This window comes from Calypte anna, chromosome 23, assembly GCF_003957555.1.
Source record: "Calypte anna isolate BGI_N300 chromosome 23, bCalAnn1_v1.p, whole genome shotgun sequence".
Classification (NCBI taxonomy): domain Eukaryota; kingdom Metazoa; phylum Chordata; class Aves; order Apodiformes; family Trochilidae; genus Calypte; species Calypte anna.
This window is the reverse complement of record NC_044268.1, coordinates 1,143,734-1,279,782: the sequence shown is the minus strand read 5'-3', so window position 1 is coordinate 1,279,782 and position 136,049 is coordinate 1,143,734. Positions and strand designations below refer to the sequence as shown.

Here is a 136,049-nt window from a genome sequence, read left to right as displayed (position 1 = left end):
CTGCTCCTTTGTTGCCTAATGACTCAAAAAACCCCCCAAAACTCACTGTATCTGATCTACCTCCAGCCTCAGCCTGAGCAGGAAGAGCCTGAAGGGAGAGGGAGATGGGTGGGAGGGTGCTGGGCACCCAACCCAGACCCAGCACCCCCACCAGTGTTTGCCTGAGGCCACACTCCTTGCACTGCAGCTAAAACCAAGGTGATCTCTGTGCCCTAAACTGCTTACAGCAACTTGGAAACCCTCTCTCAAGGCCTCAAGGGGTTGATTTGCAGCTCTGAAACCACCAGCACCTCTCGAGGTGGCCCTGGTGCTGGGAACACCCTGCAAAAGGGAGCAGAGAGCATCCCCCTTTGCTCAGGAAAGCTCCAAGGACCAGAGGTGCCATGTCCCACAGCAGCTGTAGGGTCCTCTCCCTCCCTGCCTGGTGGCATTTCCCTATCCCTCCCTGGGAACTGCTTTCCCAACACCCCCAGCACTGCAATCCCACTCCATATGGCACAGGACCCAAGGTCAGGCTTAGTCAGAGCTCTGGCAGAGCTCCCCGAATTTTCAAGACCTCTCTCCAAGCAATGTGGGCAGCACCTTTTAGTAACAGCTTCATCAAAGCCTCAAAAGAGCATTTATGGTGGCAGAAAGGAGGTGAAGCCTTCACATGCTTCCTGACTACATCTCCCAGCTTGGATCCCACCATGGGGACAGTGCTGGAGCTGGAACATGAAAAGCAATGCCCTAAGAAATGGTGGTGTTGGAGGTGATAAAAAAAAAGGGAATTTGGCTGGGGTTAACTTCCCCTCCTTTTACAGAAGGAAGAAGAAACATGAAGGAGGAGGAAGGAAAACCCACTTCACACACTTGGCTTGGTCAGTGTTGGAGTTGGGAAGTGGGGAGGAAGGTGGCTGGGAAGTCAGAGGGTGAGGGTCCAGCAGGGTGAGGGTCCAGCAGGGTGAGGGTCCAGCAGGGTGCTCCGACAGCTTTCCCTCAGCTTCCCAAGCACCCAGGGTTGGAAGCATTGCAGGAAAACTGAGCTGCTCCCAGGGAAATGCCTGCTAGCTAAGAGGAGGCACAAGAAACCACAGCAGTGACAAAACCACCCCACCCTCTCAGGAGTTTATTACAGCCCCTGCAGGCTCCAAGAGAGAAATCCCACAATTATCAAGCAGGGATCAGGCAGCTCTTCTCCAGCTCTGGGTGATTTTTTTTTTTTTTTTTTTTTTCTGAAAGGAGGCAGATGGGGGGTTAGGTGATGCTCACTGCATCCCCTGGGAATCCTGGCTGTTTGTTTGGGATGGGGTGGTGGTGAGGCTTGGGTGCTGTGGTGCTGGGAAAGGCGTGGGAGCAGGCAGGGGGGCCAGGAGGGAGAGCAGGCATGCTCAGAATAGCTGCCCTTCTGAAGGACACTGCAGAGAGCACACACGTGTGGCAGCAGGACCAGGGCCCTTCCAAAGGCCACTTTAACCCTTTAAGACACTGGGCTGGCAGGATCTGGGTGGGCCATCCAGATGGAGCAGCCCCCCCAGTGCCACCAAACCCACCACCCCGGCAGCAAAGCAGGCAGGAGGGTGCAGGCACCTTCCTAAGCTCCTATGGGACACAGGGACCACTGAGAGCCCTGGCACATGGATGCTTTGCTGGATGAGCCACAAAGTCACTGATGTGTCACCAGCCACGGGGAGTAGCCATCTGTAAAGCCAGCACCCAGCTCTGTCCCCTTATTTTTTCCCTGCTTAAAAGAAAGGACAGAGCGGGGAGGAGGGCTGGGGCTGAGCTCCAGGGTCTGCAAAGCACCAAGACCACCTTGACCTGGCCTTCAAGCTCTGTATTTTGGGGTGGTAGAAGACTGAAGATGTGGGACTAAGCCTCTGGCAGGGTTAAAGCCCTGCAAGGATGGTGATTAAGAAACAGAATGTTTTGCAACTGGTTCCTGGAGGAAAATCCATCTTGAGCTCCCAGATTTTGGCCCCAGCTTCTTTTCATTTATCCCCTTTCCTCCCCAAAATAGGATTTCTCTCTTGCCCCACCTGACCACCAACCCCTGCTGCAGTTGCCTAAAGATCAAGCAGGTTTTGCTACTCCACAGAACCCCAGAATGGGAGGGACCTCAAGGGTCCCCTGCTCCAACCCTTCTAACAGCATTGGTTACATGAGATGTCCCAGCACCCCATCCAGCTGAGTGGCCTCCAGCACACCCCTCTGGGATGCCTCAGTCCCACCGTGCAGCTTTCCTTGGAAAATGGAGCTGGATCCACCAACCTGCCTTGCAAATTCAGGAGTGAGGGCACGGAGAGAGCTGCGTGCGCCCGGCACCAGTTGGGATGGGGGAATCTCCAGGGAAGGGGAGGAAAATTGAACTTGCAAGAAAGGAATTAAATAGCTGGTGATTTACACCTAAAAATAGAGCGAGGCCACGGCTGGTGTCACCCTGCAAGGGGGGGAGGTAAAACCATGACACTTAAATGACATCCAGAGCAGCTGGCAAGCTCCAACGTCCCCAGCTGCCCCGACCCTCCAGCCCTATGGGCACCAAGGGGGCTCAGGACAGCACCTGGGGTCCTGCAGAAGCTTTAGGTTTGCCAAATCCTTTTCTGCTTCACCACAGAACATGGTTTTAATGCAGGGACAGGTCCCCCAGGTGCTGGTTTCAGGAGCTGGGGTTGGTTGGGGTAACTTTTAAAAGCAGCATCCACTGGTCTCAACGTTCAGAATGGAAAAGCTTGGATTTTCCACCCCAGAATGACATTTCCTGGTTGGAAGCTGACTTGGGGTTTGGGTTTTGTTGTTTTGTTGTTTTTTTTTTAAAGATACAGGTACAGACAGAGCTCCTGAGCCAACCAATTTCCTCCAGAGCAAACCAAACATTTGATTACAGCCTCATTATTTTCCTCTTGCTAATTAGGAGGAAAAGCCAAGAAGCAGGGAGGCAATTAATTTTGACTGCTCTTTGTGAATCACTGAGTTCATGCAGATACCACCCAAGGGCCACAGAGCCAGCACCCACCCAAACCACTCTGGGGGCTTGGCACACAAAGAAGGCACAGGGAGAGAAGGGGAAAAGAAGATCCCCAGCCCTAATTTGGGGAATCAAGCTTCTGCACCCCAGCCCTCTGCAGGGAGGGGTTAAAATCCAGGAGCATCCAGGTATTTTTCAGTCTTTAAGCAGAGGGTGCAATAATTCTGTCTGCTGCAGGCAGGGCACGTCTGCATGGGCTGAAGGTTGGGAAGGAGACAAAGGTGTCAGACACCCTGACACAAGGTGTCCACCACAACTCCCAGACCTCAGCTCCCAGCTGATTGCCCACAACCCCCCCCAAAATGCTTTGTTGTCATCAACAGCCATTAAGAGCCCATGTTAGCTGCCAAAGGGATGGGGTTTGTTCTCTTTTGATGTGACCTTTCCAACCCCTCTGCCTACAGACCTTGCACAAACAGCTGGGTCCCACCTGGCCACCACTGAATTTCCCCTTTTTTTTCCCCTCTCTTCCCCCCAGACTGCAAACAAATGCAAAGTTTGCTGTGATAGGAGCCCCAGAGCCTCCTGGTACAACCTCCAGCTGCACGCAGTGCTCAGCCCTAACACCTATGGGGAGGCAGGTGGGCAGGAGAAGGTGCCTGCACCCTGCCTGCTCTGCAGGAGATAAGAGCAGTGGTGATAGCATTGAGCCAGCCCACGAATGAGTCAAAACCTGAAAGCTACAGCACAAAAAGCAAACGTTGTCAGGTACCAGTCTGCAGCAGCCTCCCTGCAGATTAGAATCTCAGACTGGTTGTGGTTGGAAGGGAACTCAAAGCCCCCCCCAGGGGCAGGGACACCTCCCCCAGCCCAGGGTGCTCCAAGCCCCATCCAACCTTGGACACTGCCAGGGATGGGGCAGCCACAGCTTCTGGGGGCAACCTGGGGCTCAGCACCCTCACCCCAAAGAATTTCTTCCTCGTGTCCAACCTCAGTCTCCCCTCTGCCAGTTTAAAGCCATCGCCCCTTGTCCTAGCTCTACAAGTCCCTTGTAGAAAGTCCCTCCCCAGTCAGCCACAGAGACCAGTAACTTTGCACTGGCACTCGTGCAAACCAGTTTGCTGAAGCCCTTAAAGCACAGCCACGTCAGCCAAAGTGCTCAGGCCTGCCAGCACAGCATCACAGCACCAAGGAAGAGCCCTTCACCCCCAGCAAAGGGCAGACAGCTTCTCCACACCTCCCTTGCCAGGTGGGGGGGGATGCAGCAGGGCTGTCATGTCAGATGGTTTCCCAGTTGCACCATCTTCCTGCAGCAGCTATTTCCCACTGCCAGGCCCTGAAAAAATCCTCTGGTGGGAAGGGAGACAAGTTTAGACACCCTGAACCCCCCCAGGAAGCTGAAGAAAGCTGACAGGCACTTATCTTTCCCAGATCTCCCTGTCCCCTGGGTGCCTTCAGGGACCAAACCCTATGGCCCAGGAGGGGATAAATAGAGAATGAGCTGCAGGCAGAGCCTCCCTCCTCAGGAGGATGCCAAGAGCTCCCTACACCACTTGCACACAGGGGATGAATGCCAGGATAGCAGCAAGGAGAGTTGCTGGTCTAGTGCTCTGCAAGGTCAAGGGACTGAGGAGAAGGACAGTTCTGAGCTGGTCTGGGGTGTGAGGCTGGTGAATGCCTGAGTAACTGCCCAGAGCCTCTCAGGGGGCATTTATTTGGAGCCAGATCATGCATTTTAGCTGCTACAATGAGGAATGGTGGTGGGGACTGGCTCCACAGGGATGCTGGGGTGCCAAACTTCCCAGCCTGGCAATGCAGCCCCCTCCCAGCCAGGGGCTGGGCAGAGAAATGCCCAAGGATACACCAGCAGGAACCACAAGGTTGTTCTTTCCACCTAAGGCTGGATTTGGAGACAAAATGATAGGGAATTATTTGGCTTGGAAAAGACCTCTAAGATCATCAGGTCTAAAGAAAAGTCCCCAAAAGATGAACACAGCCTGGGGAAGGTAACCAAAAGCCTCACAGCATCCCACAGCAGCTGGAGTCTCACGAGCTGCATGCAGAGCTCCCCACTGCCCTGAGACCTCCTCAGGAGCAAAAGTCTCCCCTTAGAGGGGAAAATAAAAAAAAAAAAGCCCAAACCTCTTTTTCCCTGCCTGTTGGAAGGTCGCAGGGGAGGAGGAGGATGCTGTGCTGCAGCCAAGAGGCGGGTGTGGTGGGAGGTGGGTGGCAGCGCTGCAGTGCTGCAGAGCAGGAGGAGGATGCAGGGAGCTGGGGCAGGATGGCTGCGAATCAGCAGCAGACACCCTGGGTATCAGCCTGCCAGCACCCCCCTCCCTTCTGCTGTACACACCTCTAAACAAGCTGTTTACACAGAGAACTTGAGAGAGAAGAAGCAGAGATCTCTTCCTCGGGCTCTGCAGAACTCAACCCCCTGGTGCGGATGGAATCTGCTCCTTCGTTTGCAGTTTGCCCCCTCAATTCTTCCCCTCTCCCAAGGGGCTGTGTCCCTCTCACTTCCCCAAGCACCAGGACAACCCAGGGAAGCCTGCTGAGATCTTGACATGGTCTCCAACACCCTGTGGCTTTGCAAAGCAGACAGCAAACAGCCACACCACCGACCCTGCCACTGCCCCCCAGCCGAGCACCAAACAGCCAGCAGCAATTTCTCCCAATTAAACTCCCTGCCTTGACCCAGAAGGTCTGGTCAGGCAGACGAGCAAGCAACAGCTTGAGAGCTCTCTAATTCTCCCCCTTCCAGCTCTAGAAACTACACTAATTAATGAAGATCAACCCAAACTAAACAGTTGGCTTGCGTGGAGCAGCTTGCAGCAAACTCCAACTGCGGCTCTGCCGTACGTCAGAGGGAAAGGGACCCATCCTGCTCCTGCGGCACTGCTCCAGATCCTGCTTCCACTCTCCTCAGGCTTGGGTTTAACTTATTAGGAACCAGCCAGCCCAGGGGTCCAGGTTTGAGGTCCAGGAAAACCTCCCTAAAACAGGCAGAGAAGAGCCAGTGCCTCGCAGGCAGGGCAGGGCAAGAGCAACCCCTGCTTCACCCACCTCTGACTCAGCTGGCAAGCCCAAAAATACCCTTTTTTTTTTTCCCCCCCAGTGTACTTCACAGCAGGAGGCCTGCAGAGCCCCACACATCATGCTGCTGAACACTCTGTGACAGCAATCTATGGACAGAAGTGTTCAGCAGAAACACTTAAATATCAGATTTTTTTTTGAGAGCAAGGAGAACTGAAGCAGCTAACGTATCCCCATTTCATTTCCCAAGCACTCAAGAAATTAACAGATCAATTGGGAGTCTTTTACAGAGCTGGTATTAATTTCCTCTCAGCTGTAAAAAGGAAATGAGAGGCACAAAACATTAAATGGACTTGCCCAAAGTCCCCAGGTGAGAAGCCAGCAGCTCCCAATTTCCAGTCCTACGTTTAGCTAAAACCTCTCCTTCAAATCAGAAGAAAAGTCAAGGGCACTCTGCAAGAAGCAGCAGATATTAGGAAAGACCTTCTTGCTATTAAAGACTGAGAACCCCAGAGCTCCCTGCACTGCCACCCAACAGGCACAGCATTTCCAACAGGGAGGAAAACACGGAGCCAGTGGGAGATGCTGCTGGAGCAAGCAGGGATGGCTTGGGAAGCTTCAAGACTTGGTCCCCTCTCCCCTTGAAGAAACCTCTTCCAGATCCAGCTGTGCACAACTGGGAGCAGAGCTCCTCCATCTCCAGAGCTGCCCCATGACAAGGTGCTGCAAACCTCAGTGTTCTCTGGAGAAGCTTTAAGAAACCAGTTGAGGGTTTGGTGCTATGTGCCACGCTGGCTAGAAAAAACCTCTGATGACTTCAGGGGACTCCAGTGCCTCTGATCCCCACTGCCTGGGTGACTACATTCCTCTAAGAGTCACGAGGCCACTCCCAAACCACAGACTGAGATAGCAAACCTGTTTAAAGCCTTCAGGCATGCTCCACACTGTTTTTTCTAAGGTGGGACTAAAGAACCTTTACCAGCTTCTGGGATTCAGCTCCCAGGAGCTGGGAATGTGGTTATGGAGGCACAAACTGCCATGCAAATTTCTTCTTCTGTTGCTTCAAGACTCAGTCTGACTTTTCTCCACCATCTCTGGTTGGGTGCATCTCCCAACCAAGGCAGCAAAGCTGGGCTCTCCCTGGCACAGCTCATTTACCTGGAATATTGAGTTCTCTATAGGGCAACAACATCCTCACCTGGGTTTGTACCCTTCAAAAGCAGCAGAACCATGACAGCAGCTGGACTTGAGCATTCTGAGGAAAGCTGATAAAAGAAGGTCTAAAAAAACTGCTCATGCTCCAAGAGAAGGGATCAGGAGCTAAACCTCAGGGCACAGCAGCCACGCTCTTCCCAGATGGTTTCAGCTGCCACAAGGAATCTGGATGCCATGGATAGGTGGGCAAGGAGGGGTCAGCACAGCACAACTGCCTGGAGCTGGGGCATTTCTGTACCAAAACCATCTGAATCACCTTCTGCATGAGCAGAGCTGAGCTTCCCGTGGTTCAGTGCAGATATGGAATTGCTCTGGAGCAGGAAGTCCTCAAGGTGACATGAAGAGCTGGTTCCTGATCACCCAAAATGAAGCTGTGGCTGCTTTCCCAGCTCCTTGCCCTCAGCTACATGGTGCAGCCACAGCTCCTGCTGCCCCTTGGAGCCTGGGGAAGAGTTAAAGCTGAGCCAGCCTGAGGTGACCACAGAAAGTCCCCATGCCCTTCCCAGGAAGGGCAGATTTCCTACTGGGAACAGGGGCAGGAAAGACAAACAAAAGCTTTTCAGGAAATAACCTGTTGCTCTCCACTCCAACGGGAGGGAAGAGGTAATTGCAATTAGCACTGATTACTGCCGGGCTGTGCAGATCCTGACAAAGCACACGTGGTGTGGCAAGAGCCAACACCACCACCCTACCACCTTCACCTTCACCTTCACCTTCACCTTCACCTTCACCTTCACCTTCACCTTCACCCAGCTTTGGGCAGGAGCTGCTGGCATGTGGAAACATCTCTGGGAGGCTGGAGCCATCCCCATCAGACACCACTGCAGTTTTCCAGCTCCCTTTTCCTGCTGGGATGCTGGGGATGCCATTTCACACCCAGGCACGTTGAGCAGATGCTCCCTGCTCCACGTGGCTCTTCCCAGACAGCAGAGCAGCCTGGAGGTTGCAAAACGCAGCCCCTGGGGAGCAGGGCAGCCGTGGGAAAGGCACTCCCAAGGGAAACTGAGGCAGGGCTAGATACACCAGCTCTTCTCTTTGGTAAAGCCCTGTGAGTGCTCAAGTCTGTGCCCGTGGCATTTGTGCTGTTAGCATTCCCAGCACTGAGGTGGGAAGCTGCTTTCTCTCCAAACACATCATTAAGGCTTAGCGTGTCGTGACTACGAAATGCAGAATAATTCCAGGCACTGGGAAAAGAAAAACAACCAACAAACCAACCAAAAAACCCTGCTGCAAAAGGGAGGCTGCTTCTGCAAACGTGCATCTTGCAGGCTCAAGCAAGAGAGGGGAATGATTTCCCTACCAGCACTCTCTATCAAGAGGAATTCAAGAACTGTCCCTCGAGGTTGATTTTATTGTGACTTTCTGGAGACAAAGGCCATTGATGATCTGATGTTTATGAGTCACTCCTGGGCAAAGCAAGGATACACATTTGTTCTCTTCCAATTACAAAAAGTACTTTGTTTTTTCCAGCTTTCAGGGATCTCAAAACATCAGCACAAACTTCAAACAAGGCTTTGGTCACTCCCATCCCTATCAAATCCAGCATGCAGGTGGCCCTGGCTCTCTTGGGAAGGAACCTTAAGCCATGGGGTGATGTGCCATCCAAGGTGACACAACACCAAAGGTGACACAACACCAAATTTGTTCTCAGTGCTCCACTCCAAGCCATGATCAATCTTTGTTCTCACCTCTCCTGACAAACACCCAGCAACGTGTGCCTGCATGCCTGTCCGTGGAGCTCTTCATTTCACTTCTTCCTTCCCAAGTGGCACCACACATGTTCCTCTGCCCAAGGGAAGAGCAGAAGAGCAAAACCTGACTCGATAGCCACCCCTCAATTCCTAGAATCACATAAAATGGTTTGGCTTGGAAGGAAACTTAAAGATCAACTTAAAGATCAACAAGATCCAGCCCTCCTGCATGGAGGGCTAGACCACTAGACCACTAGTCCCACTAGACCAGCTTACACAAGGCTTCATCCAACTTGGCCTTGAACACTGCCAGGGAATTAACAGGCAACTGGAAGATGATAGAAAATTAGAGAGATAAGGAAGACATCAAACACCAGGTAGAACAGATGGGGATTGTACAGCTTGCCCGAGGCAGTGTATCGGCCGGCACCCGTGAAGTAAGAGGACTAAGCACTGATTCTTTGTCCAAGTCAAACCATCACCACAACTTCCCTACTCTTCTACTGCTCCCTTTGAAGCTGGCCAGCCCAGACTTCAAACCAGAGAGGCTGTGATCCAACCTAGAGCAGCAGCTTTGAGCCCTGATGGGTGAGAAGAAACTCCTAGGATGTGGGCAGCCCGGCAAAGACAGCCCAGGGGAGAGGTAACCCAGCTCCCTCTCTGCTCAGCAAGGCTGTGTTTGCACAGACTTATTCCAGATGGATTTCAGGTTTTGTTTGAACAAATTAAGCCTTGGGGAACCAAAAGAGAAAAAGAAAAAAAAAGGAATGAAATGTTTACAAGGCAGCTGCAGTAATTCACCCACATTACTGCTTGCTTTGAAAGTTTCCTTCCTTGGCACTCACAGCTGCAACGATGCTCTAGGAAAGGACTGACTCCTGCACAACTCTGGGACACATTTTACAGCCCCATCATCTCTGCAATCTACAGCCAAAGCCCAGGACTCACAGGAGAGAAAAGGGAAAGGATTATGTTAACAAAATACTCTCTTGGAAGCTGAACAAGCTTCTGGTTTACACACGAGCCATAGAGATGTCTGTCTCTTCTGGCTCCAGTCCCCAGGTGCCACAGGTTTATACACTGGTAACCTGAAGAAGGACCCTCTCCTCTTCCCTCCACCACCATCCAGACTCTCCTTCTCCCATATATAATTCTCAACCCCCCCAGACTCTATTTAGCCACACTGATTGTAGGCAAATCCCCTCATTTTTCACCCCACTTACTGCCAAAGGAACCCCAGCACCTCTGGGTATCATGGAGATGCCACACTTGGGAGCCTGGGATATTTAGGATGAAGGCTGTAAACCAAACAGGCCAAAGATCAACAATGTTCTGCTCCCACCCCACAAACTATCCCAGCTCTGTTGGAGGTCTCAGGGAAGGGACAATCTCACCAGGTGTCCCCAAAAGCCAGGCCAGCACCCATCTGGGCTCTGGGCATTGGAAGACTCAGTGAGTCAACACCCACATCCCAAATTCCACCTGCAAACTGTGCAGGAAGCCAGCCCATCCCTGGCACGAGGTGTTCAAGTCTTCTTTAATAAATGGGATGAAACAGCTTTGGTTCTTTGAGTGGCCTCAAGGTCCAGAAAGCAGAACCAGGCACTGCTGGGGAAGGACAGAATCCATGCAGGGGGCACAGCCCCAGCTGTAAACTGAGCATAATTCTGCTTTAATAGACACAAAGGCTCACCAGAGAGGTAGGGGCTGTGGTTACAGACAGGTCCAGCTTTCCCCACTCCATCACCATCCTCTGTTTCACAGCAGGAACCTTTCACTCTTCCAGCCCTAATTAATCTAATGGTTTTCTCAGATCCATGGAGGGAACAGTTTGGATGTGTTTTTGCTCAGACACCAGCAATGGGCAGGCCAGGGAGGAAAAAAAAATGTCTTGGCTGTTCTTTCTGAGATGGTAAAGTGGAGAGAAAGGGCAACCACAGCATGCCTTTGGCTCCCTTCTCCACAAGGCAGCGGGCTACCAACAAGTCTGCATTAGAAGAGGTTGTTTAAATTCATTATCATAACAATTTACACTTGCGTGGTCCCAACTGCATCAGTATTTCAAAATTCTTTCCTGAGAGTTATTTATCAGGCCTCAACTCTCCTACAGAACAGCCAGCAGCTCCCAGATCCAAACAGGGAATCATCTGGAGGGATCTCAGCCCACACACCACCTCGATAGGAAGGATATCGAGGTCCTGGAGCAGGTCCAAAGGAGGCAACTGGGCTGGTGAAGGGACTTGAGCACAGATCCTATGAGGAGAGGCTGAGGGAGCTGGGGGTGTTGAGGCTGGAGAAGAGGAGGCTCAGGGGAGACCTCATCACTCTCTCCAACTCCCTGAAAGGAGGCTGGAGCCAGGGGGGGGTTGGGCTCTTTTCCCAGGCAACTCTCAGCAAGACAAGAGGGCAGGGTCTCAAGTTGTGCCAGGGGAGGTTTAGGTTGGAGATGAGAAAGAATTTCTTTCTGGAGAGGGTGATCAGGCATTGGAATGGGCTGCCCAGGGAAGTAGTGGATTCTCCGTGTCTGGAGATCTTTCCAAAGAGCCTGGATGTGGCACTGAGTGCCATGGGCTGGGAACCACGGGGGGAGTGGATCAAGGGTTGGACTTGATGAGCTCTGAGGTCCCTTCCAACCCAGCCAATTCTAGGATTCTATGATATCTGCAGCCCACCCATGCACAGACCCAGGGGCAGCTTTGCAGACAAACATTGCCCTCTGGCTCAGCAAGGGAACCCACATCAACCAGTCCCAGATGAAAGACCCCACAAAAACTCCCGCAGCGCTTCCCAGCAGCCAAGCTTTGCCCGTGGCTGTCCCGAGCAAAGCCAGCCCAGCACAGCCCTTCCTGACACCCAGGAGAAGCCAACCCCGAGGTGGCAGGAGGGGAACAGAGATACCCCCCAGCACGCTCATCCCCTACACTAGACATGGATTTCCAACAGGATGAGGAAGGCTGGGGTGACACGTGCCTTCAAATGCTTCTTTGCTGTCCCCTTCCCAAGCGTTGCAGGTGGCACTGGTGTCCCCAAGCTGGTGGCTTCTGCCACATCTGCTCTCAAGATCCAGCTCCTGCATCCTGTCCCACCACCACAGCAGGTTCCCCCCCTGCTTATCACCCCTTGCTCAAACAAATCCCCAAGTCCTTCAGCTCACAGGTCTCTCTAACACCTTTGGGGTGCCCCCTGCAAGAGCCCTGGGTTCAAGGGAGGTGTGTGGGCTGCTAAAATCATTTGAAAAGCACCCAAAGTGTTTTAGCACCCAAATCTTGCTGCCAGCAAACAGCCTCTAAAGATGTTCCTCTCTGGCAACTCTGAAATTGTCCCTGCTCCTTCACATGCAGGGGCCACCCTGCCATGCCCAGGGCTTCCGTGAGGCTCCACAACCCCACTTGCATCTGTCTTGTTCTGCTCTTCTTTTCCCAGCTCCTATCACCAGCCTGCAGGCACAGGGAACTTCCTTAATCTTGTTCCTCCCCAGACCCAGCAGCGATGGGGATGGTCTGAAGGCAATTGCTGAACACCAAAGCTAGGATGCCCCATGCCTGCTAAACCTGAATGGAGAAGTGCCAACAAACAACCCCCAAAGCAGCAGTGTGTCCCCAAAAAGCTGCCCACAGCTTCAGGCTGTCTGTCTGCTCACTTGGCACAGACCCTCTCTCCCTGGCTCATTTTACACCAACCCGACGATCCCACGGTGCTGGTTTTTCTGCAAACCCCAGCTCAGTGCTGGCTGCAGCCAGACAGTCTGGAGGGGAGGGGGAACCCCCCAGGCACCAGCCCCGACCCAGACACACAAAAAAGCTGAGAAGGGGGAAGAAGAGACAGAGCAATGACTCAGTGCTTGCTACAGGCTCCAACCCCAACAAGAGCTTTGCATCAGCGAGCAGGAGGGGAAGAGAGAGCAGCCGTGGTGAGGAGCCTTGCAGGGACCCTCTGCAGCCATCTCTGGTGAGGACTTGGATGAAATCAAGGCCTCTTGATGCACTTGAGAGGTGAGGTGGAGTGGCCTGGATGCTCCAAGGAGGTTGGGAAGGTGTCAAGATGTTGGAGGAGCCGTTTGGTGCAGACAGAGGAGGCTGCAGACAGGCAAAGGGAATGCCTGGATCATAGGCAGCTCCTTGTGTAGAGTGGGAATATGACTGCAGTGCTGCTCTGCTTAAGAAAGCAGGGCCTGAGGTGTGCTTTGGAGACAGAGGTAACCCCAAGTCATCTCCAAGGTGGGTAAGAGCTGGTGGTTTGTGATAAAGCTCTGACCACCAGGCCCTGAGCCATGTCTGCAAAGCCAGGAAAGGGACTGCTAATCACTACCTGGTGTTTACACTCCTGACTCACTCCTTCCCTTTCCCCTGGAATGGAAAAGTATTTACAGTAGAACCTGAATTCCCCTGAACGTCACCTGGAGCCCCATGAAGCAAAGGGTCAGAGTCAGGAAACCAGGATCTTGTGCTGAGAAACCTCCCAGCCCTTCCCTATCACTCCTTGGGCACAGCATGAAGGAATTCCTTACGATACCCTCGCAAAACCTTGGAGTTGTGCAGGAAGGGCTTCTGATGGGGATGTTTTACAAAGGTCTGACCTTCTGCAGCTATGCAACAGGTTGAGACAAAGTCTGACTGCAAGCCTCAGCAGGGAAGGCTTCTCCACTTTCACCAGCAAAGTCAAAGCCATCACCAGCTGGGGTCTGCACAGAGCTGGTGGGGCTTTGGAAAGGCGTGGTTGTAGCCACCCCTCACCCCCCCTTCTCCTACAGTCTTAAAATACCAGATGAGTATTAAGTACAGCAGCCAGCAACTGACCTTCCCCTTCTTTACTGGGATTAGCAAAACAGGAACAGCCCACAGCTCCAGGACACCCTGGGGTGACAAGTCCTGTCCCAGAAAGCCACCTCCTGTCAAGTGGTGAATCCTCCAGAAGCCAAACTCCTTTGAGTCATTTTCCAAACCCTGCATCAAGAGGGGAAGGGCTCAGTTCATCCCTGGGATTCCCCCAACAATCTCACAGTGCTGCTGCAGAGAGGAGAAATCACCTGAAGGGAACAACCCTAGGAGATAAGTCTGAAGTGTCTGAGGGAAACCAGCAACAGGACAAGCGTCAGGTTGCATCTCCTGGCCCGGAGTGAAGCCCTGTAAGCACTTCTGAGCTCCTCTCTGTTGTCACCCTGCACTATGCCAGCAGGTGACACCCAGAAATCATTCACAGGGTTGAAGACTTTCCATTTTGCAGCAACACGTGGCACAACCACCAGCCCTTACCCAGCAAAGGGGCATCCTGAGCCAGAGGAGGAGCTGGGGAAGGGAAGCCAGGAGGTGCCAAGCTGTGATGGACAAGCCCACGCTGCAGGAATTCCCCTTCTTGGAGAAAAGATCTTTGTCCCCTGCACTTCAGTGGTTTGCAGATTTACCCTGATGCAAATGTATGCTCAGAGGGGAGAGAGGAAGAGATGTAAATTCCTGCTCTGCTCATCCTCTCTATACACCAACTGGATGCTCCAGACCCTGTCCAGTTTCAGGAGCCTGGAGATGTCTGTGCCTCCTCTGCCATCAGACACTGAGCTGCAGCAGAGCCTGGTTGTGTAAGTGCTATCCCTGGGAGGGAAAAAAACCACCCAACATATTTTGCCGCCCCTGTACAATCTCTTCTGATCCAGGGTGGGGTTGATGGGATGGTGTTTAGACACTGAGCAGTGAGAGACTTTTGCAAGTCATGAGTGGGGGGAGCCTGAGCATTCAGCAACTTGGGCACTACACGTTGAGACAACAGAACAAGCAAAGTCATCCCCTTGCTCTGGTGCTGCTTCAAAATCCCTGAGAGGAGGCCATGGAGAAGGATGCCCCAGAGCTGCACTGCCGTCCGAGCCCCTGTCAGAGGTGTGGGTAAAGATTTTGGCAAAATCAGCATCCCTGGAGCTCTGCGGATCACTTGCCACCATCTCCAAAGGACCCTTGCCAAACTTGCAAGGCAGCTCCTCCTAAAATATCCCCCTTCAACGCACAGCCTTGCATAATACTTTGAACACGTAAGAACCTCCAGGGCTCAGCTCTCCTCCAGAAATAACTTTTCCTGCAGCACAAACCAACCCTAACTTCAGGCAAGGGTGGCAGGAACAGCTTCACGCAGCCACCCAAACCCAGCTCCGAGGAGCCAGGGTGCCACGGGAAGGGGGAAGACAACCTCTGGGCAGCGATGTTCCCCCCACCTTGGGTCCCCCACCACCTAAATCCCTGGGGAGCCGCTTTCTGCTGCCCCATTCTGGTGTTTTCCAGCGGCGGATTCCCAGAGCACGCCCGGAGCGGGGCTGCAGGCCGGCGTTGTTAGCCCCTCCTTTCTCCACCAGCTTCCGCACAGATCCTTCTGATTTCATCACTCTTGACTCTCCGAGGACTGCAAACGCAGTGCAATAGCCCCGAGCTGCTACCAGAGGTCGCTTAACGTGAGCCAGGTGAGCCCTGGAAAGGAGATTTGGCATCTGCGTTGCCTACGGCATTGAGACCTTCAAGCTAAATCCGCCTGAAAATCAGTTTGGGCAAAGCTGGGAAGGGATAAACCCCACAGAACCCATCTAGTTTCACTCTGCTTGTCTCCCAGGAAGCCACAGGACTGAAGGGTTTGCACTCCTGTGCCTACATGTAAATAAAACACCCAGGAGGGATGGGGAAGATGGGGCTTTACCTGCCTACGCACGCTGATGGCAGGCTGGGAAGGGGATGAGGTATTATTAGGAAAAGCTGGGCAGGGAGGATCTGAGCTCCTTGGGGGGTCTCAAAGACCTCTCCAGGTGAAGCCAGGGCAGAGTTTCCAGCAAGCACCAGCTCGAACAAGCTCTCAAAGCCAGATTTCAATCAGCGAGCTGGAGTGCTCCGTGAGGAGCGCTGCCGTTAGCGTTATTCAATCGCTGATGGGAACTGAGCAGCAAAATGAAGGAAACGCTGAGCTCCCCCTCCTCCTGTCACTCACTCCACACCAGGAGAAGGCAAATATTTCACCTGCTCCCTGGACTTTATCAGCCCCAACGAGACCGGGCCCAGCTTGACCTGGGCACTGCTGGAGGCCGGGTCCGGCACGTTGGTGCCGGTAGACACGGAGCGGTTACGTCACGTTAGAGGCTTTGGGGTAATTTTAGTTGGTATTGATCCAGCTGCAGAAGTTTGGGAAACACTTTGTCAACAATCCCCAGGCCTGGCAGATGGATGCTTTCCCAGAGCAGGTGAGTCTTGCCAGCCCTACGGCCCCTGATGCTCCTTATCTTGAATGCAGGAATCCTCTGGATGCTTTGCAGCAGAGGAAGGTGCCCACCACTGTTTGCTGCCAAGGGGGGGGGAAGAAATGGAGGGAGAAGCACTGGGAGATTTTTAAGTGACTTCTCCAAGGTTACAGAAGGTGTCAGTGGTTAAAAAAGGAAGCAAAGAAACAAACCGGGTGCTTCCTGCTTGAGCAAACCTGGAAGCAAAGCTGGTCCAGGCAGGGGCTGGTTAGGGGTCCAGGAGTCTCTTCAGCCTCCCCTGAAGAGCAAACTCGTGGGGAGCAGAGGGGCTGGGGTGCTGCTGCCAGGCCCAGGGCAGAGACCCAAGGTCGTGGGGAATGCAGTACCCACAGGATGCCTGCCCTGGGATGCTTGGGGGGGGGGGGGGGGGGGGGACCGTCTCACCCTGAGATGCTCCAGGGGGTCTGTTCTTGGGATGCTCGGGAGTGCCTATCCCACTCAGCCAGAGGGTCCTGCCCTGGTATATTCAAGGGATCCCACCCTGGGATGGTCCTGGGACCACCAGCGGGGTCTCACCCTGGGACGACCAGAGGGGTCCTGCCCTGTGATGCTCAGGGGGTCCCTCCTCGGGATGCTCAGGGCACCTGCCCCATGAAGCCGGGGGTCCTTTCCCCGGGGGGGCATCAGGGGTCCCACTCCACCGCCCTTCCCCCTGATCCCTCCGCAACGCCTCCCGACCTACCCAGCTTCATCAGGCAGGCCAGCAGGATCCAGAGGGAGATCTCGAAGGGGGTGCGGACATGGTCGTAGTCGATGCCCAGGACGGGGAAGGCTTTGCGGGGCTTGGCGTGCCCCTCACCCGAGCCGTTGGCCGGCTGCTTGTTCAGCGGATGGATCTCCTGAGCGGAGGCGGGCGGCGCGGGGGTGAAACCCCCCGGTACCGGGTCCGGCTGTCCCTGGGGGGGTTCGGAGGCCTGTAAACCCTGGCCGGGCAGTAACGGCCCCAATACCAGCAGCAGGGCCCAGGGCAGGGCACGCAGGGCCGCGGCGCCCATCGCGTCGGGGGTTTGGGGCGGGGGGCGGCGGGGGGCTGGGGCGGGCGGCGGGGCCCGCCGGCGGCGTGGGGCTGGAGCCGCCCCGCCGACAGCCGGAGCGGAGCTGGGGCGGCCGCGGCGCCGGGGAACATCCCACCGGGAGGCCGGGGGAGGAGGCAGGGGCGGAGGCAGCGCCGGAGGCAGCGGCGGGAGGAGGAGGAGGGAGGAGGGAAGGGGGGGGGGGTAGAATTGGGAGGGTACGGGATTAAGGGGGTTAGGGAGGTGGGATTGGGTCGGGAGGATGGGAGGGGGTGTGGAAGGTTGGGAGGGTAGTGGGATTAGGGGGTGGTCGGGAGGATTGAGGGGATCGGGAGGATTGGGGGGTACAGGGATGGGAAGGGATTGGGAGGATGGGGCGGTACTGGGATTGGGGGTACAGAGATGGGAGGGGGTGAGGAGGATTGGGGGGGTATGGGGATTGGGGGGGTAAGGAGATGGGATTGGGTCGGGAGGATGGGAGGGGGTGTGGAAGGTTGGGAGGGGTAGGGGGGTTGGGGGTGGTCGGGAGGATTGGAGGTACAGGGATGGGAAGAGGTGGGGAGGATTGGGGGGGTAGAGAGATGGGAGGGGATTGGGAGGATTGGGGGTGTTGGGCACATTGGGGGGGTATGGGAAGGTTCAGGAGGATGAGGGGTCCGGGGAGGGAGGGTCAGCAGAGAGGGAGAGGAGGGGGATGATGAAGGGCGAGTCCAGAGATGGGGGCTGGGAGGATGGGGGGCAAGGACAGGGAAACTGAGGGTGTGGGGAGGGAAGGTGATGTAAGGAAGGGAGGGGTGCAAAGGGGGGTTTAAGGGGTGCTGCTGTGGAGTGCTGGAGCTGTTGGTACTAGGGCAGGAGGGGTGCAGGGCAAAGGGGTGGCAAAGGGACCCTAATGCAAGGGTTTGTTGCTTTGGTGAGGGCTGCTTAGCCTCAGGGCAGAGGCACCACTGGGGTAGGGGGCTCTGGGGTGTGGGGATTTGAGGAGCCATGAGCCCCAGGGGGACAGGCCAGGCCTGGTGGGCTCTGGCAGCTCTTATGGATCAACATGGTGCTGTAAGCCCCATCTCTGCTCCTTGGTGTCTCCATGCCCTTCGTCCTGGTCACCGGTATAGTCTGAGTCACCAGGAAATCTGATAAGGCTCTAATAAAACCACTGGAGTAGTGTGGGGGTGTGTGGGGGGGGGGGGTGTGGGGGTGTTGTGGTCACCCTGCAACTGGTCTCAGCCACACTGACTTCTTGGCTCTGCTACCAGCTTCCTGAACGTCATGTGTGTGACCGGAGCCACCAACGCCGGCGGGAGTTTTGATCTGATTTATGAGCTCTACTTTAGAGGCAAAAGATCCTTTTGGTGAAGATGCAGCCCCCCATCCGGTGGGACAACCAGTTTGAGAGGCCTTGACGTGACATGTGGCAGCTAGAACTTGAGCTCTGAAGGTTCCACTTGCTGCTCTGCATCGGTGATGTTCTCCTTTGAAGATGGCATCAGCTCCCGCAGAACAAGCGGTCGGATGCGCTCAGGAAATGTTTCAGGGAACGCTGCCCTTCGTCCTCCTGGCAGACAGGAGGTGGAAGCTGCTTGGTGGAAATCATCAACAATGTGACCCATCAGTTGAAGTGAATCATCAGCCTGAGCAGGAACCAGCTAGGTGTGTCAATTCCTCTCTTCCGCTTGGTTATGTTCTGGGCAGTCCAATTAATCTGTTTTAACAATTAAGCAAAGAATTTGTTTAATTCAGATGAGTGTTTCTCATTTTGCAAGGGCTTAGTCATATCTGGGTGAGAAGCCTGATCCCAGATGATGCTTAATGTGTTGGTGATGTGTTTCAGTTGAAGCAGGACCGTGAGCTGGCAGCATGCAGAGTGCTGGAGAAATGGTGAGGAGGAAACACCAGGGCTCTGCTTCAAAACCTGTTCCGAGAAGCTAAAACCAGTTTAATGTTTCTGGGAAATAACTGGGTCACAGTTTTCCACCTCCAGCTGTGGTGGGTAGGTCTGGACTGTCTCGTACCTCTGGCAGTGGGGGATGCAGACTCAAGTTAACATCTTGCTGCTTCAGTAGTCTGTGTCCCCAACCTGCTTGGCTGAGTGACTTCAGAACTATTGGACTCCACATGGTGCAACTTTGGAAGAATCTGACCAAAAAGTGACAAAAGCTGAAAGATATTTCCCCTTCTTCCAGACTGGGAGACAAAGACCTGGAGACATCCAATTAAATTTGCATTCCCAAATTAACCCATCAGCACTGCCAGTGGCAAACACCTCCTGGTGCAGGGCCTGGGGGCTTCAGCTGCCTTGGGGTTTTCTCCAGTTCTTGGTGTCTTCTGGGTCAGGAGAGCAGTCTGATCTCCTCCAGCCCTGCCTGATTCTTGGAACTTGCACCACTGTCACACTGGGAGGAAGAGGAATTAAGATTAAGCTGCTTAGCCTGCAAAGGGAGAGCAGTGCAACTGCACGAAGGGACAGATGGAGCTTTAAACATGTCCCATGGAGTAAATTACGTAAGTTGTAATACACCAGAGCTCATCCTGCTGCATCAGGGAGAGCACAATCAGCTGCTGTGTATAGACCTGAATTCATCAAATTGTCTTCCTTGGCCCCTGGAAATAACTTCCCACCTCCTGCCTTGGAGCTGCCATGCAGCTGGGCACCTTCCTGGGCAACCCCAGGGAGCTGCTGACCCAGCACAGGCTGCACAGAACCAGACAGCACCAGGCAGGCTCTGGATTCCCAGAGTTGTGTTGACATGTAAATCATGTGGAATTCATCCCTTGGATTGAGGGAATCCTCTGTGAAGCTTTGCTTCCAAATATTCTCCAGCAGATGTCAAGCATCCAGAGGTAAATGGCATTGACATTGCCCAGGGAGCCACCAAAAGGGTTTTTGGAAATTCAGGCAAGGACTCAGCAGCAGATTTACTCAAGGAGCCCAGGAGTGCAGGGCTCCAGGAGTCCATTTCTGATGAGACCCAACCCTTATTTCCCTTATTTCCTCTTTGAGAAGGATGGACTCAGCACCACAACCTGTTCCCATTTCCCCTGTTCCTCCATCTCAGTTGCCTGAGCACAGCAGGTACTGGTCAGGCTTCCTCTCTCAGTTGAGTGATTTTCATTTTCTCTGCTCTGCCCCCATCAGCAGGGCAGTGGAAAGGGAAGGATGCAAAACTCTGAATTTTATTCCTATAGCCTGACCAGCTCAACCTGCAAACCAACCCCAGACCAGCTCCAGCACTCACTGGGCAGGTGTCTGCAGGACAAACTCTGTTGCTTCTCCCTCAGAGGGTTCAGATCTGTGTCTGTCAACCTCCTGCCACCTGCCCCGGGACACAGGATGCAGAGTTTCACTTTTCTGTGCAAGCTCTGTTGATTTTCTAACATAAATTCTCTTTTATTTTTGTGTAGCAGAGATAAGGACAGGCTAGGAGGCAGCTATTTAGTGAAAGCTTTCAGAAATGCCTTCTGCATGACTTCAGTTGTTTTTCCCTCAGACACTGGGAGCAGGGCAAGCCCAACTCTCAGGCAGTTTTCTTCCTTGCTCCCTGTACATTTCTTTGGACTTGAAATCCCTGCAGCCCCATTCCATGGGGATCCTCTCCAGGGTGGTGTTTATGCTGCAGGAGGTTGGGCTCTGGGAGAAGAACTCCTTGTTTACATTCCTCCAGTTCCCTTTGAGACTGTAGAGAAACTTCAGCTCTGACAGAACCAGCAAGTACCAGTCCCAGTTCTCCTTGGCTCCAGCCACTGTTCTGTCTGTCACCACTGGGGGAAAAAAAAAATAATAAAAAAATTCAACCTCCTCTGTCCCAGTTTCTTTTCTGTCTGCAAATAAAACTTCCACATCAAGAGCATCCAAAGCCTGAGTGATTTTCTGTGTGGAGCTTTAGATCAGCCCCAGGAGGATGGCATCTGAGAAAAGAAGATAAAACCCTGTTGTAAGGATGATAGTGAGGGGTCCCAATTATTATTATTTATTTAATTAAAAGAGTCTGGACAGCTACAGAGCCAACAATTAACAATTATTGTCTGCAAAGAACTTTTGACAACAGCTGAACAAGTTAATGAGTTATGAAATGAAGGCAAATCATTACAGCTAATGACTGGTCTGTCATTTGTGAGCCTGGAGGTGTATGGGAGAGTCCTCACCCTTCCAAGAAATGTCTGATTTAAAGGGTTTTCTGCTCCTTCTGGTAACACAGAATAGGCAAGTAGCAATTTTCTTCTGTTGTGCAGCTGGGATTCTTGAGGAGCCATGGTATTAAGTCCTAAATGAAAATTTAAACTAGTCATTACACTTATATTAATAGATTTCAGAATGTTTAATTGCAGAAACAAATTATAGAGTGATGAATTCATGACTTCTGATTTATTTTATACCCCTCCCCCCCCCTCCCCTTTGTCGAGAGGGTGCATTAAGATAATTAGGACTAGTGTAGATCCCAGCCTTGCCTTTGCCCCAAGCTCTGGCAGCAGCAGTGTCCCCAGGGGGGCACAGGGTGCCTGGAAGGAGGAGGAGAAGGAAAGGGTTTTGCAAACACTGCCACCCCCTGGCTCTTTCCACAGATTTATTTTCTTCTCCTCCCCGTCCCCCACGAAAAAAAAAACAAAACCCAAACCCAAAACAACCCCCTAACTTCTTGCTACCTGGAGGAGCTGTACACTGCATTGCAGGTGGCCAGGCCCAACCTGGGGGTGTGAGGATTCTTTTTACTGCTGGCAATGCCTCACAACTCGCTGCCTGCAAAGTCACCCCCCTGCTGGCTTCCCCTGCGGTGGGGTGACCCGTGTGGGATGGCTGACAGGTTCCCACGCCGGCAGGGTGGTGATGAAGGGGCTGGAAAAGCCAAGTCCCCATCGGGGCCCTCAGCACCCCCTGAGGTGAGTGGGGGCCCAGGCCCCGCTGCGGCCTGTCAGGGGAGGGGATGCAGGCCCGGCGAGGCCTGGCGGCTTTAAGCAGCCCCCGGGTTGCCTGAAGGATGAAGGAGGCTGGGGGGCAGCGGAAAGGCCGGGTCAGAGGGTGAGGGGAACGCGTCTGTGCCCTGAGGCTCCAGCGCTGCGGGTGGAGGCCCCGCTGTCAGGCGGCCATTCCTCCCTCCGCCGACTACAACTCCCAGCAGCCCCTTCGCCGCACCGCGCTCCCGCCCCCCCTCGCAGCCCTCTCGTAGCGTTCTGCCCTTCCCATTGGCTCGGGGAGCTGTCAATCACAAGGTGGCGGCGGCCGAGAGGGCAAGCCGGGGTAGTATTCTGGAAAGCGATTTACGCCGTTTGCGCGGGGCTGGGGTTACTGCGGGTGCCGGGGGGTGGTGGCGCAGTTGGCGTGGCGCATGCGCAGAGCTGCGCGGGGCGAGCGGCGGCGGGGGGGTTGCTGGTGAGCCCCGGCCAGCTGAGGGGGTAAACAGGGGAGGGGGCGAGGGGCAGGGCCGGGGTTTAGGCCAGGCCAAGCCTGAGGGCCCTCCCTGAACCTTGGGGACAGCGCCCGCCGCTTGCGGGGGTCCCTCTGGCTCCCCCCTCCGCTCGGTCCCGCACTCCCCCCCCGCATGGATGGAGCTTCGCAACTTCCAGTGCCCGCTGCGCCCGGGAGGCCCTGACAGGTAACGGACCGGCCCGCTCCGAGCCTCCGCCCTCTCAGCTCTGCCCCTCGTGTCCCCTGCCCTCCCCTCTATCCCACCCCTCCGCCCCTTTCCTCTCTTTCTTCGCAGGTTTCCTCCCCACACCCCCCCCGCCCTGCCCCCTTTTTCCTGCCGGTTACCCCCACCCCAGGCCCTGTCAGGTGCTCCCCCTCTTATCAACCCCCCCGCACCCTTTTTCCCCTATGCCTCTGATGATGTCCTTTATCCAAACCTTCATTTTCCCCATCCCTTCTGCCTGCCTTCCCCCTCTATCCAAGCACCTCTCCCCCCCCCCCAGCCCTCTCCATCCATTCCCGCATCCTCTGGTTGGTCCCAACCCCCCTGCCTGGCTCAGTCCCTGCCCTTTGACTTCTCTTTTCCCCTTGCCCACAGCTGGCACTGCCCTGACCTCCCTCTCCCCTGTCCAGAGGGCTTCCCTGCTCCCTTTTCCCTCACTAAAGCCTTCACCTGAAACTTTCCTCTGCCCCCGTGGGTGTCCTGCAGCCACTTTCCTTGGAGAGCAGGTGAGTCTTTCCTCCTCTGTCAGTGTCTGCTGGCTAAACTCCTTCCTGGAGCTTCTGGACCATGTGGGTCTTGGCATCGTGCTGGGCTGAGGTGTCTTGCATCTTCCTTTTCTTCCTGAGGATGGCTGTGTCAGTTGGAGGATGAAGGGGAGAGGTAGGATGCCAGCTTAGAGAGCTGCTGCCTGAGCTGGAGGACCCTGTGGGACACCATCCCAGGGCATGGCAAGAGTTTTCCTGACACATGCTGCCCTCTTAACCTGGGTCTGTCAGGTCTCAGGCCCTACCACTTCTTCTGGCCACCCCTTTTTTCAGCAGCTCCTTTCTCTGGTGTTAGCTGGCTCTGTGTTCTGAGCCATCTGTCCTGGAGAGCAACTGCAGCTCCTGGTAACATCCTCAGCTGTAACAAAACCTTCTTTTTACCAGGTGTCTGCTGCTAACCAGTGTCCCCTTGTTTCTCTGGGGACAAAAAAAAGCCCAAAAACACTGGGACTAAAAAAAAAAACCAAAAACCCACTCCCCTATTCCTACCTAAATGTGTGTATTTTAAGGTGGCCTCTTTTAAAAGTCAAGGTAAAGAGGAGAGGGGAAAATAAATTATGAGGCTTAAGAAACCTGCTGAGTTGAGTCCTGGGTGGTGTTTGGAGGGGTGAAGTAATTTGTGGGTGCTTAAGAGCAGGATCAGAGGGACCTTCCTGTGGGATGAGTCGTGGAGCTGCAAGGTTCCCAGCGTGCTGGGCACTGCTTTTGTCAGTGACCTTGAGTTTGGAGGCTGAGAAACTTGGGTGCATCCCACCAGTTGGGAATTGGCTTGCTGCTGATTTAACAGGGTTCCCCCTGTGCTGTTGAGTTTCCTGGAGCTGATGGAGCTGTTCTGCAGGGTGGGGGTCCCTCTGGTTTGGAATTTGAAGCCCACATCTGCAGCACACCTCACTGTGTCAGGGTGCTGCTGCCTGGGGAGGTGAGGGGGGGGTGTAGGTGGTTCTGCAGGGAGAAAAATACATCCCAGCAAAGCAGAAACCTCCCAAATCCTAACTGCAGTGGGTACCAAATTGTATTATTAATGTCAAGGCTTCCAGACTTAGAGCAAGTGTTTCAGGAAAATGATTAGAGCCAGCTGGGGAGAGCCAGGGAATCTTGACACTCCTCTTCCTCCTCGTACCCCAAAGCACCCTGTCAGAGCAGACTTCTCCAGGAGCTTAAGGAGCTCTTTAAGTTCCTGTCAGTGTAAATACAGCCCAGCAGCTTTGGAGCCCCCAGCCTGCAGAACTTCTGTGGCTTGTTAATTTTTGACTGGAGATTTAAAGGCCAAGTGTTGCGAAAGGTCTTTTTGCATTGCAGGAGAAGAAGAGTCCATGAGGGAACTGCAGGTGAGGTGGTTCTCTCTGGGTGTAGCTTGAGAAGAGGCTGTTGCTGTGGGTGAGCTGAGAGGTGTAGCTCCAGGTTTTTAGCTCTGTCTGGGGTGTTCCAGGCTGCTTTGGAACAGGGAGGGATGAGGCAATGTTGTCCTTGCTTGGAACTGAGTCTGCTCTTGAAAGGTGAAGGGGAAACGTGCTCCAGTGTCACCTAATAAATGGGGACCTAATAATGGGGACCCCTAATAAATGCTCACCTAATAAATGACCCAAAAAGGTCACATGTAGCCAAAGTGAAGCTGCTCATGGGGTTGTCACTGGTAGCAATAATGCAGATCTGGCCCAAATTGTCCCTTGTCACTGGGTGTTAATTCCTCTCATTCCATGGTGAGTTGGTTGGGAAGGTTTAGCTAAAAGCCAGAGAACTGCATGGATGGTTTAGGAAACAATATATCTAAAAGTGAACAGAATCTACACCTCTGTTTTGCTGAGGAAAAAAAACAAACAGAGAGGTTGCTGACAGAGGAACATCCTGTACCAATTCAGTGGTGACAACTGGACAGACTCTTTGAAGGGACTTCACAACTGGAAGCCTTTCTGTTTCTAAGAAATCAAAGGTGGGGTTTATTCTCTGATGTAGGAACTCAAGAACTGGTTAAGTTTCATATTTGTGGTGGATGTGAGTCTGGGATTGTGACCAGTTAATGGCTGATGGACAGAATTTGACCTGAAATGAGAATTTAGGACTTCTTGTCTGGGATTCCACACCAATTGAAGTCTGCCAAAGTCTTACAGCTTTGGTTTCTTCCTGCTGAACAACAACAAATGGAATCATGAAAGCAAGGAGGGCTCTTTAAGAGTCTTCTTGGCCAGAGTCTAGGAATGCTGTAGGGAAGCACTGAGAAGAGTGAAAAGCTTCAGAGAAGCCTGAGAACTGCTGGAACGTTGTCCCTCGTGTGATTTCATGGGGTGCTTTGGGTTAATGGGTGGTTCACCTCTGGAAAAAGTTGTTTAGCTGTCACCAGTCACTGGTCCCAGTTTCCTGCAGAAGAGGTTGGGTGGCTGTGGGGAGGAGGGGGGTGAGGAGGGGACCCTTGTGGTGTGGTCTGAGAGGTGAGAAGGTGATGGGTTTGTCCAGTGAGTCCCCAGGTGCCTCAGCTGAGGGGATGCAGGGCCATGGAAGTCTCTGCAGCCAGGGATGGAGAAAACTCTTGTGTATCCTGGAGGGCTTGTTTAAGGAATCTGTGGAGATCCAGCCTTGGAGAAGGACAGGTGGAGGCTTGTTCACTGGAAAGGTGTCTGGAGAAACTGGAGGAGATGACAGATCCCATTCACCCTGCACCTTCAGTCTGTCCACACTTCTGGAGGGAGCAGCCCTCAGAGTTGAGCAGGAAACTCCAAGCAGAGGTTTGCAGGAAAGTGTGTCTGGAAACCACATCCACATGGATGACTCCAGCTTGTTTAGCCCAGCTGGCACGTGTCCCCAGAGCTGGCCTTGGGGACAGGTGGCCATGGGTCTCTCCTGCTTCCCTGTGTTTACCTCTGAGTTGCAGAGTCAGCACCATCCCCCTGCCCTCTTGCTGCAGGAGCCTTTTTCCTTCCCGAGCCTGTGAGGGGTTCAGGAGGGCAGGTGGTGGTGTCCCCTTGTAGGTTGTATCTCCATGGACAGGCAAAAGGTGGAAAACCAGGGAATAGGTATCAAAATCTGATGGCTTCCTCATCCTGCTACAAGAATAAATGGGAATTATTGATGATCTAATGCAGTCACCCTGCTGCCTCTTGGTGTTAAGCTGGACCCATGAAAAGCTGCTCCTTATTCCCAGGGCATCCCAGCAACCCTGGCATCAAGGGACACCCTTAGACAGGGCAGGGAAGGATTTAGATTGGGTGGTAGGAACAGTTTGTTCCTGGAAAGGGTTGTCAGGCCCTGGAGTCCCCATCCCTGGAGGGGTTTCAGAGCCGTGGAGATGTGATGCTGATGGATGTGGGTTTGTGGTGGCCTTGGCAGGGATGGGTCAGCACTTGGACTCGGTGATCTGAAAGGTCTTTTCCAACTCAAATGATCCTATGAATTATTACTTAATATGAGAATGAGTCAGGCCATGGGCAGGGACACCTCCCACCCCCCAGGGTGCTCCAAGCCCCATCCAACCTTGGACACTGCCAGGGATGAGGCAGCCACAGCTTCTGGGGCACCCTGGGGCTCAGCACCCTCCCACCAAATAATTTCTTCCTTGTGTCCAACCTCAATCCCCCCTCTGCCAGTTTAAAGCCATCACCCCTTGTCCCATCACTCCATGCCCTGATCAAAAGTCCCTTTTTTTCTAGGCCCAAGCAAATTGAAGATGAAGCTTTGGTGCTCCTGGGGTGCAGTTCTGCTGCTCAGCCCTGGAGTTGCCCTTCCTGTGTAGCAACCTGAGGGATGAACTGAGGGTAGAGAGCCAGGCAGGGTTTGTCAGAACTTCTGCCTGCCCTCAGCAGAGTGATTTGTTGCTGTGCAATGTCCTTGTTTCAGTGAATCAGCATTTCCTCATTCAGAAGATGACTCCTTTGAAAATGTTGCCTTGTTGTGCCTGGGAGTGCTTTTAAAGAGAACTGAAAACTCCTGGGTTACATAGGACAAAATGAGTGTTGAAATCATTGTAAGAGAAGTGTAAAAATATCAAAATGGGACAGCACAGGGCCTGTGGCTTATAAATGAGGTGAGTGACATAATTTCTTTGAGACTGGTTTGCTAGGCAGGCTCTCCAGAGCAGGGTTGGGACAGTCACTCTGCAGATGGAACATTTTCTAGCTAATTTTCTGGAGTTTCAATTATTTAGATTAATGCATTAAAGATGGAACTCCATTAGGAGTGTGAAAAACTCTTTCATTTCTCCTGGAAATACAACTTGAAGTGATCACCCTTTCTCCATTGCTAATGCAGTTGGGTGTTGAGATGAGAATGTCACCTGATGGTTGGCTGGTGTGGTTTCTAAGGAACACTTCTCCTCTTGGGTTTTGATTATTTATTTTTTTTTCTGATAATCAAATGTAGTTAAGTGCAAGAGAAGGGGTGGCTAAAAGTATTGATGCCTTCTTTCTTCACACTATCAAAAATCTCATTGGTTGTGGAGCCTGGAAAAAGGGAGATTGGAGATGAGTGAACATGTGATGGTGGGAGGAACAGGAACCCTGGACTTGGAGGGTCTTTGCTGGCATAGAAAAGTGGCCTCTTGGGCTTGGTGGAGTCCTGGAGCTCTTCTTGGTGTGAATTTCTTCTCAAATTGGGGATGGGCTCTTCAGTCAGGTGTTCTTCAGCTGTGCATTCATAGAATCCTGGAATCATGAAGGTTGGAAAAGCCCTGTGAGATCATCAAGCCCAACACCACCATCCCCTCTCAACCACCTCCTCAAGTGTCATGTCTACACATTTTCTGAACACCTCCAGGGTTGGTGACTCCACCACCCTTTCAGTAAAGAAGTTGTTCCTAATGCCTCTAACCTAACAACCTAAACCTCCCCATTGTTCCTCCCCATCCTTTAAGAAGCCTTTAACCAAAACCTTTCCTTTCTTAGCCACCACTCTTGAGGGGAAAAAAATGACTTAATATGGGACACGAATGGCCAAATGTGTTTATATCCCTGCTGTGTTTTCCTCCCTCCTCTGTCCTGCAGGTAATTAAATGCCCTTAGTGTGGATCCTTGCTCTGGGGGCATGCTTGGATGCACAGCAGCTCTTCCAATAGCTCCTTTTCATCTGCCCCATTGCACGAAGATGGCAAAAGCCAACATTACCAGAGACATCATCCACAGACAGATCAAGGTAGGTGCTGGCCAGGTCTTTACTCTTAGAGGGGATGGTGGGGGGTGGAAAGCAGCTGAAGCAGCAGCATTCAGCCTGGTTTGGCAAATAACTCGTGCTGTTGCCTTGACTTCTGAAGAGATCTCTGCTACTTAGGTATTGATAAGCTGTGTAAGGAGCTTAAGGGAACAGACACACAGGACCTGCAGCTGTCCTTAATGAAGAGCTGGGGTGAAGTGTGGCATAGCAGGAATCCAGTTCTCCCTAGCAGGAGCACACCAGGCTGGTTTGACATCAGCAGGTCTGTTCCTTTTGAGGGCAACATCGAAGAGAAGAAATTGGGCTCCTTGTGTTTGGGTGCCAGAAAGGACCCTTAGCCAGCTTCCCTCATGAGTTTTCTGTCTGCTTCTTTATGTGTTCCCTTCCCTGTGATCTTGCCATCAAAGGTATTTTCTGACTGCAGCAGAGCTAATGATCTCTGTCTTGGTCTCTTTCTGTCTCTTTTTCTTTAGAGAGTGATGTGTTGCTTCCTTTGTGTAGGGAAAAACTTCTGTGGTGGTCGGATCAGTCATCTGATGGCTGCATTTGTGAAATACCTCTTAACGTGCAGGGCCCAGCTACAGCAGACACAATGGGCAATTATAACTTGGACTCAGAGGCCTTAAAATCATTTGCAGCTTTGCTGGGAATCAGCATTCACAAAAAATGGCCCGTTAGTGGCCAGAATAAGGAAGTAGGAGCTTGAATGCTCACTTCACTTCACAGTTTGGTCCCAAACTATGTATTATAAGCTTGTAATTTAATCCATGTGCAAAGATTTATTTTGCTGCTCTAACAAGGAAAGGATGGGGCTGTGGTTGGAGCATTAGCCTGGGACTTTTTCACACTGTCTGCTCTGTTAGACTTTCATGTGTGACCTTGGGAAGGTTGCTAAGTCTGACAGCTTCTTGTAGGAAAAGCAGGATCCCACTGTACAGACCTGACAAAGCCACAGAGGTTGCAGTAGCAAGGCAATTATAACTGCAGCACTCTGCACTGGCCAGGCAGGCTTTTGGGAAGGCTCTCAGTGAAAATACATTGAGGGGCTGAAGTTTGTAATGGTTGTTACTGCAAAAAGCTTGTTTTGCTTTGGTTTTTGGTGGGTTTTTTTTTTTCCCTTCAGTCTTCCTTCTGTCTCTCTCCATTTTGTTTTCAAATGGCTTTTGTTGTGGTAGAGTTCATTACCAAACGCTGCTCTGCAGAGCTGTAACGTGGTACACTGGTTCTTTGTGAATGCTCTGTGACTCCTAACATGTTCTTAGGACCATCAGGGTAATTTCTGACATTCATGTTCTCCTCTATACATGGTGCTAAGGAAGGCTCCTGCTGTTGTTGCCTGACTACAGCATGGCACGGGACAGGACCCAGGCTGGATCAGGTCCTCGGAAGGAATCTCCTCGGTCATTAGATGTTCCATCCAAAAGATGACTTGCATTCCCTGTTCTCCATTGCCTGCCTCTGCAGTTGGCCTTTTTTTCATTGGAGCCATCTGCTAATGCATCTGTGAACCCTGTGAGATCACAGGGGAAACAACTGCCCTGCTTTTCTTCACCTTCATTTGTACTGACACAGCTCTGTGGCAGCTGTTCCCTTCCCCGCGGAACACGCTGTGCCGTGGTGCTGCAGCTACACTCTCCTCCTCCATTGCTGATGAAATAAGCCCTCTCAAAAGGGATGCTGCCCAGTTCAGTTCCCCAAGACGTGTTCCCTTGGGGGTGGTGGTGCTTCAGGACAGATAGAGTGGGATGGCAAATCTCTCCTCAGCAGCTGTGGTCCAGTGCTGCAGTCCTCAGGGGCAAGATCCTTCTGCAATCCTTACAGCAGGCATTCCCAGCCTCTTCTCTAGCTTCTCTTTTTGCCCCAAAGGAGGCAAAGTATTCTGTCTTGATGTGGTCCTCTCAAAGCTCTTCTTGACTGCCCAGCTGGAGCCTGGCAATTAGATAGATGTCATTTTAAACCAGCTCAAGAGCAAAGATTATAAACTGCTGGCTGGAGAGGAGGCAAACAATGACTCCCTACTACAGGAGAGGCAACCCAATAGCTGGTAAAACCCCTGCTTGATTTTCAACCTTTTGAATCTCTCTTAAAGTGCTAAAAAAAACAAAACAAAACAAAAAAAGGATGTTTGCTGGGTTGTCATCAGTTTGGTGCTTGTTTGCTTCCTGCAGGAGAGGGGTGCTCTGGGCTTTGAACGACACTATCACGTCACCGACCCCTTCATCCGACGCTTGGGCCTGGAAGCAGAGCTGCAGGTGAGTGGGCAGTGCTCAGACACCAAACTGAGCTGCTTCCTGCAGGAAGCAGAGCATGAGAGACTGCCTGGAATTGTCTCTCTTGTATGGGATAGATGGTGATTACTTAGTCCCCTAAACTGCCTTCCATCCTGAAATAGCTCAGAGAGATCTTGTGTGAGCTTTCTGCGTTACCTAACACGCTGAGCAGGGAACCTTCCAGGGGTGTGGGTCAGGTAATCCCAGCACTGGGGCCTGAAGAAGGCCACTGTCAACTGTTGAAGATGCTCAGCTAATGCTGAAGACTGTTACACGTTGCCTAAGGACTGGGTTGTTTTATTGCAGTCTGGCACAGCTTAAGGAAGTGTGAAAATTGTCTCGGTTTAGGGGAGGAAAGGATTTAATTTGCCCCCCTTTTCAGTCACATCTCCCATATCCCACACTGCTCAATGCTCCCCCTGGTCCTTCCTGTTGCAGCTGTTGGTTAATTTGGATGAAGATGGATGATACAGTCACCCAGCAGCAAGGTGCTTCTCAAAGAGTTATCAAAAGTGCATTTTCCCTGCATTCCTGAAAACCTGCACATGTAATTTGTCAGCCTAGCCACAGGCTTGGGAAGCAAAGTCACCTTTCCACGTGTACAGCTGGATTTCATCTGTAGCCTCTGAGACTAAACCCTTTTATTCAACACAATAGGTTTATAAAAACAATAATGTATCATTTTGCCTTTCTACCCCAACTGCTATAGCATCTTTGTGTTTTGGAGCTGCCTATCTGCCATGTGGGTGGGTTTTTTGGAGGGTTTGAATAAAAAAGAAAACAACAAACACCTGCTTGTGTTGGAAGGAGTTGTTATGTGTGGGGAACTCCCTGTGTCCTTGCCTGAGAACAGCTCTGTTTGCTAAGTCTGAAGTTTGTGTAATACCATTTTCCCTGTTTGTTTTTTTTTTTTTTCCTCCTCCAGGGTCACTCTGGATGTGTCAACTGTCTAGAATGGAATGAAAAAGGAGAGTAAGTATGTGGCTTGATTTGGGGGATCAACAAACTGATAACCCCAGGTTCTCCCAGAGGAGGATGTAAGTCACATCCTACAAGCAGCTGCTTCCCATTCCTAGGCAAGTGGAGCTCAAGCTCAAAGTTTTGACCAGTTGAAGCTCTGGCTTCAAAAGAAGCTTTATTTTGTTAAATATATGTGGATATTATTAGAAATGCCTCTTTAGTGAGTTCAGAAGGGAAATGGTCAGACTAAGAAGTGGAGATTGAAGGCTGCTTCTCTTCTCTTAAGTGGTATTATGGATTATAGTGGATCTTTAGGATTTGCCCAGCTGCTGCTGACATTTCCCCACCCCCTTCACTGTGCTGTTAAAAGCATCTGCTGGGGGACAAATACATAAGGAGGGAGGTAGAGTGTTTACCCCTCTCTGCAATGTTTGAGGGAAACTAAATGTGAGAGGGTCTCTGTTAACCAAGAGGAGTAAAGAGAATCTGCCTGAGATGTGACTGGATGGAAGGGAAAGCCTGTATTTCTTGACATGCCTCTTGCAAGATCCTCTTCAGAATTATTTACCACTGAAAATCAAGCTTCAAGGAAATCAGCTGAAGAGATGATAGTTGCAGGTGTCAAGTTCTTCTTCTTCAATTGAAGACAACCTGGACAAGGCAAAGCAGCTCCTTGCAGTGCTGCTACCACACCCTAAACTTAAGCAGCAGCCTGTCAGTTGCAACGTGAGCCCTGATTTGGGACTGCTTGGACACTTCCAGAGTCCAGGAATGAAAAGTGGTTCAGGAATGATGTGGAGCAGTCAGTGCAGCTGAGCTAATAAGGAAAATGGAGGCCCTGCATTTTTTTTTGGTGACCAAATGCTCCTGCTGTTTTTTCCCTGTGCCATCTGAATCTGTGGTGAGCTGGTTCAATGAGCTAAACTGAGGCAAACCACTTGCTGTATTTTCTGTGGAGCTGATCTTTGGCTGGTTTAGCTCCCTGAATGGATTGGCACACAGGGAGCAAGAGGAATACAGAGCTGAGAAAAGAGAGAGGAAGTGGGCTCCTTAAAGCTGAATTGACTTAATGGCTCTCTGTGGTCAAACCACTCTAAGAAATTGGTCTCATCTCAGAAAAGAATACCCACTGCATATTTCTCTTCTCTTTCTTTTAGCTTGCTGGCCTCTGGCTCTGATGACCAGCATACCATTGTCTGGGATCCTCTGCACCACAAGAAACTCCTTTCTATGCACACAGGACACACAGCAAACATCTTCTCTGTCAAGGTAAATAGTTAGAAGGAATGAAGAGCTCCCAAAATCAGCAACCAAAGCAGCAAGAAAATAGATCCTTACTGGGAAATATTTTCCTGCAAGCAGTTTTCCCCACCCCCCAGTAATTTCCTCTGTCTCCCACAGTTCTTGCCACATTCAGGGGATCGGATCCTCATCACGGGAGCTGCAGATTCCAAGGTGCATGTCCATGACTTGACTGTCAAGGAGACCATCCACATGTTTGGAGATCACACCAACAGAGTTAAGAGGATTGCCACAGCTCCCATGTGGCCTAACACCTTCTGGAGTGCAGCAGAAGATGGACTGATCAGGTACAGAACTCTGGTTTTTCTGCCCCCAAATGAATTGGATTAGGATCCCTTGCAGTATGTACTATGCAAAGATCTGGAGAGAGACTCTCTCTGTCCCAAAAAGCTTAAGCTAATCTCTCCTTTTCCTGAAACTAGAAGAATTCATCTTAAAATGTAGACTCCTCTGATAAATACCCTCCCCAGCTTCTCTGTTTTCCTCCACTGAAAAGGGAGGCCAAGAAAGGATCAGCTATGTCAAACAGGAGGGAGATAAAACACTGAGCAATGTTTCCCTCCAGAGTCTTTGGGACTCTCAAATGAGCAATGTTCCTGTGAGAATCTGTTCCACTTTTCATAGGAGTTACTGTTTGTGAGGTCAGGACTTGCAGTTTAATTTGGGACTTGAATAAATGTGAGCACATCAGAGGGCTGGTTTTAATGGTTATCCTGGTGTATGTTGGACTGAGATGCTTCCAGTAACCCATGGCACAAATGACTGTTAATGTCATTGGTGTCATCTCTTCATGTACCAGCCAGATGAGTAAGAGTAGGTCACTACTGAGCAGAGTGTGCTGCTGCTTTGTCACAGAATCATAGGATGGTTTGTGTTGGAAGGGGTCTTAAAGATCATCCAGTTCCCACCCCCCTGCATGGATAGGGACACCTCCCACTAGATCAGGTTGCTCAGAGCCCCATCCAACTGACCTTAAACACTTCCAGGGATGAAGCTTCCACAACTTCTCTGGACAACCTTTTCCAGTGTCTCAGCACCCTCACACTAAAGAATTTCCTCCTAATACCTAACCTAAATTTCCCTTCTTCCAGTGGAAAACCATTACCATTGTCCTCTCACTACAAACCCTTATAAAAAGTCCCTCCCCAGCTTTCCTGTAGATCCCCTTCACGTGTTAGAAGGCTGCCCTGGGAGCCTGCTCTTCTTCAGGCTGCACAACCCCAGCTCCCTCAGCCTGGCTTCCTCAGAGAAGTCCCTCAGTCCCCCAGAAGCCACCTCCTCTTGTCCCGCTGCCTCCCTCCTCCAGCTCCAGCCTTTGCCTGACTCTGCCTTCTTCTTGCAGACAGTACGACCTGCGGGAGAACAGCAAACGCTCAGAAGTCCTCATCGACCTGACAGAGTACTGTGGGCAGCTGGTGGAGGCCAAATGCCTGACAGTCAACCCCCAAGACAACAACTACTTGGCCGTGGGGGCAAGCGGACCCTTTGTTCGCCTCTACGACATCCGCATGATCCACAACCACAGGTGATGGTCACTGCCTTGCCAGGGCAGCCAGGAGTGGGAGGGAGATGTGTTGAAGGCTCTGATGTTGTGGTCACCCAGCACTTGCCTCTCTCCCTTTGGAGTTTTCCTCAAGCTTTTCTATCCCTCTCCTTTTCTCCCCCCCCTTCCAGTTTTTATCCACGTGTGGGGAGGTGTGGGGCAAGCTCCTGGCTGGGCAGCCACAAGGCTTTGCCCTCATCTCTGAACAAGATGGGTCAGCATAGAGCAGGCTTTTAGCAACTGAATGCTGGGATTCTAAGACTGTTCTTCTTTCTGGCTAGAAAAAGCATGAAGCAGAGCCCTTCAGCTGGAGTACACACATTCTGTGACCGACAGAAACCTCTCCCAGATGGGGCAGCACAGTACTACGTGGCAGGTATGGGGGGGACCTGTGCTGGGGGTGACTTGTGGGACTTCAGTGCCTGGAGAAGCAGAGTTCCACCTATCACACAAGAAGCTACTGCTTGGAGGAGTTCTCCTGATACGTGTTCCATGGAATTGCAGTTTATTTCACTTCTGTGAAGAGAATTCCTGCTTATGTTACCTGCCCCCTTTCCATGAGCTGGCAGTGGGGTGTGTTCCTGAGCTGGCCTTGCTGCTTCTTGTCTGCTGCAGAAATATCCTTTTGTCACTTTTATTGGAAAGTCAGGGATTGGATAACCTGGGTGCTACAGGGGCTTTCTCTTGGAACTGCTCCCAGCAAGGCTGCTGTTCAAAATCTTTTTGGCACAGAAGTGCTTTGTCTTCATCCTGCAGATGAAGAGTCAGCGATGCAGTATCTGGGCAATTGCTCATTATTTACTATCTTTTTTTTTTTTTTTCCTCCAAATGTCTGTATTTTTAGAAGTATCTTTAGACCAGCATGTTCAGCAGACCAGTTTTGACAGTCATGCTTCTGATGAGTCCCACTGGAGGATTTCTTAGGTCCCCTGAATTGGTCATGCAACACATCTGCTGTCTGAAGCAAAGAACCTGTGTGTGAGCTGAATATTTAGGAGCTTTGGTTTGGTTGTGTTAAGGGCTTTATTAAGGAAACCTGATTAGAGGCTTGAAGATGGAGGTATTTGTTTACAGATGGCCACAAACCACAGAAGCCAAATCTGTAGGGAATCCCTAAAACTGCAATTTATTGGGCTCTGCAGAGTTCATTGTTAGCAAGCTAGCTATGACCCAGTCTTCTCTTCATGTGGAGATGGCCATAGAGAATTGATACCTGGAACTTCTGAAGAGGCAGCTCGGAGTCTGCATGTTGTGGGAGCTGATGGAAGGATGCAGGAACAGCATCAGGAAATGGAAAATCACAGAACCATGGAATGGCTTAGGTTGGAAGGGACCTTAGAGATCATCTCCAACCTGCCTGCCCATGCCAGGGACACCTCTCATCCAGACAAGGTTGCTCAAAGCCTCATTCAGCCTGGCCTTGAACACTTCCAGGGTGTTCCCTGGATCCACAGGGGGGATCCACAACTTCTCTGGGCCATCTTTTCCAGAGTCTCACCACCCTTGCACTAAAGAACTTAGTTACATGCCCTTCATGACATTGCTCTCTTAATAACCTCTTGTCCCTGGGAGCAGCTGGGGTGGGACACAGACAGTGATTCCTGGTTATCCTGATCCCTGGGGATCTCTTTTCCCCACAGGACACCTTCCAGTAAAACTTCCAGACTACAACAACCGTCTGAGAGTTCTGGTGGCCACGTATGTCACCTTCAGTCCTGATGGCACTGAGCTCTTGGTCAACATGGGAGGGGAGCAGGTAAGAAAACAGCTGAAGCTTGGCAGAAAGCTTCACATTCAGTTGTGGTTGGGTCACCAAATGCTGGGGACATTCTTGAAAATGGGTCCAGCATCATCTCTGGGGGGAAAATGATTGATTTGTAAACTTGCTGCTTGATTCATTCAGACTAAATGCTTGGTGTTAAGGGTTTATTTGTTATGCTACCACTGATGAAAATTGTGCCACATTCTGGTTTCCAATTGACATTTTGCTCTCTGGAAGAGGAAAAAACCCAAGAGTTCTGGAACAGACCTCTCCTGACCTAGAAAAGATTTCATCACTCATTCTTGAAACATCAAACTGCTTCTGTGATAAAATGTAGTGAATAAGGAACTCAGAGAAGCAAAGACCTTCACCTGGAATATTGATTGCTTTAATTTTAAGCTCTGGGTGATATTCATGGGCCTTTTGTAAAGCCTATCAGGGAAATGAGAAAATCCTCCTGACAGCATTAATCAGCACGGATTAAGCAGGACCTTTGCTCATGAGCAGGTTACTCTGTGGTTGTCCTCTACAGATCTTTCTAACACCAGCACTCATTCCTTTAAGAGAAGGTGCTGAGTTAGATGGATTTGAGGTCTGAGCTGGGCTGTCAGTTCCTGGACCAGGACAGTTTTAAATCAGGGCTTCACAGGATTGCCTTCAAATTTTCCCAGGAAATCCTGGATTCATTTTAGAGTGACTTTGGTCTTTCTCTTTTCTCTTAAGAAGTGTTGGATTTCTTTGTGATCACTGTGTTAATTAAATAGTTAAATCATCTTATTGGAGTTGAATCTTTTTGAGCAGGTTGATTTGTGGACAGGTCACCTTTTCAGTTGTGTAGATATGGAGAGGGTTTTCTTAATTCCTGAGTAAGACAGGGCTCCTTTTTCTCAACATTATTCTTTCTGAATCCCATGCTGGAATGGAACATGCCACTGGAACAGCTGCCATCCTCTGTGTACCTGTCTAGAAACAAGATTCCCAGTTTGAAAATTGGAAATAGCAAAACACAAACATGGAACCACATGCCCACCCAGCCTTGTTTTATTTCTGTGACTTGAGCACCTATGCTTCACTTACTTTTTTTTCCTCTTACTCTCTTCCTTCATTCCTTAGGTCTATTTGTTTGATCTAACATACAAACAACGACCCTACACTTTTCTCCTCCCAAAGAAGTGCCATACTTCAGGGGGTAAGTAAGATGCTGCCAGGAAAGTTGAGTGGAAGGCACTGAAATCATGTGCTACCCAACTCTGAGTGCAGCCCAGTCTGGGCAGGAGTTAGGAAAATGAAGCAGGGCATGGCTGCTGCTGGGCTGTTCCTACAGTGCAGCTCAAACCCTGAGTTCTAAAAGCCTTTCAGAAAATGTGTGTCTGGAGGGAGAAAGTGAGCTCTTGAGAGGTGTGTGCATGTGTGAGCTAAGGAGAAGCTTAAAGCTCTGCATAGAGGAGACTTTGTGGTGTGGCTGAAGTCTTGGTTTCCTGCTTTCAACTAAGAGGAAAACTTCTGTGGACAGACATGGAAATGGTATATTACTGCTCTTTTTTTTTTAAAGGTATTAGTGAAATGCAGATTCTGTCTGCTATCCACTTGAACACCCATTAGGAAGGAGACAGAACAATCTCTTCCTTAGTTTAAGTATCTGGCCTGGCACTAATATCTCTCCTGGTGGTGAGATAGTTGAATCAAACAGTCATTCATTTGACAAGTCAGTAAATCCCAAAGCCTTTTTATTCCTGTTTGTTCACAGCTACTGCACTGGGTGGCTCTAACACTGTTCCCTAGGAAGAGACTGACTCCTATCAGGGAGTGTTCCCTGCTCAGCCCTTTCCCTGTTCCAGGAGTGCTCTGGCAGAGTTTGATGTGTACTCAGCTTGCCTTAGGCCTTAATCTAAGACTCACATCCTGGTAGCAAATACCCTCCCTGCCTTTCCCTTCTGTCTCCAGTGCATGTGGGTGATCCCTGCTGAGGTTTCTGGGGAGCTCAACCTTTTCAGGACAGGGTTTGAACAGGCTCAGGGCAGTGTGGCTGCTGCAAACACCCCACCCTGTTGGGGACAGAAAGTTCAGGCAAAGGCTGTGGAAAGGCAGTGTGGGTACAAAGGCTGAACTTCATGTGCCTGCATGTCTGTGCACACTGAATCACAGGATCAGTTGGAAAAGCCTGGTGAAGTTATCCAGCCCAGCCTTTAACCTGGCTCTGCTAACCCAGCTCTGCCAGCTCATTGCTGAACCATGGCTCTAAGCACTGGACCTGTATGATTTTTTTTTAACACATTCAGAGATGGTGATTCAACCACTTTCCTGGGCAGCCTGTTCCAGAGCTTAACAGCCCTTTCTGGAAAGAAGTTTTTCTTAAGTTCCAAACTAAACCTGCCCTGAAATCTCTGAGTGGTTCAGTAGATTGGTTGGGACACTCTCCCCAATTTCCAAGCTGTGAAATGGCTGCAGGAGCACTCCCAGCTGCAGCATGAATGCAATTTGTAAAAATTTAAGCTGAATATTTTCTACAGAAATGGCAAATGACATTTGCCTCTGTGTGACCTTCAGCTTCTAATGTCTCCTTGGGCAGCAGGGCAAGAAAAGAACAAAAGGAAGAAAGCATCTGGAATTCATTTAATGGATTCCTCCAGTGCTTCCCTTCATGCTCCTTGTTTTATTACATGTTTAACAACTAAGCTTAGGATTCTTTATCTGAGTGAATCTAAAACACAAAGTTACTCATAAAATACTCATTAAAAGTCCAAACTACAAAGTTACTAAATGCTTCTGCAGTTTGAAACCTCAAGTGATCACTCAGGTACTCTCAGCCTGAAGGCAGTTCAGCTCAAGGTGTCCTCTCTTAGTGTGTGTGTGTACTGTGTGGATCTAGTTTTCTGTTCTAGAGCTGCACTGCAAAGGATGCTGCAGAGATTTTGTAGCAAATGTAAGAAAATCAAAGCCAGGTGGCTGGAGGAGGAGGCAGAGTGTGGGGAATCATGGAAGTTCTGCTCTCAGTGGGGCTGTGCTGTTGGCTCTGCTGGAAATTAAACCCCTGAAGCTTCAGGTATTACTTTGTATAATCTCTAGTGGTGCTCAGCATGACTCTGTTGGGTTTTTTTCTCTAATTTACAGAGGTGCAGAATGGAAAAACCTCCACCAATGGAGTGTCAAATGGCATCCACCTCCACAGCAATGGCTTCCGTTTGTCTGAAGGGAGAGCACATGTCAGGTAAGGGTCTCCCCTCAGCTTTGTTCTTCTCTTCCTCTTACCAGGGTTAGGTGCTGCTAAACAAGGTGTGATCCACCTGGCAGCTTGACTTGAGTGCCACGTGGCTTCTGTCCTAGGAGCTGGTTTTGATTCTGGTGCATGGGCTGTGATTGAGTTAGATTGGGCCAGAGTGTTCTGGGAGTGTTGCCCATGAAGGTTTTTCCCCTCTTATGATGAGTTACTGCAGAGAAAAACCAAGGACTTGAGTTTTTAGGCCTGGAAGCAAGGTTTTCTTGGCTGTCCTGAGTGGCTGTTACTTCCTGGCCTGCAGGAACTGTGTCCTGATAGAAAGGAGAAGCTGTCAGGTCAAAAGAGCCTTGCTTGCCTTTGCCAAGTTTTTGGTCACCTGCCTGCTGCAAACTGAACTGAAGCAGTCAGAGTTGTTTTATGACAATGACACTGGTGTCCTTATTCCTGCAGCCTGGGTGTGAGCTAGGAATGGATGGAGAGCCCTCTTCTATTGTTCATGCTGCTTGCTTTATTCTCTGACAGCAAAAAACAGCTGGGGCAAAGCAAAAGCAGACTTGAAGCACATTTTGGTGACAGTTTTTCCTCCAGACATGGTTAAAAGTCAAGACACAGTTGCTTAATACCATATATGGGTAGTTTAGGTTCCACCAAAGTCACTTTGGATGTTTTCAGCTTGTTTCCTCTAGATGGCCCCTCCAGCACGGCAGCAGAGATGGAGCTGGAATTTTGGGTTGTTGAGTAGGGGGCCTTGTGCAGCCCTGTGAGCTCAGAGGGACGTTTGGTTTCCTTCTGAATTGGCATTCTGTTGTATGTTGCTTAAAAGAGGGTTGGAGGTGCTGGTTATGCAGTCAAAGCAAAGATCTATTGGTGAAGTTGGAGGGGTTTAATGCTTCAAATAACCTGCTGTTGAATTTGGAGTGTATGCCTGAATATCAAGAAATAATGGAAACAGCCAAATGATGCTCCAAAAAACCCCAAAAGCCTTCCTCCTAAATTCAGGTGATATAGGGTCTTTTTTCTGCCTTTTCCTGAAACTTTTTGGATTAGCTAATGTTTGCTAAGCTAGAACAAACCACTGCTGGTGCTGAGCTGGGGTTATCCAAGCCTTCAGACCTACTTGTCCTCTTTTCTTCTTTCCCTTCAGTCCCCAAGTGGAGTTACCTCCCTATCTGGAGAGAATCAAGCAGCAAGCCAACGAGGCCTTTGCTTGCCAGCTGTGGACTCAGGCCATCCAGCTCTACAGCAAAGCAGTCCAGAAAGCCCCCAACAATGCCATGCTGTATGGCAACAGAGCTGCTGCCTACATGAAACGTAAATGGTAAGGAAGCAGAGAGCATCAGGGGAGTGTGGTGGCACAGGCAGGGCCCAGCACTGCCTTCTGAGTGCCACAGAGACCTTGGTGTCCTCTGAGGAGCACTTGGCTTCCTTCTGTGTGGAGCAGCTTTGGGGTTCTGGGGTCATGGAAATGGGTCACCTCTGGCAGGGAGCAAGGGGGTTGCACAGCAGGTTGTGTTGGGGGAGTTCCAGGCATGGGTACTGCACAGGGGAGCAGAGCTGAGAGCAGCTCATCATTCTGTCCACTGGCACACTGGGTAAGGTTCTGGGCTATTTAAAAAGACACCAAAAATCCAATTCCCTGAGTTAAGAGCACAAGGAGTGTGTCTGAGGGTGTTTGTGTTAGTTTGGGTAGTTCTGACCTGCCTTGGAGCATGTCTCTGAATCTGCTGTCAGAAGATGGGGTAATGGTTACACTGCTTGGGACCTTCAGCTCTCATGATAGAAGATTCTTGTAGGACTGTGCTTTGATTGCTGCTTTATCCAACTAACCAGCACTGCAGATAGTCAGAGGTGACCTGGTGGTTCCTGTGTCATCCCAGCTAACTCCTGCTCCCCTTGACTGGAAACAAACCACAGGGAGGGAGCTGGAGAGGTGGCAGCTGGTGCCTCAGAGTCTGGGGGAGGTTCTGTCTGGATGGTTGCAAACCATCTGCAGCAGGTGATGTCTTCTCTGACCAACAGCCAGAGCTGCATCTACAAGATACAGCTGAGTTATTTTAGTGTCTGTCCCCTTGAGCAGAGTAAGACTGAGGAGCACGACTTGCCATTAACATATTGAAAATAGCTGTGCTCCTTCATCTACATTTGCTTTGTTGAGGATACCTTTCTCCTCTCCCTGCTGGAATCTCCAGGATGATTATTCCCATCTCCTTGCCAAGAGAAGGAGCAGCCAGGCATTGCTGGGGCTGTTGGTCACTGGCCTTTTGGCTGGTTTGGAAGAGCAGAGATTTGGGAGCTGCCTCAAAAAGACCCCTGTGTTCAGAGGGAGGAGAAAGGTTGGGAGTAAGGCCTGGAAGATGGAAACTGAGTGTTGATCTGACAACTGACATTTTTTCTTATAGGAATCATTCTCCCCAAAGGATGTTGACAGATCTGAACCTTTCTGTGTCTCAGCTTGTGCTTTGCTACAGTTTTTGGTAGCAGGGAGATGTGAAAATGCAGCCACAGTGGGTTTCTGTGGCATGCAGTGATGAGAATTAAAATGATAGTGAGCTGACATCTTCTCAGGTGCAGAAAAAAAGGGGCTGCTAGGAACAGCTGCTGGTGTGTGGCAGAAGGTGGCTGGGATGTCTCTGGAGAGTGACCCACCCTGTGTCACTAAGGTGTCCCTCATGTCTGGAGCAGGAACAGCTACAGAGTACTGCAGGTCTTGCTCTGGCCTTGTTTGCTGAGTAACAGGTTTAGAAAAAAGGAAGCTCTGTAATTTCCTGACCTCCCCCCTTGCTCATCTCCCTTAAGGTGCAGTTCATACTCTGCAGCACTTCTAAGGCTCTCCTTTTAAAATTTCCTCCCTGCATCACTCTCCTGATGGCTTTTAGCAGTCTGTGTTGACAGAACTTGGCTGATTTCTAGTTAGAGCATTTTTGCACAAGCTGAGTCAAACCTGGAACACTTGGAGAGGTCAGTGCCTGCTTTACATCTCAACGTGTCCATTTTCACTCCAGTCTGTTGGGCTTTCTGACATGGGTAGCTGAGGTCAAAGGATTTTTGAGGGTGGCAGAATAGCTCAGTCAGCTCCAAAAGTGCAAGACACCCATCTGTCACCATAACAGGTAACTTGCATTCTCTCTTCCTTTGAATAAAAGTGACCTGGTGCTGTGTATCAGCCCCCAGGATCAACAAAATGCTGCCCAAATCAGCCCTGAAGAACCAGGTTTCTTCTCAGATCTCATGAACAAAGCACTTCACCTTCTGCTCTGTCATCTGTGGGCAATGCCCACCTAGATGGCAGGGAGCAACAGGAGGAATGGTTTGCAGAACATGCTTGTGGCAGGGGATAGGCACTGCTTGGCATGCAACCCAAAAGATTTGGAGCTCCCTTTATGAGTTGGAGACCCAGGAGCATCTCTTCCCTGACAAAGACTCTGTAGAAGGCAGAGGGCAGTTCCTTCCCCTTTCAGACTTTGTAGGTACAGTGCACTTAGGTTACAGGTGTGAAAAACATCCTCATCAGTATTATCAGCCATCCCATGGAGAGTTGGCACTCTCTTAAAACATAAGTTTTGGAACTAGATGATCTTTAAGGTTCCTTCCAAGCATTCAGTGATTCTGTGACAGGTTGTGGTGCATCTGAACAGTTTCAGTCTTGATGCTGGGGCACCAGGTGTGTCACCCCTGGCTGATTTCTCAGCCTTTGTCACTCTGAACTGAACACCAGCACACAAAGCTCAAGTCTCTCCTGCTTCCAGAGCTCCTGCAGCCATGGAGCTTGGGGAAATGACACCTAATCTCTGTCAACAAGATGCTAAATATCCATTATGATATCAGTCTGTTAGAACACTAAAATTTGAAGAATTTTCCTCTAAAGGCAAGGAATAAAAAAGCCAACCCTGGTGCTTTAGGTGTTTGTTCATGGCTCTGTAGCATCTCCAGGGCTACAAGTGGCAGTGTGCAGGAAGCATGCTGCCACACTCTGCTTCCACCAAGGGGCACGCGTGAGCTGCCGTGCTGCCAGGAGGCCCCTGCTTTGCCTTGCAGGAGAAGAAGCCTCGTGTCTGCTTGGCCAGAGGGTTTGTGCATCCTCCATCTTCAAAGGACTTCCCTAAATGTGTTCTATCCGGGAGCTCTGCTCTGTCAGATTTAAAATGGCAGGTCAAAGCTTGCTGGGATTCCCTGGGTGCTCACATTACAGGCCTGCCTTCCTGTGTCTGCAGGTGCAGCAGAGGAGCTGGGCTTGGGCAGATGGTGCCCCTGGGAAAGAGCAAATGCTGTTAGGACTTGAGCTTGGGGGGTGTCTGCTGGCACAGAGAGGGCTGGAACCAACATGCTTTGGAGTGAAACAAGGGCTGGGAAACAGCTGTGGGAAATGTCTGCTGTTTCTGCTTCAGCTTAGCTGATCCTCCTCTGCCTTTTCCTCAGGGACGGGGACCATTACGATGCTTTAAGAGACTGCTTGAAGGCCATATCCTTGAATCCATGCCACCTGAAGGCCCATTTCCGTCTTGCCCGCTGTCTCTTTGAACTCAAGTACGTGGCAGAAGCTCTGGAATGTCTGGATGACTTCAAAGGGAAGTTCCCAGAACAAGCTCACAGCAGTGCCTGCGACGCGCTCGACAGGGACATCAACGCCGCCCTCTTCTCCAAGAGTGATAACAGTGAGTGGCACCTTGGCTGGGGGGGTGCTTCGAGGTTATCCTAAAATCTAATGGGTCAGACAAGGAATTTTCTCCTTAATCTGCCCTACTGAAGTAAAGCTCCAATTTCCAAGAGAGATTGATTGGTATTCTGCACAAAAACTGGCCTGAGCCTCTTGTGCCTGGTCCTGGTTTGCTCTTGAGAGTGTGATAAAAGGTGAGTCTGGTGGAGCCAGGAGATCATCTGTGCTTCTGAGCCCTTCTGGAACATCCTTAACTCTTCTCTAAAGCTGTTGTGTTCTCCTAAAGTGTTTTTTTTTTCTCTTTGCTGAAAACTTGTTCCTCTCCAAATGGTGATGAGGGCTATCTGTTGTCTTTCCAGCTGAAGACAAGAAAGGGGGTGGCCCCATCCGGCTGCGAGCCACAGGCCGCAAGGATTCCATCTCAGAGGATGAGATGGTGCTGAGGGAGCGCAGCTACGACTACAAATTCAGATATTGTGGCCACTGTAACACCACTACAGACATCAAAGAGGCCAATTTCTTTGGCAGGTATGTTGGTGAGAGGGCTGCAGGACAGGAGGGTGAGCAGCAGCAGGATGCTCGCTGCTGTCGGATAAAGCCTCACGTGTAGCCCCATGTGACTGTTCCTAAAATGGCACTGGCAGTGGTTTGCAGGGTTGAAAAAGATGACAGAACCCCTCTTCCTTGGGTGGCTGATTGAGTTCAGTAGCAGATCCACAGAGGACCTGGTTGAGCTAACATTTCCAAATAAAATAATAATTAAAAAAAGCCATCTGGGATTGAAAACATGAATCCTGGGGATGGAGGGAACCAACACAGAAAGCTTTATCTGGCTCTGTAAGCATGAGGGGTGGCAGCCTGTTGAGTATAGAAGCCAGCTGAGGTTCTCATGTCTCCTAGAGACTAGCTGTGGCTCTGAGCTGTCATCTCCTGTCTCTGCTCCTCTCCCCCTAGCAATGCACAGTACATAGTCAGTGGGTCAGACGATGGCTCCTTCTTCATCTGGGAGAAAGAAACCACCAACCTTGTTAGAGTGCTGCAGGGAGACGAGTCGATTGTCAACTGTCTCCAGCCTCACCCCAGCTACTGCTTCCTGGCCACCAGTGGCATTGACCCAGTTGTACGACTCTGGAACCCCAGGCCAGAGGTAAGAGCCACAGAAAAAAGGGGTTTCATTGTCCCTGGTGTGTAACACACAACCCATCTTTCCTACCAGGACCTCTGGAGAGGTGCAGCAACATCAAGAACCCCTTGCTGGTCTCTGTGCTGCCTTGCTGAGTTCTCTCCCTCCTTGTCCTGCAGAGTGAGACTCTCAATGGTCGGGTGGTGGTGGACATGGAAGGTGCTTCCCAAGCAAACCAGAGGCGAATGAACGCGGACCCGCTGGAGGTGATGTTGCTGAACATGGGGTACAGGATTACAGGACTGACCAGTGGTGGGGCTGGAGGCTCAGATGATGAAGACAGCTCAGAGGGGCAAGTCCAATGCCGGCCCAGCTAAAATACAACTGCCTCTCCTTCCTTTTAATTGTTTGGCTGAAAGGGAACCTAGTTTCCTTGGTCCAGAACTTTTCTGATGACTGACTGCACTGTTTCGCACTATGCACAGGGTAGGACAAGCTGGCAGGGGCAGGAGCAGCTGTCTCTAAACCACCACCACCTCCTCCTTCTCCCGTCACGCTACTGAGCAGCATGGCAGTGCAGTCTGGGGTTTGCCTTTAGTGGAATTTAGTCCCAACCAGGGGTCTTTGAGTTGTCTGTAAGCAGTGTAAGCTGGTGGTTTTGTTGTTTTTTGGTTGTTTTTTTTTTCCCCAGAGCTGCTGTATGATCTGGTACAGGGGGACATTGCATTTGCAGAGGAGCTGTTAAATTCCTGAATAAAATACAAACCTAGGGCAGGGTTTATGGAATGAATTTACTGCAGTGATCTTGGTCTTGGAAGCTTGACGCTGCTTTCGTGCTGTGTAGTGGCCTCTGGTTTAGGGTTCTTGGCCATCAAAGACCTATTTTGTCCCATAACATCTTTCTTCTGGCTTCAGTCTCTAACACGTTGTCACCAGATCAGTATTAAGGACTGGATATTGCCTGTCTTGTCCCTGGGCATCTGTCTTAGTTGATGAATCAGTGAAGGGACTGAGTTTGTGCAGCTCAGTGGGGCAGGGTGTGCTTGCCCAGCTCTTCTGTGGCCTATGAACCCTTGAAGAAGGGTGTCAGTGATGGGAGCAGGTTTGATCAGGGGCCTAGGACTTGTGTAGCTAAAGCTGCTGAGGAAAGGGGCTGGGAACAGCACTTTTCCAGAGCTTCTCTCTCCCTTGCCCTAAGTGTCTGCAGCTGTGTTCACCTCCTCCTCTCCGGGTCACCTGTGCTGGAGTTGAGAACCTTGTCACAATGTGTGTGTTGACCTAAAGTTTGGAGCTCTTAGCCACGTTTTTTGTGCAGTCAGCTGCTCTGTCTCAGCCAGGCCTTTTCCACCTGGTTGTTGGTGCAGCATCTGATGGATTAATGGTCCTCTCAGGAACCCTCCTGCCTCTTCCCACTCTCCTCACACCGACTCCACGCAGCCAGGAGAGAGAAACAGCGCTGGACTTTCCTTCCTCCCCTTCTTGTGTAACACCCAGCCTGTGTTTTTCCCTCACACAGTGGCCAAACACTAAATATCAAATAGCTCTTACACAGCTGTGCTACAACCCACTCTGAAGAGCTTGGGTTTTTGGTTGTTGTTTTTTTTTTTTTTTCTAGGACTACCAACTAAGACCAAAGAGCCCCTGGAGATCTTAACTGCTCCGTGCTGTTTCGTGTCTCTTACTGCTGAAGGTCTGAACGTGTTGGCCTCAGTCCCAGGGGTGTGAGACGTGTGTCTGGGAGTGCTTGTGCACGTGTGGATGCTGCATTAGGGCTGTTCTTCCATGTGGTGCAATCCTTGGTCTTCCTGTTCCTGCTGTGGAAAGTCGAGAGGCCTCCCTTTCCTCCTCTGGCTGCTTCTGGCTGCCAGGCATTGATGAGAGAGACTGCGCAGTGCTGGCTGATCAAGGTAACTGTTGGCTTCCTCTCCCTTCCAGAACAGTCTGTATGAGCTGAGTGAGCTTTGTGCAGGAGGGAGAGAGGTCACAGAGGCTCTGAGCCAGCAGCATCTCTCCAAGGAAACTGTTCCCTGCAGAGAGAGATCCCCCTCACCCCCCTGGTGGAGCTAGCAGGGACCTGATCTGCCCCTCAGACCTCACGATGTCCCTCTGCTCTCTCACCTCTGGGGGAAATTGAGCTGAAACAGAATATGTCCCTCCCCACCCCAAAATGACTGGCTGGCCCTCTGGGGTGGCAGACTCACCCTCCCATTTTCTCCTGGGACAGATTGTCCCTGGGCTGCTTGAGGGCACCTGGGCTCCTTGCCAGGCAGGACCAGCGCCGCAGTCCTCAGTTTACCTGTTTGGTTTGTGTACCAGTTCCCCTGTCCCAGTTGCACCCCAGCACTGAATTCTCTTTAAAACCCAGAGGCAACAGAAGATTCTTCTCACTTGGGTGGCTTTTTGACATCATCTGGCCTTTTCCTTTTTTTAGCTGAAGGCTTTCCTGCTAGACGCATCCTCTTTTCCCCCCACACCTTCTCCTCCCACTCAAACTTTTTTTTTTTCCAGCTTTCAGTAGACAATGTCTGCAGACTTTGATTTTTAAACTGAGAAACCGAGTTGGAAAGCTCTGAAGAGAACAGACCTCTCCCTCCCCATTCACCTTTTGCTGTGGCAGCTTTTTTTTGTTGGGTTTTGTTTTTTTTTTTACCCTTGTGAGATAGTGCAGCTCTTTTACCTGCCAGTTGCAGTGAGAAAGCTGCACAACTCCCTGCCTCTGCAGTGGATGGCTTTTTTCCTAATGGCTGCTTTGGTTAAAAAAAAGATAAATAATGGGAGAGAAGGGGATAGGAAAAACTTGTTCTGCCTCTAGCCCCTTTTCTCCTTGTTGTGGGCAGATTACCTGCATTGTCACTTGTTAATGAGGAGTTTGAATTTATTGGCAAAGGGAAAAACATGCTGGGGAAGTAGGGAGAAGATGTTGCTTTATTGACCTCTGCTGTTTACTTCAACCCCTCTTTGGGAAAGCTTCTTCCTGCTCTTTCTGGTTAACTCTTTCTATCCTGGGATATGCAGGGATGCCTCCTTTATTTTTGTATTCTAGCAATGGGCTCTCCGTTAGGAAATGTGAGGATTTTTCTTAGTGTTGCAGTGACCATTGCTTTTTGCTTTTTTTCAAGTCCTAAAGATGATCATCTCATAAACTTTGCCCCTGTGGTTGTAGAAGTAACACACAAGCCTTACTGCCCTCATTGGAAGGAGCAGAAAACTTTCTCTGGTCCCTGGAAGAGAAAAAAAAAAAAAAAAAAAAAAAAAAAGGTTAAGCAATTAAACAATTCTTTGTTCTATTTCTTCCTTGGTCTCATTTTGTTTGGGGGGTTGTTCTGGCTCTGCTCAACCTTTGTCCTCTGTGGAGCTGGACAAGGGTGGGTGGAAGGTGCCCTGGTTGGGCTGGATGTTGTCTGTTCAACCACAGAGAATGAGAGGCCCCAGTAAATCTGAGTGGGAAGGGGGCTGGGGAGCCCCAGACCCTGTTGGGAAGCTGAAGGTGGCCACTGAGTGGTTGCTGAAGTTCATTTCTCCAGGTGCAGGAGCTCTGCCTGGTCAGGGGGGTGAGGGCTGGGGTGCTCCTCATGGGGTTTGGAGCTGATGTCAGGGTGAGGAGGAGAAGGGCTGCTGGGGCTCCTGGGGTGGCTGGGACTGGGAAATCATAGAATCCTAGAACTGGCTGGGTTGGAAGGGACCTCAGAGATTGAGTCCAACCCTTGATCCACTCCCCCCGTGGTTCCCAGCCCATGGCACTCAGTGCCACATCCAGGCTCTTTGGAAAGATCTCCAGACACGGAGAATCCACTACTTCCCTGGGCAGCCCATTCCAATGCCTGATCACCCTCTCCAGAAAGAAATTCTTTCTAATATCCAACCTAAATGCAGTGAGCTCCTCTGAATCATGTTCTGTCAGGGTGTGGGGGGTAAAATAGATGGGATTCTCTTGGAGTCCCTGCTGAATCCAAGAGTTAGAGGTGAGCAGTGAGGGGGGCAAAAAAAATGAGTTGGGAAAATGAGCCCATCCTTGGCTTTTAGCTCTTGAGCAGCCTCCTGGTCTGAGAGGCACAGTGCTGGGGACACAGGCTGGGGGACAGACCCAAGGTGGTCACCTGCCTGAGTCACCACCTTACTGCCTGATCTTCAGAGATGTTTCCACTGCTGGGAACAAAGCTCTTCTTGCCTTAAAGTGTCTCACAGCCAGCACGGTGCTGAGTGGGACATCCACGTTCTGAGCCAGAGATGATCCCTTGCTAAAGGATACTACAAATTCCCTTTCTCCTCTGGGCTCCTGCTGCAAAACCTCCCAAATACTTCCCTGCCCTCCAAGCTGCAGAATGTCAGGCCTGAAGGAAGAGTTAGGGAAAAAAAATAAAAAAAAACCCCAACCCAGGCTGCTATTTTCAGAATCTGTTTGAACTCTTCTCTTAAAATAATTCCCCTTGGACACCTTTCAGCCTTTGGAGGCCTCCTGGTTTTGAATCCCATCTGATCAAAATGATGGCTTTAAAAGACAGCTCTGCTCTAACAAAGCCATGTGCATCCAAAGCTGGAATTGGCAATCAAGCTAATTAGGTCAGATCTTTGGACTGAAATGGTTGGATAAAGAGGAAGCATGGAAAGGGGGAGCTGAGTGATTGTCTGGTGGGTGGAAATGGCTGGAAGGACCCAGAAACTGAGTGTTCTTGGTAATTTGGGTACAGGCACTGGATGGAGGAGGGAGAGGAGTGATGTGCTCTGGGATGTGGGGAGGGGAACGGTCACAGCTTTGCTGATGAGTTCATTTTTCACTGATGTCACTGTTTGCAGAGCCAGGAACAAGTCTGCAAAGGGCTCAAGATGGCTCCTGTCTGTGAGCAAAATGGGAGCAGGGTGTCAGGAAGCTGCCTGCTGGTTCCTTGCAGTGAGGAATTGGGTCCTCTGCCTGTTGAGGTGACTGATGGGGAACTCCTGCAGGGCTGGCAAGGAGAGGAGGGGGATTTCAGAGCTGAGAAACCATGGTGACCTTGGTTCTTGGAGCTCTTTCACCTTGTGCCCCTTCTCCCTGACACACTGGTGGGGGTTTTTTCAACAGCCAGGTTGCCCCGTGGGTTGGCTGTGGAGGGAAGGAGGAGGAAAAGCAGCTTGCAGGTGGCAGGGAAGCAGAAAATCCCTGAAGGTTGAAGCTCTGAGGGGTGCAGTGTTTTAGGGGCAGGTTTCTGGGATGGGCAGTGCTCCATCAGGGATAGAGGTGGGAGTGATTCCCACGGAGCCTTGGGAAGCTCTCAGCTTGCAGCAGGCACAGACCCCAGGAAAAGGAAGACCCCAAACAACCCACCTCAACATCACCTCCAGGGTGACACCTCAGTGTCCTCCATCAGCCCAGGGCTTGGGTGACATTTTCAAGAGTTCCCTGCACGTGGGGGTGCCTGGTGCTGGTGCTGCTGGCTGGGTTGTCAATGTCAGAAGGGGGAGGGGGATCTCTTCCTTGAGTGGTTTGGTTCTGGCAGTCCCTGTAATGTTGGAGCTGTCACAACAGAGAAGGTTCCTGAGGAAGGCACTCACTGGAGGGGAGCTGGCTGGGTGCCTGCTGCTCTCAGGCTCAGAGATGAGCTGGGGCAGAGAGGGGAGGGAAGCAAATCCCTTCCAAACCCAAAGAGTGCTGCAGGCTGGGCTGTTCCTTCCCCAAAAAACTCAGGTTCTCCTCTCAGCAGGGCTCCAGGGTACCAGTGATGTGCTGGCACCTGCACTGGGCAGGCAAAACTCCTTGTCCTGAGGATGTCTGGGGCTGAGCAGAGGTCGAGCTGCTGCTGAGCTGCCAAGAGGAGAGAGGAGCCACCCGTGGGCAAGGTGCTGGCAGAAAGAGGAGTGAAACCTTTGTGTTTCTCGTGGGGAGATTGCAAAAGCCCCATGATGGCAGCACTGCCATCCATCTGGTATTGTCAGGCAAGGCAGCAGCAAGAAAAAGCTCAGCCTTTTAATTTTATGCATGGAGAACTTACCTGCTCTCCCCACACTCCCCCCAAACCTCCTCCCCTGCAGGTTCTTTTCCAACTGCAGCTATTTTTCCCTGCTGACTTCAGGTGTTTTGTGTGCTGCTTAGATCAATAGCAGGAGAGCAGCAGCAGCTTTCCAGTTGTCACTAGGAAGACCCTGCTGTCAGCTCCAGTGCTGCCAGCACAGGGCTGGGGCTGGAGAGCCCTCTGCTTGCCTGACAGCCACAACAGCAAGCTGGGCCTGCAGTGCAGGAGGGCTGTAGTGATTTATTTTTATTATTTTTTTAACCCAGCCTGGGGAAAACGCTGTTCCTGCCCTGCTCCACCACCTGCCTTTGCCTTCCCATGCTTGGGAATAACATGGGCTGTGGGAAATAGCAGGAGGGGAGGGGTGGGATGGGGGGAGGACACATCCTGCCCAAGCTGGGGGCATGGCCTTGCTGCTTGGCTTTGCCAGGGGAGCTGCTCCCTGGTGATATCTGCTCAGCAGCCTCCCAGGCACAAGCTGGAAGAGCAAATCCACTGCTTAATCCCACAGCCATGCCAGGACCACTGTAGCTGATGTGAACATTGGCCCCTATTCATAGATTTCTGGGGGTTTTTTTCTTCTTTTTTATTTTTTTTTTTAACCTTCTCTGGTGTTTGTCTTAGCCTGGAGCAAATCAATGCAAATCTTCATTGAACAACAGCAAAAAAAAAGTGTTCACTGAAACACATCCAACCTTTGTCTGCATCTCCCATCCCAAGGGCCAAACCAGGAAAGGATTTGTTGGAAAACCAAAGCATCAGGTCTGGCTTTGCTCTCTCCAGGGTCTCTTTCCTGGCTTTTGGAATCCCTCCCCATCAGAGCCTGAGGAGTGGGGTCTTGATCTTCTTGATCAAGAAGCTTCTTCTTGAAGGTCTTCCTGATTAACTCTTGTCCTGAAAACATTGCTGGATGGTCCTGCTGCCATCCAGATGGCTCAGAGGGGCTGTCCCAAAGCAGGATTCCTAGACTAGGAAATGGGGTGGGATGTCAGATGAGCTCCTGAGGGCTGGGTAGAGGCAAGGAAATGTCAGCAGCTCCTGAGTAAGGGAGTTGTGGGGCATTCCAGAGAAGTTTGTGTGTGCCAAGGGCCAGCTCCTCACTGCCCTGCGAGCCAGGGCTTCCTCCTGCCATTCCCCCCACTCCAAAGTGGGGTCCCCTCTGCTGGGGAAGCTTCCAAGCTACCCAAGATGGAAGCTTCACAAAGGTTCATAGAATCACAGGATCATAGAATCATAGAACTGGCTGGGTTGGAAGGGACCTCAGAGATCATCAAGTCCAACCCTTGATCCACTCCTGCTGCAGTTCCCAGCCCATGGCACTCAGTGCCACATCCAGGCTCTTTGGAAAGATCTCCAGACACGGAGAATCCACTACTTCCCTGGGCAGCCCATTCCAATGCCTGATCACCCTCTCCAGAAAGAAATTCTTTCTCATCTCCAACCTAAACTTCCCCTGGCACAACTTGAGACCCTGCCCTCTTGTCTTGCTGAGAGTTGCCTGGGAAAAGAGCCCAACCCCCCCCCTGGCTCCAACCTCCTTTCAGGTATGTTAACTTCCTCACTGGGAGTGCTGTTGTGTCCCCGGAGCACTGAGGGATGGGGAAGGCTGTGCTGGGGGTCATGATGGAACCAGTTGGGTGTTGGGAAGCAGAAGGCATTGAAGTTGAGCTGAGTCTTTGGGGAAGGAGAAAAAATTCAGTTAAAAAGTGGGGCTGGGTTGGGGAAGTTGGAAGTTTTGTGATGTCTTTGGGAATGTTGCTCTGGTGATGAACAGGGGTTGTTAATAACAAAACTCAGCACCTCCTGTGAGCTTGGGAGCTCCAAGGGAGGAGGAACCCAACCTTGGAAGAAGCCAAGATTGTTTTCTTAACAAAACCCCGTGGCACTGTGCTCTGTGACACCACAAACTCTGCTGGAGAGCTCAGGTCTTCATGAGGAGCCTGAGCACCCCAAAGAAACACTGAGAACTCCAGGAGGAGCCTGAGCACCCCAAAGCAAGCCCAAGCACCCCAGGGACCCCAGGGAGGAGGAAACTGAGCAGTTTCCAAGGAAAGCACTAAAAGGAGGCAACCAGGACACTGGGTAGAACATCCCTGTGCTGGGGCCAGCATCATCCTCCTCGTCCTTCCCACTCACCCTGTGAGTTGTCCCTCTGTGTTTGGCTGAGGGTGGGGTGAAATCTGGAATAAAAATCTTTCTTCTTCAGCTTTCTCGTTGTAGTTTGAATGAAACTTCCTAATAAAGGTTATTTTTCTAATCCAGTTCTCTGTTTGTGAATGCTGTGCTGGGCAGCACCTCCACCTCCTCCTCTCCCCCAGCACCCTCAGGCTGATTCCCGAGTTCTTCTGTTGCTCCCTGGGGATGATCCAGATTCCTGGCTTGGGAAAGGAGGAGTTGGCAGACGAGGTTCCTGGGAGAGATTTTCACGAGGGAGGTGAAGGAACCAACTCCCAGGAGCTTCTCCTCCATCTATGAAACACCCCCAGGGCTCTTCTGCACCAGAGCAGGAGCTGAGGGGCTGGGGGAGAAGCACCAAGTGAAGCTCTCAAGGCTTCCTCAGGCAGCACTGGGGCTCAGGGGGGGCTCTGGGGCCTTTCCAGCCCAGAATCCCCCAGCCCCACACCAGGGAGGGCCCAGGGAGGGAGTTCTGGGGTTGGGGATGAAGGTTCTGGGCCTGGGATAAGGGGGGGTCTGGGCCTGAGGAGGGGGTTCTGTGTCTGGGGAAGGGATTTGGAGCTTGGGGAAAGGGGGTTCTGGGCCTGGGGAAGGAGTTCTGGGTCTGGGGAGGGGGTTCTGGGCTCCGGAGAAGGGGGTACTGGGCCCAGGGAAGGAGCTCTGAGTCAGGGGTTCTGGGTCTGGGTAGAGAGTTTCGGACCCGGAGGAAGGGAATTCTGGGCCTGGGAAGGGGGTTCTGGGCCTAGGGGGGGAGCTCTGGGTCTGGGGAGGGGGTTTTGGGCCCCGGATAAAGGGGTTCTGGGCCCGGAGAGGGGGCTCTGAGTCGAGGGAGCAGGTTCTGGGTCTGGGGAGGGGGTTCCGAGCCCGGAGGAAGGGAATTCAGGGCCTAAAGAAAGGGCTCTGGGCCCGGGGTCAGGCCGGGGGGTGCCCGCCCGCTGCCACTTCCTGGTTACCGGCTGTGCCCGGAAGTGGGCAGCGGTCTCCAGGAAGTGACGCAGCGGTGTCGGGGCGGGGGGGCGGGGTCAGCCCCCGGTGATGGCGGAAGCGGAGGCGAAGATGAAGCAGTTCAATGGCGGCGGCGGCGGGTCCGGGCTGGACACCGAGCGGGGCCGCTTCCCGTACTGCGTGGTCTGGACCCCGATCCCCGTCCTGACGTGAGTGCGGGCGGCGGGCACGGGGCCTGCGAGACGGACCCGGTACCGGCACAGAACCCGGGCCCAGGACTCCTGGGGTGCTCCTTGGGGAGCTGGCGGAGAGCCCGGCCCGCTCAGGGGCTGACAGACCGGGGGGACTGCCCGCCTCCTCTGTTCGGGGTGATCGGGATCCTCCCCGGGGTGCTCAGGGCTGTTTTAGGGTGCTCAGGCTCCACCCAGGGGTGCTCGGGCCTGCTTTGGGGTGCTCAGGGTTTCTTTGGGGTGCTCGGGCTCTTTCCTGGGGTCCTGGGGCTCTCTTTGGGGTGCTCAGGCTCCTCTCGGATTTCTCAGGCTCTTCCCTGGGGTGCTTGAGCTTGCTTTGGGGTGCTCAGGCTCCTCCTGGGGTTCTCAGGGCTGTTTTGGGGTGCTCAGGCTCTTCCCAGGGGTGCTCGGCCTTTCTTTGGTGTGCTCAGGGTTTCTTTGGGGTGCTTAGGCTCTTCCCGGGCTGCTCAGGGCTGTTTTGGGGTGCTCAGGGCTGTTTTGGGGTGCTCAGGGCTGTTTTGGGGTTCTCAGTGTTTCTTTGGGGTCCTCAGGCTCTTCCCAGGGGTGCTCGGGCCTGCTTTGGGGTGCTCAAGTTTTCTTTGGGGTGCTTAGGCTCTTCCTGGGCTGCTCAGGGCTGTTTTGGGGTGCTCAGGGCTGTTTTGAGGTTCTCAGGCTCTCTTTGGGGTGCTCAGGTTCTTCCCAGGGTGTTCAGGTTGTTTCCAGGGGTGCTCAAGGCTGTTTTGGGGTGCTCCCAGGGTGCTCAGAGTTTCTTTGGGGTGCTCATGCTCCTTGGATCCCGGTGCAGGACTCTCCCATCCCCGCAGCCGGGGTGTGCGTGGGTTAAAGCCCCACGGGGGATGGGATCCAGGGAATGCCAGGAAATCCTTTGATCCTGGAGGAGCCAAGGGGCTGCGGGACCCCCTGGGGGCCTCCAGGAAAACCTCGGAGCTTCCCTGTTAATGAGCTCCAAGTCGATTTGTTTTCCCAGCCAGAAAACTCTGGGAAAGCTCAAGGAAAACTTTGGATTCTGCTCCTGCCGTGGGAAAAGGAGAAGCAGCAAAACGTGGTTTAGGGAAAGGAGGGAGGAGCCCGGGCACATCCCTCGGGGTTTGGGTTTATTCCTCTCCTGTTCCATCAGGTGTTTGCTGAGCCCCAGTCAGCTGGAAGCTGTGGTTTGTCCCTCCTGGGATTGGGAATGGCTCCTGAATTCCTCAGGGAGCAGAAGCTGCCACTTCCCTCTTGCTGCCTCCCAAACAAAAAAAAACCTTTGGGGTTTTATTTCTCTCTTTTCTGAGGGCTTAAAATTCCCCCCTTCCTCCTTTTCCTGATTTTTCAAAGCTTTGAACCTCCTGCTGGGATGGATGAAGGGATTATCCAGAGCCACAGGACACCCAGGGGTGGGTTTGTTTCCCAGTCAGCACTTGCCTCTTTTTTCTGGTTTTATTTTGCAGCAGAAAATTTTGGTGTCATCATTTGGCACCTCTGAGGTGCAGGAAGAGCTCTTGCTTTGTCCCCTTCCCCTTTCATCAGCTGGGGGGCTTGAAAGCTGAAAGGAGAATAATAATAATTAAAAAAAAAAAATATATAAAAGAAGTGTCCAGACCTTTGAAGGTGGCAATGCTGGGACTCTTTTCTATTCATAAATGTATATATTTGTATAAATTATTGTTCAGAGAGCCAAACTCTGGCTGCTGCTCTGCATCTCACCAGACAGGAGCAGACAGGGGGGGGAAGAGCAAGCTCAGAGCATCAGATTTTGCAGAGCCAAAGGGTTGTGAGCTCCACAGGAGCTCTGCACTGTTTGTAACTTTGTCAGTGAGTGGGACTTCTTTTGTCTTGACATTTTGGTCCCTTTTGTGGGTTTTTGGAGAGTTTTAGGTTCTCTTAAAACCTCTCAGGACCTGTGAATCTCTTTCTGGTGAGCATCCCTGGGAGCTCTGCTGAAATATTTCAGTCACTGAGTGCAGGGAGGGCTGAGGAGCTGAGGGTGTGGGAGAGAGCTGGGAGTGAGGCTGATTCTGAGGGGAGATGGGGAGAAGAGGGGTTGGGATGTAGATCCTGGAAGAGCCAGCAGGGAGGAGAAGGGCTTGGAAAACCTGGGATCACTCCTTTTCTCTTTGGGGTGCTGGGAAGAGCTGGGAAGATGTGCAGGGGGAGCTCATTCTCAGGTGTTGAAGTGCAAAGCCATCTCCCAGCTCAAACCAGTTCACTGGGATACCACAAATGAAATTGTTCTGGGGCACCAGGGCTCCCCCTGCCCTGCCCTGCCCTGCCCAGGGGTGTCTGCACTGCACATCTCCAGGGTCCTGCTGCTTCTCACTCAGAAATCCTGATTTCAGGTGCTGTGTGCCTCAGTGGGTCTGATTGGTTCAGAAAATGATCACTGGTTAAGACTGGGAGCTGGTCTCAGTTCCCAGAACAAACTCACTTTACAGGAGCACCACTGTGGGTACTGTGGGGGATTTGTCCATGTTGTTGGCTCTCTGCTCTCCTCATCTGCTCATCTCCTCATCCTCTGCTCTCACAGTATCCTTGTAGATAAGTTGACCAAGTATGGGTTTGGTGATCAGGTAGTGAGGTGGATCAGGAACTGGTTGAAAGGAAGGAGTCAGAGAGTTGTAGTCAATGGGGCAGAATCTGGTTGGAGGTGTGTGACCAGTGGAGTCCCTCAGGGGTCGGTACTGGGACCGGTGTTGTTCAATATCTTCATCAACGACTTGGATGAGGGTATAGAATGTACCCTCAGCAAGTTTGCTGATGACACTAAGCTGGGAGGAGTGGCTGACACACCAGAAGGCTGTGCTGCCATTCAGAGAGACTTAGACAGGCTGGAGAGTTGGGCAGGGAGAAACATGATGAAGTTCAACAAGGGGAAGTGTAGAGTTTTGCATTTGGGGAAGAACAACACGATGGCCCAGTATAGGTTGGGGGCTGACCTGCTGGAGAGCAGTGTAGGTGATAGAGACCTGGGGGTCCTGGTAGACAAGAGGATGACCATGAGCCAGCAATGTGCCCTTGTGGCCAAGAAGGCCAATGGCATCCTGGGGTGCATTAGAAAGGGTGTGGTTAGTAGGTCAAGAGAGGTTCTCCTCCCCCTCTATTCTGCATTGGTGAGGCCGCACCTGGAGTATTGTGTCCAGTTCTGGGCCCCTCAGTTCAAGAAGGACAGGGAAGTGCTTGAAAGAGTCCAGCGCAGAGCTACTAAGATGATGAAGGGAGTGGAACATCTCCCTTATGAGGAAAGGCTGAGGGAGCTGGGTCTCTTTAGTTTGGAGAAAAGGAGACTGAGGGGTGACCTCATCAATGTGTTCAAATATGTAAGGGGTGAGTGTCAGGGAGATGGAGTTAGGCTCTTCTCAGTGGTGACCAGTGATAGGACAAGGGGTAATGGGTGTAAATTGGAGCACAGGAGGTTCAAGTTGAATATTCGAAAAACTTTTTTTCCTGTAAGGGTGACAGAGCCCTGGAACAGGCTGCCCAGGGGGGTCGTGGAGTCTCCTTCACTGGAGACATTCAAAACCCGCCTGGACACGTTCCTATGTGATGTACTCTAGGTGGCCCTGTTCTGGCAGGGGGGGTTGGACTAGATGATCTTTCGAGGTCCCTTCTAACCCCAAGGATTCTATGATTCTATGATTCTATGATCTACTGTTGGCTTGAATTAAACTTCAGGAGGTGACCAGAGTGCCACCAAGCACTCTGGGGCACACCTGATGCCATAGCACTGGCACGTTGTTATTGATGAGAAGTGTCTCTGGAAGCTGCTTTTTGTCACTGTACCCTTGGGGCAGGTGATGATCAACCCATCCTGTCACACACCTTGGTCATCTCATCTGTTCTTGTCAACTCTGGGTTCCCAACTCATGGGACAATGCTTCACAGCTGCATTTCCCCCCCAAAACGAGCTGACTCTAGACCTGTTCATCAGCAGAGCTTTGGGAAATCCTTGTTTTCCTTTTAGTTTTTCCCTCTGACTGCCCCTGTGCCTGGCTCTGCCTGCCTTGGCCTCACCTCAGCTTCCCAGCCCACATTCCCTGGGCCTCTTTATCCCCTGCCAGCAGTTTACACCCACCCGATGCCATCACAGGGGGAGGGGACAAATGTCTCAGCCTGACACTTTGCTTCTTGCCTCCACAGATGGCTTTTCCCCATCATTGGCCACATGGGCATCTGCACCTCCACTGGAGTCATCAGGGACTTTGCAGGGCCCTATTTTGTCTCAGTAAGTAGCTGATGGGTCCAGTTGGTTCAGTAGAACCTGTGCTTGGTCTGCATCCCACCTTCCTTGGGGATTTGGGAGCCACCTCCTGGTTTTTGCAGCTCCAAGTTCAGCCAGGTCATGGCTCAGGTGTCACAGAAGGTCTCTGGGGGGATGTGATGGTGGCTAATGTGGTTTGGGGAGCAGAAAGGAAACAGTTGTGTAGGACAGGCTCTTAATTGAGAATTTTAGACCTAAATCATCTTAATTCTGGGTACAGAAGCTGCTTTCCAGCTTCCTCAGTGTGTCAGGTATGTGGCAGTCTCCTACACTGCTGTAGGAGTAAGGAAGTTTTATGTTGGGATAATTGATCCTTTTAATAGAGTTGGACACTGACAACTTAGAATTAACCAAGTATGAACAGTGGCAGTGGGAAAGCACCCCAGAAACAGGGAACAAGGTGCATACACCCTACAGCTTGCTGGTGTCACATGGATAAATATATTCCTGCCCAGGAGAGGAGCAGGAAGCTCATTGAAACCTAAATCCAGACACACAAAGAGGATTGCTGTCTGGAGACTGCTGGGGCAGTTTGATCACAAAGCCATGGCAGGCTGTGAGGCCTTCCAGCCATGAATATTCCGTGGGGTTATCCTCCTGAGATGTCTTTCCTTTTTTGTAGGAAGACAACATGGCATTTGGGAAGCCAGTGAAGTAAGTGCTCTTGTTAGTTTTTCTTCAACTGACCAACTGACCTGCAGCTGTCCTTGAATTCCTGGAGACAGATGTGCTGAGTTATTGCTTTTCCTCATTGTTCTGATGCCCTCATTCAAGTGGGTGGCTACTGGGCCTCTGCTTTTCAAGAAACCACATTAAATTAAATCTTTTTAGAAGCGTGACAGCACCATAATGGTATTAATAACCAGAGCTGTGTGGAGCCTTTATTAAAAAAATAAAGAAAAAAAAGACTAAAACACTTTAGGATAATGTTAACAGCAAGCACTCTGAGTAAATACTGCTTGTGCTGTGCTAACAACCTGTCATCACTCCCATCCTGTTAATTATTTTCCAGGGGGGGAGGAGGAGGAGGAGGAGGAGGAGGAAGAGAGTTTTGTGTGTCTGCCAGCTCAGGTTTACAACTTGAATGGCCTGAAGGTTTTGTGTCATGGGCCCTGAAAGCAGTTGAAGGTTTTGGCAGTGCCCCTGAGGGCTGCAGTGTCTCTGGGGTGCTGAGCAGTGGTTTCTGCTCCTCTGTGCAGCACATGCTGGTGGCTCCAGGTGGTGGATTTCTCCAGGTCCTTTAAGCACCTTGTTGGGAAAGAGCAAGAGGTTGTAGATGTGCAGCAGCCACACCAAGGGATCTGCTGGGAGAGCTGGACTAGGTGATCTCTAGAGCTCCCTTCCCACCCTGAGAATCCTCTAATTCATTCTTTCCTCATCCTTTTAGGTACTGGAAGCTGGATCCCAACAAAGTTTACTCCACAGGTCCCAATGCTTGGGACACAGCTGTGCACGATGCCTCAGAGGAGTACAAGCACCGCATGGTACAGCCCCCACCCTGCCCCCCAGCACCATCTCCTCAGCTTTTGGGTCCTTGCTGCCCCAAGTGGGATCTGAGGCTCAGCACCAGCACAGGGTGCAGAGCTGGGGACTCTCAGGATTGCTAACCCCATGCTTTTTTTTGTTTGTTTTTTATTTTTCCCCCTGTTCCAGCACAACCTTTGCTGTGATAACTGCCACTCCCACGTGGCCCTGGCCTTAAATCTGATGAGATATGACAACAGCACCTCCTGGAACATGGTGAAGCTCTGCTTCTTCTCACTCCTGTATGGGAAGTATGTCAGGTGAGCTAAGGAGCAGGCTGGATTCAGCAGGGAGGCTTGCATGGGTTGCACTGGGTGCCGCTCCCCAAAATACTGCATCCAGCAGCTAATTCAGGGTGCCTGGAATTTGGGGAATTCTTCCTAAAGCAAAGCTCACTCTGTTTTGTTTTGGTTGGGTTAGGTCAGAACATAAGGTCACGGGGTGGCTTCTCTCCAGGGATTTCTCTTCCCTCTCTTGGATGTTGTTGACATAAAAACTGGTCAGATTTCCAGCTGGTGGGGAGCTTCCAACTGGAGTGGAGAGGGAAGCCCTGAGCTTTGCTTGCTAGGAAGGGCACTTAATCTCCATTTCAGGTCCTTGTGCCTGGAGAGGACATTGTGCAAAGACTGGTTTTGAGTTGCTCCACTTCCTGTTGGGTCTTCCCTCTTCTGGAGGAGCTTTTCTCTCAGCTTTTAGGGAAGTGTGGTCCCTGCTGCTGTGATAAAATACCTCAGCAGTCTGGATAATGAGGGCTGCTGTAATGGGCTTTCAGTTTGTGTGGTCTACAGTCTGTGCAGGTATGAAATGTGTTCATCTTTGACCTGTATTTAAGCTGGAAGGAGACTGCAGCCCTGTTGATGATGATAAAGTGATTTCTGGACCTGATTTAGTCTCAGTTTTTAACCCTGAACCTCCAGGATGTGACGTGCAACGGATAAGAAAGTCAGAAGGGCGTCTGCCTCCCTCTGATTTCTCCAGTTCTTCTCACATCCTTCTCCATCCCTTTTATCTTTCTCTGCTGATTCCCTACATTTGAACCCTCTCCCTTTTTTTCCACCTTGCAGTGTAGGGGGGTTTGTGAAGACCTGGCTTCCCTTTGTCCTCTTCTTGGGGGTGATCGTGACCGTCGTGCTGACGCTGCACCTGCGGTGATGGCAGCTCTGAGCTCCCCATGAAGGATGAAACTGTGGCTGATCCAGCAAGGTGGAGGCATGGAACTCTGGGAGGCGTTTTCAGGGGAAGGTGGCAACTCCACTGCATTGTAACAGCTCATCTTTATTTCCTGGAACTGGCTTTTTCTCCTCCTGTTTGTGTTCTGTCGGTGGTGTCTCCCCCTGGCAGGGCTCCCCAAAGCCTCTTGCTCTCTCCCTTTCTGCAATTCAGTAGGTAGAAAAACACAGTCAGGAAAGGAGAGGGGTGGGCACCTTTCCTTTCAGTGCCAAGGAAACCCTGGGCTCAGGACCAGGAGCAGATCCACCTGGGAAGGTTCTCTCTGATCCACCTGGTTTCTTCTGCAGGCTTCATCAGAGGCTTCTTCTGCTTTCCTGAGTCTCCAAGGAGGAGCTGCTGTCCCCTTGCTGCACGACTCTCCCATTGCACACGTTTTGAAGTGGAGGCGTGGGGTTCCTCCAGGGGATGGAGGGTGCCACAGCACTCCCTGATGATGTCCCCAGCAGTGCCAGGGAGGTGTTGGTGACAGGACACTCCTCTGAGGAACGCTCTGCAGCAGGGCAAAGTCATCTGGTCCTGCTGGTGAGCCCAGAAAGGCAGGAAAGTCAATCAGCTGGCTTGGGTACAGCTTTCAATCTCCTGTTGTAGAGTTGGGAGTCTACTGCTGAGTCTCTTTTAGCTCGTGCCAGATAAAATGCAGCTTTCCCTGCTTCTCCTCCTGCTCTGAATATCTGAAATTGTCGTTACGCTTCTCAAGAGCCACTTAAACTTCCCTTTGATCCCTCCTTCTTTGTGTGTTGCAGCAGACCTGAGCCTGCAGAGGTGGCAGGTCTGTGTTTCTGGGGCAGAAAGCTGAGTGTTGGGTTTGAAAGCATCTGTGAGAGCAGCCCCTGAGACCTGAGCTTGGTAAGGACCATCAGAGATGAAAAGAAAAGGTGAAGGGACTGGAAAGCATCCCTGATCTGGCTGGGCTTTGCAGCAGCACACTGAGGCTCTGGCTTTCTTGTGGCTGGTTCCAGGATGGTGAACAAGAAGGTCTGTTTCTTTCCTCAGCTTGCTTTGAAGAGCACACCTGGGGTAAAAGTGCTTTGCAGGAGTGGCTTTGATGTGAGAAATGCTGGTCTGGCAGCACTGGGAGGCTGGGAGCCCTTTCTGAGCCCTGGGTTGGGTAGCAGGGGGGAGGCTGTTGGTGAGCAGTGAATTTGGATGGAACCCAGAGCCTCCTCCAAGGTGAGAGGTCCAGGGTGGAGGCTCTGGCCTGCAGATGCTGCTTTTACACAGAAGTGTGGTTGAAGGGTTGTGTGCTGTTAAGCAGATCCCCTCTGACTGCAGAGGCAGGAGAAACAGCTTTTCCATCTGTGCCTGGGAAGTTCAGCTCTTTGCTCCACGACCTGATGGATTCCAACCTCCAAGAGTGCCCCTGGCCAGCAGGAAAGCTTCTCCACTGCCTGCCAGCCCTGGGGCTTCCTCTGACAGTGGAGGCCACTGACCCTCTTGGCCCTCAAATCCCTCCCCATGTGCCTCAGCTGCTTCCACCCCTTGGGTTGAGGACTTCTCTTGGACATCTCAATTTCTGCCTTTTCCTCCTTTTTCCTCAGTGGCTTTTAAAGAACCCCTGAAACCTTCTCCCTTCTCCCTGGGCATGCAGTTGTCTCTCTGGTGCTGGTTTCTGGGGGTAGCTGGAGGTGTGCAGAGCCCTTCCCCATCTGCTTGGAACTGAAATATTTGTTGGTGTCTGCTGGGTGCAGACATTTCCAGGCTGGTGGAGGGTGCTGGGCCTGGGGGCTGCTCAGAAAGCCAAGATCTTGATCAAAGAGAACCTTAGGATGAAAGGATGGTGTCTGCTCACTGCCTGCCCTGCCCTGGGATGAGCCAGAGGAGCAGGAGAGATGAGTCCTTTGCCTGGTTTTGATTGCAGGGAGGATTTCTCAGTGTTGCCAAAGATGCACTCGGAGTCGTTGGCCCTGGGGCTTCAGCCAAACCCTTCTTCTGCAGTAGCAATAACTTTGAGACTTCTTGGGGCTGTCTCACACCTCGGGTCAGTGTTTTATGGATTTATCTGTACACGTGTTGCCAAAGCTCAGGCTTGGAGTTGGTGGGGGAAGCCAGGAGCAGGGCTGCTGGTCACACTGCCTGCTCCTGGGACTTGTAAAAACCCTGTTGAGTGCCATTTCCCCCCCCCCCGGGGAAATCCTCCTCCTGCTCCTAAAGCTTTGGTTGTTTGTTTTTTCACCAGATCTGGGGTTCAAATGGAGACTTCTGGAGCAGTGAATGTGCCCTGCAGGTGGTGGGGGTGCTGGCTGGGGAGGGAGGGCAGAGTTTCACCCCAATCCCAGCTGAACACCCCCTTCCAGCCACGGACCCCTGGCTTTGGGAGGTGGGGGAAGGGGTGAATGGGAGGAATTTCCTCTCCTTGCAGCTTCCTTCATCTCTCTGCTGGCTTTTTCCCAGTGCCCCCATCCATGTTAAAGCTTCCCTGTGTCCTTCACCTCCCAGGTGCTGGTTTTACCCCCCCCTCCCTCCTTTCCCCTTTGCTGCAGGGCTCTGTGGTTGTTGCTCTCTGAGCCCTCCATCCCCTCTTCCTTTCCTCCTTTGTTCTCCTGAGCTCTGTGGGGCGCCGAATTACTTTGTAAATACTTCAACTCTGCTTCTGTGGTTTCATAATCCTGATGGTAGGGGAAATAAACTTATTTCTGTGGATGTCACCAAGTGCTGCATCTCGAGTCCAGACTCTTTGCTCCTTCCAGCTAGAAATGAGGTTGGTATTCCCTGGGGAAAAGCCCTGGCCCCCATCCTGCCCCAAGGCAGGACCTGGATTTCTGAATTTTGCCTTTTGCTTTCTGAATTTTGCCCTTTTTTCCAGCTCTGAACCAAACCTCACCCCCTTGTTTTCAGACCTCTGGTTGGGAAGAGGGGTTTGGGGGCTGGAGGAACCCACTTAGCAGAGCATGGGAAGTGTCTGTGAGCTTTAATGCTGGGTCTCCAAGCCAGAGACCAGCCTGAGGGGCTTTGTTTGGGAGGAGAAAGGGCTCTGCCTGCTCTTGCCCTTTGCTGATCCCTGAGCCTCTGCCTGGCCCGGGGCAGGGGGGGAGTGGAATGTTCTGGGGGAAGAGGAGGAGGAGGATTTGGCAGAAGATGAAGCTCTTCTTGCATGTTGATTTCCTTCAGCTGGGAGTATCTTCCCCTTCCCTGAAGGCTTCCACATCTTCATTTTCTTGGAGACATTGGCCTCCCAGCTCCTTTCTCCTGCTGGGGCTGATCATTTCCCTGCATTTTTTTTTTTTCTATTTCTCTGCAAGCTGTCAGGGACAGAGCTGGGGAGGGGGGGGAATGGGCTGCCAGGAGCTGCAGAGAGCAGAGGGGGCTGCAGGGAGCCTCCTTTTCCCCTCTCCCAGCAGGATACCACTGCCTGAACTGGGAGCCTGGGTTTGCTGTCCACATTGCTAATGCAGCAGATGATTTTTTTTTTCCTTTCCATCTGACAGCCAGAGGCCAAAGCTCTGCCGGGGGGGGGAAGGAAGGAGATCAGCCTTAAAATGAGGCTGTGCACAAAGCTGGGGGATTTCAGGGCACAGCCATTTTACAAACCACCACCTGGATCCTCTCTTGCTTGGATCCTTCATCCAAACCAACAGCTCCAAAAAAACAGAACAGCATCTGGGGAGGTGGGGGGGGGGGGGATGTCAGGCAGCCTTCCAGGGGTTTATCCTGGTGTTGGAGCAGAAGGTGAGGATGCAGAACCCTCCAGGAATGAGCTCTGCCCCTTAGTCCAGTGATGCTGGAACCATCCCCTTGGGTCCCAGCTTGCTTCCCAAGCCTGGCAGGATTTTCCTGACCCACTTGTGCAGGGAATCTGGCAGGAGGAGTGTGGGCAGCTGAGCTGCACTGCTCAGATCCTGATTTTTTGGGGGGATTATAGAGAAGCAGCCAGGCTGGATGTGCTGAGATAGGCCCAGTCGGGTGCCCAGGGGCTGCAGGAACCTGGGCTGTGCCAGGCCTGCTCCTCAGCTTCCTCTCTCCCACCCTTCAGCTCAGCCCCAGGAAGGTGCTGGGAGGCTGGGAAGTGGAGGGGCAGGATCCATCCCAACCTGCTGGAACCAGAAAGGGTTCTCAGGACCTGGCCCAGGTGCAGTCCCCATCCTTGGAGGGGATTCAAAGCCCTGGAGATGTGGTGCTGGGGGGGGAACACAGGTTCCTGGGGGCCTTGGCAGTGCTGGGGATGATCCACAAGGGCTTTTTCCAACCCAAACCATTCCATGATTCTGCCCTCATGGGGGCTTCTGCAGGAGGTCCCTGACCTCCCCCTGGGGCTGGGGACATTCCACCCCCAGCTGTGCCACCCCTCTGGGACTGCTCTGGAGCTGCCTTTGAAGTGGGGGGGTCACTGCTGCAGGAGGGGAGGGGACCTCATTCCTCATCCTTTTGTTGGGGGCACAGCAAGGGAGCTCCTTGGGGGGGTGGGGGAATATCAAAGGGCCTTGAAGCCTTTGCATGGGGGAAGCTTTTGAAGACACCAATGGTGAGGGGGGGGAGGAAAGGGGGGGCAAGACCCAACCCTGGGGGTTTGATGCCCCCATCTTCCTTCCAAGCCTTGCCCAGTGTCCCCAGCCAGAGCTGAAGGTGGGAACTGGTCTGTTGCAGGGATTAAAAATTAAAAATGAGGAGGGGCTCCCCCCACACAAACCCCCAGCACCTCCTGGTTGGGGGGCTGAGGGCTGGGGCAGCTCCAGGGCCACCCTCCCTCTGGAGATGCTTTTTTCATGGAGCTCAATCCCCATTGCTCTCAACACCCCTGACCTTGCAGCCCCCCCTGGGTTCCCCCAGGTGCTGCCCCTCTCCCCCTGCCCACAAACCCAGCAGCAGCTGTGATGCTGTTGTTGCTTCTGCCTCAGTTTCCCCCCTGGCAGAGCCAGGCTTTGCCAGCACCTCCTGAAGAACGAGTCCTTTACTGGGGGGGGAACAGGATGGGACTTGCACCTCTCTCCTCCTCCCTCCCCAGCACAGAAATGAGGCAGAACCTGTTCTGTGCACCCCCAGGGATGCTGCCAGCACCTGGCACCCAGCACCCAGGGACAGAATTGGGGTTTGCCCCCTCCAGCCCAGCTCTGGGAGGTGCCAGGAGCCGTGGCTGCTGCCTGGCTTGCTCCAGGCTCTCTGCAAGGAAAAGTATCCCTGAGGGTGACCCAGCACCTCACTCACCTTGTGCTGGTGGCCAGGGTGCTCCTAGGTGTCACTGGGCTGGCCCAGGCTCCAGCCACCCCGAGGGAGGCACCCAGCAAGCTCAGCACCCCTTTGGGTCACCAGGGATGGGGGGACACAGGGCAGGATGTGACCCACAGCTCCAGCCATGGGGCTGGGGTCTGTCTGTGCTGTGATCAGGGCTCCCCTGAGCTTCCCAGCCCTCTGAGCAAGTCTCCCTCTGTCCCTCCATCCATCCCTCCCTCCATCCCTCCATCCCTCCATCCCTCCATCCCTCCATCCATCCCTCCATCCCTCCCTCCCTCTCTCTCCAGAGATCCAGGAGCAGGGGACGGATCCTGCCACCTCCCTTCCTCCCCCACCCTCACTCCAGGAACTTTTCCCCCTCTCAGTTGTTGTTGGCAGAAGGGTCCAGGATGCTGAGCAAGGGCTCAGTGCCCACCCTGGGTGTCCCAGGGCTGAGCCCCCACCAGCCCCGTGGGGACACAGCAGTCCCCAGGCCATCGTGTCCCCTGCAGAGACCTGGCCACACTCCCTGCATCTCCAGAGCATCCACAGCCAGAACCTCATCCAGCTGGGATCTCTCCCCATGGTGAGTGCCCAGCGAGGGGAGGGTGACAGACAGACAGACAGACAGAGCTAAAGTCTCATTTCCTTAGAAACCACACTAAAATAATTCCCTTTTCTTGGGGTCCTGTGCTGGGTGTGTGCTGCCAGCCTGCTGCACACCCCCCCCAGCAGCTCTGCTCTCTCCTGTGAAGCTGAGCTGGGTGATGGCTGGAGCCTGAACCCCCGTATGATTGAGGGAAACTGAGGCACGGGCCTCTCCTGTGCTCCCCACTGTAGTGTTTATCACAGCCAGGCATCTCTGGCCTGATCCTGCGTGGGGCTGAGCACCCAGCTTTGTGCTGGGTAAGTGGGGTTCCCTGTGGAGCAAGATGGGATTGTGAGGGGCAGGATGGTGCTGGGGGTACCCATGGGATGGGGCTGGGGACACCCTGGGGGTTTGGGGTCCTGCAAAGCCTCAGAGGACCCCACCCTGAGCTTTCAGAGTGGGTGGGGGGCTGCTGGGAGGGCAGAATTGCTGCCACCCCCCCACACCCACCAGCGACCAGTCCTCCCAGTCCCCCCAGTGCCATATCCTGCCCCCAAACCCCCCCCTCGGGTAAGGTTTGGGGGTGTTACTCCCACCCCATGCCCACACCCTTATTTTCCATCTTGGGGGGGGTCCCACTATCCCGCGGTGCTTCCCCACTGCACCGCCCCTGCCCGGGCTGCCTGACGCCTCCCAGTTCAGCCCAGTTCAACCCAGTTCAGTCCCGTCCGGCGGGTGGTGCTGGCTCCAGTCCCTGCTTTCCTGCCGCCGGGGCGAGGAGGCGGTTGCTCGCCCTGCGGTTGCCTCAGCTCTGGGCCACCAGCACCCAAGGGTGGGGACAGGGGGACACCCGCTGCCACCAAGGTCCCGGTGGGGTGCTGGGGGTGGGACAAACCCCCGTGACCCCCACCCGCGGCGCTGAGGAGGTAAGTGGGGCTCACCCCCCCCCCCCCCCTCCACTTCTTTGCCCCACGCAGCAGAACCCCGGGGTGGGGTCGGGGAGGGGGGGTTGGGGAGTTTGGGTCCTTTCACTCTGTTCGTGGGGCTGCAGCCCCCCCCCTCTGCTCCCCACCGAGGAGGGATGGGGTGGGGGGCTCTGTGGAGGTTGGGGGGGGGGGGGGCGTGTGGAGCTTTGCCGTGGCTTTTATGGTCCCCAGGCTGGGGGTTGGGTGGAGGGGTCTGAGGCCACGGGGATGGGCTTCGGGGACCCTGGTGCTGGAGGGGGGGGGGGGAATTGCGCTGAGGTGGGGGGGCTGCCCTGGAGGGAGGTGGGGGAGGGGTGTCGGGGGCTGCCCGTCCCCTGGTGGGAGTCAGGGGGTGCATTTTGGGGAGGGGGGTGGGGGGTGTCGTTTCACGCCGTTCATCGCCCCCCCCCCGGGCTGTTTGCAAAGAAAAAAGGGAGACGTGCACCCCCCCACACCCCCCTGGTTGTGGCTTACTGGGGAGGTTTAACTGGTTTGACTGGTCTCCCGTGCAGGGCAGGGGGCCGGGTGCCCAGCACCCCTCTGGGGCTGTACATGGGTGCTCCCTGATCCCCCCTTCTGCACCCACCACCACCGGGGTCCCCGGGGTGGGAACAAGGGTGACAGTGCCTGGGACAGCCCTGGGTGACTTTTTTGGGTGCCGGTCCAGTTCCGGGGTGGGGGGAGGGCAGGAGGATAGGAGAGGGCTGCGGGGGGGGAGGCAGCAGCAGCATCACTCGGGTACGTGTCCTCTGAGACCCCCCACCCACGGGCTGGGTGCTGATGGGTGTCACGGGATCCCCGTGCTGAGCATGGGGGGGCCATGAGGGGGGGAGGGGGGACGGGGCTAGAGGGTCCTTGGTACCTGAGTAGGGGGTCCCTGGTGTTGGTTTGGGGGAGTCTGTGGTGGGGATGCACCCCCCCTGGCTGCTGAGCTCAGATCCTGTGCTGGGGGATGTCTGAGACCTCCCCCCGTGGGGCTGGGACAGGGACACCCGTGGGATTTGGGGACGGGGCTGGGATGAGGCCACTCGTGGGACCTGGGGGCAGGGTCACCCAAGGGGCTTGGAAAAGGGGACCTGTGGGGCTGGGGACAGGACCCTCTGTGGGGCTGGGGAGAGGCCCACTGGTGCCTGAGCCCCACGGAGGAGGTGGCAGCCCCAGAGCCGTGCTGCTGCCCACATCCCAGCAGGGTGATGGGGGTTGGGGGGAGGTTGGGGAGGGGACTGATCCCCCCCCTTCCAGCGCTGCTGCAATTTCCTGCCCGCAGCCCCAGCCCTTTCCCAACGCCGGGAACCGGCAGGGGTGGGGGCAGTGGGGCCAGAACCCTCTGCCCTGTTATGAGCTGAGTTGGGTCTCAGCCTGGTTGGGTCTCAGCCCACCCTGGGGGCAGCCGAGTCCCCTTTTGCCACCCGTCCCGGTACCATGGCACCCGATGAAACCCGTGGGAAAGGGACAGGGGCAGAGCTGGCCCTGAGCAAACACCCTGAGCAAACACGGGCTGTGGGCAGGATCCTGGCAGCGGGCAGGGCTGGCACTGGCACAGGGCCTGGCAGCAGGAGGTGAAGGCAGGACTGGGACCTGCCAGGGCTCCTGGCCTTGGCACCCTCGGCATCTTCCCACCCCTTGGTTTATCCCTGTTTGGTGTCTTGGGGGTGTTTTGGAAGGGGGGGGGGTGTGCATGCTGAGCTCCCCACCCCATCTCTTTCCAGAGAGTCAGGACGAGTCCCACCCCAGGGAGTCCCGGAGGTGTTTTGGGGTGCAATGAGTGGGTGGTGGGGGTGTGGGGGTGTGCATGCTGAGCTCCCCACCCCATCTCTTTGCAGGGGGTCAGGATGAGTCCCACCCCAAAGTGGTCCCAAAGTCCCTTTCCAGATGCTGGCATCACTGGTGCATGCCCGGCACGCTGAGCACCCCCGGCTGCAGCCCCCCACCTCTCAGCACCCACCTGGGCCGGTGCCCCGGGGTGACCCCGCCGTGTCCCCCCGTCCCACCATGGCTCTGGAGCTGGGGACAGAGGCGCTGCTGGACCTGAGCTTCCTGACGGAGGAGGAGCAGATCGCTATCACCGAGGTGCTGCGCCGGGACTGGCAGCTCCGCCGGCGGGAGGAGGGACGCATCAGGTGAGGAGGGGTGTCCCCGGCTCGGTGTCTCCCTGGGGGACAGGGTGGGCACCCCCAAGATCAGCCAGGCTCGAGTCTGTCCCCCCCTTTGGGACAGAGAGCAGCCAGCCTGGGGTCCGGTCCTCTTGGGGTCAAATCAGGCTGGGGGTCCCCTTTGCTCTGGGGGTGGGGACACCCATTGAGCTGAGCCAGGGGGAAGCTCCCCCCAGCATCAGGGGTCTCAACCCCCCCGGGAGATGGTGGTTGGTGTCCCCAGGACCACTCACGGTGTCCCCATGAGGTGATGGGTGGCACCGGGGGCCGTGGCAGCACCGGGTATGGTGGCAACGCCAGGGTGGGAGGACCCAGGGGTGGGGAGGACCCAAAGCCGCCATCTCCTCCAGCAAACTCCGCAAGTCGGTGTCGGACCCGGTCCGGCTGAGGATCCTGACCGGGGACTGGTTCTGTGACGCACGAGCCCAGCGCCACCGGCACCATCTGGGCTCCGACCTGGTCCGAGCCTCCATCCGCCGCAGGAGGAGGCCCCGGGGTAGGTGATGGTGAGGACGTTGTAGGGGGGGTGGGGACACAACATGGGCCAGGGCTCAGCCCACTGAGGTCCCCGATGTCCCCAGGGGACACGGAGCGTGGCTTCAGCCTGGGCGAGCTGGAGGAGCCGCTGGCAGAGGAAAAGGAGGATGAGGATGGTGTGGAACAGGAGGAGAGGTGAGGGTGGGGGGACCTCACCCCATGGGTGCCCCAGGGCTGGTGGCACCTTTTAGTGGTCCCCTCTGGGGTGGCACAGCCCTGGGATGGCCCCAGGAGGGTAGGGGGGGTGGGGTTTGGAGGTGGGGAAGGGGAACAGAACCCACGGTGGAGGGGATGGCACAGCCTGAGTTGTGCTGTCCCAGTGTCTGTCCCAGTGTCTGTCCCAGTGTCTGTCCAGTGTCTGCCCACCACCCGGTTGGGGGGGGTCTGCAGCTCGGATCTGTAAATAACTGAGGGAGGGGGGGTGCTGGGGGGACAGAAATTGCTCTTTATCCTGATGCCTTGTGGAGAGAAACTAACGGGGGTCCCTTCTCACAGCCCCCCCCTGGAGCAGACACAAGCGGCCACGGAGCCCCAGGTGGGTGCCCAGAAGGGGTGGTTGAGCCAACTGGTACCTGACCCCCCGGTGATGGGCTTGGGGGGGCCCCTGGGGGTCAGAGAGTCACAGTGTCACCCAGGAGGGGGCTGCTCTTAGGGCCAGCCTTGCCTTGCCTTGCCAAGGGGAATGTGGGGAGCACTGGGGGACATCCCAGGGGACATCCTTCTCCCCAGGGACCCAGAGGGGATGGACTGAGGGGAGCAGGTGGGCAGAGTGCCCCAGGTCCCAGTTTTCACCCTGTACCCCCTGTCCCTCCTCACAGCCCAACCCTGCAGCCCCTGCTCTGGAGGGGACCCCACTGTCACAGCCCCTGTGGCAGGGTGACATCCCAGTGAGGGAGCAGGACAGCCCAGCCCAGCCAGGTAACCGGGATGGGGGTTCAGTGCTGCTGAGATCTGGGAGGGTTTGGACCCCCCAGCATTGCTCACCAGCCTCTTCCCAGCCCCCCAGCATGGGCACCCCCAGCCCGAGATGTGTCTCACTCCCCTTGCCAAAAAAAGAAGGGGGGACACCCCCTCCTAGCTGTCCCTGCTGCACTGGGGCCCCCCCACCCACACCAGACCCTTGCAGGTGGCACAGAAGGTGGGAACCCCTTTGACTCCTCCAGTGCTGAGGAAGAGGAGGATGAGCCCAACACCACACACAGTGGCCCTGATGCTGGCCAGGTGTGGGGGAGGGGTCTGGGGGGGGACATATGGGGCTGGAGGGGTCTGTCTGGGGTTTGGGGGCTCTGTATGGGGCTGTCTTGGGGCTTTCTGGGCTTGGGGGTGATGTCTGGAGTTTGAGGGGGCTGAAGGGGGCTTGAAGGGCTGGAAAGGGTTGGGAGTGGCTGGGATGGGGTTGGAAGGGGGAGGCTGTCTGGGGTTGGGAGGGGCTCTATGGGGCTGGGGGCTATCTGAGGATGTCTGGAGTTGGGGGGGAGGTGGGGGAGTTGTCTCGGGTGTGCAGAGCCCAGCATTGGGCTGTAGCCAAGCACTGGGCTCTTACTGGGAGCTCCCCTTGGGAGCCCACACTGGGGCTGGGCTGGGGTGGTTGTTCACCATCTTTTCTCTGCATTTCCAGGGGCTGGAGACCCCCCAGATGGATCAGGCCCCCTCAGGCTGGGTGTCCCCATCAAATGGCCACACATCCCCAGGCAGTGTCCTGACCACCAGCTCCTCCATCTCCAGCCTCAGCTCCTCCACGGTACGGAGCTGGGAAACCGGGACAACCGGAGTGTGTGTCGGGGAGGTCACCTCTCCATCCTCCTCCTGACCCTGTCCCACCCCTCCTGCAGCTGAGTGGCAGCCTGATGAGCCTGTACAGTGAGGGGGAGCTGGGACGTGTGGCTGTGAGGGGCTGTGTCCAGTTCTCCCTCTGCTATGATGGGGCCAAGAAGGAGCTGCAGGTCCACGTCTTACGGTGCCGGGAGTTGGCTGAGGCCAAGAGGCAGCGGTCGGACCCGTGAGTGTCCTGGTTCTGAGCATTGGCAGTGCCCACCATGGTCCTTGTTGCACCCATCTCGTGGTTTGATGGGGTTTTGGGGGGGTTCTAGGTACATCAAGACATACCTGCTGCCCGACAAGTCCAACCGCAGCAAGCGCAAGACCACGGTGAGGAAGAGGAGTTTGGATCCCATCTTCAACGAGACCCTCAAGGTTTCTTTGGGGTGGTTTTGGAGGGGTCCTGCTGGCTTAAGGGAGAGGCGGATGGGTGGGGGTGGATAACCTCCCTCTCTCTGTGTCCCCTCCCCACCAGTACAAGCTGGAGAAAAGGGACCTGCAGGGCCGGACCCTGAACCTCTCGGTGTGGCACCACGACAGCCTGGGCAGGAACCTCTTCTTGGGGGAGGTGGAGATTGCATTGGGTGCCTGGGACTGGGCCAACACACGCCCTGAGTGGTTCAGCCTCCAGCCCCGGGTGAGTTTCCTGCCCTCCCCAACCTCCCCTCACCATCCACAGCCCCCCGTGACTCCCCCATCCTCCCCAGATGCCCATCTCCTCCAACGGCCTCGCCAGCCGGGGCAACCTCAACTTGGCACTGAAGTTCATCCCAGCTGGCTCAGAAGGTGAGAAATGTGGGTGGGCACCCAGGGTAGGGAGGTTCTGGCATGGCAGGGTGCCCCTGACCCTTCTCACCCACAGGCAAGGGGCTGCCACCCACGGGTGAGCTCCACATCTGGGTGAAGGATGCTCAGAGCCTCGTCCCCTTGCAGAGCAGCACCGTGGACGCCTTCGTGCAGTGGTAAGGGGGGGTGGGAGGTGGCACCCAGAGAGGGAGCACCCAGAGGGACTGATGTGTGTGTGCATGTCCCCAACCATCCCCCTGGTGTCACCCCAGCTACGTTCTGCCAGATGACAGCAAGGCCAGCAGGCAGAAGACCCGGGTGGTGAAGAGGAGCCTCAACCCCCTCTTCAACCACACCATGGTCTACGATGGCTTCCAGGCCAAGGACCTGGCTGAGGCCTGTGCTGAGTTCACCCTCTGGCACCACGAAGCCTTTTCCAAACGTCAGCTGGGTGGCATCCGGCTCAGCCTGGGCACAGGTCAGCTTTGGGGAGACCTCTGGGGTCGTTCCCTGTGGTGGCAGTGGGGTGACAGTGGTGTCTCCACAGGGAGCAGCTATGGGCTGCCCGTGGGCTGGATGGATTCCACGGCTGAGGAACGGGGGGTCTGGGGGAAGCTGCTCCAGCAGCCCGGGCACTGGGTGGAAGCACTGCTGCCCCTGAGAACCAACCTGGTCCCCCGGGGATGACCCTCAGACCCCCCCCATGGACCACCTGGTGCACCCAGACCCCCCCTCCATGGACCACCTGGTGCCAGTGGGACTCAGGGAATGGGGGGGGGACACAAAGCTGAGCCTGGGGCATCACTGCAGGGCTGGGGTCTGTGTCCCCCCACCCTTCCAGCAGCAATGAAGTGACACTGTTGGGCACATTTGGTGGCTGTTTATTGCCCCATCCCCCCACCTCCCCACCTCCCCAGACCCCCACTGGGTTGCCCATTTCCCCTCTGAAGCCCCCCCCCATGAGCTTCCCCCTTTTGCCCCCTCCAAAGACCCCCACCAGGCTGCCCCATTCCTCCCCTCCCACAGACCCCCCCCTGAGCTGCCCCTTTCCACCTGCAGACCCCCCCTGACCTTCCCCCTTTTCCCCATCTCCAAAGACCCCACACCTGTCTGCCCATTTCCCACCCCCCTCTCCCACCAACCCCCCCCCCCCAATCTACCCTGTTCCCCCCACTGCAAAATGGGAGGGGAAGGGAAAATTTGGGGGGGCTGGGAGGTGGTGATGGGTGACAATGACAGACACCAAAACTAAGAGAAAAAATCCTTTATTGGGGCTCTGCCCCCTCCCCCCCGGCTCTTCATGGGGCTGGGGGGGGGGTACCCACTGCCACATGTCCTCTGCTCCCCTGGGGTGCCCTGGGTCCCCAAGGCTGGGATGGGACCCTCACACCCAGCTGCCACCCCCACCCTGCTTTACCCCCCCAGGGAGCAGCCAGAGGGAGCGACTGCACCCACACTGTGTGCAACCCCCCCCCCCAGGATCCCAATGGGGAGGGGGGGTGTCAGTGACCTGGTGACATGTCCCACCCTGGTGTCCCTGGGGACAGAGAGAGGGCAGGGCCACCTTTGCATAGTTGGGGTGTGGGCAGGGGGTCCCTGGCTGGGGACACACACACACACACACACACTGGCAGCAGGCAGGGACATCAGCAGTGGTGGCCTCTTCTCTCCCTTCCCCGGGGGGGGACATGGGACAAGAGCAATGTCCCCCCAGCCCAGGGTGTGTAGTGGCCTCAGATCCTGGTGCAGCAGACAGAGAAGAGCATGGAGTAGAAAAGGGCCCAGGGGTGTTCAGCCCCCACCCCAAATCCCAGGGAGCAGTGGATAAGGATGGGGGGGGGGGGGGCTGGAGGGGGGGAGTACCCCAGTGCCCCCCTGCCCACACCCACAGAGGTGGCAATGCCCTGGGAAGGGTCGGCCCCACGCTTGGGAATGGGGTGGGAGCTACTGCAGGAGAGGGACTGGGGGCAGGGGGAGGCTTTCTGAAGATGTGACCCCCCCCCTGGACCACCCCCCACCAGCTACAGGACCCCACCCCTCCCTGGACAGAAGACAGAAACCACCTCATAGAGTTTAATGGGGGCAGCCTGAGCTGCAAGTGTCACCCCACAGCACACAGCACACACCCCCCACCCCAAAACAATGCACAGAAAGGATGGGGGGGGGAAGGGGGGGAGATTGGGGACCCCCCAAAGCCCCTCCAGTAACACAAAGGCACAGCAAAAGCACACAGTGAGACCCTGGCTCTGCCCCTCTGGGGGGCATGGAGGGGAGGGGGGGGCAAGGTGGGAGCAGGGGGTGGGTGCTGAGGAGAAAAGCACCTGAGAGCTTTCCCCTTTGGGGAAAGAAGAGACCCCCAGCACCCCCCCAGTGAGCCCCAAGGCTGTGGGGAGGCAATGGGGGTGCCCAGGGTGGGGCTGGGGGGCTGCTGGGTGCTCGCTAACTGAGGCCAGAGTTCAAAAGGGGGAAAGGGGAGGGGTGGGGGCACTTTACTTGGGTGACAGAAGGGACACGGATGTGCCAAGGCACTGGCTGCACCCTGCCAGGGGCTCTGTGTAGGAAATGGGGGTGGGAGGAACTGGGGGGGACAAAGGGGGACACCCCCTTCTCTGCCACCACAAACAATTCTCAGGAAAAGAGCAAAGATGGGAAAACCTCAACATGCAAACCCTGAGAGAGGGAGAGAGGGCACCCCGGGACCCCCCCTTCCTGGGGACAGAAGGGTGAAGCTCTGGGGGGGCAGAGGGGCAGCCCCCTCCCCACCAGCACCCAGCACCTACTGGTTGTCCTCTCTGGCAGCGTGCAAGGAAAGAGAGAGGGGGCACGACCCCCCCACGTTAGACAGGGTGAGCCTGGGGGCAGCACTAGGGGAGGGGGGAGAAGAGCAACAAGCCCCCCACTTGGCTCAGCTCGGGGGGGTGGATTTGGGGGTTCCATGGGGCACAGAGCCAGGATCCAGCCAGGCAGAGACAGAACAGACACTGACAGGACAGCAGTGAGGGGACAGGCTTGGGGGGGACGGGACACACACAAGCCCCCTCCATCTCCCTCCACCCACTGGGTGAGCATATGGGGGGGGACAGGACACAAAGAGCCACAGGAGACAACACTCAGTGGTGGGACAGGACACGGCCAGCTGGATCCCCAACCTAGGGCTGAGCCCCCACGTTGGACTTCATGGGTGGGCCAAGCCCGTGGGTGCCCCCCACCCCATGATCATGGTTTGGGGGGGGAAGGGGGGAGGTGTGGGAGCCTTACAGTGTTTGGTAGGTGCTGTCCTTTGACTTGATGAACTTGATGATGAAGAAGACAACAGCCTGGACACTCAGCACCAGGACGATGCCACCGATGAAGCTGGCAGTGTCAAACCCCGGGGGGTGGAATTCGGGGCTCCCCGTTAACGGGGCACTGGTGGTGGTCCCTGATGGAGGGGGAGGGAGGAAACAGGGTGAGGAGGGTCGTGAGATGCTGTTGGTGCTCATGTCCCAACCGAAGGGAAGGGATTTGGGGTCTGCACAGGACCCCCGGTATCTGCCCGGGGCTGGGATGTCCCCACAGCCCGTGGATGCCGGGGTGGGCTCGGTCCCTTCCCGGGTTGGAGAAGTTGGAACCGGGTGGGAGAGGAGGCAGCAGGGACAGGATCCTGCTGGGATCAATAATTCAGAGGGCTCCGGGCTCAGGTTACCGGTTGTAATTAGCCCAAGGGCCGTAATTAACCCGATGCTCTCCAACTCCTGGAAGAGGCTCCAGCCCTGCTCCTGTGACACCTCCCAGCAAGGATAGGGCTGGATCCAAGGGGGGTTGCAGGGGGTTCTGATCCCCCCCAGCCCCACCCTGGCATCGCTGTAGCCCCCAGCAGCATTGCAGAGGGCACGGGGGGGGGGGGGGTCAGGGAGGGAGCTGTGACCCCCGGGGTGGCAATGGCCAAATTGAGGCTCCATGGGTGAAAGCAGGAGGGCAGCTCTGCTCATGTGGTGTGAAACACGGAGGGAAGTGGCTTGTCCCATCCCACTGGGGCACCCAGACCCCCTCATCCCACCCCCCCAGACCTACTCACTCGGGGGGTGCGTTGGCTCCTTGCTATGGGACCGTGGGGGCTCTTCTGTGGGGGACTTCAGTGCTGCTGGAGGCAGGGACAGGGAGAAGGGGGCAAAAAGGGTCATCAAGGGACATCACCGTGACCCCCCTGCCCCACAGCCCTGTCCTGGGGGGTGTGGATTTCATCCCCATGGCCCAGCACCTAGACCACCCCTGGGTCTATGGGGGGTTGGTGGGTGCAGGGGGGGATGGTGGGCACAGGGGGCAGTGGGGTTACCTGGACACAGGGTGCTGGTGTTGTAGAGCTCACAGGTCTCCCGTGCTGCCACCCCTCTCTGCATGCAGCTCCCTGCCCCTGCAGGCAGAGGCAAACAGGTTTCCCAGGGGATCCCCCTGCAAACCAGCCCGTGGGGACCCCCGGTGCCACCAGTGCCATTCAGGCCCTGGGCACCCAAATGTTTGGGTGGGTGAGGACTCATCCCCAGGGATGGGCACCCACCCTGGGGGCTCACATCTGGTGGGAGCAGCACAGCCCTTCCTGCTGGTGGCAGGTGAGACTCCCTCACTGTCTGTGCCCCCCATGGCTGAGCCCCCCCCTCACCTGGCTCCTCGGGGGTCCCGCAGCCCACCCAGACGCAGCCGCTGCTGTTGTGCGAGGCGGTGCTGGCCGTGCACGTCTCACAGGACCTCAGCTCCCTGCATCCCCCTGCCACAGCCAGGAAAAGGGGTGAGAACCAAGACAGCACCCACCCACCCCATCAGCCAAGGTGGGGGCCAGAGCCTCTGCCCCACGGAGGAGGAATCCTCACCCTGCAGCAGGAGGGATGGAGGCACCAAAGCCCCCACCAGCCCCATCCCTGCTGGCTGCAGGTGTGTTGGCAGCACCACCAGCTCTCCAGACAGGGGATACCCCACAGCTCCCAGCACCCACAGCCCCCCCCACAGACACCCAGTGCTCACCCCACCACCCACAGCCTTCTGATGGAGGTTTCAAAGAGCTGGGGCAGCAGCACCCACACAGCTGCTCCCCACAGCCCCAGGGGGGGTTATTTAGGCAGCACCCCCCCTCTGCCCCACCACCCCCCCCTGACTGTCCCTCTGGACCCCCCCTCCCACCCCAGCAGTGGTGTTGAGTCACTTGGGTGTTTGTGGAGCTGCTCTGCCATGAGCTCTTCTCCCTCCACACACACAGAACCTCATCATTAATTTACAGCAATGTCACCAAGGGAGGTGACATGGGGGGAGCTGTGTCTGGGCCCTGCCTGCACTCCGCTGTATCCCACACCTAGTTTCCACCATCCCGGGAAAAACCAAGGAGCCATTTCCCTCCCTGGCCTTGTTTCCAGTCTCCTAGGGGACAAAAACCTCACCCCCAGCAGACCCAGCACCCCTGAACCTGACCCAGCGTGGCTTTGTCACCCCATCCCCACTGGCAGCACCTTGCAGAGGGGTTCCCACCACACCACCTCCCCTTGGGGTGGGCAGCTCAAGGACCTCTCCCTCCCCCCCATAGCTTTTAGGGTCCTCCGGGCCATGCCTGGCTGCTAGAACAGCCCCTTTTCCTCCTCCCAGTTCCTCCTCCCAGCAAACTGGTGGCGTGGGATGCTGCGGCCCCATTGCCATGGCTACGGCGTGGTGGGGACGCTCCCCCCCAGCATTTAAAGACCTGCCGGGAGCCAATGGGAAAGTAGGACTTTGCTCGGAAGGCTTTGAGGCAGGTTGATAATTTCGGTTATTTTTATCGCGGCAGGAACAGACGCCGGAGCCCAACGCTGTCACCTCCCGCTCCTGCTGCAGGTGTGGGGTGGGGAGAGAGGGAAATAAAGGTTGGGGACGCACAACAGCAGCTCCATCGCAGTGGATGTTTTGGGAACACGCGTGGGGCCAGGTCGGGCGGGCCAGGTCGGCGTGGAAATGTGTCCCGTGAGTGGCGAGGGGTGGGAGGAGGGGGGGACACGCAACCCTGGGGTTTGCATAATTCATGCTCGGAGTTGCAGGGACCCGGGACAGGAGGATGACGGTTTCACTCCCGAAAAACTGTCCCCAAGCCCACGATTCGTTCCCGGCTCTTTGGAGAGGGGGATGGACCCTGCTTCCCCCCCTGGTCCCGGGGGGGCTCAGCCCCACAGGTGGGAGCAGGACCAGGAGTAGGGATCAGCGGAGGGGACGGAGCTCACACCCAGAGGGTGTGCAAACCGCCTGAAAAAACCCAAGGAACCTCCCCAAAAGTTCTACTGCCCCAGAGCTGCAAACTCCCCTCACCCTTCCCCTCCTCCCCCTGCCCTACCTGCGCGGGTGGGCGCGCACAGGAGCGCGCACAGAAGCGCGCAGAGCATCGCCCCGCCGCACGGAGGGGCCATGGCCCGGTCCGGCCCGGCTCAGCTTGGCTCAGCTCGGCCCGGTCCCGGAGAGAAGTACCGGCCGCGGAGCTCCCGGGAGAGCGGAGCTGAGCCGCGGGCACATGCGCGCCCGCGGGAGGCGGCCCCGGGGGGGGGGCGGGGAGGGGCGGCCCCGCCTCGTCCCGTCCCCACCCACCCTCCCGGGGGTCCGGCCCATGACGGGGCGGTTCCTCTCTGGAGGTGCCCCCACGCACCCACCCACCGCACCCCGCCCCGCCCCGCAGGCTGCCGTGGGAAAGGAGGCTCGGGGGGTCCGGGCGCTGCCCCCCCAGCGCTGTCCGCACTGTATGCACTGCACTGCACTGCACTGCCTGCCCACTGTACGCACCCCGCACTGCACCGCCCGCACTGCACTGCCCACACTGCACGCACCCCGCACGCTGCCTCTGCACTGCACTCACTGCACAGCCTGCCCACGCCGCGCATCCTGCCCACGCCACCCGTGGGCTGCACGCACACTGCATGCACTGCGCACACAAGCTGCTGCTTGAACGCTGCACTCACTGCACACCCCCCCTCCCCCCCTCTACTTCAACCCCACCAACAGCTCCCGCCGATCCGGTTCCCACCCCCGGAGGGTCCCAGCCCCCCTTTGGCAGTGGGGCCCAACTCACCCCCCCAGTGTGCCCAGTTTGCTGGGAAAGATCTGAAAAGCATCGAACTGCGAGGAACCGGGGCGAGGGGGGATGCAGGGGAGGGTCTCGGGGTGCACACACCTCCTTTTCTTCTCCCTCGGGGTACGGGGGTTCCCTGGCAGCCGCCTTTCCCGACCTCCCCCCCCCCCCAGGTCCGGGCCAGGTCTCCCCGTTACTCCTGGCCGTTCATTATCCAGGGAAAGTGGGGGTGGGATGCACCCCCCGGCTGTGTGGGGGAGACCCAGTTTCTTTTCCTCCCCCTCCTCGGGCCGCCCCTTCCCCCTCCCCCCCCCCACGCGCAGGGTGCAAAGCGGAGCCCCTAAACCTCTGCAGTGGGGGGTAGCACCCAGCCCCCCACCCCCCTTCTCCTCCTCCTCTGCAGCTCAGCTGCGTAAGGACACGGTGGGAGGACCCAGCCCGGGGGTGGGGGTCCCGGGGTGTGTGTGTGGGTGCTAAGGGGGGGGTTGAGAAGGGGGGGGTTGTGATGTCTGATTTTTATGAATGGGCCCCTCCAGCCCGGCTGCGATTACTATGCGGCGCGCGCGCATAGCGGGGCGCTGATTGGCTCCGGCGCGACATTGACGTCACAGCGGGGCGAAAGGGGCTCAGGGAGGGAGGGGGGGGCGCGGTGGTGAGTCACCCCCCCACCCCCTCCCCCCCCGGTACACCCCCTAGCACACACACACCCCACACCCCCCCCCGGAGGGGTTCGGTCACTATAACTCGGAGGAGCCGATGGCAGCGCGGCCCCAGCCGGGGAGACCCGCGCAGGTGAGTGTCTGGCACCGGGAGGGGGTGGGGGGACACCGGGAGGGGAGCACCGGCACCGGAGGGGGGCACCGGTACTGGGGGGCGGGCACGGACACCGAGGGGAGGGACAGGGACACCGAGGGAGAGGGACAGGGACACCGGGAGGGAGGGACACGGACACCATAGGGGGGCACGGGCACCGTGGGGGGGACACGCGGGCATCGGAGGGCGGTGTATGGACAGCGGTGGGGGTGGGGGACACGGGCACCGGGATGGGGTGAACCGACAGTGGGAGGGGGGCATGGATAGTGGGAAGGGGGCGTGGATACCGGGGGGGCATCAGGAAGGGGGTGATCCCGCTTGGGCATTGCTAATTGGAGGTGGGTGAGGGGCAGTTGTGTCCCCCTGTCTCCCGGGTCTTTGCTGCAAGGCAAGGGGGGGTCCCCCAGGTTGGGGTGGGCATGGTGAGGCAGGAGGAGTGTTCCCCCCCACCCCGCAGGAAGACCACCCCCTCTTTGGGGTCCCATCAGTTTGGCCCCGAAGCCCTTGGTAGAGGGGGGATCCCCCGTATTTATCTCCCCCAGCAATTAATGGTGGTGGGAGGGGGCTGAGTGGGCTCCTGTCCTTTTTATTCACATATTTATTTTTCTATTTTATTCAAAGCAAACCCACTTATCCAGAAAAAAAAAAGAAAAACAACAAACCCTGGGAGCAAACAGCCAGCCCCCCCTTAACAACCCCCTCCCAGAGACAAATCAGGGGGGGGAGACAGGACTGTCCCTGGTTGGGTGGCACAGGGTGGGGGGCACTTGGTGGGGTCCCAGCAGTGGGTGCTGAGGGGGCTGTGTGGGCTCTGGCAGGTCAGTCTCCAGCACCATGATAGAGGATGGGCCCCCCAGCTCCAGCCACGGCCGCTTCGCCGCCCAGAACGGGACCAGCAGCTCCTTGGACCTGGAATCTGTGGTTCAACCCTTGGCTTTGAACCCGTGGGACGTTGTCCTCTGCATCTCTGGCACCATCATCTCCTGCGAGAACGCCATCGTGGTGGTGGTCATCTTCTACACCCCGGCTTTCCGGGCTCCCACGTTCCTCCTCATCGGCAGCTTGGCCACCGCAGACCTCCTGGCAGGGTTGGGGTTGATCTTGCATTTTGCTTTTGTCTACTTGGTCCCCTCGGAGGCAGTCAGCCTGCTGACAGTGGGGCTGCTGGTCACCTCCTTCACCGCCAGCATCAGCAGCTTGTTGACCATCACCATTGACCGCTACCTCTCCCTCTACAACGCCCTCACCTACTACTCGGAGAGGACGGTCACCAGGACTTACATCATGTTGATCCTCACCTGGGGAGGCTCCATCTGCCTCGGCCTCCTGCCCATCATGGGCTGGAACTGCCTGGAGGAGCCCTCCTCCTGCAGCATCGTCAAACCCTTGATGAAGAACCACCTCATCATCCTCTCCATCTCGTTCTTCATGGTTTTCGGGGTGATGCTCCAGCTCTACGTGCAGATCTGTAAGATTGTCTGCAGGCACGCCCACCAGATCGCCGTCCAGAGACACTTCCTGGCCACTTCCCACTACGTCACCACCCGCAAAGGCATCGCCACCTTGGCCCTCATCCTGGGCACCTTTGCTTCCTGCTGGCTGCCCTTCACCATTTACTGTCTCCTGGGGGATTACACCTACCCAGCCCTCTACACCTACCTCACCCTGCTCCCCGCCACCTACAACTCCATGATCAACCCCATCATCTACGCCTTCAGGAACCAGGAGATCCAGAAAGTGCTCTGGGCCATCTGCTGCTGCTGCTTCTCCTCCGCCGTGCCCTTCCGCTCCCGCTCCCCCAGTGACGTCTGATGTGGCCCTGGCCCTGTCCCCCCCCTTCCCCCTGCCCCTTCACTCACCCACTGTGCTTGGGAGATTTTCTTTTGGGTTTTGGTTTTTTTTTTCCTTTTTTTTTTCTCCTCCTTTTCATTCCCAGTCACCCAATGCAGGAGCTCTCAGAACAGAGCAGCTCCTCCCAGCCCCATCCTTTTCCTCTATTTTTAAATTTGCAGGAGAGAAAAAAACCCCAAACAAAATGTATTTTTTATCCCTAATGTAATCTATATTTATGCCTATGAGCAAGAGAGAGGGGGAGAGGTCCTCGTATTTTCTTTAAAAATATTTATGATGCTTTATTCTTTGAAGGGGAGGGGAGGGTGATACCAGGAGCCTTCGCTCCCCTCTTGCTTTTTTGACAGCCTGGTTATTTACCTCAAATAGTTAAAATAGATTTTGTACGTTTGGGGAGAGAGGACGGGGAGGGGGAAGGCTGGAGAAGGAGGAGGGACTCAAGCCCCCTCACACACACCCTTCTCCCAGCCATTCACTCATTTATTTATTATATATATTTTTTAATTTTTATTTAATTTGATTTTCATGCCGCCGGGGCCAGCGCTGGGGCTTGCTGCCCTCTAGTGCTCGCTGCCTTCGGGCTCTGCACCCTCAAACCCAGCAGCTTCGGGGGTTCATTGGGTGCTGCCCCCTTCCCCCCCACCCTTGCCAAAGCCTTTTTTTGCACTGGGACCGGATTTGCACATTTTTGGGGGGCTGGATGTAAAGGGGAGCCCTGGCTGGGGTGCTGCAGAGCAGGGGTGGGAGGGGCTGCTTCTTGTTTACAACCAGGGAGGGGGAATAAAAATAATTTGTGCTATGAGGTGTGGCTGTTTGGCGGTGGGGAGGGGATGGGAGATGGGGTCGGGGGGTGGGAGAAGGTTGAGGTGTCGTCCTCCCCTGCCCCCCAAGTCCAGGCAGGGGCTTATCCCCTCTCTTTTTCCCTGCAAAATGCCAAGTGACAGCACGTCCCCCACCCATCACATCCAGTTAGCAGGAGCCAGCCCCGGGGGGAGCAGCACCGAGGGGGGACGGCTACACACACACGACCCTGACCATCCTCATCCTCACACCATCCCCCTTGCAAGGTCACAGGCAGCTGCCTGCAGCCCCCCGGGGAGAGGGGGGTGGGACACACACACAGGACCCCTGCACCCAGCTCCCCAACCCCATGCCCGGCGTTTGCTGCTCCTTCAGAGGGAAGGTTAATGATGGCAAAGCTAATTAGGGCAGCTCGTCCCCTCCGGTAGCTCTGTACCCCCCATCCCCCCTCCCCCGTGCCCCTGCTCCCCCCGGTCAGGGAGCAGCAGGTTTCTCACAGGCATTTGAGCATCCGCGGAGCCGCCGGGACACGGCAGAGCCCGGGGCTGAGGAGCAGCCGGAGCCCGGCTGGGTGCTGCTGCCCTGCAGGGTGCGTGTGGGTCCCCAGGGTTTGGCTTCACCTCGGGCTCGGGGGACCTGGTGGCAGCCCGAGGGTTGGAGCTGTTTATTGCCAAGGAAATACAGATTTTTAAATTTTTTTTTTTTCTCCTGGTTCTCAGCCGAGCCCAGCGCTGTTGGAGGGGTTTGTGGTAAGGAGAGGAGATGGGGCTGAAAGACCCACAGCCCAACAGCTCCTCCTTTCCAGGGGCTGGGCTGGGTGCTGGGGATGAGGTTGGGGAGTTTGGGGTGCTTCTTGGCCCCACTGAGGTTAAAGGAGTAAAGCTCAGGGGTTGGAGACACTCATCATGCCCTGGGGTGAGCTGAGGACCCTCCATCCCCAGCCCACCTGCCCCTGCAGTGATAAATCCTGGAATTCCCAGCCCTGCTTTATTCCTGAGCAGTTTATACCTGGCTGGTTTTCTGCCAACATTGTAAAGCTGCTTAAATAGCTTTTCTCTCTCTCCTGATGTCCTCAGAAAGAGAAGCCACAGCTCCTTTGCTTCTCTGTGGTGGGCAAACCTGGCCGGTCCCTCCTGCTCCATGGGGTCCCTGCCACCTCCCCTGGGGACAGGGTGACACACCAGGGTTTGCTGCAGGTCTGTGGCATAAAGACAGCACCATGCAGGTCTACTGGGACCCCCCCTCAGGCTCCCACCCACTACAGCCACCAGCAGGGTGGGCACAGGGCTGCAGCCCCCAGCTCCTGGCAGGGCTGTGCTGGAGTTGGTGGGCTTCCCAACTTCATCCAGGGTGGAATAAGAGGGCTGAGGAGCTGGGGAGGAGCCCACAGCAAGTCTGGCATCAAAGCCCACCATGACCCAGCCCCATTACACCACGCCAGGCCAAGGGACTGCCTGTCCCTGGCTCCCCAGACAACTCAGAGCATCCTTGTGCCCACCACTGTGAGCCCTCTGAGGTCACCCCTTGCAGCCCTGTCCCCTGCTCTCACCAGACACCAAGAGGGCCACCACTCAGTATGTGGCTGTCCTGGGTGCCACCTTACAGCTGGGAAAGGTGGTTTTTTGGCTCCTACCTGTGTGCAGTTCCCTCCTGCTGGGCTGGATGGATGGATGGATGCAGAACACCGAGGCTAAGCGGGGCTCTCCTGGTGCCAGTGAGTCTGGAGATGTTCCTGGCTGCTCCAGGCCTTGGGGGGACAGCACCAAGCAGGGAGATAAACAGCCCATGGCAGGGCCCAGCCTGCTCCCTTTTTTTTTTGGTGGAGGAAGATGCAGAAAGCGGAGGTATAAAAACCAGCCCCATCCATCCAAGAAAGCATCCGAGTGCCAAGCAGCCACCCCCACGCTGCTGATGTGCAGGAGAGGCTCTGGGGGGACCCACAGCCCAGCTTTGAGCTTAAAATATGAGCTAAGAGGTGTGTGTGAGGCAGACCCTCACCCCAGCTGTGCAGCACATCTGGCAGGATCAGCCCTCCCCAGGCACCCCCTGCCCTACACCACGGCTCTTGGCAGATGCTGGGAGCCACAAGAGGCTTCTTCCCTCCAAACCCTGACTGTGCCACGGAGAGGGAGGGTGGGGGGCTCTGGGCAGGGGGCTCTGGGCAGGGGTTTGCTTCCCTTCCCTGCTGTGGGCAGCCCCTGAGCTCTCATCAGCAGAGGGGCTCAGCTGCAGTTCCAGCCACTCACCCTTTGCCACCTTGCTGGGAGCTGGGAAAGAGCTCGGGCAGCAACCACAGCAAAACCCTGGCACTGAAAACACGGGGGCTTTGCCAGGTTGGAGGAGGGAGGGGGGGGGAACTGCTGCCACCCCAAAACCTCCCACAAACACATTGAACCCCAACTGATTGACTCAGAGCAGAGCCAAGAGCTGCCCAAAGTGCATCTCGGGATCCACTGGGGTGCCCCTCGATGTCCCCTCTCTGCCCTGCACCCCAGGGCTGGGACCTCAGGGCCACGAGCAGCTCTGGTTATTGGTCTGGGTTACATCTAAATGAGAAACCTCAGCTCTGGCTTGGGGGATTTTGTTTCCTTGGAAGCAGGAGCAGGCAGGAAATGAAAAGAAAGCGGCCCCGCTCCAGAGCCATTTACCAGCAGCTGAAGGCAGCAGGAGGCATTTCCCGGGGTGACTCGAGCATCCTTCCTGGCCACCACCTGAGCTGTGGCTCCAGGAGGACATGGGTGGGGAATCCTGGGAGGAGAGAGTGTCCCAAAGGGCTGCTTGGGTGGGAGAGGGGAGAGAGAAGGGAGAGAAAAGGGTGGGAGAAGGGTGAGAGAAGGGTGGGAGAGGGGAAAGAGAAAAGTGGGAGAGGGGAAAGAGAAGGGTGGGAGAGGAGAGAGTGGACAAAGGCAGAGAGTGAGGTGTGGAGAACAGAGTGGGAGGGGGCTCAGGCACCCCGCAGCCTTCCCTTTTACTCCTGCACCAACATCTGATGCTGGAGGCAGCTCCGTGGCACCTGGTCAGGGGGCAGGGACCCCTCTGCTCCCCACTGCAGCTCGCAGGGGAGTGGGCTCCCGGTCTGGCTCGGAGCTGGGGCTTTGTCTCGGTGGCCCGGGCAGGGAGGAGCAAGGGGCAGCCCCGGCTGCATTAAACCCCTCCACATGGAGCTTGGCCTTTGCGGGAGCGGCTGAGCCCAGCGCAGAGCTGCTGGCCTGCCAGACTGCAGAAACTTGAGCTCCAAATACATAATTCCTCTGGCACCCCGTGGTTATTTGTGAGCTGCTGTGAGCAGATGGAAGAGTTACAGATAAAGCCATCCGCAGCACAGGAGCCCGACTGCCTTCCCCACACAACCGCGTAGGCAACAGCGAAAAGCAGGGAGGAGGGGAGGGGGGGGGAGTGGAAAAAAAAAAAAAGAAAAAAAAGAAAAAATAATAAAAAAACCCCCAACAAATCGCACAAGCAGGCAGAAAGAGAGCGGGAGAGGAGTCAGCCATTTCTACAGGGGCTGGAGCTGCCATCTCAGCACACCTACGTGCAAGGAACGGGGACTCTCTGCTGCTGGCAGCCGGCCCTTCCCGGGGAGTGGGAAGGGAGGGTTTGGGGTTTGTGCTCTCCCACCGCCCCTGGCTGCTTGGCGAGGGAAGGCAGCGCCGAGTCGGGGGTGACATTGGCACAGCGGAGCCGCTGCCACACACTGGGAGCTGAGGCTGCTAACGCTGATCCGAGCTGGCAGCGCCTGCACTCGCCCGGGTCCCAGGGGGGGAATTAAAGGGAGAGAAACTGACGTCAGTGGTGGAAAGGACACGCAGCCCACTCGTCCAAAAGCAGCCGGCAGCATCTTCGGGGTGTTGCTAACACCACCTTGAAGGAGAAAATTAAATAGGTCTTTGGAGACGAGGGGCTCCTGTGAAGCCAGGGCTGTGATCTGGTGCCCAGCCCCGTGGAAGAGAGAGACAAGCAGAGACATCAAAGGCTGGGGCTGAGGTTGGGGTGCCAAGGCACAGCAGAGCCCCAGGGACTCTTCTCCCCCTCCCCGTCCCCCCCAGGCTGCAGCAGCTCCTCCACAGCAAAATGCTGCTCACCCGGAGGGCTGGGGCTCCATCAGCACCAGCACATGATGCTGCTGGGCTTCTGCCTGCACGGAGCTAAACCCCGGGGTGGTGGTGGTGGAGGGGAGGCTCTCGGGCCCCTGGAGCTCTTCCCAGCTCCAGGAGGTATCTCCAGCTCCAGGAGGTATCTCCAGCTCCAGGGGCTGCTTGTGGAGGATGAAGCGTGGGGCAGGTTGGGTGCCCGGGAAGGTGGAGCTGGCACTGAGATTTCCCCCCTCTGTCTTTTAGGGAGGGGTAAAGCAGCAGGAGACCCAGCAATACACATCCAGCCCATTCCCAAAGATGAATTTCAAGGGCTGGCACCAAAAAAAACCCCCAAAAATCAACCACCACCCCCCCAAAAAACAAACAAACAAACAAAAAACCAACCCACGGGGCTGTGTGCTAGTGTGGGCCCCCAAAAAGCAGAGGCACCCAAGTTATCCCTGGCCACATGCAGAGAAAGGAGGCAGGAGCACGGGCTGCTCCTCCTGGATCTGAGATGGAGCCAAGAGCTGGGCCACGCAGCACCAGGGAAAAGTGGAAGCCCAAGAGATCCCTCCTTCCCCTGCCCTCTGTGCCCCAGCACGACTAAAGGCCTTGCTTGTTCAGAAGCTGGCAAGGCCAATTAATCTAATGAGGTTTTGCAGCCAGGGACCATTGTCAGCCAAGAAAGGCAGAGCACTGCAGAGCCAGCACACGGGTGTCTCCGAGAAGCCGAGGGAATTTGGCAGAGCAAAGCTGGTGGTAAAAGCAGGGATGAGGAGCAGCAGGGATGAGGAGCAGCAGGGATGGAGCCTTTTGTTGCTCTCCCACAGACTAGTGAGAAAATCCACCCACACACCAGGCTCCTGTCCCCAGCCCAACACCTGGAAAAGGGGCCAGGAGCCACGGCTGGGGCCAGGCAGATGAACTGCAGAAGGGAGCAGCTGAAATGGTGGCAAAGAATAATATAATAAATAAAAAAACCCCAAAAAGCTGAAGCAACCCCCTCCCAGCCCAGCTGCAGCAGCTCCAGCAAGATGGAGCAGGGGCTCATTTTGTATGGCAGGGAGCATCCAGGAGGCTGGGAGCTGCTCCTGGATTGAGCTACCTTGGCCCTGCAAACCCAAAACCCACCCCGGGCAGCTCTAACGATCACCATCCATAATCCCCAACCCAGACGGCTCCGTGCTGGAAGAGGCATCCACAGGATGGTGTTTGCCAAGCAGGTTGGGCTTTCTCCATCCCTCAGGCACCTGCGGACAGGACACAGCCCTGACTCCCCAGATTGCAGCCCTGGGGGTTCTGCAGGACACAAGTGGGGGAGGCACAAGGTGCTGGCCTGGCCCTGCACCTCCCCATGCTCCCGGGCAGAGGTGACACACCAAGAAGTGGCAGCAGCCCCTGGGTCACTTCTGCTGGGTGAAGGACAGCATCACAGCTCCCCAACACATGCCCGGAGTAACAGACACAGGCAGTGATCAGATAGAAAGGTTTTATCGAGTTTACAGTTTTAAAAAAAGGATAAAAATAAAAATAATCTGATTTTGTTGTGTCGTTTGGTGTTTGGTTTGGTTTTTGTTGTGGGTTTTTTTTTTTTCACAGGTACATTATAAAAAAATCTGCCATCGGGATCTTCATCCAGGGGTTACTGAGTTGATTATAACAAAAAAATCAAACAAACAAAAGCAGGAAAGCCTGGCTTACTGACAGGGAACAGCACAGACAGAGGTGACACAGGGAAAGGGAAGGCAGTGAGGGGTGCACAGGGTCCAGGCTCTGCTCCCACCACAGCAGCTTCCACCCCGCTGCCTCCCTGCAGAGTCTGGCCCTGGGTGTTTATTTTGCAGGAGGAAAAACCAAACAAATCTACAGTATTTTACTCATGAGGTGGTTTCGTTTTGGTTTTTGCTTTTTTTTTTTTCCTCTAAGTGGAGTCTCTGTGCTGAAACTCCTTTGGTTTGAAGGGAATCACCCCCTGCACCCTGAGAGTATCTGTCAGCCATCACCCTTCTGAACCCCTGGCCTGGCTGGGTCCTCTGAGGGCACTTCCCATCTCTCCTCCCACCCTATTTTCTGCTCAGCGATAAACCCCTAAGATAAAAGTGGAATAATTACTCTTATAAATATATTTATACCATGTAGGAAAATAAGGCACTTCAGGAGGCTTACAGCACATCTAATTCTATGACATTCTAATCAGGAAAAGAAATGGGTTAGTTTCTGAAATGAGTTAAAATGCATGTTAATACAGTAATAAAATAATAATAATAATAAAAACAACCATCGGATCCACTTCCCACTTCAAGGCTTTGTTTGAAAAAAGGAAGAAAGCACCCTCCAAAATCCAACAGCCATGAAACCTGACCTGGAGCAGCTGCAGCTGCCCCACTCAAGGCCCTGCCAGCCAAGGAGCTCATCAAGAGCAGGTACTTTCCAAAGAGGCACGTTAAATAAGTCCACAGACTGGAGAGAAAAAAAAATAAAAATTATATAATATATATTCTTTCCCTGAAACAACATTCTGCACAGTTTCTCGGCCATCTGGGACCTCCAGGAGCCCTTTTCCCTCGCTCTGGTCTGGTGCTTTGGGTCTGATAAGGAGAGGAGAAAGCAGTGAAGGTCACTGACTGCGGCTGAGGCTCCAGGCTGAGCCCGGGGAGCTGGGACCAGGCTTTCCCTGGGAGCCCAGGAAAGGGGGGTGGAGGGGGAAGAGGCTGCTGGGAGCAGCAGCCAAGCACTGCGGGTGAGGACACCGGGAGAATATTTAACCAGGAGTGTGGTGGTGGGAAGGGGAAAGCAGCAGAGCCTGCCCAAACTTGCACATCCCGAGCAAACGGCTCCTGGGATGGGTGAAAAGGCTGCTCTGGCTCCTGAGGGATGTGGATGGGGCTGAAATGGAGGAATAAAAGGAAAAAAATTAAAAAAAAAAAAAAAGCAGGGGTTCTTCCTGGATGGGTGGAGAGGACCCCGGTGGCCCTGGTGGCTTTGTGAAATGTTTGAGGCTTGCCTGTCCTGCTGTTCAACCCAGGGGAGGAAGGAGCAAACCAAGAGGGGAGGATAAAGATGTTAAGGGAGCCCAGCTCAGGCCCCACAGCTCCAGCACAGCTGCTCTGTCTTGCAAAGGTTGTTTTTGGCACCTCTCCTATTCCCCTACTGGTTTAAGAAATATTAAGCTTACTTGGTGGCCCAGTGCTCTGCGATTTTGCAACGATACTCAAAGAAGGTCACTTTACACCAGTTGTTTCTCAGGGTCTTATTCTTTGCAAACAAAGAGATTTTAAAAAAAACAAAACAAACCACCCACCCACCCACCAATCCCTACCTGTCCCCAACCCTTCTGTTTAAGACCCAGCTGTTTGAAGGGGAGTTTGAAGGCAGAAGAAGGTGGTTCCAGCAGGCTTGCAGGGACAAAGCAGCGTCCCTCCTGCTGCCAGGAGGGCTCTGGAGCAGGCGAGGCAGTGGGAGGAGGTGACTCCACCCGTGGCCGTGCCAAATCACCCACACAGCATCCTTGTGCAACAGGCAGCCTGTCCCTGACACCCCGAGGCACAGCCCTGCCTGAGAGAAGGTCACAGAGAATTTGGCACTTTTCTGTATTTCACCCGACAAGGAAATACTCACTCCCCTTCCCCACCAGAGGCTGAGTCTAGTTAAGGCAATTTAAAATTAACCCAGGTTTGGCATCTGCAAGCTCCTGGCTTCCCTGTGTGCTAATGCTGTCAGCCTGGGTTAGCTGAAAGGTCATTTTCCCCAGGAACCTGTCTCTGAGAGAAGCCAGAGGAAGATGCTTACAGCAAGAGCAGAAAAACAAGAGGCAGTGATTCTCCTCTAACCTCCCTTCCCCAGCTTGCAGCAATAATCAGTTTGCATTTCCAAGTCCTTCCACTGCACCACGGCTCAACTGGCACTCGAGGGGTTTGTTCCCTCTTCCAGAACCTGGACCTGGTGCTGCTCAGATGTTCCCAGCCCATCGGGATGCTTCGCCGCCGTCTACCCCCTCTGCATCCTGCCTTAGCAGCTGATTTGCAGACCAAAAATAAAATCAAATCAAATCTGATGGTGCAGCAGGTCCAGTAAATCTCCCCTGATTGTGCTCAGGGTCGAGTTGGATCTCTGCTTGATCCGCACCCCCCAGCCCATCCTCCAGGCCCTTATCTGCTCTGCCAGAGATTAAAAATGCGCACGCACACACACAAGAAATCAGTAAGAACTCTGTGGCACAACCTGAAGCCATCAATCAAACCCCAAGAAGGATTTTCAGCAACCTGGCAGCCTCGGGCTGGGCCTGGCGTTCCAGGTATCAGCAGCATCATTAAAGGAGGTGAGGCAGAGAAGAAAGAACAGGCACAGGCTGGCAAAATACTTTACAAGAGGAAAAACAAAGAGGTTGGAGAGTTGGTCTGAACAGGACGTGCAGCTTGGACCCAAGATCTCCAAAAGGCTTTGGAACTGGTTTTTTGCATGACCCTGAGAGAGTCATGGCCAAATTAAAACACACGTCTGTAGCACTGAGGGTATTTGTTTCCAGATTTTCAAGATATGCTTAGAATCTATGTAAGGCAATATAAAACAGCAATAAAACCTAGGTCAGCTAGTTCAAGTTCATCATTTTCTCCCCCTGCCAGTGCTGTATCTGCAGTGAGCAGCTTGGGAATTCATAGTGTTAGTGAGAAGAAATGTTTTCTTCAAATTAACCAAAGAATTAGAATAACAAAATCAAGAGAAATGATGTAAGTTAGGTCTGATGTAACTGATGGGCAACTCAGTTCACACACTAGATGTTTTTAGGCACACAAACTCCCCTCCTTCAGTGGAAGGGAGGAGAAAGCAAAGGTAATACCAGCATTTTCTGCTACTCTGTGTAAAAAGTATGGTCACTCTGCTAGAAAAAGCACCTCTTCAAACTGACTGCAGCATTGCCCTCAACAAGCCAAAGACCTCCAAAGTGCCTGGGGTTCAGAGAACCTCCTCACACCATCTCCCCACTTCAGGCACTTTTTTTTTTTTTTTTCTTCTTTTTTTAACAAACACCCTCTCAGCAGGAACTGGAGAAATCAGCAGAGCAGAGTTTTGCCACCTCTCAGTGCTGACCACACAGATGTGTCTCTGTGGGGCAGGAAGCCAAGCAACCATTTTGCCCCAGTTTTTGCACCTCTTTGGGCAAGTCTCCCTTGGCAGACTTGGCAAAGCAGTCCAGATTTGAGGAAAGTAAAGGCAGCTTTTAAAAGTAATAATTAAAACAAAAAAAACCAAAAGGCCCTCCTCACATTGCACCCAATGTACTCCCCAGCCCTAGAGCCAGGAAGCTCACCCCACGCAGGGTGGTTTGGAAATAATACTGGGGAGGGGGGGGGTCAGAGGGGAAAAAAGCCCCAAACTGATTATTTGACAGTGGGATGCAGCAGACAACAGACATTTCAAGCCCATTTTCTTGCAGCACTACCAGTAATCACTGGAAAGGAAGAGCCATCAGATCAACTGTCTGCTGTCGCAATGAGAAAACCAGCTGAAAATGTCCTTCATCTGAAAGGCCAGGCAGCCACAACGGGATGATCCATCCTGACTTTTAAAAAATCCCTCAGGATGGAGGGTTTGTATCTGCTCTGCTGCCTGGTGGCATTGAGAACCTGGAGGTTTAGCTTTCTTTTAAATAAGCAACCGTTACACCCCCTCCAGCTAAATCCCAACACCACATCCTCAGCATCCGTGAGGAGACCTTTTGGAAAGGCAGAGCATGAAGTCCTGCCAAAGCCAGAGGGGAAGGGAGAGGGGAGATATGCTGCTGGTTGTCTGAGAAACCCTTGGCACATCTTTGGTTAGGGGATGAAAATGGAAGTGGTGGAAAGGTTTTGGCTGCCCGATTCTTGACGGGAAAAAAAAAAAACAATAAAATTCTGTTAACCCAGGAGAGAGAAGGAAAGAAAGGGCTGGGGCTGTGGTTAATCCGACCACTCGTCCTCATCGAACTCTGAGGAGTCGTCCTCGGAGTCGCTGTACTCCACAGCGATGCGGCGTGACAGGATGGTTGCCACATCATTGCCCACAACGTCCCTCTTCTCCTGTTCCCTCTGCTCCTCCACCTTGCGGAGCTGGAAGCCTGTTGGGAAAAAAGCAACGGAGAGGATCAGGCAAAAGCTTTGGTCACACTGAAATCTCCCAAAGCAGCCAACCCTTTGACACAATCCTCTGAGCAAGGCAGTCCGTCCTCTGCCAAGGGAGTATTGGACACGCTGTGGGATAATGCTGAGGGTGAATGACAGCCAAGAGAGGATGGGTGGGCAGGAGGAATGGGAAGGGAATTGTTTCTGTGTTCCTTTGAGGGCTTTCACTGCTGCTCTTCAGTCCACCAGCAAGCCTGGACCACACTGATCCCAGCACTGCCACTTCCAAAGGTGGAGGTGGAGGTATAAAACCTTATGAGGTTGTCATCAGGGTGGGCAGACAAGGAGGGAGCACAAGGGACAGGTCTCAAGCAGCGAGGCAGTCACAGCACTGCTCTGGAGATGGCTCCCAAGTGCCTGCACCTGGAGACCCTGAGGTTTTCCAGAGGCCAAGGAGAAAAGTGTTGGCACAAAAATCCTTACCTTGACGAATGGCTGAAAGCAGATCACTCCTGGCATCGCTAACCGCAGGCAGGGATGACTTGGGCTTGGAGGTGGAGGTGTCTGAGGGGGGAGGAGGAGGTGGGGGACCATCCAGGCCACCTGAGGACAGAGGTGGTGGCCCAGGAGGTGGTGGGGGGGGAGGGGGAGGCGGCGCGCTCCCGCCGGTCAGCTGCGGCAGAGGAGGGGGGAGCACGCTGGCATAGTCGACTGCTGGAGGGGGTGGAGGAGGTGGGGGGGCAGCAAACTCGGGGTGAGGAGGGAAGGAAGGGGGTGAGGGAGGTGGGGGGGTCCCCGGGGACGGGAAGCCCATGGGAGGTGGTGGAGGAGAGGGGTTTCCTATCAGCGGCAGCGGCGGAGGCGGCGCTGGAGGGGGAGCGAAGCCCGGTCTGGCTGCTGAGGGGGATCCGATGGGAGGAGCTGGTGGGGGGTGACTTGGGCTGACCAGGCTGGAACGTTTGGTCCCTCCAGATCCAGAACCTCTTTGGTTGTCTACAGGATAGCTGTTGCAACAGAGGGAGAGAGAGAAACCAGGCTATTAGTTATGAGGCTAGGTCAGACCATTCAATGTTAACGCAGATCACGCGTGTTTGTGGCTGTTCAGACAAAAAAATCTGACTTCCAGCTTCAGCTGGTGCTTCCATGAGACTTTGCTCTTTGGTTTCAGCTCCCTTGTGGTGTTTCTTTTGGCCCAGGCCATCAGAACAAAGGAAAGCTTCTAGAGCCTGGCAGCAATGCTATCATCCCTCCCATCTCCCAGGCTGACAAGAACATGAGCCATCTCACCTCCCTGTCAAGTCTGAGCAGCCTCCTGGCTCAAGAGCTCCTGCAGCAAGGAGAACCACCACCCCTCCACGCTGAGGTCAGGCTCCTGACACACCAAGCAGGGATGTCTACCATGATAAATCACAGGAGGACTCGTGGTGGGTGTGCCAGGAAAGCATATGCTCTGAACACCTGCTTAGGAACAGATCTCCTCACTGGATTCCACGGCTCAGAGCTGGAGCACAAGCAGCCAGGGCTCATAGCTCGCCATGGGGAGTGAAGAAGAAGATGTGGAAACCCAAGATGGTCTTTGGGAAAACACTGACTCACAAGCAACTCAACTTCCCATTTGTGGGAGCTGTGTCATACCAGAAAACACGACTGCCCAGAAGATACTGCAGCATCCTATCTACATGCAAAGGGAAGCCTGAACTGACATCTCCTTCTGTGGCAAAACAGCAAAAGAAGGGACATTTATCACCAAAACGTCACTGTTTTTAACAGTGCTGATTCAAGAAGGACTACTGGAGATCAAACCTTGCTCCCAGGGTTCTTAAAAAACAACCACCAAAACAAAACCAGAGAGGGGAGATGGCTGTGGCTACGCAGAGATCTAAGCAACTGCATAAGGCAGAGTAAGTTTCATCTGAAAGCTCATTTCTGCTCTGCCCTAGAGGAACATGCTGCAGAGAGGAGTGCCTGGTCTCTTTGACACATCAGAAGCAGCTTTTCTGCAGCATTGCTGCCTTTGGATAAGATGGAGAGGAGCTAACACAGTCATGTCTGTCAGAGATACTTCTTCCTGTTAGTCTTGGATCTCTTTTACTGCCTTAAATAAAAGAAAAAAAAGCTACTCTGTTGTTTCAATCTGTGTGTCTTGAGCCACTGCTGGACCTTAATTCTCCTCTCTAGAGGTGACTGGAAGTCACCGTTCCAGCCCCTACAAAGCAGCTGCCCTGAACTTGCACTGAAGTCTCTGGGAAGAAGTCAGCTGGTGTACTCAAATCCATTAAATTTAACTACATCTTGGTGCATTTGTCAAAGACCACAGGAGAAATGGTAACAAAAAACAGAGGTGAAAGACAAAGTTCTTTGCAAAGCTCCATCAGGAATGTAAATCTACAAGCTCTGAAACAACTGCAGTGGAAAATCCAGCCAGCCAGAGCATTAATTAGGACCTCACTCTTCTAGAAAAGGGAAATTAATCTTCTGTAGGTCTCACCCAAGCCCATACTCCCTTTCCCTATGGTGTGAGATGGTGGTTGGGATTTCTGGAGAGCTGTGCTGCCCAGGCCTCTGTCCCCCTGTCTGCAGAGCATTCTGGTTCCCTTACAACACCCGTTGGGAAGTCACGCTGAACTGTTGCAGCCTGTCTCATGTCATCCTTTTACACCACCTACTCCTCGTTGGTGACAGCAGGGATCCCGTAGGCATTACCTAAATTCCACTGGGGGTGGAGGCAGGCTGTCATCTGGGAAGGAAGGAGGTGGTGGCACAATAGAGTCAGTCTGTGGTGGTGGCGGGTAGCAGTTCCCATCCATGCTTTCGTTGGACCCGATGCTGCCGTTCTGATAAACCATGTTAGAGGGGTACCTGTGTGACAGCCAGGCAACATATTTATTGGGAGAGTTCAAGGCAGTGTCCTAAAGCTCTTTTTTTTTTTTTTCTCTCACCCACAGGCAAATCCTTTGCCTCCTGGAAGGGTTACAGCAAACAATTGTGCAGCAGCAGGGAAGAGCAGTGGTATTAACTGAGTGGTTGGATTCAGAGATGAGGTGTGCAAGCAGGGATGGCTTTTTCCAGCACAGCCCTTTGGGGAGAAACCTTACCAACAACCACAATGGGACACACAGCATAAAACCAGAAAGGGACATTTGAAGAAAACAAAAAAAAAAAAAGAAAAAAAAAAGAAAAAAAAAAACTAACGAAAAAACCCTAAAGAGAGGATTTCTCCAAGCATCCTGTATGAAGGATGACATGCAGCTGGATTAGTTGGCTCTGCATAATTCTTTGGCTAGGACTTGCCCAGATGCTCTCTGCTGTTTTTTTATTGCTACCACACAGCAGAACAGCATGAGGAGGTATTTTAGTGAACACGAAAAAGGCAAAAACTAAAAAAAATAATTTTCTTATCATTTGGTTGTAGAAAACTACTTCTAAAAGGAGTGTGTTTTGACTAACTTGGCCTTGAAAGACTCCCAGTTATCCTGGGTATCACCAGTGGCAGAAAAAAAAAATAAAAATCAAGATGTCTAAAAATAAGCTTGAGAATATCAAAAAGAACCCAAGAAGCAGCAATGCCATTAGAAGCAAGTACCCAAAGCTGAAAAGCTGAGTATGAGAGTGGTCTCTTCCTTCAATACTATTTCAGTGAGCTCATTTCACTGTGGGGTGCTGGAACCATCCCATCCCTGGGGACTCAGGACCCTCAAAAGTGGATACAAATGCCTGAAGAAGAATACAGAGGAGCAAGAAAATGGTGCTGTTGTGCTGCTCAATTCCTCTGCTAGAAACCCAACCTGCTCCCCTATTAAACTAAAAGCAAGTTTTATTTTTAGCTGGAAAGTGTGATTTAAAGGGAGATATTTCTTATATGAAAGGAAGCTGCAAGGAGCAGGGCATGGGAGAACTGCATTGTGGGGGAATTTCGGTCTGCTTCCAGCCTTGCTGGTGTCAAAAGTTAAATGAATTTCCAAGCCAGAAGTGCTAAAGAGAGATCTGGAGCTTGAAACACTTGGCTGGGGACAGCCCCCGCTTCAACTTTAGGGTGTGAAGAGCCGTTTGTGAAATGTAACAAAGCAATCACACAATAACCACCCAGCTCCTCAGTGGAAAAGCCCAGGAGCTGGGTGCTAGGGGCACAGTGTAAGGAGCCAAAGCTCTGGGCATGGAAATGTTGAGAAGAAAAACAGACCTGCAACCAGAGCTGCTCCTGCCACCTCGCTTGAACCCTGATTTATTTAGCAAAATTAAAAAAATAATAATAATAAATTAAAAAAAAAATAAATCAGCAGACAGATTTACATGGGAGAATCTGATTAGTGGCAGTATTGATCCTGCAGCAGATCTGGAGAAGCTGCAGAGCAGGGTGAACTGCATGACAATCAGAAGAGAGCAGAGAGCCCCAGCCTTGCTTACCCTCCAGGACCATGTTTGTCCTTTGACTCAACAAATTCCTGTCCCATTTTCAGCTTCTCCCATTCTTCTTTCCGGGTTTTGATTTTCCGTGGATTCACGTTTCCTCGGTTCGGGTTCTCTTTTTTCTCTTTCTAAGGGAAGAGGAATCAAACAGAAGCTTTATTTTGTTTTAAACTCCCTGGGAACAGGGAGGGAGGGGACAGACCCTGTAGCAGTTTCAAGATACAGTCTCAAAGAGAGCCAGGACTTTTTAATTTACTTTCCTGATGGCTGCAAGCTCCAAAGACCTCCCATACAAAGAAGTTGCAGCACACACAAAAAATAAGCATCAGATTTCCCCAGTGCAGCCCAGACATGATGCCATCCTTACTCCCTGGCACAATCACCTTGAGGGCAGAGGAAAAGCTCAGTTTCCCACATCAATTCAAGACTTTTTTGGCCTCTGTGTCAAGACTGCCAGATCTCACCATCACCTTGCTGGAGTTAAGTGCTTTGGGCAGCAATATGGACACTCACCCAGCAAGAACTGGGCTTCAACTTGGCCTCACTCTGTATTCTAACAGGCCCTAAATCCCTCCTTTGTCATTTTGGCTGAAAAAGTCATGAGTTGTTTTGATATTTAATACTTAAAAGTTAAAGAAAGTGTGCCCAAACTGAAGCTTTTAAGGTGTAAGTTTCAGTGTTGGTAAACATGGGTCCAAATCACCAGGCAACCAAACCAGGAACTCTACCTGGTGTTTTCAGCTTAAACGGTTTCATGAATCCTCCCACTTGCTCTCAAATTAACATTAGGGGCTGGTTTTGCACTCCTGAAGGGACATTTTCTCCTTTCTCTGTTCTTCCACAGCAGGATTTATTACACCACTCAACACACTGCAGTGCTGGGGCAGTGGGATTTGCACTGTTTCACCACTGAGCAGTTCTCTACACAACATCAGAAGTGCTGAGAAGACTCCAGCACAACTTTTCCCCCTGCTGACTGCACCAGCACTGTGTTTGAGGACTACAAATTGAGCCATTATAACCATACAAAGACAGTGGCATTTGGCAAAACAGGTTAAGGGTATTTTTTTTTTGTTTAATTAACAAGGATGAGAGGAAATCAGATAAAAAATTCACTAAATTGATCCCTCAAGAGTTTATGGAGGAAACTTGAATTTTGGATAGCACCTATGGAGTCCAAGATTCATTAGCACTTCCCACCTCCTATTCCCTGACATGCCTCTGTTGGCAGAGATCCCCCATTTTCTCACCCTGTGCTTCCTCTTCTCTTTCATAATATCCTTGGTGTCCTGAAGCATTTTTTCTTTCCAAAGGTCAAAGAAATATGAAGGATCTGTGTAGAATTTAAGTGCCTCTTTGCCATCATCCCTAGAAGAAGGGAGGGGGGGAAAAAAATTACACAAACAAGAACCAAGTCACACATTTGTTTGAAGCCCAAAGAAAACACAAGGCACAACCCTGGGTGACAGCTTCAAAGTCTGCAGTGAGGAGCTCAAACACTTTGCTCTTGCCTCCATTTCAGAACAGGCAGCAGACTCACAAACTCTTGTCCCAGCTCTCCCACTTTGCCATCACTTTGCCCCTCACACAAACTCTCCACTCCCCAGCACCCAAAGAGCTCAACTGCTCTCAACAGCCAAGCAAGGGAGCAGCAGGTCTCTGGCTTCAAGTCCCACCTGCTTGCATTGTATTTTTGGCACAGAAAAAAAACCAAAAATCAAACCAACAACCTTCTGCAACCCAGGAACCCTAAATCAGACCAGCAGCGTCCTTGAAACTCATGAGTGAGCAGACACACACACACACATTCTCCTCCTACTTTGCAGTGCAGCCATGTCTGGCAGAAGACAGCTGCCTCCAGCTATCTGTAATTACTTTTTACCTGTTCAAAAGATATTTATGGATGTGGGCTAAGTCTCTGCTTTCTGACCCCTTTTACTCCTGCTACCTACAAGATGAAATCAGAGCAGGGACTTCTCAGGAGAACTGGTTTACACAAGCCAGCTTAGGTCACATCAGATGGCTCTCAGAGCAGGCAGAGGCAGCCACAGAAAGGCATCTCCAGCTCTCCAGGAGCCTGCTGCACCCACCTGGGTGAGAGCCACTTACAGATGTATGCTCTGCTGTTTGCACTGCAGCTTTCTGGAAAGGAGCCACAGGGCTACAGAGAAGCACAAGAAAAATGCATCATCTGCACAACACCTAGCATGTTTATGCAGTGCCAGCCAAGCTTTGCCCCAAGGCAGTCACAAAAGTGACAGCAGGCAACCAAATATATAATTTTCCACTATGCTCATTTGTACAGCCCCAAAAGCAAAGTTCCCCCTCATCCAGAGGATGGAAATTTCCTGGTGGATTTCAGTCTAGCAACTCCATTTCCTATTGGAAATGGCTTCTTCAATACAGAAGACAGTGGGAAATGACATCCTCAGCAGAATGGGGGAGCAGGTACTCCTCCACAAGGGAGCAAGGGGCCAAGGGAGTGTTGCAGCCATACCTGTAAGGTGAGAGAATGTTGAGAGGTGGAGGAGTATTGCAGGTCTTATAGGTTTCAAGGACAGGCACTGGAAGAGAATCTCTGTCAAAGAGCTTCTGGTCCTGAGTAGTGGAGCTTTTGAAGGCCTTCCTGGTGTTAATGCCTTGCAGGGAGACTGTAAGGGAGAGAGCAAGTGAAAAACAGCTTGACCTAGGCCAGTGACACTGAAGATCAAGTAGTGAACATCTGATTTCAGCTGAAGTTCTTGGCATGCTTAGCACTTCTTAAGGTCAGGTCTCTTTTCCCACAGATCTCTTGGGAAAGCCAGCAAATCTCAGATCAGGCCCTGCCAAGATCTGCTGCTGTACAGACACAGCTCTCTTGAGAGTTGCCAATGTGGTTCTGAACCCCTGCAACTGAAACTCAAGAAGTGAGTTTCCACATGGAGCCTTGCTAAGGAGCAGATCTTGTCTTGGCCAGAAAGTCAATCCACAAGAGCAGAATGCTGCTTTTTTTTGTTTGGGTTTTTTTTCCAGGAGGGGAGGAAACAGTCCCTCTCAGTACAAGAGCAGCCCTTCCAACACTCATGGCAGTGTCATGCTCATTTCATGGCCACAAACCAACCTTGCTGACTCAGTCAGAACCTTTACCATGCTTGGTCTGCAAGGACTGTGCTCCACTCCATTACCTTCTTCCTCTTTGGGATCCAGCTGAGTGACTTTGACTTGCAAGCGGTCAACTCTCTCGACTAGAACGCTCACCCGGGAGGCAAAGGTCTTGGCTTGAGTAAACAACTCTCCAAATATGTCTTCTGCAAATTTACCTGGAATATTAAAGTGTCCACATTACCCTTGTGAGCCACAGAAGACCAGATCCAGTCTCCTAGTTTGTTTTCTTGAAGAAAGAAGGAATTAATAAAGAACGACCCACGCTTCTTTTCAAGTTTGTCAGGGTTGAGTTTAACATCCAGGAAGAAAAAAACTCTGTTCCACCAAAACCTGACATTTCCAAAGCATCTTCAAGCAATAAAGAAACAATCAAGACATACTTTCATGTCATTATTAAAGCAGTGAAATAAAGAGGGCTGACAACACTATACTGGTCTGGAATCTGGATGGGTCTGTAGGTCCTTTAAGATTCTCTGCTGGTTTGTTTATTAGACATGCAAATGCAGTTAGATTTTTATTGCTCTGGAGAATCTCAAAGGCTCCCACTCTCCAGCAGGCCTGCCTCCAGGGTAACTGGCACATATTTACAAGCTCAAAGTACTCTGGAACTAGAGAGCAGACCCAGTCCTTGATCCTAAAGCCTGAGCTGTAACCACAGACGAAAGCACTGACCCTTTTGTTCCTTCAGGTGGCAGTGTCTGAAAAATTGATGCACGCACGTTTATCCTAAATCAAAACCAAAGGAGAAGTTCTCAGAGATCTCTCTGCAACAGCTTGGATTGCCCAGTGGGCTGCTATGACAAACAGCAACCATCATTTGGACTGCAAGAGTGCCCAGGGGCTTGGATCAGGAGCTCACTGCACCATTTACAAGCCTAACAAAAAGATGGCACTTAAGAATTTAAAACCTCCACAGTCAACAAGGCCACAGGTAGACAGAGAGGGGAGAACTGGAAGAAAAGCACAAACTTACAACGAGTGGAGTCTTTTTGTTCTGTTCTCAGAGCTAATTCAAGCCAGGGAGCCCTAACCACACCATGGACAAGGCTGATCAGAAGAGTCTTGGCACTGACAGCAGACACAGGCCCGTGGAGTTCCCACTGATGGGAAACATTTCCAGCCACGACTGTTGAGTACAAGGCTGCTCCCAACAAGCAGTCTGGTTTTGAAGTGCATCATCATATGGTCAACAGTTTGTTCTGGAATCTGTTACTCCTGAAGATTCTCTCCGACATTCAGGAAAGGATAACCAGTTGGAAGCCTAACTTTAACAGCAATTTGGGAAAATCTGGTTGTCTGCAATGAGTCACATCAGAAAGACAAACACTCCTTCCACAAGGCAATGTGAGGGCATCCCCCAAAGCCCAGCTGCACAAATACTTTCAGCTATCTAACCCAACATATCAGCTACTTGTTCATACTCCCATCCACTCCTTACACTGCCAAGCACAGGGAACCAGCCTGGTTAAAAATCAACCTCCTCCTCCACCCCTTCTGGTGGCAAAGCCAGCCTGAAGTGTTTGTAGAAAGCAACTGCTGGAAGTTAACTTCAACTGACCTCCTCCTTCCCCTCTCCTAGACAACACAGACTTCACATGTACTCCATTTCTGAGCCCAACCAGCTTTCTTCAAACTCATGAGAAGGATTTTGATTTCTGGAGACCTAAAGGCCAGGTTGCTACAGCCAAGTTTCAGGAAACACTCCTCATGTCCAACACCAGCACAAGACCAGCTCTCTTGTTTGACCAGACTGAGGGGATAACTTGACACCTCCCAGCAGCTCAAAAAAAGACAAGTTAAAATTTGGTTTCTACTTCAGTGAGAACTGAAAAAGATTTCTGAATTTCACAAGGAACTGCAACAAGCACTAGGGGGAAAAAACATAAGTCTTTGGTTTGCAGTTCTGAGTAGTATGTTTCAAGCATAAAATAATATATAAGCAGCATTGCATACACTGGTATTGACCCTGGAAGGAGAAAAGGGATGGTTCATGTTCCCCTGCCTAAGTTCACTCGTACAGAGCTTTCCTCCAGCCCCTCACGCTCCACTCTGTGTTTTGTGTATACTTTTAGGTGAGGTAAAAACAGAGATTAATTTTTTGGTTTAGTTACTCTGACTGCAAAAGTGCAGCTTACAATCAGAATTATCTTTGTCATGCACTGGCAGGAAGACAGACGTGATTTAATAGGTCTTTCCATCTTTAGCTTGTGGATTCTATAAAATCACAGAGAAAGGCAGAGCCGACTTATACAAAGTGCTACCAGCTGTGATAGTAACGAAGGGTAAACTCACTGGAATATGAAAGTTTGACAAGATTTATGTTTGCATCTTTGTAAAGAGACTGTGGTGCACTAGGCATGGCTGATTATTCACTTGACAGGGCTGTCACAGCCCACTGAACCTGCTTTACGTTCCCCTAATACGAGGACGGGGCGGATTTATTTTTTAGAAGAGAGAGAAAGGGGGGAAGGGGGCAGGAATTTGGTCATTTGGGCACAAGCGTTCTGTTGCAGACTAAATATTGCTTCATTTAAAATCCTGCTGACCCTGGGGAAGTGGGGAAGAGCCAGAGCTCAGCGTTTCCTCCCCTCTGACAGACAAACACGCAAGTGTCAGCAAGAGGAGCCACCTCTCCAGTGTTTCCCCTCCAGGTATCCACGATTGGTCTGGCAGCACCCAGCTCCCCAGGGACCTTCCTAACAAAGAACCCAGGCTGCAATTTGGCTTCCAACTCTCTCTGATGAGGCAGAAGCAGAGAAGCTTTGAACACCTCAAGGTCTAAACCTGCAGGATCTCAGCACGGCTCTGTCACACTAACCCACTGCGTGCCTTTGGACTGGGATTAACTTTCTCAGCAGCCAAGCTTTGCAGAGCTTTGCTGCCTTCTTCCTCATCATTTCACATGCAGGAGATGGATTTTCCTCACACTCCACAACCACCTTGGCTACCAGACCTAATAAATGAACACCAAGGGCCAGCTGAACGTCAGCAGAGCTTGGTCTTGCCTGCACGCTGACATTTCTACAGCCCAACAGAATGTGGTACTGACTGGCAGCAAACGTGGGCCCAGATTTTAGTGACAGCTATGGTTTTCACTGCTGGAAAAAAAAAAAAAGAAGAAAAAAAAAAAAAAGAGAGATTTTGCTCACAAACTTTCCCTGCCACAGTCATGCTGTGGTGGAAGACAAGGGGCTTGGCTTTGCAGAGCAAGCAGAAGTGCTTTGCAGACGCCACCACCCAGAAGCTGAACAATGGATTAATTTGATTATCAAAGTCTTGCTTCAAGGGCAGAGGTGGCTAATCAGAATCCAGAGCATTTCAACAAAGTAAGGAGCCATCCCAGAGAGACCACAATTAACTCTTTGTTTCTCCTACAGCACGTAGGCCCCCGTTTTCCCCTCCAGCCTCTACAAGGCCATCAGTCAACCCACTGGAGAGCTGAGCTAGGCATCACTGCTGCTGTTGCAGTGAGCAGCCCCAAACCCCCAACACTCCAGAGGCAAAGCTTGGCTCAGCCTGGGGACTTGGGAGTCTTGCAATGCAACAAACAGCAGGGGCAACCAGGCAGCTTCTGCGTGCGCGTTTTAATTACCTTTCATTAAAAAGAAGGCTACTGCCACAGTGTAGATCCAACCCAGTCAAGCTCCATTTAGTAGTGTGTGCAATTACAGCCACATTCTCCGACACAAGATCCTGGCTGCTGGGAGAGCCTCCCATTTTCCAAGCCCGAGTTGTGCTCCATCCTTCCATCTGCAGTTTGGCTGCAGCCTCTCACACACACACACACACACACACACACACACACCCACGCACGCACACGCACGCCCCCTCCCCATTTTCTATCAGCTGGGAAAGCGAGTGGGACCAGGGATACAAAACTAACGTTGGGTTTCTTGAGGGGAAAAAAAAAAAATAAATTTAGCATTACCCAGGGAAGGCAGATGGGGGAGAAATAGGAACATGAGAGTAAAAAGGGAGCTAAATAAAGAGCAGTAGCGACTCCTGAGGGCAACGCGCAGGCTCGCCATGGTACTCACTCAGGCTGCCCAGCTGTCGAATGACATTTGCCAGGGTGATGTTGGTCATGCATTCCAGCTCGCTTGGAACGCTCGGCAACGTCTGACGGCACAGGTGCCTTGGCTCAATGTTCCTCGTTACTAACGGCATGGTGGACCTGCTTCAGGCACTGTTCTGAAAGATGAAAAACAACCCAAAAAAGAAACAGGAAAGGATTACTCAACCGCAAATTCCAGGCACACCAGAGCCGTGGTGTTCGGTTTTCCTGCTCTCAAATGGCTTTATTTATAAGCCTTCTTTGCCCCCCTCCCCTTTCTCGCTCCCCACCCTTATAAAACTGGTTCCTCAGAAATAAAGATCCTGCTGTTCTGTGACTTGCAGTGACAGCAGAGCCCCAGCAGCTCAGGTAGAGAGGCAGAGATGGCAAGAGACATCTTCTCCCCCACGCAAGGTGCTGCTGGCATCACTGCAGCCGTTCCTCCCTTCCTCCCCATCCCCTCAGCACTCTCCTTCCTCCCACGCTCACGCACGGCGTCTCTTCACAGCTCTTCTTCTGAAAGATTTTAAACTTGGGGTTGCTTAAACCGAGAGGGTGAAGATGGGAGATTTAAAAAAAAACAAAACAAACCAACCAACCAAACAAAACCAGCAACCAAAACTTCAGCTTTTTCCAACCCGCCAAAAGCATGCGTGGTGCCTCCCTCCTGGAGCAGACTGCAACAACAGGAAGTGCTTGCAGCTGACCAGGAAACTTTCTGGTGACTGTTCCTTATCCTGCAGGCTGCACCCTTCTTCCCTTGGGAAATCCCCCGGGGCTGAGGTTTACACTGGACCATTGTTTTCATGCTAGGGCAGTTTAACGTTGAAGGAGCTCTAAGCAGGATGCAGGGACTAAGAGTGTGAGCTGAGAATCAAGTCAAGATTGTACAAGAGTCGGGACAAACTTCCAGTTCTTTCATTAACGACAAAAAAAATATGAAAAGAAGAAAACATAACTGCCCGGAAGTTATGCTTGAGACAGAGAATGCTTTTATGTGCAGGTCAGTACCTTGAACTAACAAAATTCTCCTTTGCTAAAAGAGGCAGCAATGTTGAAGCAACAAATGGCTCCTCCTCCTATCATCCACCTCCAGGAGAGAGGAGACGCTGGGTGTAAAGAGCTCTGAAGAAGGAGCAGGATACATGCCTGAAGTCTTTAGGACTAAGTGAAAGCAAATACATCCCCACTTCTTGATTAATTTAGAAGGGGAAAGAATCACTTTTCTAGGTCAGCTGAGGAACAGCCCAAGAGAAGCAGCCAACTCCCCTGTGATAGGCATGCAGATCTGCTTGAACTGGGTGTAAAAATAAAACAGGAAGCTAACAGCTTGGGGAACATGGCTTCCTGTCACCAACAGCAAAAACCCAAGAACCATAAAAAATCAGCTGTTTGCTCTTGACTTTGAGCCACCCTTTGATAGTCTCTGTGGCAGCTGGCAGCTTATCTTTGAGGTCCAGGAGTCCTTCCTGGATGCTTTTCTATCAGGGTGTTAAGAGGAAGAAGTGGGCATTATCCCTCCTAATTACCTCACAAGCCAGATTTTGAATTGCTAAATTTGACCCATTAAGGCAGAGGAGTTCAAGAGCAGCAGCACACCGGGCACAGGGATCTCTCCCAGATAAGCAGATGTGAGGTTGCCATTTTGCAACTCCTCGACCTGAGGGATTCCAGGTGCTGGTGGCCTGCAAAGAAAAGGCTCCCCAAAACCTTACACCTCACAGGAGAGGGGAGGGAGAGCTGCACCCTAACAAATAAAAGCAGAGAATCTCCCGAGGACTGAAGCCTGTGTTGTTCTTCACTGTGTGCAAGCACTGCAGCAGCCATCAGTAACTGCTGGGATATTTAAAGAACAGGGTGAACTAAGGCAGGACTCTGACCTTCGCTTCTAAATACCCCGTGTTTTATCGATTACAGCCCAAGCCCTACGATCTTTTGTCAGCTTTAGTGCTTTATGCCAGACAAACTTTCCCAGCTCCCCCCAGACTGCAGTCTGCACCACCAGCAGCTCTCAATAAACAAGGAATTTGCAGGCTGCCTGCATCCAGCTTTTTCATTCCTCCCCCCCCCCCCCTCCATCCTTCCCCAGGGCTCGGCCAGGGAGCACAGGCAGTGGGATGTGCAGAGCCTGAGTGGACAGCCCCATCCACCAAACCCAGCTGGAAAGATTCCAAGATGCAGGACAGACAGAAGGAAAACAGCAAGAGGGAAAACAAGCCTGCAAGGGGCAGGCAGGGGGAGAAGAGATGTGAGTGTGCACAGCAAAAAATTCAAACCAAACCAAAAAAGATGACAGGGAGCCAGGTCAGAGAGATGCAGGTAGCACTCATCTCTGCAGGCATGGGGTAGAAAACAGAGCAGTGCCCCAAACACTCACAAACAAACAAAGAATATGTTGTCGATACACAGCACTCCCCAAAGTGTTTGCCTTTGAGGCATGTTCTGAATCTAAAAGCGAAGAGCAGTGGTGAAATTTGATTTATTTAATTTTTTTTTTTTTTAAATAACAATGGTACAGCACAGGAACATTATGAATTTGCACTGGTGCAAGACAGCAGTGATAAGGGCTAAGAAAAACACTGCCTTTATAGCCTGGCTCATCCTGCCAGCCACCCCCACCCTCCCAGCACTGCCTTGCCACACTCCACTGCAGAATTCAGACTTTCACCCTCGTGATGGCAACGCCAGCCCTCTCTGCAAGGAGGGACAGCAGCAGGGCTCCTTCCCAAGGCAATAGGGAGGGCTCTGCTGCTGCTCCAAACCCCCATCAGGATCCAGCAAGCAGCAAGCAAACTAAAAGAAATTAAGGCCACGGAGCACCGGAGATGGTGGAGGCAGGGAGGACAGGATGGGCTGTGGACAACCACCCTTCTGCTCTCCCAGCAGCCTTGGTGATAAGAAGCATTTTACAGTGAAATTTCCTCTCCTCTGAGAGGAAGGACAAGGAGCTTCAAGGTTCCTGATGTTTTTGTTAGGGTGGAGGCAGGCAGATAGGAAACCTGGGACCTAGAAGCAGAGCTTGGTGGCAACATTAACAAAAAGAGGAGTCGCTGTCCCCTCAAGAAGACACCTCGGGTTTCCCCTTGAGCCTCGGGAGAAGGAGGTACAGAGATAACAGCTAATGGGTTCCTGTAAAACCTTCATGCCTCACAAGGAGGTGGGACAAAGATTAATAGTCTGGATTGGAAAATAAGTGGTGGCTTTCAAAAGCAGCAGTCGGGAGGGGCAGAAAATCAAGTGTGAGAAGAGACAAGGTATGAAAGGAGCAGAAGGAAGTAAAGCACTGTGGACAGGACAAGGCTGGGGGTAGGGAAGAGACACAGTAAATGAAACAAGGAAGGGAGAGACCTAAAAAAGCTTTCCAGGAGGCCCTGGCTTTTATTCTTTAAGAGAATCATTAAGAAGCTGATTGACAGCATGCAACCAGCAAGGGCCATCCAGAACCTCTTTACTTTCAGTGGTCAGGGCATGACAGCACAGCAGTTTTCCACCCCAGCTCACCAGACTGGTGATCAGGCATTAGTCACTGTCACGTCACTACCACAGACCATACATTAGAACTAAATCCTACCATTCAGAAGCGAGTTAAATGAATTGCAAGGCCAAAAAAATCCTTATTTTTAGGGCAAAGATAAGCATTTCCACCTGCTTATTAATGTTGAGGATGAGATTTGGTTTGGGAGTTGAGTTTGGGGTGCAGATGATGGCTTTAAGAAGCTGTAAGAACAGCACACCATGGGCACAGAGGACCTGTCCCCATCCTGCTGCAAAGGGAGAAGAGAGGGAGTATGTTAAAAGGGAATTACCACTGAGAAAAGTGTCTGCAACAGATTTCTGATGAACATAGGAAAGAAAGAAAGGCATCAAACTGAAACACAGCACTGGCTAAGTGAAGTGATCTTTGGTGGTTGGGAGAGCTGTAAGGAAAACCAAATCCACAAGCAGTGCTACATCAACTAATGTTCAAAATACTCATCCTCCCAACTGCCTTCACACCTTCTTAAAAACAAGAAGGGCTTTTGTTATGGTAACAAATGACTTTCTCTCTCATTTGAATCAGAACCTTCCTACCTGCTCACTGCAAACATTTCCTCTGAAGCCTCCAAGTCACAGCTTGAATCAAAGAAGGCTCCAAGCCTTGTTCTGATGGCAGTGACTAAAAGCTAAACCATCTGCAAAGCCCAGCTTTGCCCCTAAGCTCTGTTCCCCTCGCCTCCCCACTGCATGCTGCCCCACCTCCAGCCGGGCATTGCCAGAATTCCTCATATTTTCCCCTCTCCCAAAATGCTTACGCAGACGTTGCTGAGCCCTGGCCCGCTCCACAGCCCCGCGCCGGCCCAGAAAAAGTTTGCTGAGCATGACAAAAGCCCTGGAAGCTGAGCTCACCCCTCCTACATTCCTACCAAACTTCCAGCCACAACTGTTATCTCTTTTTCCAGGATTCACCAGGCTTGTGCTTGGCATCACCCTTCCTACCCTCTGCTTGCTCTCAAGATGCCTCCTGTTTCTCCAGGATCCACGTGTGGAGTGTCTTCATGGGGCTGTTGCTCTGACATCCTGCTCCTCCACAACAATCCTCACCTTGAACACCCTGCTGACCAGTTCTGAAGTGGATTCCCACTTCTGCCCCACTCCCTGGGGCACCAGGGAACAAGACCAATGCTGGCCCATAAAGGGGAGGAGGAAAAAAAAAAGAAAAAAAAGCAGGGAAAATGCAATTTGCACTTTTTGGCTTTCTAAATCCAGCCCTTTGAGCAAAGCAGGATGTAAATTGAAGGTAAGTGTGCTGCTCCAAGACTTCTTCTCAGCAAGTCATCGACCACTCTCCCCATGAGCTCTGCTGGAGCAGATCACTCAGGAATCCCAGCCCTGGATGAGAATCAAGTACAATTGGTTTGTTTCAAACAAGAACTGCCAGCCTAGAAACCCCTCGCACAAAGCTGTGTCTTATTGACTATTTTTAATAAATAGGGCTGGCACAGGAAAATTGGACAATTGTTCCCAACAATAAAGGAGACAGACTTTGATTGCAAGTACTGAGAAGCAATACAGGGGCATTTTGGGATTGAGTATTTGCTTTCCAACATGAGTTGTGTCAACTGAAAACAGCAACTCGGAGCAAATACTCCTTAACAAGCAGTTTGGATCCGAGCAGAAAACAGCACTGCACAGCAAGAGAGGAACCAACCTCTTCTTTTTTTGTGTGTGCACAGCAGCAGATAGCACAGGCAACACGGTGGTGCAGAGGAGAAGGACTCCAAGGTGAGCTGTGCATGTGCAATGCACACAAAGAGCTGTAAATAACGAGGAGAGTTGGAGGGAAAGATCTGGCAAGGTTCTTCTCCCTGGTATCTGCCCAGCCAGCATAGCATTACTGGGAGTCACCTGGGTAATTCCCCACTCAATGTGACACACAACCTCTTAGATCAGGGACCATCTGCAAATAAATCTGGACCCCAGCAGTGCTATCATCTGTCATAGTGTCTGGTGTAGCACAAAGCACCTAAGGAGGGCAGAGCAGGGTTTTGGGGAAGGGGAGGGAAATGCAGCTTGCTTTTTCAAGAACATCAGGGTGACCAATCACCCTGCCCTCAGCAGGGCTCATAAAATCCTCTGCCTGGACACAAACAAGCAGCATAGTCAAGGAGACCAAGCCTTCAGCTAAGCTCCTTGGAGAGCAGCCTTCAGGAGTACCCGTCGGGGGATTAGACACACCAGCAGGTTTGGGAATGAGGGAGGAAGGAGATAATCAGATCTGAAATTCCCATCAGTATGAAATGAGACTTAACTCAGTAGCTTGCCAAAGCAGACTGACTGTTCTTTCTAATGTCTGTGACAACTCTGCTTCAAATTTCAAGCTTCTCTCAGCAGCAACTACTCCCCCATGTAGCTGTAATGGCCAGAAAGAGACTGGCTTTTATGTAACCCCCAAAGATTAGCAGAAAGGGAAGCAGCAGCCACACACACACACATGGAGAACTAAGGGGGAAAAAAAAAAAACCCAACATAAAATTCAGCAGAAGGCTCTGCTGAGTGCTCAGGGCTGTATCCAAGCTCACAATGCAGCCACAGAGAAGTGGGATGCAGCAATCAGAAATGCTACAGTTCCACACTCAGAGACCTAGCAATCAGTGCTGCATCCAAGCAATAGGGAGTGAAATTATAGAGCAAACTGCCATGTGATGCCACAAACTACTCCATCCTGCCAGCTGTAACAAGTATTCATTCCCCCCAGCCCCCCCAAGAAAAAAATCATGTCATTACCAACCCAGCCTGCAGCAGCCAAGCAGGACTCAGCAGTGAAGGGCAGCTGCAGGGCTCCTTCCTTTCACAGTGGTCTCCTCTCCCCAGAAGCTACTGGAGTTTTACTGGGGTAAAACTCCCCCCCCGGGCACCAGGGAAAACACTGTCCCCCAAAACTCAGCCTCCAAGAGGAAAAAGCACAGGGTGTGTTTTCACCCACCGTTGCACAAAAGCTTTCCTGGATCTACCAAAAACCAAGAGGCTTTCAGAAGAACAGGCTTAAGATGATCAGAACAAAAAAAAAAAACAAACCAAACAAACCACCCAACCATAACCCCTGTCTCCATAATCCAATCCCCACCTCGAGAGGTTTTTTGCAGATAGGATCTGCCAGCATTATGAAAGAAGGGTTTGGGCAAGAGCATGGAGCAGGAGCAGTGCTGTTCCAGCAGGAGGAAACATCAGCCCTGAGCTCACAGCACAACCAAGCATTGTACAGCACACTGTGGAGTCCTTGAGACAACAAACATCCAGCCTGCTCCGTTCCCAGAGTAAAAATACTCTTTTTTTTTTTTTTTCCCCTCTTTCCTTTTATTCTTTTTCTTTCCCCTCTCCAGTCTGCTGGCTCTGAAAAATGCAAAAGAGGCAGAGAAAGCTATTTTCTGTGGTTTTTTGTCTGGCTCATGCATTATCGTCATCATTTACTGCCCTCAAGGGGATTGCACAGGTGTGACTGAAAATTTGGCTCTTCCTTTTAAACTTTTGTTATCAGCTTTACTGAAGATGATCTTGCTGGAATAAATGCCAGGCTGCTCTCCTGGAGAGGAATTGGCTCAAAGCTGCTGGCAGAAATCAAGCTGGGGGTGGAAGGCTGGGGGTGTCACTAAGGGGAACACACAGATTCCTCTCAGCTTCTGCAGAATGCAAATAGTGTGACCTAGACCTTTTTTTTTTTTCCTTAATTCTAAAAAAAAACCCTCCACACCATTGCCCTAATTAATGTTTCCAATCATTTAGCTGAAAAACAAGTTAAACAAAGAGGGTCACCTGGTGTTCCTATCAATGCCTGACTAGGATACAGGCAGAACAAATGCATTTAAATAAAACTCTAGAAGAGATGTGACAAGAGAAAGGCAGTTTAGTTCAATTAAAGAGAGCTGTCACAGGGATTTGATTCTCAGAATACAGAACTATTGATTAAACAGGAATGAAAGCTCTGAAACAGAAAGGTTTTCAAGGTCTTTGCCGTGAGGATGTACATCAGGAGAGAGGCAGAGCTCCTTCAGTGCCAGAGGAGCTCTGGCTTTGTTGCTTCCAAGGAAACAGGAGCAGCAAAGGGAACAGAATGCTTTCTGTTAAACCCAGGTATGATTTTGGGAAGGATCCAAAGCCAGTGACAATCCAGAGCAGTGTCACCAGCTTTAATCAACAGGTAGCTTTGGTGTACACTGGCACAGAAAACTCACTATGGGTTCTCAAATATTTTAGGAGCACATGGAGAGATGCCTGCTCATAGGGAGGTATCAGCCATGGGCAGGAGGTCTCCAACAACCTGAAGGACCCAGAGCTCCTGGAACAGAGGTGCCACTCAAATGCTCTCTGGAGAACCTCCTGGAGGGCTGGAGAATCTCCTCTGTGAAGCCAGGCTGAGGGGTTGGGGTTGTTCAGCCTGGAGAAGAGGAGGCTCCCAGGTGAGCTTCCAAGATCTGAAGGGGCTACAAGAAAGTTGGGGGAGGGCTTTGGACACAGGGGTGTAGGGAGAGGACAAGGGGAAATGGGTTAAAACTTGGAAGAGTGGAGACTGAGGTTGGACATTAGGAAGAAATTCTTTAATTTGAGGGTGGTGAGACACTGCAACAGGTTGGCTGCCCAAGGAAGCTGTGGAAGCTCCATCCCTGTTAAAGGTCAGGTTGGATGTGGCCTTGAGCAGCCAGGTCTAGTGGGAGGTGTCCCTGCCCATGGCAGAGGGCTGGAACTGGATGAGCTTTAAAGTCCCTTCCACCCCAAACCATTCTAAATTCTATGAAAAAAGGTCTTGACTTAGAAGAAGGTAATTTAGGTGGCAAGACAAGCACCATGACTCCCAACAGCTTCACCTGAGCCTCACCCCACTTCTGTGGGGAAGCCAGTGCAGAACCACAGCCCAACTTCTGCCAACAGCAAACCTGGCTGGATGGCTCATTCCCAGGCTGAATTCTGCTAATGAGGAGAGCAATGTTTTTCTTCCTCTTCTTCACACTATCCTCCAGCAAGAGGAAAGGCCTGTGCCTGTTAGCACTGACAAAGCACTGGGTGCAAAGCACGATGCTCACAAGACATCAGCACGTTTTCATTCTCAGCAATTAAGATGAAAAGAGAGGGTGTGGTCTTTTCTCTTTTTTTTTTTTTTTTCCCTAAATGGCTGTTCCTGAAGCTTGCACAGTTTTTAACCTTCCATTTCAGCAAATAAACTCATCTCATTTGCAGCTTAAGCTCAGCCTCCCCTCCTTTAACACACACTGAACTATTTTGACTAAGGCAAGAGTAGGAACAAACCAGTTTCCAAGTGTTTTCTATACAGCTCAACTGCTCTTTCAGTTTCAACTCACGCCTAGATAATTATATCACAGCTCTGAGTGCCCCCACCCTTCTGCTGCACTTGGGGAATACTGAAAAGATAAGTCTTTTCTTAATTATTAAATGTAAATAGCTCATTAAATATAATCCAATTACTTTAATTGTAAGAAAAAGGAAGTAATTACAATATGTACATGTATTCTTGCCTGAACAGTTTTACTATCTTAAATGAATCTTTGTAGCATTAATATTTTAACTTAACCTTTGACACGAGGAGGAAAAATAAAAAGACATTGACTCCCTGCTATTTTCCAGAAGTGTTACATCTGCTGGGATTTTTGTCAAACACAAAAAACAAAAGGACAGCCTTGAGCATCTGAATGCAAATGGTTTACGAACAGGGTCTTAATAAAGTCAAAATAACAAGTTCTGTACTGCAAAGGGGGAAAGAGAATAAAAAAGATGCACATTAAAAAAAAAAAAAAAAAAAAGTCAGATGGGTAATACTGCTAACTCTAGAGAGCAGGTAGACCTCCACCCCTCCAGTACCAAAAGCCACCAAGTATTTGGGGTTTTCCAGGCAGAACTCCTTCCCCACACCCACAGTTTGCTCTGTCCCAGGGTGGGAAGAGAACCAGGGCTGGGGAAAAGGGCTCTGCTCCATGTCTGGGACTACTCAGCTCCCCCAGTGAGGAGACCCCACAGAAACACCAAATCTGGTTTATTTTGGGGTTTTTTTTTTTGTGCATGCATGCATAAGCCATCTGTGCAACCTAGGGGCACAGCGCATGATCCTGGGCTGCCATTTGGGATTTGCAGGCAGAGCTGCAGGAAGCTGTGAGTAGAAAGTCTTCTGGTTTTGCTCAGCAGCATGACAATCCTTGGACTCACTTTCTCCATCCGTGCAGCCAGCAGGATTGAAGGACCTTCCAGGCAGACTTCAGCAAGGCCCCACTGTTTCAATCAGCCCCCCCTGGACTGACAGAGCAGGGTCAGATTTCAGCTTGGATGTGGTGACAGCTGCCTGTGTAATCTCCTTGGGACAGTCAGAAAAATACTCTTTTTCAGCTGCAGTTGTTTCCATTTTGCACAGAGCCCAGCAGTGATCTCACCTTATGTAATCTACAGCACAGACTCCAGGCTCTGGACCATCCCAAACTAGCTCAAGAGTGCTCAAAACCATCACTTTATTGAATTGATATTTTTGGGAGAGATTAGCCCCTATTAGGGATGCTAAAGATACGAGTCTTTCTATCAAAGCTCACCACAAGGTCTATAATAAGCTGCTTTATGGAAACCTCTCATGTGAAGCCAGACCCCTAGATCCTTGATACAACATGGAAGCCTCAATAGCAACCCAAAAAAGCAATTCTGTAGAAGTTAATTACACGTGTTTTTCATTTAGCCTCCAAAAGGGAAGTGGCCAGTTATTTCATGATGCCCTAGACAGAAGGTAAAGGTTTGACACAAGCTGTGTTTACAGCTCCATGTTTTCCTCCAGCAAAGGATCGGCTCAGCAGCTGTCGGTATTGAAAGAACAGGATCTGGGTGTGTGCATGGTTCTCTCTTCCCCCCCCCCCCTTTTTTTTTTTTTTTTTTTTTTTTTTTGCAGCTGCAAGGCCAAAACCAGAAGAGTGTGTGTGCTTTTTCTTATGGTGCACAAAAGCAGGGTGTCTGAAAAGGAATTTGCTTCCGCTCCGGCAAGCACTCAACCAACTATTTGCTGGGCTAAGGGGTGGTCGGGGAACTTTCACCCATCCATTCAGCCAGGGCTGCTATTCCCCCTCCCTCCCAATTAAATCCCATTTTTTGCACTCCATGCATGAACCACAGCTCCAGCAATACATCAGATATTGTGGCTGATAGCCTCCTCTGAATGCCACTTAAAGCCCTCCAGTGCGGAGCTGTCTGAAAGCAAAGCATCGTTCATTCTTTGAGCCACCACCAAAAGGCTTTGCTATAGAGAGACTTGAAGTAAGGCTCTAAGAAGTAGGAAAAGGGCATCCAGTGAAAGAGGAAATGAGAAATTAAAACCACATTCAATCTTATTAGTGGTAATACAATAGGTCAAACAAAGTACTTTGCAAAACTCCCCAGCATGGGAACAATTTATGCAGAACTGGCTCCTGGGTGAGCAGTGACACCAGTTTGTGTGGCTATTAAGGGGAAAAAGCAAAAGATTGTCAGCGGTGATTTTCAATAGCCCAGCTGGGCAGGGAGATGGCTGGAGACATCACTTCCCTGCCTTGCAGCAGAACACACTTAGGAGATGAGAATGGAACAGTCCCCCTTCTCCTTTTCCATCTGAAACATTTTCTCTCTCGAGGGATTTCCAGCATCTTGTAAGCGAAGCCTCTTTGAAGTACCGCAAAGTGGCATTGCTCATCAGCTCAGTAATGATAGTAAATAAGCTCCAGTATTTTGTTGATCTTTTTTCCTTTTGCTTTACAAACAAAAGGTCAGAGTCATTAGCCCAGTTTTACGAGCGGGGAGAAATGGAGGCTGGGAAGAGGCAGGTTGCTCTGCAGCATCATCGGAAACCTGAACGAACAAGCAGGACAAGAAACCTTAAGCCATAGGATTTAAGAATAGCCACGCTGGGTCATCCAAACCTCCAGAGAAAGCAGCATGCTCCATCCCATCTGGGGTCTGGTATCAGCTGCAGGAAGAGAAGAGCAGGAGAAGAAGCAAGAAGAGACACACTTCTCCCTGCTGTCCTTTTCCCCACTGCAGCATCCCATCGCACCTTACGACCATGCGGGAACAAACACTCCAGCATTCCATTGTCCTGTCTGGATTTCACACCCAGAAACTGGTCTCATTGGGTTCTGAACTCATCTGAACAGCCAGCAGCCACGAAATCCCAAGGCAGCAAGCCCCACATTTATCATAATCTAGGTGAAAAGATGCTTCCTTTCATGCCCTTCGCTTTACAATTAGGAGACTTTAATCTCAAAATCTGTGTTTGTCTTTGCTTCATAAAGGAGTTGTTCAAACGAAGGCTTCATCATTCATTTTAAACAAGCACCTTCTGAGAAGGAGGTTATCTGGCTGCTTCAGCCAGCAGCAGAGAAGCTCTCAGCTCTTACTGAGCACTTTCAGCAGAAACCAAAACAATAACCTCATGGTCTAGGTTTGATTTATGGCACCAGCAAGAACAAATTCTTTTCAGCAGACAGCTCTCTGCGTGCTGCCCGTCCCATTCTTGACTCTGCACCACAGCAGCAACGTGGGAGAACCAAAAGCACCAAGACAACAGGGAAGCAGTGAGCTCAGAGCAGCTCCTCCAAAGCAGTGGCACAGCAACAGCCTCCCAGGCAGAAATTCAAGCCCTCAAGAACAAATGTATATATAACTGCTGCTGCTGCTTCAGAAGCATCTCCCTTCCTCCTCTCCTAGCATCACAGCACCCTTTAAACCACCTCTTCTCCCCAAAACAGGGCTGGGAGACCGCTTGGGAAGAGGAGACAGCCCAGAAGGTGCTGGAGGAGCAGAGCAGGTCACCACTGACCCCAGCTGTGGGAGTCCAAGTGAGATTCCAGCTCCTTTCAATCTCTTCCCCACAGCACTCTGGAGAGGTGTCTGTGCTCCACCAGTTCTCTAGCAGCAATATAAATACCAGGAAGCTGCTTCCTACAATTTCAAGAATTAGGGGAGGATCCAGAGGAACTTCTTCCCAGGCCCATTACTGCAGGGAGGGCCAGCTGGGGATGGAGAATGTGCTTAAGGCTTCACGCTGCCACTGTGAGCCTTGCTCAACAAAATAAGGTGGAAGTTCACGTTTCAGTTCTGCTGGGAGGGGAACTCCCCCCTGCTGCCTCCCAGGCAGGAAATAATAATAATTAAAAAATATATATGTATATATAAAAATGTATATAAATCCTGCAGACCAAAATGGATATCACTCAGAATCAGGGCTGAGTCTGATCACCCCCCACAGCCAGGTCTGCACCAGCAGCCTCCCTTCCTCAAAAAGCCTCCGTGTTTTCTTTTTATGACACAAGAGCAGCAAAAATACAAAGGAAGTGAAAGTCATCAGGGTGGTTCTGTTCTGAGCAAGTCATTTGCTTATTACCCAGCAGCCATTTCCACATGCCTTTTTTTAAACCCAGTGTTTATAAATACCTAAACTATTTAAATAAATGGTGACCCTGCACTAAGGGCCCAATCTCAAAGAGTTCTCCTGGAGCAGGGAGAATACTCAAATGCAGCATTTCTTATTCCACATCCAGGTGGAGTAAGAGGTTATCTTAACCACATCCCAAGTTGCTGAAATCTATCACACGCCATGAGACAGGCTGGAAAAATTGTCACATTTGGGTTTCTTAGATTTCTGCCCAGTGGAAGTGTCACTTCTGCTTTGTCTCCCATGCTTTTTGCCCCGAGTTCACTTACAAACAGAATAAAGGAGCAAGGCAAGCACGGAGCCCCCAGCCCAATTCTGGCTGGTTTAATCCCCAGAAGCTCTTGGGGTGTGTTTTTTGCTGGGTGCTGGTGTCCTGTTATGGGGCCAGCAGGACCTTTATGCAGGACAAAAGCAATTACTGCTCAATCCTTCTCCTGGGCTGTTTTGCTCAGCTGAATGACCAAGGGCTAAGTATTCTCATCAAACCCAGCAGCAACAGAAACCTCACATTTCAAATTATTAAAAGTTTTGAGTCCAGAAAACCCCCAGACAGAAACTATCCAGAGAGATTCAAGCCAGGTCTTACACTTGTTGAAATCTTCCTTATTCCAGGCTGTCAAAGAAAACCAACCTGATTTTGGGGAAGCATTAAGCCCAACAACCTTCTTTGTTCTTCTATCACCACACACACACAAAAATAAATAAAAGAAAACCCAGGAGGTGGATTTGCTGCTGTAACTCTACACATATGAGGCAATCACTGAAGTTTTAACCCCTCCACCCACACGACACGATTATCTAAGCTTTGTGAATGAAATCAACTTTTCCTAGACCAGCCCTGAAGAATGAGATATATTCAAAGCATGCCGAGAAACTGGGTTGGGAGTTATCATAAAGGTTGTGTTCTTTATAATGAATCACAGCTCACAAATACCTCCAGAGCTGGAGCTTGGAAAATACACCATTTCTGTTCACCCTGTCAGATTATTCAGAGGGAAACCAGTTTTATCCTTGGCTTAAAAAGAACCTTACTATTAACTCAGTACTTCAAACCCCAGTAGTGAGAACTTTAAAGACATCAGGCTCCCAGTTCCAGCCTCTCCCCTTCCTCAGCAAGCCACTCACCTCACAACACATTTCAAACAGGACTCAGACAAAATAAAATAGCCAGAAACACACCAGATTTCTTTTTTGTCATCTTTTTGGGTTTTTTCTTCCTGTAGCCTCCAGCCTCCTTCCTACCCACCCCCAGCATAGTTCTGTAAAACCAGAGCTTGAAAGATTTGTCAGGAATGCAGCCTGGGCAGAAGCTGAAGTGAGGAAGGAGGAGGTGAGCTCAGGCAGGGACATGGCACTGCTGCACCCCAGGGTTTTTGGGGGGCTGGGAGCCATGCCATGAAGCAGGGGTCTTGTTAATGTCACTGTGAAGCAACTTGGAAAAACCTGATCAGCAGGAAAGGCTTTATCTGAAAAGGAAAGAGCCTGACAGGCATGAAGCATCAGAAGGTTGGAGGGTTGTTTTGTTGGTTTTGGGTTTTTTTTCTAAATAAAAAGGGTGGAATTTGGGGCCATTTGCTTTTAAACTCTTTTTATCTGTCTGCTAGCAAGTACCACATTTCTTTTTAAAAGCAGTGAAAATGCACTGTGCTAAGGGAAACGTTTCCAATCAGCTCACCCCTGGAAGCTCTTACAACCCATACTCATTTAGCACAGTGAGGCTCCAGGAGGAGCTGGTAAACCCTGTCCTCACCCCAAACAAGAATTTCAGTAGAAATTGATGCTGTGGGAGGTAGAAATCCTGTGTTTGATCCCCACGGTCACCAACCCACCCAGGGATAATATTGACAACTGCAGCTTGACCAAAAATCAGCATTCAGTGGGTCTTGAGTCCAGGGTTCTCACCCAAACTTCATGTTTTCAAGCACAATCCTTTAAAAACAAAAAAACCCAAAACCAAACCAAAAACAACAACAACAAAAAAAACCCCAACAACCTAAAAAGGCACAGAACTGGAGAGCCTGGTCTGCTCCACCCTGGTTCCTGGATAAATCTTGTCCTTGGTGGATTGCAAGTGGATTTTCAAAGTCACTCTACCAACACACTGTGTTTTCAGAGAGCAGACATGAACTTTGGTTTGTTTTTAACCAAGTTTGGGATTAAACTCTGGTTTCTATGACAAAAAGCAGCCCAAGGTCAATAAGGGGCAAATGGGAACGAAAAAACGTCGCAACACAGCACTGGAAATTCCTGCAGCACTTGGGAGCAACTGATTCTGCAGCTGTTTAAAAGGGATGGAAAACCTAACTCTTCCCCTTCCTCGTGTGTCCAAGCCTCCAGACTTCTGTATTTCCCATAAAATAATATTTGGCAGCAGCCCTGTCACAGGGAAGCACAGGCACACACACCCTGCTGGCTCCTCACATCTTAAATTTCAACTTTGCCATCTCAAAAGTCTTTGGGAAGGAAAAGTCCTGAGGGTTACAAAGGGCTCCATCAATTCTTACCCTGCCTGCAGCACATCTACTGAATAAAAGGGGTTTTTTTGGTCATTATTAATAGAATTTCCTGGCCACCAAGATCTGCAGTGCTGAAAGACTTTCACTCCTGGCATTAACACATCTCCACTATTGCCCTCATCTAGGTAGAGGAGCCCAGTTCTGCTGCTGCTACTCCTGAAAATAAGACAAATATGGAACTTCTGGCAGGAAAAAAATTAATCCTACTACAGACAGGTCCTTGAGGTCAAATAATAGAGGAAGGAGTTACAATCTCTTCACTTTTTTCCAAAAGACCTGAGCTATTTGTGCCCCAAAGAAGTAACCCTAATGCAAACCCGGAGCTGGTACAACCCCAAGGACATTCCCTAACAACTTATTTCTTCTCTGGAAGAAACGTGGCCTGAGGTCACCAGCAGGTCAGTGCCTTTGACCAAACTACCCAACCATATCCCGTTACACCCTCCAAAGCTTCCTTCCTCAGAGAGCCCCTAGGGATTTATTCTTGGGGAAAACACTTCCCAAAGCATGCTGCAGCACCCACACCATCACACCCGAGTAGTTGTACATTTTGTGTGCCCACAGTTGATAGTCGAGGGGCTTGCACCCATCTTAAAGACAAACTGAAGCCTTGCACCCCCTCAGGAGGCAGGAAGACAGCCAGGATGGAGAAGTTGCTTTCACAGCAACGCTCCTCAAATGCAATCCCCAGACCTTGCACCAGGAAGGGCAGCTGCCTGGCACTGACAGACAGACTTTGTACACAGAGACCCACGCCTTTGCACAAGCACTGATGTCAAACCCTGACAGCAAAGGCTGCAACTAGCCTGGAAAGGGAGGGACCCCCCCTTTGGGGCACAGCACCCCTGTCTCTTCCTTTAGAGGGGACCCTGCAGCACCCTCCAAACCACACCCCGCTAAATCTGAGCTCTGTAACGGCCCCAGGACAGAAGTCACCGCCAAGGCCTCGGGAAGGTCCGGCAGACCGGTATTTCCTTATCCCAACACCCATCCCTCTCTTCCCTCCCGGGCAGACCAGCTCTCTCCCTTCACCTCAGCCCCTCCTGCCAGCACAGCCCCAACCCTGGACACACACCCTGCCCTGAACCCCTGGGAGGGGCTGGTAGCCAAGTGTCAAACCAGAGATTAAGCCATTTATTTCCTCCTCCTCAAACACCCCCAAACCGGGGGTACCAGCGCCCGGCCCAGCCGGGGCCTCACTCCGGGGCAGGAAGCGGCGCCCGCCTCAGCCCCACACCTCACTCTTTACCAAGGGCCTAGCGGCCCACCCCAGAGCCTCCACTTCTCTCCCGCCGGGAAGAAAGGACCTGGGAAGCCCGAGAAGTCTCCGTTCGCCTCTCTCGTACTCACCCCTCTCGGCTGCTGTCCCCTCCGCTCCCCTCCAGGCCCCCTCGGCTCCCTACCACCAGGGCGGGCCAGCCCGGCCGTCCGCCATTCCACACTTCCCCCTCCCTGCCCTGACTGAGCCGAGCCCCGCCTCCTCCCGGCCGCCGGTCCGCAACGCTATTGGCTGCCCGGCCGAGGATGCTGCCACGCGATTGGTTCGTTCCACATGTCTATCAAAGCCGTCCTACGCCACTTGCGTACGAAACCGGAGCAGCAGAAGAACCCCACCCAAGCCGGCCGCGCAAAGAGAGTAAACAGGGAGGAACGTACCATTGGGAGGGGGTGGATGGGGGCGATCCACGCGAGGTTTTGGGACAGATTCCCGAGCCAGAGAGGAGAATCGCGACACCAAGAGCCGTCGAGACGTTCCCAAAATATGGGTACGAGTGTCGGAGCTCGGTATTTTTCTAGGTGGATCTGGAGGAGAGGGGCCTCTGACTCATCATCGTCGTCGTCCCCCGTCAGAGAGCTCCCCTTTGGTATTGCCTCTCGCCTCTATGGTCTCAGGCCCGGAGAGGAAAGTTCCACCTGGGGGAGCGGGGGTGTCACTCCAGGGCGGGGACACGGGGGGGACGTGGGGGGGACACGGGGGGACATGGCGGTGGGACAGGGTGTGAGGGAGGTTAGGGGGTCAGGGACAGGGCTGGGGGGTGGGAGCAGGACTGGAGGTGGAGATCTGAGGAGCTTTGGGGAGGAGGGAGGGTGGCAGTGGATTCTCCAGCCCCCGAACTCCTTGGTGAGGGGGGGTAGGGGGTGTCCCCAGCCCCTTATCTGCCTCCAGCCCCCAAACCAGGGGGGAGTCACCAATCACCAGCTGTATATCTCAAGACACGCACCAGGGTGGGGGTCTGCAGCCCCCCCATCCACCTCCAGCCCCAAAACCAGGGTGGGGGTCTCTAACCCTCATCCACCTCCAGTCCCCAAACCAAGGTGGGGGTCCCCAGCTCCCCAGTCACCTCCAGCCTCCAAACCAGAGTGGGGGTCCCCAACCTTCATCCACCTCCAGCCCCTAAACCAAGGTGGGGGTCCCCAACCTCCATCCACCTCCAGCCCCAAATGAGGGTGGGGGTCCCCAGCACGGTGCTGAGGGGCAGGGGGACACCCAGTCACCCTCCTGGCTGGCCGTGCATGGGTGGTAGGCGCTGGTACCGGGTGGGTGACGCTGGTTTTGGCTCCCCCCCCCGGGTCTCTCCTCACTCACGAGCAATGGCATCAAGGAACCCGGCATAAGGAGCAGGGCTGGTGATGTGTGCAGGGGGCACACACAGGACAGGTCCCTCAAGGTCACCATCACACCACAGCTGTGGCAGGCAGAGGTCACACCAGGGCTTGGAAACCCCAATCCCACCCGCCTGGTGACCCCGTCAGCATCCTGAGGTTCATCCCAGCCCACGGCAGAGCCAGGGTGATGCTCATACCCTGACTCTTCCCCCCCCCCGAAGCTGCGGGAGCAAAGGCTTGATCAAAAATCACCCGCACGCTGCTCGCCGCGTTTCTCCCTGCGCACCTGGCTATTAAATCTTCCCTCCCCTGCCTGATTACCGGCATTAAGCTCCGGGTTCGTTTGTACCGACAGAAAGGGGAAGGAGAACGGGTGGGAGCGAGACTAAGGGCTCATCCATCCATCTCTCCTGCTGGAAACCGAACCGCAGGGAGTAAATCACCGACCGGGAAGAAAACCAATCCGTGGCAGCGCTGCCAGGAGCCGGGATGGGCTCAGGCATGGGCTGTGCCGTGCCCCTTTCGCCCCCTGCCTGCCCTGCCCTCTTCGGGGGTGTCTCCACCTCTGCCACCCTCTGCCACCCTCTCCTTTGTGGGATGGACACACGTCCGTGGTACAAACAGACGGGTTTTGCCCGTTTTGCATCCCTTAGGGGGGATGCTCAGTGCCTCCAGGTGCCCCCTGCACCCCCAATGTCGTCCCCCCCCCATCCTCTGGGTGCAAGGCAAGGGGTGAGGTGCTGCTGCTGCTGCTGCTGGAGGCCTCTCGGCTCCAGGTTTTCCAGCCTGCCAGCCAGCCGTTCCCTTGAAGAAGCTCTGCTTGTATCTCAAGGTGTCACAGCCTCAAGGGAACCACCTAATCTGTATCTGCACTGCAACCTTTATCTCTCCCCGGCTGTGGGAGAGGCTCTGTTTATAGCTGCCGAATAATACCTGCTAAATTGCAGGATCCAAACCACCACCACCCCCACCTCGGTACCCCCTGACACTTGTTTCTCTGCAAGAGGGATGCTCTTCCCTGCCAGGTGCTTCCCTGTGTTTTGCTGGAGGTAAATGCTGCACACAAGGATGGGGATGGGCTGCTCCTCGGAGCCTCCCCACGGGCTCCAGCCACGTCTGATAACCCCAGACAGACCCTGGCACAAATTCCTGTTGTCTCTGGCTTCATTCCAAGCCTGCTTCCCACAGCCTGGGCTTTGCTTCTGCCTAAAACGGGGTGGGATCCAGAAGGTTCAGCTTTGTCCTTCCTCTGCGTGACCCAGGGCCGGAGGAGCAGACATCCTCCAGGTGAGGGAGGAGATGGCATCTTAGCACAATCCCTGTGCTGCCCCAGCCTTGCCACGGCCACATCCTCACCCAGGGATAGTGTCCAAGCAGCTCCCTTGAGCCACCCACCCTCAGCAAGGGAACCTTGGGTGCCCCTTCCCCAGCTGACCGCCCCTACCCCAGCCCCGCCATCCCACTCCTCCAGCATCCAGCATCTCACAAAATGGCTGAGAAATCCCTGCAGGGTGGCAGAAGGACTGGCAGGAGGGCAGAGCAGCTCCAGCTGCATCCCTGCTCCCACTGGGAAAGGAGCCAGGGCTGGCGGCACCCGGAGCTGCAGGGATGCTCCTTAAATGTGCACCCAACAGCGTGCTCCAGGCTCCCTGCATCCCTGAATCCCAACAACCACCATGCCCTGGCATCACCTGGGGCAGCAGCCATGGGATGGGGTGTGCGGGGTGCATGGGGCACCTGGACATTGCCCCAGAGATGTGTGGGGCGTGTGGGGTACGTGGGGCGCTCAGGGTGTATGGGATGTATAGGGTACAGAGGACACAATGGGGTACAAAGGATGGATGGGGTGTGCAGGGGGCAGAGGAGACATGGGGGATGTGTGGGGTTTGTGGGATGCTTGGGGTGCACAGGGTGCCTGGGATGCAACAAGGCACATGGGGTGCTCGGGGTGCACAGGATACATGGGGTGCCCAGGGCCTGTGGGGTGCTTGGGGTGCAGCAGGGTGCAGGGGATGGATGGATGGATGCACGGGACACATGGGGTGTCTGGGGTGCCCTGGGTGTATGGATACACGGGATGCAGTGGGCACACAGGATGCTCAGGGTACCCGGAATGCCATGGGGCACATGGGGTGCTTGGGGCACCCAGAGTGCAAGTGCAAACGGGGTGTCCAGGGTGTGTGTGACACGAGGGATGCATCTGGACAGATGGGATGGTTGGGGCACCCGGGGTGCACGGTGCTCACAGCGTGCCCAGGGTGCCCGGGTACACCCAGACTGCAGACACCCACGGGGTGCCCAGGGTGCGTGGGACACCGGGGAGGCAGCAGGGCAGGAGGGGCGGACCGAGCTGCGTGGGATACCCGGGGCACCCGTGCTGCAGAGCACACAGGGGGTGCGTGGGGTGGCCGCGGGTGCCCGGGCTGGCGTGGCGTCGGGCAGTGGCTGTGCCGCTGACATTTACTAATCAGCTCTAACCCCAGCTGCACACCCGCTCCGTCTCGCTTGCTGTCTTGTCTCCATGGAGACTCCGCAACCTTTGCTCACTCGTTAATGGTATCTCAGCAAACGAAACTCCCAACGCCACCCAGCCTTCCCCTCCCGGCCCCCGGGAGAAATCCTCGCCTCTCACCTCCATCCCCGTCCCCTCCCGCCCAAGGGGATAAAAGGGACGAGTCCTTGTTAACGAAGGACCCAGCCACGCTGGGCCGAGCCGGGGGCAAGTTCTGACAGCGGTGTGGGGGGGATGGGAGAGCCACCATCCTCCTCAGCACCAAAAAAAAAAAGCAAAAAAACCTCAAACCAACAAGGCCGGGGGATTTTATCACTGCGGCAGCAGGGATGTGCTCTGGCCATGGGGGCTCCTGGCCAGCATCCTCCTCCCGGCTGATTGTTTGAGCCACGAGAGGCTCAGCACAACCCATTGTGCCCGTGGTTGTGTGTGGCCCCATCCTAAATCCACCCATCACCCATCAGCCAGCACTCAGCGAAGCCACCGGTGCCCAAAAATCATCTGAAGGCAGCAGTGGCTTTGCTGCCAGCGTGCTCCATCCCCAGTGTCCTGCTCTCACCGATTCTGTTTTCAAATTAACATGGGAAAGATGCCCATTACCTGCTTCCAGATAATGACTATGATTAGGCAGAGCTCTGCTGCCAGCCGAGATCTGAAGGATTTCTGTGCACTCCAGCAGCGCTTGCCAGTGCAAAAACAAGAGCAATAAAGTGTAAATAGAAGACTCAAGAAAACAGTGCAGTCCATCAGTGGAAAAGGTGCGTGGAAGCTGCCTCTAATGATGGGCTTTTGGTGGTGGTGGTGGCTTCAGCCTCCAAAAAGGCAAAGCCAAACTGGCAAGGGGCTGCCCCACACCTGCACCCCCCATTTGAACCCAGCTTGGCCTCCACTTGCTGGAAACTGGGGGTTTGGGTAGGAAAATTCAAGATGTGGAGTTGTGAGTGGTGGTGTAAGGTGTGAGGTTGTCCTTGGGGAACTCCTGGCCTGGAAGGCAGAGCTGGGGGCTTAAGGAAGGAGGGAGGAAACCCAGCCTGAGCTCCTGGGGTGACTGCATGGGCTGTGACACCTCCTCTGCCCCACCATGGGACCACTCTGGTGTCTGCAGAGCTGGTGTGGAGCAGGGCAGAGCTGGCCCTCTGTGCATCCCACCCCCAGGCCACAGAGCCCACCCATGCCCAGAACCCACCATGCCCCCCAGTACCACCCAGTGAAGTGCAGCCCTGATGGGGACGCAGAGGAACAGGATGGGACACACAAGGGAAGAGAGGAACCCCAACACTTTGCTGGGTGCCTGACTCAGCCCAGACCCTCCTCATCCTCCTGCTCCTCTGCCAACCCTTCCTGGGGCAGGTGTGGGGCTGCCAGAGCTCACACTGACTTGCAGGGTCCCCCCTGTGTCCCCCAAAGCCCCGCAGCTCAGCCTCCAGCCCCTGCACCCCAAAGTGAGGGGTGAGCCCTGGGTAACTGAGGGGTGTGCAAGAAAGGGGGACAACAACCAAGTTTGTCCCCATCCTCTCAGGATGCCACAGTGGGGACACTCACCCACATCCCGATGCAAAGGGGGGTACAACCCCCCCGATCTGTGCTGCCAAGCTCCCCCCAAACCAGCCCAGATCCCCCCACCATGGCTGGAGGTGATGGAAAACCTTGGCCATGAGCTTGCTGACAGCCTCCAAGGTGCCTCTCACCACCCCTGGGGCAGAGCATGGCTCCCAGCTTGCCCTGCACCTCACTCCGGGGACAGTCCCCCCAAGGCTGAGGTGCCACCACACCCAGCTGAGGGTGATGGTCCCCAGGGTCCCCAGGAGGGAGGTTGGCAGAGGGGCCACCATTTCATCTGCCAGCTGCTCCAGGCAGCAATTGTCACCTCCAAAAGCTGGTCCCACGTGGCTGGCAGTGAAGGCAGGGACACAGCAACCCCGTGTCACCCCACAACAACCCCGTGTCGCCCCACAACAACCTCTTGTCACCCCACTGCTGCTGGGACAGGCACAGGGCAGGCCCCCCCCGGGTCCCCCTCATGGCCAGAGACACCCCCAGCCCCAAAGCCCATGGGGGTGGTCCCAGCCTGGGCATGCAGAGGCAGGGAGCTAATCCCCCCTCCGATTAGGCAGAGTTCCCAGTGATGGAGGTTTCTTCTCTATTTTTTTTTTTTTTATTCTCTCTCCCCCCCCCCCAAGTGATAACAAATAATAATATAATCCCCCTAATCCCTCCCTGAGGAGCCAGCGAGCACGCCTGGCCGGGAAGCACCACGCTTCTGCCACTGCTGATAACTGGCACCACAGGGACCCCCAGAAAAACAAATGCTTCAGCTCATGCATTGCCCCCCAAAAACCCCTTGGCACCCCCACACACAGTCCCTCCCCAGCCCCACTGGCAGCCTGGGGGGAGCATTGCTCCCAGGTCCTTTTCACAGGGCATGGCTGGGCAAGACCACTGTGACCCCCCAGAGACCCCCAGACCTACCTAGGGGGACCCATCTGCCTCCTCCCCTGAATGGGACCCCTTCTGAGGACTTCACTCCCCCAGGCTCCTTCTCTCTTTGCAGTGGGGATGTGGAGGCTGAGCCCCCCAAGATGCCCCCCCTTCACATCTCTGGTCCCTGAGGGGTTAGGGGGAGATGGATGCCCTGGGTGTCCCCTCTCCTGGAGGACAGGGGGGGTTGTCACCCAGTAAGGACTCTCCTGGGGACTTTGAACCACCAGGCTCCTTCTCTCCTTGCAGTGGGCATGGGGGGGCTGAGCCCCCCAGGCTGCCTCTCCCTCCACACCCTTGGGGTGTTAGGGGTGATCCCTTGGGTACCCTCATCCCAGAGGGGTCCAGGACCTGGCACCCCCGAGTGCTTTGCTTTTGGAGCATCAGGGAGATGGGGAGGGGTGAAGGAGTGGTGTGAGCATGGCCTCTCTCCCCAGCCGGGGTGCCCGGAGTGCTGGCATGGATCCTGCACCCCCCCACCCCATCACTGGGTGCCAGGAAGGAACCCAGACATCTGTCTGCTCCCTTCCCTGGGAAACCCAGCCTGCCTGTTTCCCCCAGTGCCAGCTGCCCCCCTCACCCCCCACAATTCCCCCCCCTTCACCATCATCATCCAGCAAATATTAATAACACCCCCTCCAAACAGCCTTTGCTTTTATTCCCTCGCTTTCCTGGCCCCCGCTCTGCTGATCTCAGCTCCTCCGGCTCCAAAACGCTTTTTAAAATTACTGGAGAGTGGAGACCTCTGCAAAGGCTCTGCCCTCGGCTGCCCCTTGCCTCCCCCACCCCTTCGCCATCACCACGCCCCCCACCCATCCCCTCCGGGGGCGGCAGCACCCACCCGTGTGCCGTGCGGGGAGCAGGGTGCCATCCACAGCCTCCCAACTCCCCCCCCCCCCTCCCGGTTATTTAAAAGGCGCCAGGCTGGGCTTGATTAAAACCGAGTAAAAGCCAGAGCCAGGGCAGAGAGGGGGGATTAGATCGCTCGGGGGAATGTTAATGGACTCCAGAGCTTTCTGCCCGGCCAGCAGCTGGGTTGAATCCAGCCCTGAGCTGTGGTGGGTGACACGAATGTGCCAGGGCTCAGCTGGACCCCGGAGCGGGGAGGGCACGGGGAGCCCGAGCTGCTGCTGGCTGAGAGGAAAGAGGATGGAGGAGGGGGAACCACGGGGGGGGAGGTGGAAATATCTTCCAAGGGCCTGGTCCTTCCTCTGGGAAAAGCAGGGGTGGTCTGGCCCTCCAGCTGGGCTCTGTGCTGCCTCTGCTCCCGAGCAGGAAGATGATCCCACAGTGGGAACACAGCACAGGGTGGCCCTGGGGATCATCACCACTGCCAGCACCCAGCAGCAGGATGGCCCTGGGGACCACTGCCCCCACCCTATGGCAGGATGGCCCTGGGGACCATCACCATTACCCTATGGCAGGATGGCCCTGAGGAGCATTGCCAAAATTGCCATCACCCTCTGGGGACTGTGCCCATCACCCCATGGCAGGGACCATCGCCACCACCCCACAACAGGCTGGTCCTGGGGACCATTGACACCATTGCCATCATCCCATGGGGACCATCACCCCATAGCAGGATGGCCCTGGGGACCATTGCCACCACCCAGTGACAAGATGACTCTGAGGACCACCACCATTTCCATCACTCCATGGCAAGATGACCCTGGGGACCATCCCCACCATCCCCATCACCTCCCCTGGTGGGAGGGACAAGGACAGCCTGGGGTGACACCAGCCATGGGGGGCTTCAGCAGGGCTAAAGGGGCTTGTTTGCTGGGAACACCAGTGGTGGGGCAGGGGTCTTGTGGGGGGGCAGGGGTCTTGTGGGGGAGGCAGGGGTGCTGATGGGGGGGCGGGGGTGCTGGTGGGGGGGCGGGGGTGCTGGCAGCCCCCGGCAGGAGCTGTTCCCCACCCCGGCTGCCAGATGCAGGGGATTGCAGGTCTGACGTGGGCAATCGCCTCCCTTCCTCGTTAGCTTGTGATTAGCATGTCAAGTGGTTGAAGTTGGTGGGGATAAAGGATGCGAGCTAAGAATAATGGCTTCAATTTTCTTCACGGCACAGCCATTAATTTGAAGGAGAAGGGGGTGTCCAAACCTGGCCGGCAGCTCCAGGAGGCTCTGCCTGAGGGTCCCGCTGCTGCCCCCCAAGGGTTGGGGTGGGGGCTGTGGCCGGTGGGCAGCATCCCAGCTGGGTGCTGGTACTGGGGTGAGCTGGGCACGGGCACTCAGTGTGCTTCCCTGTGCCGGCGTGATGGTGCAGGCAGGACTGGGTGTGCAACACGTGTGCATCCATCCCCACCATCCCTGCACATCATCTCCCCCGAGAACGGGGCCATTTCCCCAGCTTTGTGTCTCCGTGTGTGTCCCTCCTCCACAGCTCCATCCCTATGCAAAGGGAGGGCAAATTCCTGCCTTGTTTCCAAGGGGTTGGGAAAAAAAAACCAACACAAGACCCAAACGAAATGGTGGCAAAGCTCAGAATGTGCTGGATCCCCACGGAAAGGTGATGGAGCCTCCAGACAGCCCCTGTCCCCATAGCACAGGTGGGCAAAGCTCCTGCTCCCTTCTGGATAACGGGACATGGAGCATCCTTCAGCCCTGCAGCATCTCCTCAGCACCAGGAGAGGCCCAAACCCTCCTGCCAGCAGAGCTGCTTAATTAAAATAATCATTTCCATCCGGAGGAGGTGGCAGGGTCGAGTAGGTCCAGCCAGACACCCAGGGATCTCCTCTCCGTGCTCATCCCCCTGGTCCAGCACCCCCTGGGTGCTCCGTGCAAGCACCTCCCAGAAATAACCCCAGGCCACCCAAATAAACAGCAAACCAACCATTTCCTCCCCAAATTTTGAAGAGGGTTTTTTTTTTTTGTTGTTGTTGTTGGTTTTTGTTTTGTTTTTCTTCAACCCCACCTCCCCCTCAGCAAGCCTCTACGGGTAAAAAAAAAAAAAAAAAAAAATCCCGGCGAGAGCTGGGTTGTGCTGATAAACCCCCGGCAATCAGCCCAATCATGAGGCTTTTCAGGCTGGGGAACAGCACACGCTGCTTGATAGATTTAATTGAGTCTTTAAAAAAAAATTAAAATAAAATAAAAATAAAATAAAGAGAAAATAAATAAAGTCAAGCTGTGCTCCCAGCAGAAGCGAAGCAGCAGCCGTGCAAGGTGATGCCCCCCTGGGGGGAATTCAGCTCCCACTGGGGTGGTGGGGGGGATTGGTCTCTCCTTGTGGGTGTCACGCACCCACCTGGCTGGGTGCTCATCAGGATTTTGTCCTCCTTTGCTGCTGCTTTTCTCCTGACTGAACTGCAAGAGAAAGGATCAAATAAGGGGGGAAAGAACAAATGTGATGCTTGTGGGAAGCATCGCCTCAGAGCCAAGGTGGGAAAGGTCCTGCACCCCCAAAAGCACCCCCCGGGAGGGGTTGGGTGGGGGGGCGATGCCTGCAGGATGGAGGCAGGATGGGGGCACAGCCACGGTGCAGACAGAGCATCCAGCAAGGCTCTTCCTCCCCACCCACCCCCTCCCCGTGCCTCAGTTTCCCTACTGAGCATTCTCACGGTTGGGGATGTTTGGTGGGAATATTTGAGGCGTGTGACCCCCCCCCCCGGGGGTCTGGGTCCCTGTCACCACAGCACCCTGCCTGCACCAGGGGGAAAACATGCTCCCACCTCTGCCCTGGGGTGTCATGGGGGGGGGATGTCCCACCAGCTGTGCCAGATGTGAAGCAGCACCCTCAAGGTCAGCACCAGCTGGGGGGGGGGTGTGGGGTCTGTGTCCTGCAATGCCCCCCCTCGATGGGGGACCGGTTGCCCAGCAGGGCCCAGCCATGGCGAGCAGATGGTTTCACCATTAGGGGTGCAAGTGACCCCCCAAGATCCCCCCAGCACCAGGGAGATCACAGTGAGTGTGAAGGGTTCCCAGGCACCCATGGGACCCCCGGACAGGACCCTCTGTGGAGCCCCCCGCCCCCCAAATTATCCCTTCAGCTTACTTAAGGGTCTGGCACAATATGGGGGGGTTGCACAGTGGAGCAATGCCCCCCCCCCAGCACCCAGAGTCCCCCCTCAGCCCTTGGGCAGGCCACTTGCGAAGCCCTGGGGAGGGGGGGATGGAAATACAGCCCCCTGCAGCCCCCCCCTCCCATTTTCACCTGGAACACTGGTCACCCTTTAGGTTGCAGGGTGGGGGGGATCCCCATGCCCTGCTGCGTGCTTGGGGGGGGGGGGGGAGGGTGTGTGTGTGTGGGGTGGGTGGGTGGGTGGGTGTTGCATCAAACCAAACTCCCTTGGTGCCACCCAGCTGCGTGGGGGGGGGGGCTTTGCCGGTCCCCCAGCCCAACAAAGAGGGGGTCCCCCAGCGTCCCCCCCACCTCACAGCACCGACATCTTCCCAGACTGCGGCTCTTTCCCGCTCCCCCCCCCCCCCCCCCCCCATCAGTATGCACCGTGTGTGCTTCTCTCCATAGCAACCTCCTGCCTCCCCCCCCGGCCCCCCCAGCTCCTCACAACCACTTCGCTGCAGCAGCCCTGACCCCGCCGGCACCGCTCACCTCTCCCACCCACAGGTAGCTCCCCCCCCCTCCTCCAGACCCCCCCCTTTTCCTCTCCAGACACCGCCCCCCCACTCCTTTCTCCTCCCCCCTGCAGCAGCTTCATCTTCCCAGTCCTGGAACTTCGTGGATTATGATGTTTGGGTTTCGTTTTTTGTTTTTTTTTTTTAATTATTATTATCTTCAATTTATTTCTTTTTGGGGCTTTTCTCCTTTTTGCTTCTTGGTGCTTTCTTCATCCATCACCTACAGCCCCCCCCCGCCCCCCCCTCATTTCCCCGCAACGTGGGTGCCACCCAGGGTGTCCTATGGGTGCTAGGAAGGGGTGAGCCAAAGCCCCCACCCCAGCAATGCACCCACAGCCCGGAGCACCAGGGGATGGGGGAGGGCAGGGGGTCCCCGGGGTGTCACCAGGGGGACATTAACACCCATCTCGAGACGGGGGGGGGGCAGCAGTGGGAATCCCCCCCCCGATGTTATCCCACCCCCTCGCTTTGTACCAAAATTCACTTTTCTTGCTGCAATTCCCACCTCAGGTGTCGTCCCCCCCCGCCCCAAATTCAGGGCAGTGGAAGAGGAGAAGGGATGGGGGGGGTGTCAGCATTCTTACACCACTCCCCCCCTCCCCCCCCCCAGGCACAGCCACCCCCAAAGAGAAGCAAGAAAAGCAGTGGGAGCCCCTCAGGAGATCGGGGTTTTGGGTGGGTTTTCTTTTTTTTTCTTTTTTCTTTTTTTTTTTAATTATTAAAAAAGTCCCTATGAAAAATTCCTTCCTAAATAACACAAAAAGAGCAGGCGGGGGCTGGGGGGGCAGAGGGGGGGTCACACCAGCCAGGGCAGCACCAGCACTGTGCACATCAGCTGGGGGTGGCACAGGAAGTGGGGGGGCTGCTTTGATCAGGTGGGTGCTTGATTTTTTTTTTTTTTTTTTGGCATTTTGCCTTTTTTATCCCCTCCCCATTTCAGTTTGGTTTTTTTTTGGTGTGTGTTTTCTTTTTTCCACACTTCACAAAGCTGGACACAAGTTGCCAAACCCTGGGGGGGGGGGGCACACAGAGGGACTGAGAGGGAGAGGAAGGGGGGGTGGGAAAGGGTGCCCCCCTCAGCACCCACAGCCACACCCTGAGCTCATCACCACCCCCCCAAAAACCTGCTGCCCCCCACTTTCCCCCAGCCCCCCTCCCCACTCAGAAGCTGGGATTGATTTATTTCCTTTTTTTTCTTTTCTTTTTAATTTTTTGGTGGTTTTTTTCCTTTTGCTTTTTTGTTTAAAACTCCTTTTTTTTTTTTTTTTTCCTTTTTAATACAAATTCGGATCTTTGGGTGTGTACTGCCAAAAAAAAAAAAACCAACCAACCAACCAACCAAAAAAAAAAAAAACAAAACCAAAACCCGCCTCCTCCTTCTTCTTAATAATAATAAAAATAAAACTCAAATCATTGTCATTAAAAAAAGGCAACGGAAACCCAAGGAACCCATGCGGAAGTTGCACACCACAAAACCACAGCAGATGTACAGAATGCAATATACAAGACACGATTTATAATAAAACATTATATACAATAAATAGGTTATTGTTACTTTTTTTTTTTCCTTTTTTTTTTTCTTTTCTCACTCAATCTGTAAATAAATTTTTCTCAGTGCATACTGGTGGGTTTTTGCTCTTCTCTCCTGCATATTCCCCTCTCAGTCACTTTAGATCTCAGTCTTTTTTTTTTTTTTTTTTTTTTTTTTGATCCTCCCTCCGGTGCGTGGCTCTCTCTTAATTTTATTTTTTTTTTTTAAACGATTTTTCGGCTTTTTAAATTTTTTTTTTCCTTTGTTTTGTTTTTTTTTTTTTCCCCTTAAACATATTTTTTTTCCTTTTTTTTTCTTTTTTTTTTTTTTTTCTTTTTTAACTTCTTTTCTTCAAAAGTATTTACAATTGCTGGTTTTGTGCAGAAAACGAAAATTAATAAAATAAAAAATAAAAATTAAAGAGTCCCTCTGCTTCTGGCCGGGAAGGGGGGGGGGGACGGGAATAGGGAGGGAGGGGGGAGGAGAGAGAACGCGGCGCCGGCGCCACGGCCGAGGCGGGGGCCGGGGGGCGAAGCGGGGGGTGGCAGGGCCGGGGTACCCCGCGGGGGGCAGCCCCCTCCTCTCCTCTCTGCTCCGGTGGCCGGGATGGGTGGGGGGTGCGGGGTCGAGGGTGCTGTGGCTGGCGGGAAGGCTGCGGGGGGAGAGGGGAGAAAGGGGTGAGTGTCCCACCAGCGCGGCCAGAGGGGTCGTCTGGCACCCACCCACCCACCCACCCATCCAGGGGGCTGGGGTCCTGCTCACCCCCCACCCACACATCCAGGGGACTGAACCACCCCCCACCCCCACAGTTCTGGCACACCCAGGAGCCAACCCCCCCCAACCTTGGTGTCCAGAACCCACCAGCCCCAAATCCAGCACCCACCCCCCTGATGTCCATGCCAGACCCCACCACCCCAAATACCAGCATCCCACCAGCCCCAAATCCAGCACCCACCACCCCAAAGACCACC

The 136,049-nt window shown here is 53.3% G+C and overlaps 7 protein-coding genes and 2 long non-coding RNA genes across 15 annotated transcripts in view; 5 read left to right on the top strand and 4 right to left on the bottom strand.

Moving 5' to 3' along the window:
• Window positions 1-17,142, bottom strand: part of SLC9A1 (solute carrier family 9 member A1) — a 29,481-nt gene extending 12,339 nt beyond the window's left edge. Inside the window, exon 1 of the mRNA XM_030464388.1 lies at window positions 16,830-17,142. Within this exon, the coding sequence (XP_030320248.1) occupies window positions 16,830-17,142 (313 nt within the window). The remainder of the gene's footprint in view (window positions 1-16,829) is intronic.
• On the top strand, window positions 15,079-21,005 carry LOC115599577. Of its 4 annotated transcripts, XR_003988508.1 has the most exons (3): window positions 15,079-15,325; window positions 18,414-18,807; window positions 18,989-21,005. It is a non-coding gene; the product is annotated as an uncharacterized LOC115599577 (long non-coding RNA). The 4 variants fall into 4 exon arrangements; XR_003988505.1 differs by having other exon boundaries at window positions 18,414-21,005; XR_003988507.1 differs by lacking the exon at window positions 15,079-15,325 and adding an exon at window positions 16,020-16,090 and having other exon boundaries at window positions 18,414-21,005.
• LOC115599576 lies at window positions 20,827-22,232 on the bottom strand. Its single transcript, XR_003988504.1, has 3 exons — window positions 21,799-22,232; window positions 21,301-21,419; window positions 20,827-20,916 (listed from the first exon to the last, which is right to left on the bottom strand). It is a non-coding gene; the product is annotated as an uncharacterized LOC115599576 (long non-coding RNA).
• A 231-nt stretch (window positions 22,233-22,463) lies between these two features.
• Window positions 22,464-48,550, top strand: WDTC1 (WD and tetratricopeptide repeats 1). 2 transcript variants are annotated; one of them, XM_030464389.1, is made up of 16 exons: window positions 22,464-22,745; window positions 28,297-28,444; window positions 30,631-30,714; window positions 31,658-31,704; window positions 32,850-32,961; window positions 33,094-33,281; window positions 34,337-34,519; window positions 34,819-34,913; window positions 36,178-36,293; window positions 37,413-37,488; window positions 39,411-39,507; window positions 40,661-40,834; window positions 43,933-44,168; window positions 44,530-44,698; window positions 45,125-45,317; window positions 45,473-48,550. In XM_030464389.1, the coding sequence occupies exons 2-16, from the start codon at window positions 28,337-28,339 to the stop codon at window positions 45,668-45,670; spliced, it is 2,076 nt and encodes a 691-aa protein (XP_030320249.1). In that variant the 5' UTR covers window positions 22,464-22,745; window positions 28,297-28,336; the 3' UTR covers window positions 45,671-48,550. The 2 variants fall into 2 exon arrangements, with proteins under 2 accessions (XP_030320249.1, XP_030320250.1); XM_030464390.1 differs by lacking the exon at window positions 22,464-22,745 and adding an exon at window positions 23,084-23,287.
• A 5,925-nt stretch (window positions 48,551-54,475) lies between these two features.
• On the top strand, window positions 54,476-64,293 carry TMEM222 (transmembrane protein 222). Of its 2 annotated transcripts, none has more exons than XM_030464495.1 (6): window positions 54,476-54,609; window positions 58,768-58,852; window positions 59,511-59,542; window positions 60,276-60,372; window positions 60,542-60,672; window positions 61,477-64,293. In XM_030464495.1, exons 1-6 carry the CDS (start codon window positions 54,491-54,493, stop codon window positions 61,562-61,564), a joined length of 552 nt encoding a protein of 183 aa, XP_030320355.1. In that variant the 5' UTR covers window positions 54,476-54,490; the 3' UTR covers window positions 61,565-64,293. The 2 variants fall into 2 exon arrangements, with proteins under 2 accessions (XP_030320355.1, XP_030320354.1); XM_030464494.1 differs by having other exon boundaries at window positions 54,484-54,609; window positions 63,501-64,293.
• A 3,822-nt stretch (window positions 64,294-68,115) lies between these two features.
• SYTL1 (synaptotagmin like 1) lies at window positions 68,116-74,521 on the top strand. The gene is made up of 15 exons (XM_030464504.1): window positions 68,116-68,302; window positions 70,165-70,461; window positions 70,845-70,990; window positions 71,076-71,166; window positions 71,527-71,566; window positions 71,850-71,949; window positions 72,158-72,252; window positions 72,650-72,772; window positions 72,864-73,030; window positions 73,122-73,224; window positions 73,325-73,486; window positions 73,557-73,635; window positions 73,712-73,811; window positions 73,908-74,113; window positions 74,183-74,521. The coding sequence occupies exons 2-15, from the start codon at window positions 70,214-70,216 to the stop codon at window positions 74,320-74,322; spliced, it is 1,800 nt and encodes a 599-aa protein (XP_030320364.1). The 5' UTR covers window positions 68,116-68,302; window positions 70,165-70,213; the 3' UTR covers window positions 74,323-74,521.
• A 365-nt stretch (window positions 74,522-74,886) lies between these two features.
• Window positions 74,887-80,145, bottom strand: CD164L2 (CD164 molecule like 2). 2 transcript variants are annotated; one of them, XM_030464506.1, is made up of 6 exons: window positions 79,961-80,145; window positions 78,275-78,379; window positions 77,951-78,028; window positions 77,693-77,758; window positions 76,894-77,056; window positions 74,887-75,375 (listed from the first exon to the last, which is right to left on the bottom strand). In XM_030464506.1, exons 1-6 carry the CDS (start codon window positions 80,031-80,033, stop codon window positions 75,369-75,371), a joined length of 492 nt encoding a protein of 163 aa, XP_030320366.1. In that variant the 5' UTR covers window positions 80,034-80,145; the 3' UTR covers window positions 74,887-75,368. The 2 variants fall into 2 exon arrangements, with proteins under 2 accessions (XP_030320366.1, XP_030320367.1); XM_030464507.1 differs by having other exon boundaries at window positions 74,964-75,375; window positions 77,693-77,755; window positions 79,961-80,144.
• A 1,256-nt stretch (window positions 80,146-81,401) lies between these two features.
• On the top strand, window positions 81,402-83,311 carry GPR3 (G protein-coupled receptor 3). The gene is made up of 2 exons (XM_030464505.1): window positions 81,402-81,478; window positions 82,318-83,311. Exon 2 carries the CDS (start codon window positions 82,334-82,336, stop codon window positions 83,309-83,311), a length of 978 nt encoding a protein of 325 aa, XP_030320365.1. The 5' UTR covers window positions 81,402-81,478; window positions 82,318-82,333.
• A 6,822-nt stretch (window positions 83,312-90,133) lies between these two features.
• Window positions 90,134-122,828, bottom strand: WASF2 (WASP family member 2). Its single transcript, XM_030464252.1, has 9 exons — window positions 122,722-122,828; window positions 105,914-106,067; window positions 101,897-102,031; window positions 101,230-101,383; window positions 99,983-100,100; window positions 98,730-98,860; window positions 97,029-97,184; window positions 94,809-95,329; window positions 90,134-94,321 (listed from the first exon to the last, which is right to left on the bottom strand). The coding sequence occupies exons 2-9, from the start codon at window positions 106,041-106,043 to the stop codon at window positions 94,164-94,166; spliced, it is 1,503 nt and encodes a 500-aa protein (XP_030320112.1). The 5' UTR covers window positions 106,044-106,067; window positions 122,722-122,828; the 3' UTR covers window positions 90,134-94,163.
• Window positions 122,829-136,049: the final 13,221 nt, after the last annotated feature.

What these genes read in the sequence shown, in the direction of transcription:
- WDTC1 (XM_030464389.1), top strand. Translation starts at nt 28,337, where the DNA reads ATGCTTGGATGCACAGCAGCTCTTCCAATAGCTCCTTTTCATCTGCCC. An exon ending in CGCATGATCCACAACCACAG is followed by an intron (nt 34,520 to 34,818) that starts GTGATGGTCACT and finishes CTTTCTGGCTAG; the next exon opens with AAAAAGCATGAAGCAGAGCC. An exon ending in GAGGCCAATTTCTTTGGCAG is followed by an intron (nt 44,699 to 45,124) that starts GTATGTTGGTGA and finishes CTCTCCCCCTAG; the next exon opens with CAATGCACAGTACATAGTCA.
- TMEM222 (XM_030464494.1), top strand. Translation starts at nt 54,491, where the DNA reads ATGGCGGAAGCGGAGGCGAAGATGAAGCAGTTCAATGGCGGCGGCGGC. An exon ending in CAGGGCCCTATTTTGTCTCA is followed by an intron (nt 58,853 to 59,510) that starts GTAAGTAGCTGA and finishes CCTTTTTTGTAG; the next exon opens with GAAGACAACATGGCATTTGG. An exon ending in GCATTTGGGAAGCCAGTGAA is followed by an intron (nt 59,543 to 60,275) that starts GTAAGTGCTCTT and finishes TCATCCTTTTAG; the next exon opens with GTACTGGAAGCTGGATCCCA.
- SYTL1 (XM_030464504.1), top strand. Translation starts at nt 70,214, where the DNA reads ATGCTGGCATCACTGGTGCATGCCCGGCACGCTGAGCACCCCCGGCTG. An exon ending in CGGGAGGAGGGACGCATCAG is followed by an intron (nt 70,462 to 70,844) that starts GTGAGGAGGGGT and finishes CATCTCCTCCAG; the next exon opens with CAAACTCCGCAAGTCGGTGT. An exon ending in GGACAGCCCAGCCCAGCCAG is followed by an intron (nt 71,950 to 72,157) that starts GTAACCGGGATG and finishes AGACCCTTGCAG; the next exon opens with GTGGCACAGAAGGTGGGAAC.
- CD164L2 (XM_030464506.1), bottom strand. Translation starts at nt 80,033, where the DNA reads ATGGCCCCTCCGTGCGGCGGGGCGATGCTCTGCGCGCTTCTGTGCGCG. An exon ending in CGGGACCCCCGAGGAGCCAG is followed by an intron (nt 78,029 to 78,274) that starts GTGAGGGGGGGG and finishes CTCTGCCTGCAG; the next exon opens with GGGCAGGGAGCTGCATGCAG. An exon ending in CACCAGCACCCTGTGTCCAG is followed by an intron (nt 77,759 to 77,950) that starts GTAACCCCACTG and finishes CCCTGCCTCCAG; the next exon opens with CAGCACTGAAGTCCCCCACA.
- GPR3 (XM_030464505.1), top strand. Translation starts at nt 82,334, where the DNA reads ATGATAGAGGATGGGCCCCCCAGCTCCAGCCACGGCCGCTTCGCCGCC.
- WASF2 (XM_030464252.1), bottom strand. Translation starts at nt 106,043, where the DNA reads ATGCCGTTAGTAACGAGGAACATTGAGCCAAGGCACCTGTGCCGTCAG. An exon ending in GGATCCCAAAGAGGAAGAAG is followed by an intron (nt 101,384 to 101,896) that starts GTAATGGAGTGG and finishes TCTCCCTTACAG; the next exon opens with TCTCCCTGCAAGGCATTAAC. An exon ending in AACATTCTCTCACCTTACAG is followed by an intron (nt 100,101 to 101,229) that starts GTATGGCTGCAA and finishes CCCTTCTTCTAG; the next exon opens with GGATGATGGCAAAGAGGCAC.